This window comes from Pseudochaenichthys georgianus, chromosome 15 (genome assembly GCF_902827115.2).
Source record: "Pseudochaenichthys georgianus chromosome 15, fPseGeo1.2, whole genome shotgun sequence".
Classification (NCBI taxonomy): domain Eukaryota; kingdom Metazoa; phylum Chordata; class Actinopteri; order Perciformes; family Channichthyidae; genus Pseudochaenichthys; species Pseudochaenichthys georgianus.
The window spans coordinates 36238950-36371737 of NC_047517.1; the positions used below are offsets into that span (position 1 = coordinate 36238950).

General features: G+C 41.2%; 7 protein-coding genes, 1 long non-coding RNA gene and 1 pseudogene across 12 annotated transcripts in view; 5 read left to right on the plus strand and 4 right to left on the minus strand.

The window, feature by feature from the left end:
• Positions 1-1870: 1870 nt before the first annotated feature.
• LOC117459511 (zona pellucida sperm-binding protein 3-like) lies at positions 1871-5330 on the minus strand. The gene is made up of 10 exons (XM_034100323.2): positions 4918-5330; positions 4728-4843; positions 4533-4636; positions 4279-4453; positions 3114-3231; positions 2961-3043; positions 2720-2880; positions 2413-2568; positions 2181-2294; positions 1871-2098 (listed from the first exon to the last, which is right to left on the minus strand). The coding sequence occupies exons 1-10, from the start codon at positions 5278-5280 to the stop codon at positions 1890-1892; spliced, it is 1599 nt and encodes a 532-aa protein (XP_033956214.1). The 5' UTR covers positions 5281-5330; the 3' UTR covers positions 1871-1889.
• An 11709-nt stretch (positions 5331-17039) lies between these two features.
• LOC117459437 (zinc finger protein 85-like) lies at positions 17040-67985 on the minus strand (annotated as a pseudogene).
• LOC117459520 (uncharacterized) lies at positions 19883-21068 on the minus strand. Its single transcript, XR_011644555.1, has 3 exons — positions 20829-21068; positions 20407-20571; positions 19883-20033 (listed from the first exon to the last, which is right to left on the minus strand). It is a non-coding gene; the product is annotated as an uncharacterized lncRNA (long non-coding RNA).
• Positions 39373-42832, minus strand: LOC117459512 (zona pellucida sperm-binding protein 3-like). The gene is made up of 10 exons (XM_034100324.2): positions 42418-42832; positions 42228-42343; positions 42033-42136; positions 41779-41953; positions 40616-40733; positions 40463-40545; positions 40222-40382; positions 39915-40070; positions 39683-39796; positions 39373-39600 (listed from the first exon to the last, which is right to left on the minus strand). The coding sequence occupies exons 1-10, from the start codon at positions 42778-42780 to the stop codon at positions 39392-39394; spliced, it is 1599 nt and encodes a 532-aa protein (XP_033956215.1). The 5' UTR covers positions 42781-42832; the 3' UTR covers positions 39373-39391.
• Positions 67986-68536: 551 nt separating the features above from the next.
• Positions 68537-71517, plus strand: LOC117460093 (golgin subfamily A member 6-like protein 25). Its single transcript, XM_034101327.2, has one exon. The coding sequence runs from the start codon at positions 68651-68653 to the stop codon at positions 70874-70876; it is 2226 nt and encodes a 741-aa protein (XP_033957218.1). The 5' UTR covers positions 68537-68650; the 3' UTR covers positions 70877-71517.
• A 10151-nt stretch (positions 71518-81668) lies between these two features.
• Positions 81669-85227, plus strand: ciao2b (cytosolic iron-sulfur assembly component 2B). Of its 2 annotated transcripts, XR_004553559.2 has the most exons (6): positions 81669-81902; positions 82891-82970; positions 83186-83311; positions 83477-83522; positions 84610-84844; positions 84994-85227. XR_004553559.2 is itself a non-coding variant. In XM_034100861.2 (5 exons), the coding sequence occupies exons 1-5, from the start codon at positions 81776-81778 to the stop codon at positions 84708-84710; spliced, it is 480 nt and encodes a 159-aa protein (XP_033956752.1). In that variant the 5' UTR covers positions 81669-81775; the 3' UTR covers positions 84711-85227. The 2 variants fall into 2 exon arrangements, 1 of the variants encoding a protein (XP_033956752.1); XM_034100861.2 differs by having other exon boundaries at positions 84610-85227.
• Positions 85228-103694: 18467 nt separating this feature from the next.
• Positions 103695-119969, plus strand: wipf1b (WAS/WASL interacting protein family, member 1b). The gene is made up of 9 exons (XM_034100214.2): positions 103695-103788; positions 109222-109322; positions 110991-111120; positions 111725-111910; positions 113012-113756; positions 114655-114755; positions 115246-115443; positions 117313-117426; positions 118427-119969. Exons 1-9 carry the CDS (start codon positions 103695-103697, stop codon positions 118477-118479), a joined length of 1722 nt encoding a protein of 573 aa, XP_033956105.1. The 3' UTR covers positions 118480-119969.
• Positions 119970-124505: 4536 nt separating this feature from the next.
• On the plus strand, positions 124506-126922 carry LOC117459439 (neoverrucotoxin subunit beta-like). The gene is made up of 3 exons (XM_034100215.1): positions 124506-124557; positions 126273-126563; positions 126780-126922. Exons 1-3 carry the CDS (start codon positions 124506-124508, stop codon positions 126920-126922), a joined length of 486 nt encoding a protein of 161 aa, XP_033956106.1.
• Positions 126923-132491: 5569 nt separating this feature from the next.
• mmrn2a (multimerin 2a) overlaps positions 132492-132788 on the plus strand; it is a 35032-nt gene continuing 34735 nt past the window's right edge. For all 4 annotated transcript variants that reach the window (XM_034100840.2, XM_034100843.2, XM_034100844.2 and 1 more), the window contains exon 1: positions 132492-132723. In XM_034100840.2, the coding sequence (XP_033956731.1) occupies positions 132503-132723 (221 nt within the window). In that variant the 5' untranslated portion in view covers positions 132492-132502. The remainder of the gene's footprint in view (positions 132724-132788) is intronic.

Genomic DNA, 132788 nt, shown 5'->3' on the forward strand with positions numbered 1-132788 from the left:
TCTGCACAACACAATAAAAACATTTCACCTCTTAGTGACAGGAAACAGGAACAACAGCACGGGTCGTTCTTTTAATGCCATGTTGCCCGACGACTAGTAAGATTATCAGCTTGTTTGAGTAGATCACAGAGTCCTTAGATGTCTATAGAGAATACAAAATAACTGAAATCAGGGACACCTCTGAAAACACAACAAATCAAAACTACCACTTAAGCAACCACAGTTATATATACAGCATCTCCTATTAATCATCAACAACTTACAGTGACTTTGGAGCCACAGTCTTGTAGTCCAGCTTCAAATAAATATTCAGAGTCACCAGCAGCAACAGGTCGACACTGACTGCTCTGTGAATGCTTGACTTCTCCCAAAAAGAAATCCCATGGAGACAAAAGGCGTCCATTTTTAAAGAAGTCAGCCTTTACCGCAATCATTATGGACACTTCTGTGCATTGTACGCTGATAGTGGATCCCTCATTGAATTGTGGTTCACTGATTTGACTTTCTGTGTCAAACCCTAATGCAGCAGTTTTATATTGGTCCATCTCTCAAAGTTTGAATGGCGTCTGCAAAACCAAAAGCAAAAAGTGACAGCAGTGCCACAGAGGCTGGCCGAACTGCCGTCACCATTGTGCTCTTTTATCAGAACAGAACCGGTAAGCAAACACACCACTACAAGTAGAACAAGTGATAATTTAGGAAATCTAAGCCATACTGAATTTAAATAAGATGCGGAAGGTTCAAACTCTCAATGTCAAATACTTCCCAGTGCAGACTAATCACATGGAGAGGACAGCTGGAAGCAATTACTCATTAACTGATGAGAATTAAAGCTGCAGTCACACCGAAATACCTGCATGTGATTGGCCCACACCTGACATGTGGGTTTACATCTAGTGGTTACACTGATGCTTCAATAAATGTTGAAATAGTATATACTACAGTTAATGGAGAGCAATTTAAAATACAGCCCCATTTTATTTTATTCAAGTTTATTTTTAGCATGTAGGTTTTAATGTGGTATATGAGTACGATTCAGTTCCAGTCCACTGTAAAGTGAAACAAAAACGGACACATTTACAGCTTCACTGGTTTCTGGCTTTGAGTTCCAACAGGCACTTTGTTGCAGGGACCAAAATACATCCCAGGAAGTTACATCTTCCACAAGGCATTTTAGTCTAAAAACAAATGTGTGATGTCATGAATAGCATTGAGTCAATAAGTCTTGCTTCAGTTTTTTCCCCCAGATGCCTTGAAATAATGGCATCTGTAACTATACTTATCTAAAAATTCATAGTCACTTTCTTTTTTTTTTAATCAGTCCTCAAAAACAGGAGTGAATACATTTGCTAAGCTAAAGTAACAACTCAAGGCTTTGTAAACTAATTGTACCTCTAAAACATATTGACTACCCTAGTAGAGTTCTGGGTACTCTATTAGAATGCAGTCTCCAGTCAGAAAACCCAATGGACACAAAGTTATGAGACCATGTTTATATCTTAATGTGAAGGTCATTATATTGCCAGGAGCCCATGGTAAATACCCTTTTAAAGAGGCTACTCATGTACAAAGGCTTTGTTGCAGCAACTGAAGTTCAAATATAAACTGGCTGACCTCCAATACATCACCTTTATACAGCCGTTACAACTAAAGCAAATGACACCCCAGAAAATAAATGCCATGGTGTAGTACCGTTTCTAGCAGACAAGCCCAAGAAAAGACAAATTACAATTTTGAGTCCACTCCTAAATGTTTACCGTTATGTGGAATACTTTTGCTCATAAGAAACAATTGTTTGCATTTAATTGTTTTTAGCTGTGAGCAGGTCATCAGTTTTCCTTGTGTATTGCAACATTAAAAAGCAAACAAATGAAAGTGTGAATCATTTATTATCTCTTTCGGTCCATTGTTTCAGAAAGGTCAGATTCTGTTGCAGTGGTGTTGGACAGTGGGGGCACAGCCACATTAACAGCAGCAGTTGGGAGGACTTCATCGAGCGCCGCTGTGTTGGTACTGTTCAGCACCGCTGCCTTCGGCTGCAGGTGGGCCTCAGGAGAGGTTTTTTCTAGAAGTTCAGGAACTTCCTCAGCATCTTCATCTGTAGTCGTAGAAGTGTTAATGTAAAAGGTGCATTGCAGAGTGCCATTTAAAAAAAAGAGTTAAGACATTTCACATTTTACCTTTTTCTGTTCCACTTTTGTCTTCTTCGTCTTTATTCTGCTCAGAAGCTAAAGTCACAACGTCCACCTGGTTTTGGGTCGATGATGAATCAGGAAGCAGTCCTTTCCTCTGATCTTTGACAGAAAAACAATTCAACATTAAGATTTCATTATGGGCCATTTTAATCTTAATTTAGAGATTGTTAAAGGCTTCAAATGAACAAAGAATAATTCAATACCGGCATTGACTTACCAACTCTGTTTATTCCACTCCTCCACTGGCTGCCATACATTGTAGATCTGCTGATTTGATCACGAATGGAAGAAGGCTCCTCTGCAGGTATGGGTCGGCTTTTCTGCTTGGCTGGCAAGACCATCATCGGTCCCACTCTGGCCTGATGTTCCCACACTAACACAAACCAGCACAATGCATGTTAATTCAGTTACCCAGCCATCATCACGTCTAAAACCTATGCCAAAACATGTGTCACAATTGATCATTATGACGACATCTATTCTGAAGCCAATATTCATCATACAAGTTTCTACAAGCTCCCCACCTGTACTGGTCTTCAGTCCACTCCTCCAGAGGGGTTCACGCTCTTCTGGCTTCACAAACCCTCGAGGCCTAAACTTGCTCGGGCTGCTGGGAGTTTGCTCAACTCCAATTGGTCTTTTGCATTGCCCACAAAAGTAGTCATTACCATCAGCGGACTGCCATCTGATAAATAAAAAACATTCAGCACCAATACTTTGTTTTTTGTGTGTAATTTCACATATTTTAGACTGGATCTCACTTACCTTCCATTCACAAAGGTGCACGCCTTGGTTGTTGCATCTGTGCTATTTATTGGAACAGCATACAGGTGACATGTGATGTAGAGCTATGAGAAAAGGAGGTGTTGGGAAACATGCACACACAATCATGTTTAAGGCAATTTAATAGAGCCTCACCTCCCCTCTGTCCTCATTATAAAATCTGAAGGCATCAATGGACATGTGGAGCTTGTCATCCTGTGTCCTGGCTAAGAATTGAGACCTTGAGCCTGGAAGCTGAGAGTCAACAAAGCACCTATGATGAGGAAAAACAAAAAGTGCAACACTAAATTAGCATTCATTGACTACTATAACAAGAGTCTACATTACCCACAATGCAACTCCACCGCTAACATTTCTAGTCATATCGAGAGGCGAAGTCTCTCCCTTTCCGGGGGACCCCCATGGGACCTTATTTCTAAAAAGTATGTATTGAAGTCAATGGAGAGAGAAAGATGATCTTTCGATCCCGTTTGAATTATGCCACGAATTACACATAGACGTTTGTCAATTTAAAAGATAATTTTGCAAGTCAAAAAATAAAAGTGTGTCATAAAAATGTGAAGTAACATTTTTTTTGTGTGAAACCGCTCAATGAACTACCTCTCGCGTCACAGACCAAGACGGCCGTCAAGTTGGCACATTTCATTTCTTCCTTTCAGAATGATTAAAAGAGCTGAAAATCACTAAGTCTGGGCATGTTGAGAGCTGTACATACACACAGGGGAGTTAGTTGATTCCTAAGAGCCAGCATGCGTGACCAGGACTCGTAGTCTTTCTAGTTGCGTATATTTCATAGTCTTATATTTCAACAGTTTTACTACAAACTGACTTTTTTGACATGGAAATTATTTTTTAAGATTAACAAACGTCATATGTGTAATTCATTGCACAATTCAAACGGGGTTGAAAGATAATCTTTCTCTCTCCATTGACTTCAATACGCAATTTTTCCCGAAATAAGGTCCCATGGGTCGAAAGTAGATGGCCGGGACTTCGCCTCTCTATTGGCAAGTTCTGGAAGTAGTTCTTTAGAGTCAGAACTGCACAAATCTGACCTGTGCCTTTGCCAATTGTGGCACAGAAAAGAAGAACTAGAATACCAAAGATTAAAAGCAAACTGCAGCTAGCCTTAGCTAACTTGAAGACGACACTAAAGGACTGATCTTTTATTAACCTGTCACTCGAGTCAGCATTGCTCGTGTCTGAATTAAACCACTTGAAGAGCCTTACACATTAAACAGCTCCCTCTAGGGTCAGAAAAAGAATTTACTTTTTGCCATTTAGCAATTTGCAGCCTTACCCATTTTCAATGAAGGCATGCCTGGGGCTGGAGTGCATGTCAGGGCTCAGTGTAGCCACGCAGCTGCTCACAAACACTCGGAGCGCCACGTGATGCCCAATTCTGACAGAGGCCTCGATGCTGATGGGCTCACCGAGATGAAACACATTAGAGCCTCTTTTGTACTGCCAGTCACCTGCACACGGACAGAAAAAAGTACTAAGTGTAAATAGAGCCATGACAACTCATAACACGAGATAATTATCCAAACCCACTTGTCATGATTCTCAAGTTAAACTGCAACATTTCCACTGCAGCCTGGGTCGACATGAAGGGGATCCAGGTAGGCATGAGTGAAGAACTGGACAAACTGTACTTCCTAAGAAACAGAAAAAATGCATTTAAAAAAAGACAGACATCATTCAAAGATTTTTACAATGTGAGCTTTAAAAACAAAAAGAGACAAAGACCTTTCGTAATGACATTCAAGTGGAATTATAGCCTCCTCCATTCGAACAACACCATATGGAGAAGCCTCAGGAGAGTATATGAGGAGGTTTGTGTAGATCAGAGAGTCCTCAGTTACCTGTGGAGAGTAGACGTGTTTAAAGCTAGAAGCTTTAATGAATCAGATTTGAAATGTAATATATTTAAAGTTACCCAGTGTCTGGTGCCGCACTCCACAAGTCCAACACTGATACTGTACTCATCTGCTGAAGACGCTGTAGCTCTGCAGTACTGGTTGTTGGTCTCTACTCCAAGGCGTATCTCGTCACCATCAACAGGAGCTCCAACCGCAAACATATCGGCTTTGATAACAATCTCCAATGAGTCTGGATGACAGGTCACTCTGATGGTATTCACCTGCTGCGGTTCCTCAGCCGGAGACTTCAGCTGCCCGATTTCTGACCTGCCTGTGTTCGCAAGGCTCTGAAACGAAGCACCTTGTGTGGACGGGAAAGCAAAAGAGGAGCTAACACAGAGTCCTACAAGGAGGATAACCTGACAATGAAAGGCCTCCATAAGTAAAGCTGCTCTCTGTCTTCCTGACTGACTCACAGTAGGCCTATGGTTCAGGGTGAGCGGTGGAGCTTTTTTAAACTCTAGCCGATCATTATCCTCATCAGAGCAGCACACCTGCGTCCAATCAGACACGCATCAGCTTAATTGGCTGCACACTCTGAACTCAATACATGAGGCTGATTGGGAGAGAGGTGAAGGGCGTTTTCACATGTTTAAAATGTGCATATATTTGCTTCATTGCTTGTTACTTTGGATTTTAAATAAAATGTTAGTGTTGCAGTTCATGAAAACCATGCAGGAAGCATTTTGACTAGTGATGGCGAGATGAAGCCTTATGAAGCTTTGAAGCTTTCCAGCCAAATGGTTCGCAAAAGGGTTCATCTCATGAGGCTTCATTTGAACACAAACCCCCCTGTTGGTCAAAGTGTGTAAAACAGGCAGATTGGACATCTCCACAGTGTGCTCTATCTCATACCGAGTTCCCATTGAGTAAAGCCTTAGAATAACTCTAAACAACGAACATTAAATCATATTTTCATGTTAACAATATTGTTTTTATTCCAGTTGAATGATTGTGATTGAAAAGCCTAAGGAGGCTGGTAAACATTGCAAAGAGGGATTTGTATTCCTTAATAATATTCTTAAACGTAACCATGTTGTAGCCTGAGAAAGGCTAAACCATATCACAGAATACATTTATTAACTACATTATCTCATTTAGCTGTAGCTTTTATAAACAACAAAAAAGACGTATTGTTCAGTCGTTGAACCAGGGACCCTGCGGTCAGGAGTCAACTGCTTTCCAGCTGAGCCGCAGCACACACGCTGAATCTCACTGAAAACACTGCAACATATTTATTCATGTTTTTATTCCTACATTTATTTAGGCTTGTATCTATTTATACTTATGACATGTTCTGACCTCTATATAAGTGAGGGTCTGAGCTCTCTTAATTCCATTGTGTCACGGGGCCCGGGTACAGGAGGGGTAATATGGTTCTTATAAATACATCCATGGCATGGGTAATATCAGCACTGTGGTTCAACCATCCATGGGTTCAACGGTTCAACCGATCTGAATCGCTTCGTGAAGCAGTCACGTGGTATCGACAGGCAGCGAGGCTTCGTTTGTCATCGATGACGTCACTGGCCCAAAACGATACAAGCCTCGATACATGCTTCACAAAAAGCTTCGGGGATTACTCGACACACGCTCCGAAGCCTCTGCACAATACGTAACATCACTAATTTTGACATCCCCCTGGATCCTTAATTTGTACACATCACATTATTATGGTTGTCTATGGTGTCATTTAATTATGTTTTTAATCTGTCATCCATGTTTTGTTGATCTGTACAAACTGTAAATCCCGCAGGGACAAATATATAACTTTTGATTTTGGGCTACATAAATAACATTCGATCTAATTTGATCTTTTGTTTAAAACACAAGACATGTCATACAAAAATCCATCCATGCAGTTAAAACTAAAAGAAAGTATTGTATTATATAGTGCTGTTGAGGGCGGGACTAGGAGCCATCATATGAAGTCTGGTGGTGTTTGGATGATTTTCCATTGAATTAGGACAACACCGTGTTTTATGGCGAGGGAAGCGTTGCCATGGAAACGACAAATGGTGAGATTTCAGATTTCACGTGGAGCTGCTGACGGCCGGACCATTAGTCATCATCTAAAGTCTGGTGCCGTTTGGAACCTTTTCCATTGAATTAGGACAACACCATGTTTTATGGCGAGGGACGCGTTGCATTGGAAACGACAAATGGTGAGATTTCAGATTTCACGTAGAGCTGCTGAGGGCCGGACCATTAGTCATCATCTGAAGTCTGGTGCCGTTTGGAACCTTTTCCATTGAATTAGGACAACACCGTGTTTTATGGCGAGGGAAGCGTTGCCATGGAAACGACAAATGGTGAGATTTCAGATTTCACGTAGAGCTGTTGAGGGCCGGACCATTAGCCATCATATGAAATCTGGTGCTGTTTGGATGATTTTCCATTGAATTAGGACAACACCGTGTTTCACGGCCATGGAAACGGCATACAGTGAGATTTCAGATTTCACTTGGAGCTGTTGAGGCATGGACCGGTGATATAAAAGTGAAGATTGGGGGACGATGGGACCGTGTCCATTGGATTTACAGCGACACCGTCGTTTATGGCGAGGGACGCGTTGCCATGGCAACGGCATATGAGGACATCCCATAATTGACATAGAGCTGTTGAGGGCGGAACCTTTAATGATAGTCTGAAGTTTGGTGCCGTTTGGAACCTTTTCCATTGAATTAGGACAACACCGTGTTTTATGGCGTGGGAAGCGTTGCCATGGAAACGACAAATAATGAGATTTCAGATTTCACCTAGAGCTGTTGAGGGCCGGACCATTAATGATAGTCTGAAGTCTGGTGCTGTTTGGACAATTTTCCATTTACTTACAACAACATCGTATTTTTTGGCGGGGATGCGTTGCCATAGAAACGGCATATGTTGAGATTTCAGATTTCACGTAGAGCTGTTGAGGGCCGGACCATTAATGATAGTCTGAAGTCTGGTGCTGTTTGGATGATTTTCCATTGAATTAGGACAACACCGTGTTTTATGGCGAGGGAAGCGTTGCCATGGAAACGACAAATGCTGAGATTTCAGATTTCACGTAGAGCTGTTGAGGGCCGGACCATTAGCCATCATATGAAATCTGGTGCTGTTTGGATGATTTTCCATTGACTTAGGACAACACCGTGTTTCACGGCGAGGGACGCGTGCGTTGCCATGGAAACGGCATATGATGACATCCCATAATTGACATAGAGCTGTTGAGGGCCGGACCATTGATGATAGTCTGAAGTCTGGTGCTGTTTGGACAATTTTCCATTGACTTACAACAACATCGTTTTTTTTGGCGGGGGATGCGTTGCCATGGAAACGGCATACGTTGAGATTTCAGATTTCACGTAGAGCTGTTGAGGGCCGGACCATTAGCCATCATATGACATCTGGTGCAGTTTGGATGATTTTCCATTGACTTAGGACAACACCGTGTTTCACGGCGAGGGACGCGTTGCCATGGAAACGGCATATGATGACATCCCATAATTGACATAGAGCTGTTGAGGGCCGGACCATTGATGATAGTCTGAAGTCTGGTGCTGTTTGGACAATTTTCCATTGACTTACAACAACATCGGGTTTTTTGGCGGGGGATGCATTGCCATGGAAACGGCATACGTTGAGATTTCCGATTTCACGTAGAGCTGTTGAGGGCCGGACCATTAATGATAGTCTGAAGTCTGGTGCTGTTTGGACAATTTTCCATTGACTTACAACAACATCGGATTTTTTGGCGAGGGATGCGTTTCCATGGAAATGGCATACGTTGAGATTTCAGATTTCACTTGGAATCACTTGGCTCCGCCCACGTGACTGGGCTCACGCGGCCTATCAGCCATCATTATTTACGAACATTTTCTGCGCTTTTGTCGGTCGTTTTCCCTGTTTTTGGCAGGTTTATCGGTCGCGGCGCGACCGATTTTTCCAATTTCAATAGGGTCTTCGCCGACCTAGGTCTCAGACCCTAATAACAACAAACAACGCTCTAATTAGCAAGCACAAACAATGTTATGTTGTGTGTGTAATTGTGTGCAGAAAGAACATTTCTGTATAAGTCTTATTTCAACCATGTGGACTCACTGGAAACCTGAGAATGAATGACTGATTTACAACAAAGAAGCTATGGGTCGCAATGTGAAATTAGTAGAGCAAAGTTCAGGTATAGAACAATACTTTGATGTTGTCCCAAACTAAATGGACAACATGAGCTGTGAGAAATAAAAAAAACACGCTCGCATCTAACAACGACTATATGAACAACCTTCATAGAGTCTTTACTCTATGAACAACCTTCATAGAGTCTGTACTCAATGGGTCATCCAGTCACATGACTTAAAAACAGCCAAATCCTGGAGAATTTTGCATTCCAAAGTCCATTTGGGACTTAAACACATTGTATGCGTCAAGAGTAAATTTGTTTCAAGCTTTGTTAAAGTGTTTCACACTTTGTAATTGTCCATTGCACTTCCCAGCCACCGTATTAACCTATGATCTAATACAAATAAAAATAAATCAATCAATCAATAAAACCATGAAATAAATGAAACAAAAATACAAATCTATGTTCTTTCCTGACCTAATGTTAAATAATTGTTCCTACCCCAGTTTCAATCAAGAATTTAAACAGTGCCTTTTTGGTAGCTCTTACTCCCTCTCATTTTGTTCCCAAAACACCAACCACACTCCATTCCCTCTCTGCCTCTAAAACTTTAGCCTTTAATTGTTCTCTTTCCGCTTTATAGATGTCACAATGTAACAAGATATGTTCTACATTGTAGTGCCGAGAGATAGGGAGCCAGAGGCGGTGCAATAATGGTACAAAAGGGTACTTTATTTAGAAGCAGAACAAGACATGTTGTCCGGTTGCAGTCCGGGAAGAAGAGAGAGAAGCCAGGAGGACACACAACATATATAGAAAACACATAACATGTCCGTGTGGAAACAAAACCCCAACTGTAGTTCCATGTGTGAATTATGAACCCCAGTGTATTAATGAGTGGTCACCACACAAGCCCCCCCAGAATTCAAACATGGCAAAATAAATCCTCGCGTCCGTGGAGGAAGCACCACAGGGGCCGAGGAGGGTGGGGTCGCAGGTGAGGGCCGGGCCATGGAACGGGCCGACGAAAGGGGGCCGCAGGAGTGGGTAGGGGCCCTAACGAGGGCGAGGGCACCCCCACCGGGGGCAAGCCGGAACGGGAGCCGCAGTAGGTGTCTTGGCGAACCCAGCAGGAATGCGCGCCGCCCGGCCGCAGGTGAAGACATAGCGGCGGCGGGCATGAAATCTCCGGAAGGACGGAGCGGAATCCCAGGGAGGCAGGAGCAGTCACCCCGGGAGGAAGGAGCGCAATCCGGCCGCAGGCAGACTTGCAGCGGCGGCTGGCACGAAGTCCTCAGCAGGCGTTGAGGTATCCCCGTGAGGCAGGAGCAGCCTCCCCGGGAGGAAGGAGAGCAACCCGGCCGCAGGCAGACGCGCAGCGATGGTGGGCACGAAGTCCTCAGCAGGCGTTGAGGTATCCCCGAGAAGCAGGAGAGCATCCTGGCTGCAGGCAAACGTACAGCGGCGGTGGGCACGAAATCCTCGGCAAGCCCTGAGGTATCCCCGGGAGGCAGGAGCAGTCTCCCCGGGAGGAAGGAGCCGTGGACAGATGAGAGGCCAGACAGGGTCCCGAAGCGCACCACCCAGGTGCCGATGAAAACGTGAGTGGCGTCTGGATATCCCCGGAAAGCAGGAGAGGCCAGACAGGTTCCGGAGTGCGCCACCCACGGGCCGATGGCAGCATGGGCGACATCCGAAACCGACGAGGCGAGACGGGGTCCAGGAGTGTGCCACCCAGGCGCCGATGAAAACGTGAGTGGCGTCTGGAACCGCCGTCGAGGTGATGAAAAAGGTGAGATTGTCCACACGAGGTCAACCGGCTGGTCGAACCTTAACTTAAATTGTTAACAGTCAGATGTTAACAGAAATATGTCGACAGCCGTTAACAGCTAGCCGTTAGCCGCTATCTGGAAGCCATGGGTAGCTGCTAGCTGTCGTTAGCCCCTCGTGGTTAGCCGCTAGTCGTCGTCAGCTAGCGCATCCGGGACGTGCAGCCGCACGCCCCGAAGAAACAAGTCCACGAGGTAGCAATCGGGTTGCTGGTCGATACAGCAGGCCGTGCATCGTCCCCCCCGTTGGTTGGAAGGCCGATGCGGGAATGGCGAGCAACGTCCCCAGCTCTTCCGCGGGGCGCGCACCGAGCCTCAGTCCGCGTGCCGGTGGCAGCCACGGACCATTCCAAAAAATCTTGGGCATTTCGAGAAAGAAACTTTTGTTTCTTTTGCCGTGTTCGGGTCCGTCCCGGAAACTTCTCGAGACTTGTCAGGGTCACCAGCAGTGTAGTGCCAGGAGGGCACACAACATATATAGACAACACATAACATGTCTGTGTGGAAACAAAACCCCGACTGTAGTTCCATGTGTGAATTATGAACCCCAGTGTATTAATGAGTGGTCACCACAACATCTTCTTTTACTGCACAGTTCCCACACTTGTTACTGTCACTTTTCCCCATGATATACAGAGTACTATTCAAAGCCGTGTGATTTATTCTGAGTCTAGCCATCATGATTTCCTCCCTTCTGTTTCTTTCTTTATAAATATTAATTGTAATTGTATTTTGTACTTTGTGATAGTCCTTGCCTTTCTGGTCTTTCTCCCACCTTTTCTGCCAGATCTCCATCCCTTTTTTCTTAATGACTGCTTTTCCTTCTCCTTCTCCAAGTTGAACTGGTAATGTTATTTGCTTTTGTAGTGCACTTTTTGCTAATTTATCAGCACACTCGTTCCCTTTCACCCTCTCATGTGCAGGCACCCAGCAGAACTGTAGATCTATGCCGCCTCTGTGAAGTCTTAACAGGCTATGGTTAAGTTCTATGAGAATGTCTTCTCTGGTAGTTGTTGTTGACTGTATGCTTTTTAATATGGACAATGAATCTGTGCATATCACCACCCTATCTGGTCTGACCTCATCAGCCCACTGTAATCCTATTATTACAGCCAGCATTTCTGCTGTATACACTGATAATTGATCAGACGGTCTTTTGGAGATCGATACTTTAAAGTCTGGGATGTATATACCAACCCCAACACACTCTTCCTTGTTCTTAGAACCATCTGTGTACATTTTGAGGTAATTGTAGTACTTTTCGTTCAGATACACTCGTTTTAATTCCCACTTCATTTATTTGCCACTCTTTTTTCCCCTTCTATGATACTCTTTACATCTATTTTAGCTTCTGGGGAAAGCCAGGGGGAACACTGCTAAATGGGGTTGCTTTGGCAAACGTGATGGTCTCCACTCCATATGCCCTTGTTCTTTCCTTACTCGTCCAGCCAAACCCACGCCCCTGGAACTTTGCATATTCCCAGCAATCCTGTAGTTTTCTGTTTGTGATATTTTCCTCTCCACTTCCGTGTAGTCTGACCCAGTATGACAGAGCACGTTTCTCTCTTCTGATCTCCTGAGGTGTCTCTCCTGCTTCTATCAGAACTGCATTGATAGGGGATGACTTTATTGCTCCAATACACAGCCGCAATACTTTATATTTATATTTATATTGAAGGTTTTGCTGCTACTCCATACACTATACAACCATAGTCTATTGTGGACCTCATAATTGATCTGTAAATGTCTATTAATGCTTGTTTATCTACACCCCAGTTGCATCCAGCTACAACTCGCAATACATTTAATACTTTTTTGCATTTTGTTTCCACTTCATTAATATGCATTTTCCATTTATATTTGCTATCAAACCACAGTCCTAGGTATTTGAACTCATTCACCTTTGTCATTGGACGTTCATATAGTGTTAGCTGTTGGCCATCAATCTTGTATTTATTTGTAAATACCATGTAGCATGACTTGCTGTCTGACATTTTGAATCCCGTTATATGACCACCTCTCCACTTTTGTAATCGCTCTAGCTATATTCTCCATACGTATCGGGCATTTCTTCCCCTCATCCAAATAGCCCCATCATCTGCGTATAGAGCCGATTGGATGCATGTGTCTAAGCATGTACATGTCATTAATCATGATGTTAAATAATATTGGACTGACTGCACTCCCTTGGGGAATACTATTTTCTATTTCTAAATAATTGGAAATATCTGCTCCAACCTTCACTCTAAATGTCCTGTCTGTTAAAAAGGCTCTTACCCAATTGTACATTCTCCCTCCAAAACCCATTCTACTCAATTTGATCAGTAATCCCTCCCTCCACACAGAGTCATATACCTTTTCAATGTCAACGTACAGAGTTCATTCATTAATCGGCCAACAGGAAACTCTTTTTGTGAGTGTGTACACCTGAAGGGAGAGCACACTGTTTATCATCATGCAGGATATTTTGGACACGGTTTATACTTTTATTTGTGGATTTTGTGGTGTTTTATATTATTAAATATGTATTCTAACATATGCAATGAATCTGTCTCATAACAGTATTTGGACCCAAGATCTGCCGCCACAATCCTCGTCTGTATATAATATCCATGCTTTTGTAATTTTATGATAATTGTACAGATCAGAAATTAAAATGAAATAATGAAGATACTTCTGTGTGTGTATTTTTTTCTCCCAATATGTGTTTAATTAGATTTACAAACAAACAACACACGCTCAAAATAAGATGTAGATGTCATGACTTTATCTTCTGATTGAATAAAATATGTATGAAAATGCACTTGAAAATCTGACAATATCAACAATATTGATGTATACCAATTATATTAATAACTTTATTTGTATAGTACCTTTCATGCAATAATGCAGCCCAAAGTGTAACAATGATATTAATATAACAAAAAGTAAAACAAAGTTTGATCACAATACAAAAACCATGACAAATTACACCAGTCAAGTGTACCACAATTAAAAGCCAGAACAATGAAATAACTATTTTTTACTTAATTACGGCTGTTGCTAGGGAAATCTAATTTAAATTATATTATATCAAGTGTAATTAATAGCATTTAAATTCAGCCGGGGATCCATAAGAGTGCTTGATTAAACTACTTTATGATGGTGCATTAAATGTTCTGTTAAATTAAAAAAACATCCCCACCCAAGATCCTTATAATCATTTAGTCGTTATTTTTAACTGGTTAAGTTTACGTGTGTGTGTGTCGTGTGTGAAGCCAGATAGGCTGTTCTGAGATTTCCACACAGGAAAACAGATTATTAAAATATCAGCATTCATCCAGCAGGAGGCGCCTTCATCCTGTCTGCAATCTCAGAGGAGGACGAGATCGATAATGAGATGTCCATCAGATCTGAGGAGGAATTCTGGCACAACACACCCCAGCAGAGTGGTCGGACATGCTTGTCCACCCACTCTGCCTCGTAAACGTATGCAGCTAGGCTTTCCATTAGGTATTTATTAACCAGATAAGACACTTATATTTCACACAGAAAGAGGGAAAGCAACACTGCCACACATCTCTCTAACTGGATGTCAAAGTGATGTAAGGTTTACAGACATGAGAAGTACATTTGAATCACTATTCTCCCAAAAATAAATATTACCACACTTTAGACCCAAGTGTCTGATTAAAAAAAACGTTTTTATAATTACATATTTAATAGGAAGCTCATTGTGTAATCTGGAAATACACATAGTTGGCAAAGAGGTTTATATAATCCAAATTCTGACCCCAAGTGTGCTAAATGGTTTCACTTAATGCACACTCTCAGAGATCCACTATAATACAGTCTATATCATCAGGAGATTGCACCTCCCTATATGCCACACCATCTTTGATGGAAAGAAGAGAGGTAGGCGAGAAAGGCTTTTTTGAGTCTCACAGACCAATGTCCTGTACACTTCACACACATTGACTGCACGACTTCAGGTCTACTATGTGGACAGTACACCTCAAATACATCACTACACAACCTGTGGTATTTTAAAATAAGGGAATGACATGTGTAAGCATAACACAACAAATATGCAGGGTTGCGAGTCTGTTTCTAAGGCTATTTTATTTTTGGTAGTCTGATCATTTTAACAAGACAATAGAATCAAACTGAAAACATGGTAAATATGTTCTAGATACATGAAGCAGATTAATGAACAGTGAAACTCGCTCATGGGCTTTAAAGAGAGGAAGAGGACACAGGAGGAAGAGCATACAGATTCTACCTGACGGCCAGCCCAGACAGATGCTCATACTACAACTATTGACACACTGTACTTAATCAGAATACCTTTATTAGTCCCACAGAGGGGACATTTGCAGCGTTACAGCAGAAAAGAGCCACAGACAGCTTAGTGTTGCATATCTTACATGCATTAAAAAAGTACTAAGTTAAACCTTAGTATGTAAAGCAATAAAACATCATTCTAAAACTGCAGCAAAAGACCGTAACTTCTTATGTCTGTGTCTGCCTCAGGATCACTCTAAACCCTCCTGTGAAGTAATGGCAAAAAGATATAGGACACTGGAACATTTAAATTGCCATTACATTAAGTAGAATCTTACTCTATGATTGAAACTGGACAATATAAGAAACATATCGCATTGGATTAAGGATCGTTTTCACCGGACAAACAATTGGATTACTTCACAACTGACACCATCATCCTGGATCAGCTGGACAACAAGCCACAATCAGCTGGAGATTGTCACCACCTGCCCTCATCAAGACAGCGAAAGGAGACGCCGAGAGCCAAGGCTGGGAAAGCGGCCGGGTATGTGCAGCATTAAAACTGGATTGTATATTGGATACATGTGACGAAGGTCGTCTGGCAGGTGCTGGTCGGGTCCTCGGCTCCGCCTGAATAGATAGGGGAGAGCGCCGAGAGTAGTTATGCTGGTGTAAGAATGACAGCGGTTGAGAGTAATCGGGGTGCAAATAATATGTTGTCTGTGGCTGATGATTGTGTGCACCTGGTGTCCTGTGTTGTCTCCTCCCCCCTCACCTGTGTCTTGTTAGTATGTGTGTATTTAGGTGCTGTTTCCTTGTAACTGGGTGTGTGTGTGATCCTTGTGGCTGCAGGATGTGTGCAAGGAGAACAGCAGGATTGAGGCTGTGAACTTTGTGTACATGATTTTAATAAATGCCCACGTCGGGTTATATTTTTGGACGTTCTGCCTCTGCCTCCTTGCTTGGTCTGGGCCGCTCAAGGGCCAGTCTCACAATTGGTGTCAGAAGTGGGATTTGACCAAGTAAGGAGGTGAAAATTACGAGAGGAAAGAAGAGGGACCAAAGAGAGGAACCGCGGCTGGGGGTTGCTATGCCTGGAACGGACCAGGGGGCCACGGCTGTTGAGGCAGCAGGAGACGAGAGACAATCAGCAGGAGACGAGAGACAAGCAGGAGGAGCAGCGTTTGCAGGCCGAGGAGGTGGACCCGGACCCACGAGGAGTCGACAGAACCTGGGTCGTGCTAGAGGCAGACCAACGCATTACAACAGGACAAAACAGCTTCCGGATAAGTGGCATACACGACATGGTTGACAACGGCTTCACTGGCCCCGCTGGAGGTGGCGGCGTTGAAACCGGGTGGCTGACTGGTTGTCCCGAAGCCGAGACTGTAAAGACACTGTGCTTCCTGGGGAGAGGGGGAAGGAAATGTGACGAAGGTAACTTCGTCACTATGGACTGACGGCTTCGAGCCGGGTAATATTGCACTTTATTAGCGTGATTGTACAGTTGACATTATATATTTGCACATGATTTATACTAATTATTGAGGTAGTATTTTTTAACTGATTAAACCGTATTTATTGGAATGTCGTCTGGCAGGTGCTGGTCGGGTCCTCGGCTCCGCCTGAATAGATAGGGGAGTTTGCGAGAGCGCCGAGAGTAGTTATGCTGGTGTAAGGATGACAGCAGTTGAGAGTAATCGGGGTGCAAATAATATGTTGTCTGTGGCTGATGATTGTGTGCACCTGGTGTCCTGTGTCGTCTCCTCCCCCCTCACCTGTGTCTTGTTAGTATGTGTGTATTTAGGTGCTGTTTCCTTGTAACTGGGTGTGTGTGTGATCCTTGTGGCTGCAGGATGTGTGCAAGGAGAACAGCAGGATTGAGGCTATGAACTTTGTGTACATGATTTTAATAAATGCCCACGTCGGGTTATATTTTTAGACGTTCTGCCTCTGCCTCCTTGCTTGGTCTGGGCTGCTCAACGGCCAGTCTCACAATACATAAGCTGTATTGGACAATGGCTTGGATTTAAATGCTGCAATAATGTCAGCTGTTTGAAACAGCGTGCTGTCAGCAGAAGGACAGCCAGAAAACGAAACTTAAAGGAACAGTGAACATTATGCCTGTCAATTCTGACGTTACATCAACTGATGGCGCTGTTGGAATGGGATCTGTAATGGGGAAAAAAGGATTACCCAACACATGTCCAATAGATGGGAATTGTTTATTGTAAACTGTGAAAAAACAATATAAGCTTAAATGTGACTGCTACTCTAAAACCCACTATGGTTTTTCTCCTGTGTGAACACGAAGATGTTTTTTGAGAGCACCTGATGTAGTGAAAGTTTTCCCACACTCTTCACACCAGTACGGTTTTTCTCCCCTGTGAATATGTTCATGTGTCTTGAGAGTACCTGATTTAGTGAAAGTTTTCCCACACTCTTCACACCAGTACGGTTTTTCTCCCCTGTGAATACGTTGATGTGACTTGAGATCACCTGATCTAGTGAAAGTTTTCCCACACTCTTCACAGCTATAAGGTTTTTCTCCAGTATGAATACGTTGATGTGTTTTGAGATTACTTGGTGTAGTGAAAGTTGCCCCACACTCTTCACACCAGTACGGTTTTTCTCCAGTGTGAATACGGTGATGTGATTCTAGAGCATCTGCTCTAGTGAAAGTTGCCCCACACTCTTCACAGCTGTACGGTTTTTCTCCAGTATGAATACGTTGATGTGTTTTGAGATTACTTGGTGTATTGAAAGTTGCTCCACACTCTTCACAGCTGTACGGTTTTTCTCCAGTGTGAATACGTTGATGTGTTTTGAGACCACCTGATTGATGGAAGGTTTTCCCACACTCTTCACAGCTATACGGTTTTTCTCCTGTGTGAATACACAGGTGGCGCTTTAAATTTCCAAATGTTGTAAAGGATTTGTCACATTGCTGACAGCTGTGACGTGTCTCTCTTCCTTTTGGTTTCTAGAACAGACCGACAGAGAAAGAGAGAAAGTCAATCTAAAAAGCATAAACACACAAGTTAATACAATAAAAACTCACTTAATATAAACCTTGAGTTAACAAAATACTACTTTTCAACTGTTTGTGTTTATTATATTTGTATTATATTTGATACAGTAATACAGCAATATTCTAACCACTACAGGGTTTCCCACACATAGACTATACTTGGGCGGAACAGGTATATTAACAGCCGCCCAATTATATTTCTCGATCCATTTATTTTGGGGTTTTTTTTCATTTTTTTTTTTTTTATTTGTCAGTGACCACGACGCCATCTGCGACCGATTATCTTGTGGACAATGATCCCTCGCTCTACGTCTCCTGTCCCGGACCGGCCATCGGGAGGACCGGGGGATTTCCCGATGGTCTGGCCTGTTAAGTGGCCTGCCTCACACAGGGTGACTGGCTGTACACATGATGTGGCCTGCCGACATGGCCAATGTCATATAGATCATAAATCAAAGCCGTTGATTGGTCTCTGCGCGTCATTCAAGCTCGGGATAACCTCAGCTCAGTTGAGCGTTTAGATATTCAACTTAGTCTAATGGCGCATTTCCACTGCAACGGGGTAGCCCCGTTTAAGCGTCCCTAAGCGTCCTCGCTCAGGCCTCGGGCTGCCTCGCTGGCCGGCCGAGGCCGTGGCGCATTTCCATTACAGTTTAGGACCTGGGGTAGCAACGCAGTGTAGGCGGGGCGATCAGCTTTTTGGTCGGAGCGACGCTGGGTAAAACTGCAGTGGCGTCATCTTCAATGCGACACAACTCACAAAACACACACAACAATGGAGGATGTGGAAGCGATCGTTTTCTTGTTTCTTGGTGTGTGGCTTGTTATCACAGCAAGAAGGAAAGTGATCACAGCAAGCATTGTATTGTATTCATTGTATTGAACATAAATAAATCCTTTTTTTTTCTCAATATACATGTGTTTGTAAAATGTTTTAAACAAATATTATCTGAATTGAATATTTGAAATTCAAGCACCAGTAAGTATTGCCCCATAATAACATTTGAGGAAATATCAGATCATGAAAAGAAAATCTTTCTAATCAATTAAGCAAATATCAAAGCTAACTATAAACATAAATACTAAAGTGTAAAGCACAGCAAAACTATATTCATAAATGCAAGTGTAAAATAGTGTGGACAATTGTAAACATGGATGGAGACTAAAGTATCCACAACATATAATATATTAAATATAACCTCAATCTTTCTTCTAGACATGTTAAAAGCTTGCTTGAATGGGTTATAGGTTTATTTTGTTCTCTCGTCTTTGAAATATATAAGGAATGTGTTGTTTGAGTCTAGTAGAAGGAGGGTATTACAATTGAGCAATTTCTACATGTATTATGTATTTATTATGTATTCTTAATACCATTACAAAATAAACATGTAATAATGTTTTAGAGTAGGACCTCAAGCTAGAAAACTCAATTTCTTGCTTTAAATCTCTTAAAAGTAAGGGTCTTTTTCCTAACTGATGGTGTTTGTTATTGCTTTATAAATTCATGTATGTTTATGATTTTTTTATGTTGGGTGCCATTCATTATCAACAAGAAATAAGATAAGTCAAAGAAGTACTTTATTGATGGCAGTATAAAAATACAAATGTTGTATCAAAAAGGCATGCCATTAAACAATACAAATAAAAAATGTAAAACTGTATTGCAGCCAGCATAAATATACATGGAATTGTAAATATAAAATGAACATTTTAAAGAAAATAAATAAACAAGGAAGTACAAATGTTGCATTTAAAAATTAACTAGATAAAAAATATATAATATGTACAATAACTATTAAGGTTTTTTGAAGTATCAGGGAGGAGACGGGCCACGTCGGCTGCCCAGTCAATCATGGTGTCGTTCCTGCTGGGCCCGATCCTCTCCTCCTCGTTTCCTCTTGCCTGGGTGACAATAAGATAATAATTAGCAATAAGGAAAACACACAGGACAGGTACAGGTCACACAAGGATATAAGAATAACATGTATAAACAGAACAACAGTAAGGTGAACTAAAGAAAGTTCTGGCCCTAGATGTTTACAATGATTGTGAAAGTGAATTACATTATGTCCAGCCTGTTGATAATGAATATAAATATATGTATATGATAGGATGTCACACACAACTGTACTAGCTGCTTACTAGCTAAGACTTTACTTGTAACAGAGCATTTCCACACAGTGATATAGCTTATTTGAATTACTGACGATGGATGATCCACGGTTTAAAAAAACAAAAACACAATTCCAGTCGTTTTGCCATTTCTATTTCTTACCTAGAACCACACGCTGTGGTGTCGTGATGGCACTCGGTGTTGGTGGTTGAGTCGGTGTCGATTCTTCGGCTGGGGTCCGTTCTGGATTCGATGACGATGTGGACGGAACACTGCCATCACCCGTTGTTCGGGAATGTTCCTCCTCACGAGTCCCAATGTAATCATCTAGAACAGCAAAATGACTTGTTAATTCCACAAACTACTGCAGCACAATACTAAATAGCAACAACAACTATAGAAAAGAAAAACTGAACGTAAACAATGGCACATATGGTGTTAGCAAACAATAGCTCTAGCTAAGGCTATCTGCCTAGGCTATCTGCCTTAGCTAGCTATGTAGCTCTTTGGGGCTCCATAAAAGCACGGGTTGTCGAACATTAATGTAAGGATAAAATAGACTTCTTTGTTAGAAGTGAGCGTACCTTGCAGGGACTCCAGTAAAGCCGTTCCGTTTTCCCTACATCGCAGGAAAATCCGCGCTCGGACATCTGTGCAGAGACATCCTGGAACACTTTCACATTTCGCGTTGTTCCGTCGAGCTCCCGCTGGATTTTATCATCCCCAATGAGATGTAGGAACGTCGTCACCTCCTCGGTCGACCACGGTGTGCTTTTCTTCGACGTTGCCATTTTTGTAGCTCCTCCGTTTACAAAATGCTGCAAGCTTGCTTCTTGATATATATGTGACGCGAGGGATGATCTCGCGCGCGATCTTGTGACGATTCTCTCTGACCAATCAGCAGTCGAGTGTTGACGTCACAGCCCTGGCCTGGTCTGATAGAACCACGATTTTATGGGGCCGGAAAAAGAGAGAAAAAGTACCCGCTAGCTGGTACTAGGCTATATGGAAATGCCACCAAAAACTGGCCTGGCCGCTTGAGGACGGTCCAGGACGCTTAAACGGGGCTACCCGCTGCAGTGGAAATGCGCCATAAGTTCTCAGTGGGTCTCAAACGGTTTGGTCACCATTTATGTAAACACATATTTCCATTTGAGAGGGTAGTGATTAGTAAAATATGCATGAATAAATAAATAAAAAGTTAACTAGGTGAAAAAAGGTAAGATACACCTTTAAAAACTTGTTGAGAGCTAAAACTAGTCTTTGCTGCTGCCTCAAAGAGGAGCAGGGGGGAGAGGAGGGAGACAGGAGAGGCTGATTCAGGAGCACAGACACACTCACAACTATAAATGAACCAAAAATAAATTAATAAACAAGTTTTTTTCATATTGGAAATGGTATGTTATTGGTTATGGCCATGATTTTATGATAATTGAAATGTATACAGTTCCGTTTAATATAGGTGTTTCCATAGATCTAGTCTCTTTATTTCCCCCTCAAAAAGCACCAGATTGATGCATTTAACTCCACAAAAAAAAAAAATCTTACCGGTGGAGCATGACCCCGGACCCCCCTAGAAGATTTGAGGACGACCCCCACTTAAAATCACATTGATAGCTTCCTAAATACAATTATTTATTTAAATATTAAGACATTTCCATATGTTGTGGGTAGTAGATTTAAACTATAGGGCTATCACTATGGGCCCTGCCTGTACCAGTTTGCTCTGCCATCGCGTGAAGGGTCTGCTAATGTAGCAGGTTGGAAATGCTAGATGTTAAGTTTAAAGAGACACCCCCACATTTTTTAATAATATAATCTTCCTAAAATGTATACAATACTCTGTAACGTCAGTAGATGGCGCCCTGGCACTGCGGTGGATCCATTAGGGAGGAACTCAGCTCATGCGCATGTCAGAAATAAACGTGCTGTGATCTGAGATAGACGCTAACAGCTCTCACTGATCATGCTGTTATGTTACGTGTTTGTTGTTTATTTCTCATGTATTGCGTTTGTCTTATTTGTCTATGTTGATGTTACACATGGAGCTGCTGTGATGCAAGTCACATTTCAGACTTGATCTGACAATTAAAGAACGTTCTAACCTCTATCTAACCATATTGTGCATTCATATTGTATATTTCAAAACAGGTTGTGATCTTTCATTTGGGGATAACAGTGTTAGGCATTTGTGAGGTGCAACAACATTAACCTTTCTGTTGGTCGCTTGTTAGCAGACCCTCCACGCGATAGCAGAGTGAACAGGTACAGCAAGCGAGGGATCATTGTCCACTAGTAAATCGATTGCCGATGGCGTCGTGCTCGCGGACCGATAAAAAAAAAAAAAGGGTCGCGAAATATACTTTTGGTATACCCAGGTATATTAACGGCCGCCCAAGTATATTTCTCAACCCATTTAGGTTTTTTGTTTTTTTTAACACTTTTTTTTTTAATTCGTCCGTGACCACGGCACCATCTGCGATCGATTAACTTGTGGACAATGATCCCTCGCTCCCTTGCTCTGATCTCGCCTCCTTCTGGCCTGTTAAGTGGCCTGCCTCACACAGGGTGACTGGCTGTCCACATGATGTGGCCTGCCGACATGGCCACTGTAATACAGATCATAAATCACAGCCCTTGATTGGTCTCTGTGTGTCATTCAAGCTCGGGATAACCTCAGCTCAGGTGAGGTGAGGTAAAGGACTCTCTGTGTGTGAGTGTTTAGATAGTTAACTTAGTCTAAGTTCTCAGTGGGTCTCAAACGGTGTGGCCACCATTTATGTAAACACATATTTCCATTTGAGAGGGTAGTGATTGGTCTTATGCAGCGTTTCTCAAAGTGTGGGGCACGTCCCACTGGTGGGGCGCAGAGATGTGATAGGTGGGTCGAGAAATACAAAATATATTTATTTATTTTTAAATAAAAAAATATTTATTTAAATTTTTTTCACACTTGTGGAATATAAAAACAACGGCCGGGGTGCAAAACGCATCAATGAAAGCGACCCTCTATCACACATTTAATTGAAAAGGATATTGCATTGTGTTTGTTACTTTCGTTGCAGTTGTAGGTCTTAAGTGTAATTTGGCATGCTTTTATTTTGAAGGCGAGTTTACGCTGTTGACAGTTGTTGTTGCTATGGAAACCAGAAACGTTTCACAGCGGGCAGAACTTGGGTTTTTACCCCGGAGTCGTCGCGGAGAGACGGAGTGGATCCACGCATCGGGCTTGGCCTGCTTCCACCGGGCGTGTGCTGCTGTACGCAGGAGGATTTTACCACCACTGGGGCCTGCTTTCCACCTGTCCTGGTTCTGCTGTTGCAGAGGCCTGCTTTCACCTCGGGGATACCGCGGAGGGACCGGAGCGCTTCCCCGCTGCTGTTTTCGCCTGTCCTTTGCTGCTGTGCTGATTTTGCTCCAGGAACATCGCGGATACTGTGTGCTAGTCTTGGAAAATGGCCCATATCGGGATTCTGCTGTTCCTGTTAACTGTTTTGGACTATGAGAAGATCTCTAGTCATTCTGAGAAGACTACTGGATTCAGGTCTGTTCTGCCACCCACAGTGGGCATCTCCTGCAAAGGTTCGGATGTGTTGCTCAAACAATTACCGGTTGCCTTGTCACAGTCAATCTGCTCGACAAAATATGTTTGTCTTTTTTATTTTCCTGCGATGATGGTTCTTCAGGACTGCTTCTTAAGCTCTAAATTAGATGACAATGTATTTGTGTCGTTTAAGAGGAAAAGATGCCTGTTTTTTTTGTTGTTATTACTGTCAGGAAATATACAACCTAACCCTGGTCAGCTGCGAGGCTCCGGCGCTGGCAGTTCACGCGCGTGCTCCACTAGCACCCCCAAGGCTCGCTGGCAGTACACTTTCTGTCACAGGAACACGCTTTGCTGGCGGTGAAAATAATCCCACCAGACTCATTTGCCCCTCCAACAGAGGGATGTCCTTGTCCATTTTGTCATTTCAAGCGAAACAAACTTTTTTGGACGCCCTCGGCTCGAGTTCAGGGCGTTCCGGGCTGAATAATGGCGTCAAATGACGGCAAGACGCCCGCCTGGTGGAAACGCTGGAATTAAGAATATATTGTGATGAAGTGCACACTGACCTTAGCTCCAGGGGTCTTTTTGTTTTCGTCCATGCTGCTCTCAGTGCTCCTTCTCCGGCTGGGTCTCTGAAATAATCAACAAACCAAGACAACTCAATACAACCGACAGACACAACAAAACTAATCTACAGCTACTTTGTAGGTTCATAGCAGAGGTGAGAAGTAACTAAGTACATTTACTCAAGTACTGTACTGGATAAATAATGTTTGAGAAAGTAATTGGTTTTATTAAATGTGCCAACTGCTAGGACTGTCTTAGGGAAGACAGCTTTTAGATGCGCAGCTCCTCTGTCTTGGAATAGTCTGCAAATTAAATGGAAACTGAACAATCTGGTGCCACTAAATGTTTTTAAAGCTCGGTTGGATGCTACACAATCGGAAGCTATTGGTACCTGTTTATGTGGATAATTTTGTAAATGATGCTGTATGATGTCCTTTTGTTGTTCTATTTATGTTTTTATGTTTCATGTGGAACTACTTGAGCAGGTCTCCCTTGGAAAAGAGATCAATGATCTCAATGGGATTTTATCTGTATAAATAAAGGTTTGAAATGAAATGAAAATTATTAAGGTATTTCCTCCACCTGAATGAGAATAAAAGAACACACACACACTTATTTTAAGTTGGAAACACTGAGAAGTGTAACAGCTCTGTAATTTGAATGGCGATCGAACCTGAAGCCACAGAGCTCTTCTTTTACTGTCCTTTCTTCATAGAGGAAGTCCAGAAACACTGAACTCTGGATCCGTTTTAATGTTTGAGGTGCAATAAACGACAAAGCAGCTTTCTGGCGTGATAAAACTATTATTTTCCACCTCGCTCATGAGCGTAACAGCCGGCGAAAATTACAGCCTCGTCTACTGATTTTAATTGAACCCAGTGTTTCCCCTACCATTGTCTTGGAAGGGCGCTGCGCATATGTTTAACTTGTGTAATGCTTGAAAACACAATTATTTCCCAGTTTAAGATACAAATTATTTAAATAAAGTATATCTATTTATCTAATGAGCTAAACCGTCGCTTAGCGTTAGCTGCTAACTGAAGAACCCCATTAATTTCAATGGGAAAAATGCTACGTCACGGTGAATGGCGATGCTAACAAGCTACTTACCATATATTTAAAACCAGGGTTGCATTCCGATAATCCAAAAATCAGCTCCTAAATTCTAACCCTATCGTCTATTCCTTGACCTCTGAGTGAAACGTCACTGGGTTAAGGGATAGTGGATAGGGGAATTCAAAAGGACTTAGGAGAAGAGACTGCGGTGCTTTAGAGAATCCGAATGCACTTTCACTATCCGACGTGTTTATGATGCGCCTGTGCGTCTGCTGCTGTGGGGAAACTATAGTTTTCTATACAGCGGACTACAACATGGATGTTCAATAAGAACCACGGACTCATCTAGAGACTCTGCACCGTGCTCTGATGCTGTTGCTTTATGAACGGGGACAACAGAGAAATATATTCGTCATGACCAAAGTTGGAATTGAAATAAAAAAGGAAAGTGAAACTTATGCTCGTCACCCTCTCCCTCCGGTCCACATTAATACAAATGATCCCAATACGTATGATTGTATGAAAATATCTTAAAATCAATACAAATGTATTTATTATAAATGTTAGTCCTTAACACCTATCACTGTGTACATCACCATTCAAACATCTTTTAAAAGTTGAACAAACCCCACACAGCTCAGTAAAAACTGAGATGTTGACTTTATTTGATCATTTCAGTAAAAACTAACGTTCATATTTCTCTTTTTGATTATAATACTGATGAACGTTCAGAAAAAAGCACATTGGCAAGTTACCACCTACGTTTTAAAATGCTTAATAAGCACCGTAACTTTCATGATATAATTTCTCGGTCATAATCGGTTGTTTCCGTGAACGGCCGACTGTTGAGTGACGGCAAATGCTGCGGCTGCAATGCATTGTGGGGCAGCATTTTCTCCTCTCCTTTCGGTAAGGGAGGTCCAGTGGTTCCTAAGCTAAAGGAGGTTATAAAGGAAGTGTGAAACCTCCTTTCCTTTCATTTGCAGAATTGGAACGGCACTTATCATGGCTGCCACTGAGGGACTTCCGGGTCATTTCACTCCATTAGGAAGGTTCCTAAGCTAAATGGACTAATGGAACGCAACCCATATCTATGGTAAAGAGCCCCAACACAACAACTCAAACCGTCTTAAAGACAACTGGTGTAATAAATAACTAACAAAGTCAGCTAAGCATTACAAATCAACTGTTACTCACCCAGAGCCGAACTGGATTAATAACTGTAGCTGCTGTGTTTAGACTTTAGCTGTTAGCTTTTGAGAAACAGTAAGCGCATTTCGTGGCATCTGCAGGCAGTGGCAAGTACTTCCGGCATATGCTCACAAATCTCAAACAGGGTTATAAAGAATCTTTAGACTCTCTGGGATAATCCAGTCCAGATTTGATGAGTGTAGGTATAGTGGTTTCAGATCAGGACCTGGTCTAATGTGGTCTACATGTAAAAAAAAAAAAGCACTGACATCTCCCTTGTTTGTATTTTCACAAATAGAATTAAGGTTTCACAAATCTGAAACTGTGTTATCAAGAATCTTTAGACCCTCTGGGATAATCCAGTCCAGATTTGATGAGTCGAGGCATAGTGGTTTTAGATCAGGACCTGGTCTAATGTGGTGAAGATGAGAAAAAAGCACTGAAATCTACCCTTTTTTAATTTTCACAAATAGAATTAAGGTTTCACAAATCTCAAACTGGGTTATAAAGAATCTTTAGACTCTCTGGGATAATCCAGTCCAAATAAATCACTGCGGTCAAGCCAGCCGTCTTTCACTTTTGCGTGGTCAAACCAGCCGCCCCTGTATTTCGAGTGCGCGATTAGTTACAGGTTTACGGTAATGCAATAAAAACAACCCTGGGAAGCTGGACGTTTCGTATGTGCAGTATTATATATTCGACCACTTTAAAAAGGTACAGAAAATCACAAAAAATGAACACTTCCGGTGAGGATTTCAAAGTAAAGGATGGCATGTGGTTCATTTATATTATTTGCGATTGAGGAACAGGATAATTTATGAGAATAATGTTAGGACTTATTGCTTCATAAACTTGTTGCACAAATACTATGAACTACTTTTACTGTGTACTTTTTGAGTAATTTGAGTTTCAAAGTCCTCTCCAGAGAACAAGGAGCATTTTTGTCAACTTTGCTGTGGGATAAAAAACATTTCCTCCATAAGTAGTTTATGAAACTGCCATGTCTGTACTTAGTACTTCTAGGACTACTTGTACAAATAATATGAACTACTTTTACTGTGTACTTTTTGAGTAATTTGAGTTTCAAAGTTCCCTTCAGAGAACAAGAATGATCATTTTTGTCAACTTTGCTGTGGGATAAAAAACATTTCTTCCATAAGTAGATTATGAAACTGCCATGTCTGTACTTAGTACTTCTAGGACTACTTGCACAAATAATATGAACTACTTTTACCGTGAACGGCCGACTGTTGAGTGACGGCAAATGCTGCGGCTGCAATGCATTGTGGGGCAGCATTTTCTCCTCTCCTTTCGGTAAGGGAGGTCCAGTGGTTCCTAAGCTAAAGGAGGTTATAAAGGAAGTGTGAAACCTCCTTTCCTTTCATTTGCAGAATTGGAACGGCACTTATCATGGCTGCCACTGAGGGACTTCCGGGTCATTTCACTCCATTAGGAAGGTTCCTAAGCTAAATGGACTATTGGAACGCAACCCATATCTATGGTAAAGAGCCCCAACACAACAACTCAAACCGTCTTAAAGACAACTGGTGTAATAAATAACTAACAAAGTCAGCTAAGCATTACAAATCAACTGTTACTCACCCAGAGCCGAACTGGATTAATAACTGTAGCTGCTGTGTTTAGACTTTAGCTGTTAGCTTTTGAGAGACAGTAAGCGCATTTCGTGGCATCTGCAGGCAGTGGCAAGTACTTCCGGCATATGCCAGAGAGGCCGCGTATGCTCACAAATCTCAAACAGGGTTATAAAGAATCTTTAGACTCTCTGGGATAATCCAGTCCAGATTTGATGAGTGTAGGTATAGTGGTTTCAGATCAGGACCTGGTCTAATGTGGTCTACATGTAAAAAAAAAAAAGCACTGACATCTCCCTTGTTTGTATTTTCACAAATAGAATTAAGGTTTCACAAATCTGAAACTGTGTTATCAAGAATCTTTAGACCCTCTGGGATAATCCAGTCCAGATTTGATGAGTCGAGGCATAGTGGTTTTAGATCAGGACCTGGTCTAATGTGGTGAAGATGAGAAAAAAGCACTGAAATCTCCCCTTTTTTAATTTTCACAAATAGAATTAAGGTTTCACAAATCTCAAACTGGGTTATAAAGAATCTTTAGACTCTCTGGGATAATCCAGTCCAAATAAATCACTGCGGTCAAGCCAGCCGTCTTTCACTTTTGCGTGGTCAAACCAGCCGCCCCTGTATTTCGAGTGCGCGATTAGTTACAGGTTTACGGTAATGCAATAAAAACAACCCTGGGAAGCTGGACGTTTCGTATGTGCAGTATTATATATTCGACCACTTTAAAAAAAAAGGTACAGAAAATCACAAAAAATGAACACTTCCGGTGAGGATTTCAAAGTAAAGGATGGCATGTGGTTCATTTATATAATTTGCGATTGAGGAACAGGATAATTTATGAGAATAATGTTAGGACTTATTGCTTCATAAACTTGTTGCACAAATACTATGAACTACTTTTACTGTGTACTTTTTGAGTAATTTGAGTTTCAAAGTCCTCTCCAGAGAACAAGAAGGAGCATTTTTGTCAACTTTGCTGTGGGATAAAAAACATTTCCTCCATAAGTAGTTTATGAAACTGCCATGTTTGTACTTAGTACTTCTAGGACTACTTGCACAAATAATATGAACTACTTTTACTGTGTACTTTTTGAGTAATTTGAGTTTCAAGGTCCCCTCCAGAGAACAAGAATGATCATTTTTGTCAACTTTGCTGTGGGATAAAAAACATTTCTTCCATAAGTAGATTATGAAACTGCCATGTCTGTACTTAGGACTACTTGCACAAATAATATGAACTACTTTTACTGTGTACTTTTTGAGTAATTTGAATTTCAAAGTCCTCTGGAGAACAAGAATGAGCATTTTTGTCAACTTTGCTGTGGGATAAAAAACATTTCCTCCATAAGTAGATTATGAAACTTCCATGTTTGTACTTAGTACTTCTAGGACTTGACAAAAATTTGACAGTTTGACAAATTTGGCAAAAATGATCATTCTTGTTCTCTGGAGGGGACTTTGAAACTCAAATTACTCAAAAAGTACACAGTAAAAGTAGTTCATATTATTTGTGAAAGTAGTCCTAGAAGTACTAAGTACAGACATGGCAGTTTCATAAACTACTTACGGAGGAAATGTTTTTTATCCCACAGCAAAGTTGACAAAAATGCTCATTCTTGTTCTCTGGAGGGGACTTTGAAACTCAAATTACTCAAAAAGTACACAGTAAAATTAGTTCATATTATTTGTACAAGTAGTCCTAGAAGTACTAAGTACAGACATGGCAGTTTCATAATCTACTTATGGAAGAAATGTTTTTTATCCCACATCAAAGTTGACAAAAATGCTCATTCTTGTTCTCCAGAGAGGACTTTGGAACTCAAATTACTCAAAAAGTACACAATAAAAGTAGTTCATAGTATTTGTGCAACAAGTTTATGAAGCAATAAATCCTAACATTATTCTCATAAATTACCCTGTTCCTCAATCGCAAATAATATAAATGAACCACATGCCATCCTATACTTTGAAATTCTCACCGGAAGTGATCCTGCACATACGAAACGTCCAGCTTCCCAGGGTTGTTTTTTTGCATTACCGTAAACCTGTAACTATTCGCGTACTCGAAATACAGGGGCGGCTGGTTTGACCACGCAAAAGTGAAAGACGGCTGGCTTGACCGCAGTGATAAATCGGCTGTGCAGCTATTGAAGAGGTTCAAACACGGAGGATTGTTCGCTCAGCGCTGTACATTAAATGTCCCTTAACTTTCCCCTTAACTGCCGAATCGGATGCTCTGAATCGGAAGCCAACTTCAGCGTCGTGGAAGGACTTCGCCTCTGTGATTTACACCCGGGTGTCCGTAGCTAACAATGCTATTCACACCCGGGTGTCCGTAGCTAACAATGCTATTTCCACCCGGGCTACATATTATATTCTGTTTTGGATGTATAGATATTTATGGAAATGTTTAATTTAATAACTTCATTACCTTGTGCTGCTGCGTCAAATTGTAATTCCCCTATGGTGGATGTATAAAGGCATTTCTTATCTTAAGCACATGTTGAACTTTCCTGTCGGCTCCCAGACCGTAGGAAACAGGGGGGGATGACTCTGTCGTCTCCCAGGGCAGAAGCAACACGCCTCGGGGTCAATAACCCACTTTATCGGAATGACTGGAGAGAGGCGAGCTCTTCTTGGGAGGTCGTTGCATTTATTTAGCTCTTCTGTTTCACAAGAAACATCACATACCTCTTCCTCTTCTTCTTCTTCTTCTCTTGTTTTTGGCGGATTGCAAACAACTTAAGGTGCATACCGCCACCTACTGTACATGAGTATGAATCACCACATCATTCCAACTCTTTAACCTACGGTGGCTGGGAAGTGCAATGGACAATTACAAAGTGTGAAACACTTTAACAAAGCTTGAGACAAATTTACATTTTATAAAACAAAATTACATTAGCAAAAACACTTTTACCAAGGAAAACAATTTTAACATTAACGAAAAAAAATTAACAAGATGCAAAACACTTTTACAAAGCTAAAAACAAATTTACATTTTATAAAACACTTTTACCAAGGACAAAACTATTTAACATTAACAAAAACAAATTAACAAAATGTGAAACACTTTAACAATTCCCGAAACACATTAACATTTGACGAAACACTTTTACAAACCAGAATCAAAGCGGAAAGGGAATGTCCATCATACCGGAAGTGACGTGACGGCTCAAATTTAATTTGTTTTGGCGGAAAGACCATAGGTACGAGTGTGTTTACGTTCGGTAAACATGTTTTGTCCGTTTTGTAGAAACAACCTGGGACAAGTGACACCTTTTTGCTCATCTTGTGGACAATCTCTGGAGTGGAGGACACGGACCAGACAGAAGGACCAGATATCTTGCATCATTGCGGGAAATATTTGAATGAAGGTCACTCGTATGCTGTAATCGTGGACATATTTATTGTCTACCTTTCACGGTGTAAAAATCAGTTTGCGGACTCTTAAAAGCAAACTGAATCAAGCCGGGTTTTACCGCAGAAAGGGTTATTCCTCTCAAATCGCTGTAATTAACGCCATCAGGTTGGAACTTCGTGGACCTGGACAATTGTTTGGATACCAAACAATGTGGCAGGTATTAAAACAAAAGTACAGTCTTCGAGTGAAGAGAGATGATGTTGTGAATTTGCTCCGGGAGCTTAACCCTCGAGGCTGCGAGAGGAGATCTCGCAGAAGGTTTATAAGGAGAACCTACCACTCAATGGGACCGAACTATATGTGGCATGCTGACGGTTATGACAAACTTAAGCCATTCGGTGTGGCCCTTTCAGGATGCATAGATGAATTTTCACGTAAAGTAGTATGGCTTGAATGTGGTCCAACAAACAATAACCCAAGAGTTATCGCTCAATATTTCCTCAAATGTGTGCGAAACCTAGGTGTCATCCCCATGAGGCTGCGGACTGATTGTGGCACGGAGAACGGAATTATGGCTGCAATTCAGTGCTACTACTCTGGAGCGTCCAGCCACATGTATGGCACATCCATGACTAATCAGCGTATTGAGTCCTGGTGGTCCATAAAAGGGAAGGTAAGTGTCTATCATGATTATCTATTACTTGCCAACACTGTCAGACAAACAACATTTGCTTAGCTAAAGTGTATCAGTTTTTATTATAATAGATATAATATATAGCCTGTAGTCTATGACCCAGACTATACAAGGCCTTTCTTTAGAACTTATTTTTGGCCGAAATAAAGTTAGAAACTGTGAACATCCAAGCGTGGGTTTTGGATTGAACAGCGGCCCCTGAGGGGATCTAGGCACTATAGGTTGTGAAGCAAATAAATGATTAAATAGACACTCAATGATTTGTTGTTGATTTTACTGGTAACCTTTTAATGTAATTTGTAGAATTGTTGTATAGCCTATTGCTTAATAATTCACTTGAAAATATTAATTTCTTTAGGTCTCAGTTCTGGATGGAGCTATTTGCAGACCTCCGAGATGCTGGACACTTCAACGGGAGTCACGAGCATCAGTGCCTTCTGAGATTCTGCTTCGTTGATGTTATTCAGATGGACTTGGATGAGTGTGTGAGACTGTGGAACAGGGACTGTGGATTTGAGATTTAACAGGCAGAATTGGATGCTGTTCCTGAGACAAGCCTGTCTATAGCTCCATGTGGGGACCAACACATGCAGGAGTACTTGGACTTTGCTATGGAGCGCAATGACCTGCAGAAGCCAGAGAACTGGGAGACTGCATCAGAACTGTACATGAAGCTGAAAGAATATGCTCAGTTATAAAGTAATCGAAAAGGTATTCAGAAGTACAGTAGCACTGTTTCACCACTCCAAATCAGATTTCAGGGCTCAACAATGCTTGGTTTCATGGTTTGTCAGACTGCATTTACTCTTTTCCCTGTGATGTATCCAAATGATTATGGTATTATCACAATATTTGTTTCAATGTCATTTATACGGCACCAAATCACAGCATAGTCATAAAATAAATATCTTAATCATTATAAAATATAACAAGCAGAATAACAAGCAGCGTTGAGCGGGTCTTCGACGTTCCGCAGGCTGTTGTCCTACGACGACGTGTCTAGGTGTCTCGAGGACTCGGCCAAAGAAAAAAACTTCCGTGATAACTTTAGATTGCCCATGTCTCGCGAAGCTACCCAAGGAATTTCGAGCCGTACGAATAAAGTCCCTAGGAGGAGATAGATTTTGTACGGAGGGCGAAAAACGCGATAAATCGCGTTTTTCCGACACCAGATTCCAAATGGCCGACTTCCTGTACGTTATTGTATACCCCTCCAAGAGGCTTTTTGGTTCGTCTCCGCACCCTAGATATGCGTGGCGAGTTTCGTTCGTTTACGTGAAAGTTGAAGTAGGGGGAGTTAACGTTAAAAACGGCAGTGGGCGTGGCCTACGCAATTTTTGAAGCAAAGTTCCGGAACCAATTACACGTTCAATTTAACCAACTTCTGACGCGCTTGCAAAATGTGGTGAGTTTTCACATATGTTGCGGGGGTCAAAAGTGCTCGCAATGTTCTAAAATAATAATCATAATAAATAATCGGTCCAGTTTCAATCATGTTCGATTTAACATTGAGGTGGATGAGACCACCTCACTGTAGGCCGTCCGGCCTACCCACTGGGACACCTTTAAAGGGCTTTTGCCCCTTTTTTACCCTGTTTTTAGTGTGTTTTGCATGGTTATCGCTCGCTTTGCGAGCGACTAAGATGATTGTTACGATTTCAATTATGCGATTTGCTCCGCCCACGTGACTGGGCTCACGCGGCCTATCAGCCGTCATTATTTACGAACATTTTCTGTGCTTTTGTCGGTCGTTTACCCTGTTTTTGGCAGGTTTATCGGCTGCGCGACCGATTTTTTCCAATTTCAATAGGGTCTTCGCCGACCTAGGTCTCAGACCCTAAGGTCCCAGACCCAGAGCCAGAGGGGAGAAGGAGGGGCTGTCAGGCGCTCGCTTCTTCTTCCTCGACTGCTGGCCGAAATTCTGGGTTGGCTGCGCCTGGGCCGCAGCCGGACCCGGAGATTTTCTAGGCCAACTCGCCCTAGTCTCCTGCCTGGGCTGGGGACTCGGGGCGGGCTGCGACCTCTGCTGTCCTGGTACTTTAAACCTAGCAGGGTTCGGTGCAGCTTGGGCTAAGGGCCGCTGTTGCGAAGGCAGCGGCTGGACCCTTCGAGGGAGAAGGAGGTGGAGGGCCTCGTCTTCCTTCTTTTTCGACTCGCACTTCCTCTGCATCGAAGCGAGAGCGGAGCCGAAAATCCCCTCGGGAACGATGGGCATGTCAAGCACATCTTCCTTTTCCCGGTCTGGGAGGTTGGTGAGGTTGAGTCATCTAGCTCTTTCCTGCACCACCATGATCCCCATTACCTTGCCCGTGGCCTGGACGGCGCAGCGTTGGACACGGAGACACATGTCTGTGACCGCGGCTATCTCGTCCAGAGTGGCCGGTCCAGGATTGCTCGACATATCCTCACAGAGCTCCGCTTGGTACGCGGTTAGCATCGAGGAAACGTTCAGAGCCCTGGCTGACAATGCTGCGTCTCTGTAGGCCCGTTCAGTCATGGTCGACTGGAATCGGTCCGTTTTTGCTGGCAGCGTGGGGTTCCTGCTTGGTGACGGGCCCATCCTCGGTAGGAGGTGGGCTGCCACCAGCGGTTCCATAGGCGGTATGCGGAGCAGGCCGAGCCTCTCCATACCGTCACAGTCAAGGGAGGAGGCATCCTGGATTGGGGCCTTGTTGCTAAAGGGCTGGTCTCTCCACGAGACCGACACCTCATCCAACATCTCCGGGAAGACCGGAAGGAGTTGCCTCTTCGTCCTCGTTGTTTGGGAAATATGTTTCCCCTCGTAACAGGACCTGGAGGTCTCCTTGGCCATTTCGGGCCACGGGATGTCTAGCCTGGACGCGGCGCGCTGACACACGGCCTGCAGGTCCATGCTTAGACAGGGCGAAGCTGGTGTGCCATCGCCCGGGAGAGCAGCCATCGCTCCCGGCTTTGCAGCCTGAGCCGATGACATGAAGATGTCGTCTTCCTGCTCATCCGAGTCAGACAGGAGGAACTCAGAGGTATCCTCTTCGTCCTCCATGTAGTCTAACTCTTGGACATCTTCCGCGGGTGAAACCATGGTGAGGTCCAGCCGGGAGCCCCAGCTTGGTAAAGCGTGGGGCCCCGTTCCGGTTCTGCGGGTGCCGCTGTCGATGAGCCCCAGACCGACCCAGTGAGGGGCTCCATCTCTGCGGCGGACACTCCCGTGTCTTGATTGCCAGCCGGCAAACCAGTGGACATGAGGGGGTCCCGTCCCGACAGACTAGCTTGTTGTGCTAACCTTCGGCGGAGGCTCTTCATAGTGAAGCGGGCACAATGCCCGCACGAGCCGGGGTTGTCAATGGCCTCCTGGGCGTGTTCCAGCCCGAGGCAGGACGAACAGATCTGGTGTGAGTCTGTGCCTGACACTTTCAACCCGCAGCCGCAGCGCCGAGCCTCCGAGTTCCTGACTCCTCTGGTGTGAGGGAGAGAGGCGTCCATCTCGTTCGCCGCGAGGCGTGGAGAGGGCCCGCTCGTAACAGGTACGTCGAGAAAAAAAGTGTTAACAATCTGTCTTTAATCCGGAGAAAAAAGGACAGTGTGGGTCTTTTTTCTCAAAGGATATTACCTGGTGTGCAGGGTTTCCGTTAGCCGGTAATTACCGGTTTTTAGCTGGTAAAATTTATTAAAAACCGGTAAATTCAAAACCTGACGGTCAACATGTCTGGTAATAATTAGGGAGGCTCCGATCGATCGGCCGCCGGTCATTATCGGCCGATATTCACTCTTAATAGTTTGATCGGTGCTCTCTATAAAGGCCGATCAGGAGAGCTGGATCTGATCGATATGGACATAAACGCGAGTGAAGTATAACCGGACGCGAGAGAAAGATCAGATCAGTTGCTGAGTCTGACCGAGACACGCAGCTCTGCAGAATCACCTGAAGCCCCGCCCTCTGTTTAGCGGGCTGCAGGAGCTGCATGAGAAACTGACGTGCTGTCAGGAGAGAGAGAGGGGAAAAGAGAGGATCCGTTTCTCCCGTGTTATTATTCAAATGTAATGTAAACTTTGGAATAATGTACGTTATCTACTACAAGTAGTTTGTTTGAATGTAATAATTATGTTGTTTGTTGTTTGTTGTATCATTTATTGAAAAATGAATCTGAATTTTTCGATCTGTTACGATTATAAACTGAAGCAATATAAAAATGAGCCCGTGAACTGAGTTTTAAACTGAAGCATATCTGCTCATAGTCCGGTAATTACATGCTAACGGAAACTCTGCTACACAACTCTTATTATTATTGAAATATGACCGGTAAGTTTCAAATTAGTCCGGTAAAATAAATTCTGCCCGGACATTTGACCGGCGAGAAAAAATCCTAGCGGAAACCCTGCTGGTGTGGTAATATTCTTGTAATCCTTTTCTCCTCCGTGAGAAGAGAAAAGAAAAAAGCGTCCTCGCTACCGTGGTGTCGGCAGTGAGGGAAAAAAACACAAGCTAGCAACGGGTGTGTTGCTAACTTGAAAGTCAAAACCTTACCTTAATTCCAGAGGAAGAACGGCGAGGTTGACTATAATACTAACTGGTGTGTTAGTACCATACTCTTCTGCGAGGCAGAACAGGGTAGCCCGCTAACGCCCGTCGACCAAAATTAGCTTTTGGCTACTATTAGAGATGTGCTCTGAAGCGAGAAGAGGTGTTTGAATGACGCATGCGTTGTGGCGCAGGCTACTTATAGGGGGTTATTTCCCCTGACGTTGACGTCAAGATCACCAGCCAATCAGGATTGGCGTAATGAGATTGATGCTTCTGTTTGCTCCGCGATGAGGCGCATCCCATAGTGAGACATCGAACGGAGTGTTATGAATGAGAACTGTGATTGAGGGTTTCTTTATTGGTTGAAAAAATGCTCTACCTTATAAGTAAGGAATACTTCACATATAAATGTTCATTTTGTATTAAACAATGAACGGTGGTTTTTTTCTAATTAAAATGGTGGTCGCATTTAAGAAAAGCAAAACATCCATTGACAATGTCTTGAGGTAAAGTGTGTGACTACTTCATCCACCATACTACATGCACACTTAAAAAATACCTTCAATGAAACACTGAATAGGTCTCACATACCGGTCATCAGCTTTAGAGAGAAAGCACCTGTTGAATACACAGCAGGAAGAGAGAGGGGCGGCTGCTGAGAGTGACTGCCATCAAACTTTGTCCTGTCCCGGAAAGGTAACAAAGTCAGCCGAGAAGAAGAAGAAGTCACAAAAAGATTCTCTGCACAACACAATAAAAACATTTCACCTCTTAGTGACAGGAAACAGGAACAACAGCACGGGTCGTTCTTTTAATGCCATGTTGCCCGACGACTAGTAAGATTATCAGCTTGTTTGAGTAGATCACAGAGTCCTTAGATGTCTATAGAGAATACAAAATAACTGAAATCAGGGACACCTCTGAAAACACAACAAATCAAAACTACCACTTAAGCAACCACAGTTATATATACAGCATCTCCTATTAATCATCAACAACTTACAGTGACTTTGGAGCCACAGTCTTGTAGTCCAGCTTCAAATAAATATTCAGAGTCACCAGCAGCAACAGGTCGACACTGACTGCTCTGTGAATGCTTGACTTCTCCCAAAAAGAAATCCCATGGAGACAAAAGGCGTCCATTTTTAAAGAAGTCAGCCTTTACCGCAATCATTATGGACACTTCTGTGCATTGTACGCTGATAGTGGATCCCTCATTGAATTGTGGTTCACTGATTTGACTTTCTGTGTCAAACCCTAATGCAGCAGTTTTATATTGGTCCATCTCTCAAAGTTTGAATGGCGTCTGCAAAACCAAAAGCAAAAAGTGACAGCAGTGCCACAGAGGCTGGCCGAACTGCCGTCACCATTGTGCTCTTTTATCAGAACAGAACCGGTAAGCAAACACACCACTACAAGTAGAACAAGTGATAATTTAGGAAATCTAAGCCATACTGAATTTAAATAAGATGCGGAAGGTTCAAACTCTCAATGTCAAATACTTCCCAGTGCAGACTAATCACATGGAGAGGACAGCTGGAAGCAATTACTCATTAACTGATGAGAATTAAAGCTGCAGTCACACCGAAATACCTGCATGTGATTGGCCCACACCTGACATGTGGGTTTACATCTAGTGGTTACACTGATGCTTCCATAAATGTTGAAATAGTATATACTACAGTTAATGGAGAGCAATTTAAAATACAGCCCCATTTTATTTTATTCAAGTTTATTTTTAGCATGTAGGTTTTAATGTGGTATATGAGTACGATTCAGTTCCAGTCCACTGTAAAGTGAAACAAAAACGGACACATTTACAGCTTCACTGGTTTCTGGCTTTGAGTCCCAACAGGCACTTTGTTGCAGGGACCAAAATACATCCCAGGAAGTTACATCTTCCACAAGGCATTTTAGTCTAAAAACAAATGTGTGATGTCATGAATAGCATTGAGTCAATAAGTCTTGCTTCAGGTTTTTCCCCCAGATGCCTTGAAATAATGGCATCTGTAACTATACTTATCTAAAAATTCATAGTCACTTTCTTTTTTTTTTAATCAGTCCTCAAAAACAGGAGTGAATACATTTGCTAAGCTAAAGTAACAACTCAAGGCTTTGTAAACTAATTGTACCTCTAAAACATATTGACTACCCTAGTAGAGTTCTGGGTACTCTATTAGAATGCAGTCTCCAGTCAGAAAACCCAATGGACACAAAGTTATGAGACCATGTTTATATCTTAATGTGAAGGTCATTATATTGCCAGGAGCCCATGGTAAATACCCTTTTAAAGAGGCTACTCATGTACAAAGGCTTTGTTGCAGCAACTGAAGTTCAAATATAAACTGGCTGACCTCCAATACATCACCTTTATACAGCCGTTACAACTAAAGCAAATGACACCCCATAAAATAAATGCCATGGTGTAGTACCGTTTCTAGCAGACAAGCCCAAGAAAAGACAAATTACAATTTTGAGTCCACTCCTAAATGTTTACCGTTATATGGAATACTTTTGCTCATAAGAAACAATTGTTTGCATTTAATTGTTTTTAGCTGTGAGCAGGTCATCAGTTTTCCTTGTGTATTGCAACATTAAAAAGCAAACAAATGAAAGTGTGAATCATTTATTATCTCTTTCGGTCCATTGTTTCAGAAAGGTCAGATTCTGTTGCAGTGGTGTTGGACAGTGGGGGCACAGCCACATTAACAGCAGCAGTTGGGAGGACTTCATCGAGCGCCGCTGTGTTGGTACTGTTCAGCACCGCTGCCTTCGGCTGCAGGTGGGCCTCAGGAGAGGTTTTTTCTAGAAGTTCAGGAACTTCCTCAGCATCTTCATCTGTAGTCGTTGAAGTGTTAATGTAAAAGGTGCATTGCAGAGTGCCATTTAAAAAAAAGAGTTAAGACATTTCACATTTTACCTTTTTCTGTTCCACTTTTGTCTTCTTCGTCTTTATTCTGCTCAGAAGCTAAAGTCACAACGTCCACCTGGTTTTGGGTCGATGATGAATCAGGAAGCAGTCCTTTCCTCTGATCTTTGACAGAAAAACAATTCAACATTAAGATTTCATTATGGGCCATTTTAATCTTAATTTAGAGATTGTTAAAGGCTTCAAATGAACAAAGAATAATTCAATACCGGCATTGACTTACCAACTCTGTTTATTCCACTCCTCCACTGGCTGCCATACATTGTAGATCTGCTGATTTGATCACGAATGGAAGAAGGCTCCTCTGCAGGTATGGGTCGGCTTTTCTGCTTGGCTGGCAAGACCATCATCGGTCCCACTCTGGCCTGATGTTCCCACACTAACACAAACCAGCACAATGCATGTTAATTCAGTTACCCAGCCATCATCACGTCTAAAACCTATGCCAAAACATGTGTCACAATTGATCATTATGACGACATCTATTCTGAAGCCAATATTCATCATACAAGTTTCTACAAGCTCCCCACCTGTACTGGTCTTCAGTCCACTCCTCCAGAGGGGTTCACGCTCTTCTGGCTTCACAAACCCTCGAGGCCTAAACTTGCTCGGGCTGCTGGGAGTTTGCTCAACTCCAATTGGTCTTTTGCATTGCCCACAAAAGTAGTCATTACCATCAGCGGACTGCCATCTGATAAATAAAAAACATTCAGCACCAATACTTTGTTTTTTGTGTGTAATTTCACATATTTTAGACTGGATCTCACTTACCTTCCATTCACAAAGGTGCACGCCTTGGTTGTTGCATCTGTGCTATTTATTGGAACAGCATACAGGTGACATGTGATGTAGAGCTATGAGAAAAGGAGGTGTTGGGAAACATGCACACACAATCATGTTTAAGGCAATTTAATAGAGCCTCACCTCCCCTCTGTCCTCATTATAAAATCTGAAGGCATCAATGGACATGTGGAGCTTGTCATCCTGTGTCCTGGCTAAGAATTGAGACCTTGAGCCTGGAAGCTGAGAGTCAACAAAGCACCTATGATGAGGAAAAACAAAAAGTGCAACACTAAATTAGCATTCATTGACTACTATAACAAGAGTCTACATTACCCACAATGCAACTCCACCGCTAACATTTCTAGTCATATCGAGAGGCGAAGTCTCTCCCTTTCCGGGGGACCCCCATGGGACCTTATTTCTAAAAAGTATGTATTGAAGTCAATGGAGAGAGAAAGATGATCTTTCGATCCCGTTTGAATTATGCCACGAATTACACAGACGTTTGTCAATTTAAAAGATAATTTTGCAAGTCAAAAAATAAAAGTGTGTCATAAAAATGTGAAGTAACATTTTTTTTGTGTGAAACCGCTCAATGAACTACCTCTCGCGTCACAGACCAAGACGGCCGTCAAGTTGGCACATTTCATTTCTTCCTTTCAGAATGATTAAAAGAGCTGAAAATCACTAAGTCTGGGCATGTTGAGAGCTGTACATACACACAGGGGAGTTAGTTGATTCCTAAGAGCCAGCATGCGTGACCAGGACTCGTAGTCTTTCTAGTTGCGTATATTTCATAGTCTTATATTTCAACAGTTTTACTACAAACTGACTTTTTTGACATGGAAATTATTTTTTAAGATTAACAAACGTCATATGTGTAATTCATTGCACAATTCAAACGGGGTTGAAAGATAATCTTTCTCTCTCCATTGACTTCAATACGCAATTTTTCCCGAAATAAGGTCCCATGGGTCGAAAGTAGATGGCCGGGACTTCGCCTCTCTATTGGCAAGTTCTGGAAGTAGTTCTTTAGAGTCAGAACTGCACAAATCTGACCTGTGCCTTTGCCAATTGTGGCACAGAAAAGAAGAACTAGAATACCAAAGATTAAAAGCAAACTGCAGCTAGCCTTAGCTAACTTGAAGACGACACTAAAGGACTGATCTTTTATTAACCTGTCACTCGAGTCAGCATTGCTCGTGTCTGAATTAAACCACTTGAAGAGCCTTACACATTAAACAGCTCCCTCTAGGGTCAGAAAAAGAATTTACTTTTTGCCATTTAGCAATTTGCAGCCTTACCCATTTTCAATGAAGGCATGCCTGGGGCTGGAGTGCATGTCAGGGCTCAGTGTAGCCACGCAGCTGCTCACAAACACTCGGAGCGCCACGTGATGCCCAATTCTGACAGAGGCCTCGATGCTGATGGGCTCACCGAGATGAAACACATTAGAGCCTCTTTTGTACTGCCAGTCACCTGCACACGGACAGAAAAAAGTACTAAGTGTAAATAGAGCCATGACAACTCATAACACGAGATAATTATCCAAACCCACTTGTCATGATTCTCAAGTTAAACTGCAACATTTCCACTGCAGCCTGGGTCGACATGAAGGGGATCCAGGTAGGCATGAGTGAAGAACTGGACAAACTGTACTTCCTAAGAAACAGAAAAAATGCATTTAAAAAAAGACAGACATCATTCAAAGATTTTTACAATGTGAGCTTTAAAAACAAAAAGAGACAAAGACCTTTCGTAATGACATTCAAGTGGAATTATAGCCTCCTCCATTCGAACAACACCATATGGAGAAGCCTCAGGAGAGTATATGAGGAGGTTTGTGTAGATCAGAGAGTCCTCAGTTACCTGTGGAGAGTAGACGTGTTTAAAGCTAGAAGCTTTAATGAATCAGATTTGAAATGTAATATATTTAAAGTTACCCAGTGTCTGGTGCCGCACTCCACAAGTCCAACACTGATACTGTACTCATCTGCTGAAGACGCTGTAGCTCTGCAGTACTGGTTGTTGGTCTCTACTCCAAGGCGTATCTCGTCACCATCAACAGGAGCTCCAACCGCAAACATATCGGCTTTGATAACAATCTCCAATGAGTCTGGATGACAGGTCACTCTGATGGTATTCACCTGCTGCGGTTCCTCAGCCGGAGACTTCAGCTGCCCGATTTCTGACCTGCCTGTGTTCGCAAGGCTCTGAAACGAAGCACCTTGTGTGGACGGGAAAGCAAAAGAGGAGCTAACACAGAGTCCTACAAGGAGGATAACCTGACAATGAAAGGCCTCCATAAGTAAAGCTGCTCTCTGTCTTCCTGACTGACTCACAGTAGGCCTATGGTTCAGGGTGAGCGGTGGAGCTTTTTTAAACTCTAGCCGATCATTATCCTCATCAGAGCAGCACACCTGCGTCCAATCAGACACGCATCAGCTTAATTGGCTGCACACTCTGAACTCAATACATGAGGCTGATTGGGAGAGAGGTGAAGGGCGTTTTCACATGTTTAAAATGTGCATATATTTGCTTCATTGCTTGTTACTTTGGATTTTAAATAAAATGTTAGTGTTGCAGTTCATGAAAACCATGCAGGAAGCATTTTGACTAGTGATGGCGAGATGAAGCCTTATGAAGCTTTGAAGCTTTCCAGCCAAATGGTTCGCAAAAGGGTTCATCTCATGAGGCTTCATTTGAACACAAACCCCCCTGTTGGTCAAAGTGTGTAAAACAGGCAGATTGGACATCTCCACAGTGTGCTCATCTCATACCGAGTTCCCATTGAGTAAAGCCTTAGAATAACTCTAAACAACGAACATGAAATCATATTTTCATGTTAACAATATTGTTTTTATTCCAGTTGAATGATTGTGATTGAAAAGCCTAAGGAGGCTGCTAAACATTGCAAAGAGGGATTTGTATTCCTTAATAATATTCTTAAACGTAACCATGTTGTAGCCTGAGAAAGGTTAAACCATATCACAGAATACATTTATTAACTACATTATCTCATTTAGCTGTAGCTTTTATAAACAACAAAAAAGACGTATTGTTCAGTCGTTGAACCAGGGACCCTGCGGTCAGGAGTCAATTGCTTTCCAGCTGAGCCACAGCACACACGCTGAATCTCACTGAAAACACTGCAACATATTTATTCATGTTTTTATTCCTACATTTATTTAGGCTTGTATCTATTTATACTTATGACATGTTCTGACCTCTATATAAGTGAGGGTCTGAGCTCTCTTAATTCCATTGTGTCACGGGGCCCGGGTACAGGAGGGGTAATATGGTTCTTATAAATACATCCATGGCATGGGTAATATCAGCACTGTGGTTCAACCATCCATGGGTTCAACGGTTCAACCGATCTGAATCGCTTCGTGAAGCAGTCACGTGGTATCGACAGGCAGAGAGGCTTCGTTTGTCATCGATGACGTCACATGCCCAAAACGATACAAGCCTCGATACATGCTTCACAAAAAGCTTCGGGGATTACTCGACACACGCTCCGAAGCCTCTGCACAATACGTAACATCACTAATTTTGACATCCCCCTGGATCCTTAATTTGTACACATCACATTATTATGGTTGTCTATGGTGTCATTTAATTATGTTTTTAATCTGTCATCCATGTTTTGTTGATCTGTACAAACTGTAAATCCCGCAGGGACAAATATATAACTTTTGATTTTGGGCTACATAAATAACATTCGATCTAATTTGATCTTTTGTTTAAAACACAAGACATGTCATACAAAAATCCATCCATGCAGTTAAAACTAAAAGAAAGTATTGTATTATATAGTGCTGTTGAGGGCCGGACTAGGAGCCATCATATGAAGTCTGGTGGTGTTTGGATGAGTTTCCATTGAATTAGGACAACACCGTGTTTTATGGCGAGGGAAGCGTTGCCATGGAAACGAAAAATGGTGAGATTTCAGATTTCACGTAGAGCTGTTGAGGGCCGGACCATTAGCCATCATATGAAATCTGGTGCTGTTTGGATGATTTTCCATTGAATTAGGACAACACCGTGTTTCACGGCGAGGGACGCGTTGCCATGGAAACGGCATACAGTGAGATTTCAGATTTCACTTGGAGCTGTTGAGGCATGGACCGGTGATATAAAAGTGAAGATTGGGGGACGATGGGACCGTGTCCATTGGATTTACAGCGACACCGTCGTTTATGGCGAGGGACGCGTTGCCATGGCAACGGCATATGAGGACATCCCATAATTGACATAGAGCTGTTGAGGGCGGAACCTTTAATGATAGTCTGAAGTTTGGTGCCGTTTGGAACCTTTTCCATTGAATTAGGACAACACCGTGTTTTATGGCGTAGGAAGCGTTGCCATGGAAACGACAAATAATGAGATTTCAGATTTCACCTTGAGCTGTTGAGGGCCGGACCATTAATGATAGTCTGAAGTCTGGTGCTGTTTGGACAATTTTCCATTTACTTACAACAACATCGTTTTTTTTGGCGGGGGATGCGTTGCCATGGAAACGGCATACGTTGAGATTTCAGATTTCACGTAGAGCTGTTGAGGGCCGGACCATTAGCCATCATATGACATCTGGTGCAGTTTGGATGATTTTCCATTGACTTAGGACAACACCGTGTTTCACGGCGAGGGACGCGTTGCCATGGAAACGGCATATGATGACATCCCATAATTGACATAGAGCTGTTGAGGGCCGGACCATTGATGATAGTCTGAAGTCTGGTGCTGTTTGGACAATTTTCCATTGACTTACAACAACATCGGGTTTTTTGGCGGGGGATGCATTGCCATGGAAACGGCATACGTTGAGATTTCCGATTTCACGTAGAGCTGTTGAGGGCCGGACCATTAATGATAGTCTGAAGTCTGGTGCTGTTTGGACAATTTTCCATTGACTTACAACAACATCGGATTTTTTGGCGAGGGATGCGTTTCCATGGAAATGGCATACGTTGAGATTTCAGATTTCACTTGGAATCACTTGCCTCCGCCCACGTGACTGGGCTCACGCGGCCTATCAGCCGTCATTATTTACGAACATTTTCTGCGCTTTTGTCGGTCGTTTTCCCTGTTTTTGGCAGGTTTATCGGTCGCTGTGCGACCGATTTTTCCAATTTCAATAGGGTGTTCGCCGACCTAGGTCTCAGACCCTAATAACAACAAACAACGCTCTAATTAGCAAGCACAAACAATGTTATGTTGTGTGTGTAATTGTGTGCAGAAAGAACATTTCTGTATAAGTCTTATTTCAACCATGTGGACTCACTGGAAACCTGAGAATGAATGACTGATTTACAACAAAGAAGCTATGGGTCGCAATGTGAAATTAGTAGAGCAAAGTTCAGGTATAGAACAATACTTTGATGTTGTCCCAAACTAAATGGACAACATGAGCTGTGAGAAATAAAAAAAACACGCTCGCATCTAACAACGACTATATGAACAACCTTCATAGAGTCTTTACTCTATGAACAACCTTCATAGAGTCTGTACTCAATGGGTCATCCAGTCACATGACTTAAAAACAGCCAAATCCTGGAGAATTTTGCATTCCAAAGTCCATTTGGGACTTAAACACATTGTATGCGTCAAGAGTAAATTTGTTTCAAGCTTTGTTAAAGTGTTTCACACTTTGTAATTGTCCATTGCACTTCCCAGCCACCGTATTAACCTATGATCTAATAAAAATAAAAATAAATCAATCAATCAATAAAACCATGAAATAAATGAAACAAAAATACGAATCTATGTTCTTTCCTGACCTAATGTTAAATAATTGTTCCTACCCCAGTTTCAATCAAGAATTTAAACAGTGCCTTTTTGGTAGCTCTTACTCCCTCTCATTTTGTTCCCAAAACACCAACCACACTCCATTCCCTCTCTGCCTCTAAAACTTTAGCCTTTAATTGTTCTCTTTCCGCTTTATAGATGTCACAATGTAACAAGATATGTTCTACATTGTAGTGCCGAGAGATAGGGAGCCAGAGGCGGTGCAATAATGGTACAAAAGGGTACTTTATTTAGAAGCAGAACAAGACATGTTGTCCGGTTGCAGTCCGGGAAGAAGAGAGAGAAGCCAGGAGGACACACAACATATATAGAAAACACATAACATGTCCGTGTGGAAACAAAACCCCAACTGTAGTTCCATGTGTGAATTATGAACCCCAGTGTATTAATGAGTGGTCACTCACCACACAAGCCCCCCCAGAATTCAAACATGGCAAAATAAATCCTCGCGTCCGTGGAGGAAGCACCACAGGGGCCGAGGAGGGTGGGGTCGCAGGTGAGGGCCGGGCCATGGAACGGGCCGACGAAAGGGGGCCGCAGGAGTGGGTAGGGGCCCTAACGAGGGCGAGGGCACCCCCACCGGGGGCAAGCCGGAACGGGCCATCGTAAGGGAGCCGCAGTAGGTGTCTTGGCGAACCCAGCAGGAATGCGCGCCGCCCGGCCGCAGGTGAAGACATAGCGGCGGCGGGCATGAAATCTCCGGAAGGACGGAGCGGAATCCCAGGGAGGCAGGAGCAGTCACCCCGGGAGGAAGGAGCGCAATCCGGCCGCAGGCAGACTTGCAGCGGCGGCTGGCACGAAGTCCTCAGCAGGCGTTGAGGTATCCCCGTGAGGCAGGAGCAGCCTCCCCGGGAGGAAGGAGAGCAACCCGGCCGCAAGCAGACGCGCAGCGATGGTGGGCACGAAGTCCTCAGCAGGCGTTGAGGTATCCCCGAGAAGCAGGAGAGCATCCTGGCTGCAGGCAAACGTACAGCGGCGGTGGGCACGAAATCCTCGGCAAGCCCTGAGGTATCCCCGGGAGGCAGGAGCAGTCTCCCCGGGAGGAAGGAGCCGTGGACAGATGAGAGGCCAGACAGGGTCCCGAAGCGCACCACCCAGGTGCCGATGAAAACTTGAGTGGCGTCTGGATATCCCCGGAAAGCAGGAGAGGCCAGACCGGTTCCGGAGTGCGCCACCCACGGGCCGATGGCAGCATGGGCGACATCCGAAACCGACGAGGCGAGACGGGGTCCACGAGTGTGCCACCCAGGCGCCGATGAAAACGTGAGTGGCGTCTGGAACCGCCGTCGAGGTGATGAAAAAGGTGAGATTGTCCACACGAGGTCAACCGGCTGGTCGAACCTTAACTTAAATTGTTAACAGTCAGATGTTAACAGAAATATGTCGACAGCCGTTAACAGCTAGCCGTTAGCCGCTAGCTGGAAGCCATGGGTAGCTGCTAGCTGTCGTTAGCCCCTCGTGGTTAGCCGCTAGTCGTCGTCAGCTAGCGCAGCCGGGACGTGCAGCCGCACGCCCCGAAGAAACAAGTCCACGAGGTAGCAATCGGGTTGCTGGTCGATACAGCAGGCCGTGCATCGTCCCCCCCGTTGGTTGGAAGGCCGATTGCGGGAATGGCGAGCAACGTCCCCAGCTCTTCCGCGGGGTGCGCACCGAGCCTCAGTCCGCGTGCCGGTGGCAGCCACGGACCATTCCAAAAAATCTTGGGCATTTCGAGAAAGAAACTTTTGTTTCTTTTGCCGTGTTCGGGTCCGTCCCGGAAACTTCTCGAGACTTGTCAGGGTCACCAGCAGTGTAGTGCCAGGAGGGCACACAACATATATAGACAACACATAACATGTCTGTGTGGAAACAAAACCCCGACTGTAGTTCCATGTGTGAATTATGAACCCCAGTGTATTAATGAGTGGTCACCACAACATCTTCTTTTACTGCACAGTTCCCACACTTGTTACTGTCACTTTTCCCCATGATATACAGAGTACTATTCAAAGCCGTGTGATTTATTCTGAGTCTAGCCATCATGATTTCCTCCCTTCTGTTTCTTTCTTTATAAATATTAATTGTAATTGTATTTGTACTTTGTGATAGTCCTTGCCTTTCTGGTCTTTCTCCCACCTTTTCTGCCAGATCTCCATCCCTTTTTTCTTAATGACTGCTTTTCCTTCTCCTTCTCCAAGTTGAACTGGTAATGTTATTTGCTTTTGTAGTGCACTTTTTGCTAATTTATCAGCACACTCGTTCCCTTTCACCCTCTCATGTGCAGGCACCCAGCAGAACTGTAGATCTATGCCGCCTCTGTGAAGTCTTAACAGGCTATGGTTAAGTTCTATGAGAATGTCTTCTCTGGTAGTTGTTGTTGACTGTATGCTTTTTAATATGGAGTACTTTTCGTTCAGATACACTCGTTTTAATTCCCACTTCATTTATTTGCCACTCTTTTTCCCCCTTCTATGATAGTCTTTACATCTATTTTAGCTTCTGGGGAAAGCCAGGGGGAACACTGCTAAATGGGGTTGCTTTGGCAAACGTGATGGTCTCCACTCCATATGCCCTTGTTCTTTCCTTACTCGTCCAGCCAAACCCACGTCCCTGGAACTTTGCATATTCCCAGCAATCCTGTAGTTTTCTGTTTGTGATATTTTCCTCTCCACTTCCTTGTAGTCTGACCCAGTATGACAGAGCACGTTTCTCTCTTCTGATCTCCTGAGGTGTCTCTCCTGCTTCTATCAGAACTGCATTGATAGGGGATGACTTTATTGCTCCAATACACAGCCGCAATACTTTATATTTATATTTATATTGAAGGTTTTGCTGCTACTCCATACACTATACAACCATAGTCTATTGTGGACCTCATAATTGATCTGTAAATGTCTATTAATGCTTGTTTATCTACACCCCAGTTGCATCCAGCTACAACTCGCAATACATTTAATACTTTTTTGCATTTTGTTTCCACTTCATTAATATGCATTTTCCATTTATATTTGCTATCAAACCACAGTCCTAGGTATTTGAACTCATTCACCTTTGTCATTGGACGTTCATATAGTGTTAGCTGTTGGCCATCAATCTTGTATTTATTTGTAAATACCATGTAGCATGACTTGCTGTCTGACATTTTGAATCCCGTTATATGACCACCTCTCCACTTTTGTAATCGCTCTAGCTATATTCTCCATATGTATCGGGCATTTCTTCCCCTCATCCAAATAGCCCCATCATCTGCGTATAGAGCCGATTGGATGCATGTGTCTAAGCATGTAAATGTCATTAATCGTGATGTTAAATAATATTGGACTGACTGCACTCCCTTGGGGAATACCATTTTCTATTTCTAAATAATTGGAAATATCTGCTCCAACCTTCACTCTAAATGTCCTGTCTGTTAAAAAGGCTCTTACCCAATTGTACATTCTCCCTCCAAAACCCATTGTACTCAATTTGATCAGTAATCCCTCCCTCCACACATAGTTATATGCCTTTTCAATGTCAACGTACAGAGTTCATTCATTAATCGGCCAACAGGAAACTCTTTTTGTGAGTGTGTACACCTGAAGGGAGAGCACACTGTTTATCATCATGCAGGATATTTTGGACACGGTTTATACTTTTATTTGTGGATTTTGTGGTGTTTTATATTATTAAATATGTATTATAACATATGCAATGAATCTGTCTTATAACAGTATTTGGACCCAAGATCTGCCGCCACAATCCTCGTCTGTATATAATATCCATGCTTTTGGAATTTTATGATAATTGTTCAGATCAGAAATTAAAATGAAATAATGAAGATACTTCTGTGTGTGTGTTTTTCTCCCAATATGTGTTTAATTAGATTTACAAACAAACAACACACGCTCAAAATAAGATGTAGATGTCATGACTTTATCTTCTGATTGAATAAAATATGTATGAAAATGCACTTGAAAATCTGACAATATCAACAACATTGATGTATACCAATTATATTAATAACTTTATTTGTATAGTACCTTTCATGCAATAATGCAGCCCAAAGTGTAACAATGATATTAATATAACAAAAAGTAAAACAAAGTTTGATCACAATACAAAAACCATGACAAATTACACCAGTCAAGTGTACCACAATTAAAAGCCAGAACAATGAAATAACTGTTTTTACTTAATTACGGCTGTTGCTAGGGAAATCTAATTTAAATTATATTATATCAAGTGTAATTAATAGCATTTAAATTCAGCCGGGGATCCATAAGAGTGCTTGATTAAACTACTTTACGATGGTGCTTTAAATGTTCTGTTAAATTAAAAAAACATCCCCACCCAAGATCCTTATAATCATTTAGTCGTTATTTTTAACTGGTTAAGTTTACGTGTGTGTGTCGTGTGTGAAGCCAGATAGGCTGTTCTGAGATTTCCACACAGGAAAACAGATTATTAAAATATCAGCATTCATCCAGCAGGAGGCGCCTTCATCCTGTCTGCAATCTCAGAGGAGGAGGAGATCGATAATGAGATGTCCATCAGATCTGAGGAGGAATTCTGGCACAACACACCCCAGCAGAGTGGTCGGACATGCTTGTCCACCCACTCTGCCTCGTAAACTTATGCAGCTAGGCTTTCCTTTAGGTATTTATTAACCAGATAAGACACTTATATTTCACACAGAAAGAGGGAAAGCAACACTGCCACACATCTCTCTAACTGGATGTCAAAGTGATATAAGGTTTACAGACATGAGAAGTAAGTTTGAATCACTATTCTCCCAAAAATAAATATTACCACACTTTGGACCCAAGTGTCTGCTGATTAAAAAAACGTTTTTATAATTACATATTTAATAGGAAGCTCATTGTGTAATCTGGAAATACACATAGTTGGCAAAGAGGCTTATATAATCCAAATTCTGACCCCAAGTGTGCTAAATGGTTTCACTTAATGCACACTCTCAGAGATCCACTATAATACAGTCTATATCATCAGGAGATTGCACCTCCCTATATGCCACACCATCTTTGATGGAAAGTGGACAGGTAGGTGACAAAGGCTTTTTTGAGTCTCACAGACCAATGTCCTGTACACTTCGCATACATTGAGGGCACGACTACAGGTCTGCTATGTGGACAGTACACCTCAAATACATCACTACACAACCTGTGGTATTTGAAAATAAGGGAATGACATGTTTAAGCATAACACAACAAATATGCAGGGTTGCGAGTCTGTTTCTAAGGCCATTTTATTTTTGGTAGTCTGATCATTTTAACAAGAGAATAGAATCAAACTGAAAACATCGTAAATATGTTCTAGATACATGAAGCAGATTAATGAACAGTGAAACTCGCTCATGGGCTTTAAAGTGAATAGTTTAAGAAAAAGTGTTCCCACTCTTTGCAGGAGCCATTTTATGAGTGTTGTTGGTGTCTCAGTTTACCTTATTTATATGTATAGTGCAATATTATTTTTGAACACTTGGTGGCGGGGTTTAGCTGCACCGGGTGTATAAAAGGGGTCATAGGTGACAGGAGAGGAAGAGGACACAGGAGGGAGAGCATACAGATTCTACCTGACGGCCAGCCCAGACAGATGCTCATACTACAACTATTGACACACTGTACTTAATCAGAATAACTTTATTAGTCCCACAGAGGGGAAATTTGCAGCGTTACAGCAGAAAAGAGCCACAGACAGCTTAGTGTTGCATATCTTACATGCGTTAAACAAAGTACTAAGTTAAACCTTGGTATGTAAAGCAATAAAACATCATTCTAAACTGCAGCAAAAGACCGGAACTTCATATGTCTGTGTCTGCCTCAGGATCACTCTAAACCCTCCTGTGAAGTAATGGCAAAAATATATAGGACACTGGAACTTTTAAATTGCCATTACATTAAGTAGAATCTTACTCTATGATTGAAACTGGACAATATAAGAAACATATCTCATTGGATTAAGGATCGTTTTCACTGGACAAACAATTGGATTACTTCACAACTGACACCATCATCCTGGATCAGCTGGACAACACGCCACAATCAGCTGGAGATTGTCACCACCTGCCCTCATCAAGACAGCGAAAGGAGACACCGAGAGCCAAGGCTGGGAAAGCGGCCGGGTATGTGCAGCATTAAAACTGGATTGTATATTGGATACATAAGCTGTATTGGACAATGGCTTGGATTTAAATGCTGCAATAATGTCAGCTGTTTTTTGAGAGCACCTGATATAGTGAAAGTTTTCCCACACTCTTCACACCATTACGGTTTTTCTCCCCTGTGAATACGTTGATGTGACTTGAGATCACCTGATCTAGTGAAAGTTCTCCCACACTCTTCACAGCTGTAAGGTATTTCTCCAGTATGAATACGTTGATGTGTTTTGAGATTACTTGGTGTAGTGAAAGTTGCCCCACACTCTTCACACCAATACGGTTGTTCTCCAGTGTGAATACGGTGATGTGATTCTAGAGCTTCTGCTCTAGTGAAAGCTGCCCCACACTCTTCACAGCTGTACGGTTTTTCTCCAGTATGAATACGTTGATGTGTTTTGAGATTACTTGGTGTATTGAAAGTTGCTCCACACTCTTCACAGCTGTACGGTTTTTCTCCAGTGTGAATAAGTTGATGTGTTTTGAGACCACCTGATTGATGGAAGGTTTTCCCACACTCTTCACAGCTATACGGTTTTTCTCCCGTGTGAATACACAGCTGGCGCTTTAAATTTCCAGATGTTGTAAAGGATTTGTCACATTGCTGACAGCTGTGACGTGTCTCTCTTCCTTTTGGTTTCTAGAACAGACCGACAGAGAAAGAGAGAAAGTCAATCTAAAAAGCATAAACACACAAGTTAACACAATAAAAACTCACTTAATATAAACCTTGAGTTAACAAAATACTACTTTTCAACTGTTTGTGTTGATTATATTTGTATTATATTTGATACAGTAATACAGCAATATTCTAACTACTACAGGGTTTCCCACACAGACTATACTTGGGCGGAACAGGTATATTAACAGCCGCCCAAGTATATTTCTCGACCCATTTATTTTGGGGGTTTTTTTCATATTTTTTTTTTTTTATTTGTCAGTGACCACGACGCCATCTGCGACCGATTAACTTGTGGACAATGATCCCTCGCTCTACGTCTCCTGTCCCGGACCGGCCATCGGGAGGACCGGGGGATTTCCCGATGGTCTGGCCTGTTAAGTGGCCTGCCTCACACAGGGTGACTGGCTGTCCACATGATGTGGCCTGCCGACATGGCCAATGTCATACAGATCATAAATCAAAGCCGTTGATTGGTCTCTGCGCGTCATTCAAGCTCGGGATAACCTCAGCTCAGTTGAGTGTTTAGTTATTCAACTTAGTCTAAGTTCTCAGTGGGTCTCAAACGGTTTGGTCACCATTTATGTGAACACATATTTCCATTTGAGAGGGTAGTGATTAGTAAAATATGCATGAATAAATAAATAAAAAGTTAACTAGGTGAAAAAAGGTAAGATACGCCTTTTAAAAACTTGTTGAGAGCTAAAACTAGTCTTTGCTGCTGCCTCAAAGAGGAGCAGGGGGGAGAGGAGGGAGACAGGAGAGGCTGATTCAGGAGCACAGACACACTCACAACTATAAATGAACCAAAAATAAATTAATAAACAAGTTTTTTTCATATTGGAAATGGTATGTTATTGGTTATGGCCATGATTTTATGATTATTGAAATGTATACAGTTCCGTTTGATATAGGTGTTTCCATAGATCTAGTCTCTTTATTTCCCCCTCAAAAAGCACCAGATTGATGCATTTAACTCCACAAAAAAAAAAAAATCTTACCGGTGGAGCATGACACCGGACCCCCCCCCATCTCATGTATTGCGTTTGTCTTATTTGTCTATGTTGATGTTACACATGGAGCTGCTGTGATGCAAGTCACATTTCAGACTTGATCTGACAATTAAAGAACGTTCTAACCTTTACTTTCGTTGCAGTTGTATGTCTTAAGTGTAATTTGGCATGCTTTTATTTTGAAGGCGAGTTTACGCTGTTGACAGTTGTTGTTGCTATGGAAACCAGAAACGTTTCACAGCGGGCAGAACTTGGGTTTTTACCCCGGAGTCGTCGTGGAGAGACGGAGTGGATCCACGCTTCGGGCTTGGCCTGCTTCCACCGGGCGTGTGCTGCTGTACGCAGGAGGATTTTACCACCGCTGGGGCCTGCTTTCCACCTGTCCTGGTTCTGCTGTTGCAGAGGCCTGCTTTCACCTCGGGGATACCGCGGAGGGACCGGAGCGCTTCCACGCTGCTGTTTTCGCCTGTCCTTTGCTGCTGTGCTGATTTTGCTTCAGGAACATCGCGGATACTGTGTGCTGGTCTTGGAAAATGGCCCATATCGGGATTCTGCTGTTCCTGTTAACTGTTTTGGACTATGAGAAGATCTCTAGTCATTCTGAGAAGACTACTGGATTCAGGTCTGTTCTGCCACCCACAGTGGGCATCCCCTGCAAAGGTTCGGATGTGTTGCTCAAACAATTACCGGTTGCCTTGTCACAGTCAATCTGCTCGACAAAATATGTTTGTCTTTTTTATTTTCCTGCGATGATGGTTCTTCAGGACTGCTTCTTAAGCTCTAATCACACTCTCACAGACTTTTCCGGTGTTTCTAAATTAGATGACAATGTATTTGTGTCGTTTAAGAGGAAAAGATGCCTGTTTTTTTTTTTGTTATTACTGTCAGGAAATGTACAACCTAACCCTGGTCCGCCCAGTAGTAATAGTCAGATCGCTACTCCTGCTGATTTTAAAGCTAGGTCTGGGTTGGGTTTCATCCACTTGAATGTGCGCAGTCTGTTAGGTAAACTACATTTTGTCCGTATCTGGGCAAAATCGACTGACGCTGACGTCATTGTCTTATCAGAAACATGGCTAAACAAGTCTATTTTGGCCTCTGACATTGCCTTAAATGGTTTTAATGTGTATCGTACCGACCGGCCTAATAAAGGTGGTGGCGTTGCCATTTATGTTAAGAATAAGTTCAGTGTAACCACATTAGTTTCCAAATCGATCAGTAAGCAATTTGAATTTTTAGCCATAAATATAGAAGTGGCAAAGGGTCAACAGGTCATGGTGGTGAGTCGTTACAGACCCCCCTCAGCTGTCAAAGACTCCTCGTCTTCACTAGCAAATCTTTTATCACAACTAGACTACAAGGAAATAGTGCTACTTGGAGATTTTAACTGGGACTGGTTAACTGCAGTGTCAGAGGATTTTAAAAACCTTTGTATCTCTTTAAATGTTACTCAGATTGTTAACAGTCCTACTCGCCCAAATATTAAGTTCCCTAATAAATCCTCCCTAATTGATCTCATTTTAACTAATGTTCCCCATAAATATTCATCTGTGGGAGTATTTGCAAATGATCTAAGCGATCACTGTGTTGTAGCCACAATTAGGGACACTATGGTCCAAAAGGTTAAACCTCGCATTATCATTAAGAGAGACAACAAACATTTTGTTGAGGAGGGTTTTGTGCATGATCTATTTGATTTTGATTGGGGTAAAATCGATCTGTGTGCTGATGTGGAAACCGCATGGTCTTATTTTTATCTTGGTTTTATGGAGATCATTGATAGACATGCACCCCTGCGTACATTTAGAGTAAAGGGACGAGACAATCCTTGGTTTTCTGCTGAGCTGTCTAGTCTCCTTCATGAGAGAAACAAGGCCTGGGCAAAGGCTAGGCAATCAGGCTCAGAGGTAGAATGGCTGTGTTTTAGGCAGCTAAGGAATAGCTTCACTTCAAATGTCAAAAGTGCAAAGTCGAAGTACTATTTGTCAGTTACCACAGAAAACCTAAATAATCCTAGGACATTTTGGAAAGCAATAAAATCGATATCCACCGGTGAGATCCGTAATGAGCTACCTCCGTGCCTTACCACAGCATATGGCTCTATATCGGACAGGGCTACTATGCTAAATTACTTTAATGAGCATTTTGTGTCCTGCGGTTCTATGTTTGATTCTGTGACTAACTCTGCTTCTGTGAACACCCCAATCCGTGACTCTGAACAATGTGGTCTGGAAAACCCTTTCAGTTTTACTGCTTTTACTGTTAATGTTGTTCATGAAGCCTTATCTAAGCTAGATCCTAGGAAACCGGCTGGCCCGGATAACTTAGAACCTTTCTTTTTAAAGATGGCTGCAGATTTTATTGCTCCACCTCTTACTTCTCTTTTTAACCTCTCCCTCAGCACAAATGCAATTCCAAAAGTATGGAAGTCTGCTTATGTCTTGCCTTTACTGAAAGGAGGGGAGGCAACTATTTTAAATAACTATAGGCCAATCTCTAAATTGTCAGTTCTGGCTAAGGTGCTCGAACGACTTGTGAGTGAACAGGTAAAGGAGTTTTTATGTACAAATGACATCCTGTCTAAACATCAGTCAGGATTCAGAAAGAAACACAGCACCATCACTGCGACAATGAAAGTGGTAAATGACATTACTAGTATTTTAGATAAAAAGCAGAGTTGTGCAGCTCTGTTTGTTGACCTTTCCAAAGCGTTTGACACCGTTGATCATCGCATTTTAAAGCAGAGGCTACTCAGTATTGGCATATCCAGCCTTGCAGTGGGGTGGTTTGTGAACTACCTCTCTGAAAGGTCCCAATGTGTTCATTTTGATGGACTGTCTTCTGAGTGGTTAAACATTTCTAATGGTGTACCACAAGGTTCTGTTTTAGGACCACTTTTATTCTCCATATATATTAACAGCGTAGGTGATAATGTGGATTAAGCTACTTTACATTTTTATGCGGATGATACTGTGATGTATTGTGCAGGTCCCACCATTAAGGAGGCTGTTGTTAAATTACAGGCTGTTTTTAACACTTTTCAGACTCAGTTCTCTGAATTAAAGCTTCTTTTAAATGTGGATAAAACCAAGGTAATGCTCTTTTCAAAAGCAAAAAAGACACCAGAGCCTGTTTTAGATATTGTAACTACGCAAGGAACAAAACTTGAAGTTGTTGCCTGTTACAAATACCTTGGTATCTGGCTTGATGATTGTCTCACTTTTAAACTTCATGTCAATAACCTGCTTAAAAAACCGAGGGTTAAGCTAGGGTTCTTTTTCAGGAACAAGTCCTGTTTCTCGCTTGAGGCCAGGAAAAGGCTAGTCACTGTGACCTTTTTACCTGTGCTGGACTATGGGGATCTGGTCTATATGAATGCACCTGCCAATTGCCTGGTCAAGTTAGATGCTGCGTATCACAGTGCACTGAGATTTGTGACAAACTGTAAAGCATTAACCCATCACTGTACCCTGTATGCAAGGGCTGGTTTGCTTTCACTAACTGTACGGAGGCTCAGTCACTGGTACATTTTTATATACAAAGCCATGCTAGGGAAACTTCCATCTTATATCTGCTCCCTGATCTCAGTAAGTGGCTACTGCCTGAGATCGAATGCGGTGGTTTTATTAAATGTGCCAACTGCTAGGACTGTCTTAGGGAAGACAGATTTTAGATGCGCAGCTCCTCTGTCTTGGAATAGTCTGCAAATTAAATGGAAACTGAACAATCTGGTGCCACTAAATGTTTTTAAAGCTCGGTTGGATGCTAGTCAATCAGAAGCTATTGGTACCTGTTCATGTGGATAATTATGTAAATGATGCTGTATGATGTCCTTTTGTTGTTCTATTTATGTTTTTATGTTTCATGTGGAACTACTTGAACAGGTCTCCCTTGGAAAAGAGATCAATGATCTCAATGGGATTTTATCTGTATAAATAAAGGTTTGAAATGAAATGAAATGTTGTTTTTATGTTACATGTGTAACTAATGTCCTGCAGGTCACCCTTTAAAAATAGATCTTTTGATCTCAAGGGGCTTTCACCTGGTTAAATAAAGGCTACAAACAATAAAGTCCGCGATAATAAAGCCCACCCATTTAGAGGGAAGATATGATTGGTCAATTGTACTGTCATTTGACATTACTCTCTCGTTCAGTTACTATAGCGGGTCCTCTGTGAATTCATAGCTGGCCATCCAATCAGCTCCTGTCTTCACCTCGCAGAGAGGAGCTTCTTTCATTTAACCCTTCACATTCAAACATAAACTGAATAGGCAGATTCAAAGGATTTATTTCTTTGGAAATGTTATTTTAAATACAATTAAATCGAGTTATTTTTGGTAAAACTAATGACAAATATTACAAAAAACATATTTAAAAAAATTATATAAAGAAAAATATAAATTGTTTTAATGTTTTTAAATATTATTTTGTAGAATATCTTAGGCCCTCAGCGACAGGCTCGGCACTGGTAAAAATCTCTCATACACACATGCGAAACGCTCTCACAGACACACACAACAGCGTTTGAAGAAAAGCAATGTGGAGCGAGAGAGAGAGCACACCTTTATCTATTTAATAAAGTTGTAAGAAATCATTCCAATGTGTACTATAGGACAGTAAAAAGTTTAAAATGGGAGGGATTAGTCAAATATGCATAATTAAAGAATGCTAACTAGGTAAGATAAGAATAAACAAGTTTAAATGATTTGTTGTGATCATATTCTAAAGATGTTTGGATTATTGAAAAGTATACAGCTCCCTTTCATCTGAGTGTTGAGAGCTGTATACATAAATTCATGTTGTGCTCAAAGTAGGGCTGCTCGATTATGGCAAAAATCATAATCTCGATTATTTGGGTCAATAATTGATATCACGATTATTAAAAACGATTAACTTTGAAAACATCAATTTATTGAAGAAAATTATTTGAAAAGTATATTTTTAACAGTTGATTACCCTGAACTTTAAGTATAATTCAACTGAAAAACCTATTTAAATAAAATCGTTTTATTTCGATTATGTTGTTTTCATAATCGTTGCAAGCCAAAATCGTAATTGCGATTAAAATACGATTAATTGCGCAGCCCTAGCTCAAAGTGCACCAGATTGATGCATTTAACTTCAACATTTAAAAAAAATCTTCCTGGGGGTGCATGCCCCCGGACCCCCCTAGAGGAGGTGACGTCCACCACCAAATAAAGCAGGTTAAAATAATTAAATTGAATACATTTTATTTTAGTAAACACTGAAAACAGGTCCCACAGACCCAAACAGCACACAAAGGTTAAAGGTAGCATATAATAATGTTAAAATGTGCTAAATATATACACTGCAAAAAAACAAAAAAGAGTAAAGTAGCTCACGACTTGTTTTATTTTTTGAAAGTAGCCCTTGGCCTACCATTTTATTGGAGCGATGAGGAACAGGTGGGGCTTGACAAGTTCTCATTAACCTTTGTGGGAAAAGTACTGCGGTGTGAATGCGCCTCATATGGCGGACCCTCCGCGTGAACGCGCAAACGGAGGGGTAGGGTGTAGGGGGCGGTTTGGGAATGGGCCTTAATTACCTTGTGCTGCTGCGTCAAATTGTAATTCCCCTATGGTGGATGTATCAAGGCACTTCTTATCTTAAGCACTTGTTGAACTTTCCTGTCGGCTCCCAGACCGTTGTCGAGGAAACCGGGGGGGGGGGATGACTGTCGTCTCTCAGGGCAGAAGCAACACGCTTCGGGTTCAATAACCCAATGACTGGAGAGAGGCGAGCTCTTCTTGGGAGGTCGTTGCATTTATTTAGCACTTCTGTTTCACAAGATACATCACAGACATATCCTTTTTCTGCTGCCTCGTTTTACTTCTAGAAAACATATATCCCGCTCCAACACTGTCTCCGAAATATTACGTTCCCACAGAACTAAACTGCATTCTCAATTACGTTAAGCAAGAAACGTATTTTCTCCCACGTTACGTTCGTTATGAACGTATCTCAAATACATTTATTTTCTACATATCTTCTAGAAACATATTTTCTCCCACGTTACGTTTGTTATGAACGTATCTTAAATACGTTTATTTTCTACATATCTTTGCTATTTATTGTCTTGCTTATAATAATGATAATAGTCATTTATAAATATCATTTTAGAGCACACATTTGAAATCAGTAGGCGAGTCTGTAATTTTGCCAGCTGTTACTCTCATGAGCGAGGCAGAAAATAATAGTATTTAACATGCCAAAAAGCTGCTGTGTCGTTTATTGTGCCTCAAACGTTAAAACAAATCCAGTTACGTGTTTCTGTACTTCCTCTAAGAAGAAAGGACAGTAACAGAAGATCTCTGTGACGCCAGATGTGGTGTTGTTAATGAGATATGATATCCGAAAAACATTTCAGTTTAGGATGGCCAAAGACACTACACTACCCATAATCCCCAGCTATCGTTTGGGACTACAGTCCCGTTGACAAACCCCGTGATTAATCTTCAAGCTCTGTGATTGGATGTTGGAGTGGCAGTGCGCCAAGGTTACGCCGAGGGTCAAGCTCTTTGAAATAGAAAGAAACCACGGCAGACTATTCAAAACTGGACTCGAACGCCCCCCCAGAACTACACATGCTGGCTATTGTGTTTCGCAACATGTTCTCTATGGCACGTCTCTACTGGGAATTGTAGTTTTAAAAGACATTTTTGTTTTTCCAAAAATTAGAAGTTGACAGTATTAAACTGTGTACAGCCCTGGAGGTTTAGGCAATAGGAAACACATTGGTGTGTACACATGTAATTACCACATGGGTGAAAATCGCTTGTATCCATAATGGGCAGTATTAATATATATTCTACTCCACTACAATTCAGAGGTTAACCAGGTATTTTTACTCCACTACATTTACTTTAGTAACTCTGCAGATTCTGATTAATGATGTGAAATATAAACAACCTTTAAAGCAGACATTAGTTACACCTGAGTAAAATTCAGGGAAAGGTGATTGTCAAGTGCCAACAATCAGGCGAGATATTTGATAGTTGGTGCTTGAGAAGACTAAACATTTATCTGCAGATCTCTATAAAGTATATTAATTACTCGTTATTCTCTACTAATAGTTAATTACAAGACATCTATCAATATGTGTGTACCTCCACCATTAAACTGTCATATTCTGCACATTTCTTATACTATCTACTACATACATAAGAGTATAATTAATTTGTATAATATCAGTTAAAATAAGTGCTTCAACATAGTTAACATTGCAGGAAAGCAATACATTAGACGTTAAGTACTTTGTCAGGCTTAATATTTATCTGTAGATACAGTAGATACCCCCAACGTTTTTTTCTTATTTGAAAGAAGACCTTAACCTAAAGTATTATTTAATGTTTAAATAGAGGTTAATTAGTTTGTCTGTTTTGCACATCCTCTTTGTACATCGTGCACTAAACTGTTTTATTGAGATCACTTACAGTATCTTCTTGATTTTTTATATTCTATATTTCTATCACAGACCTTCTACTTTCCCCCTATGAAAGTATGTATTCTTAATATTTTTTTCATTCAACAAAAATAACATTATTCAACAAAAATAATTCAATAACGTGCTTTAACCACTAGGCGGTGCACACAAGGTACACACAGCATACTAATAATAACTTTTTATTAGGACACTTATGTATGTATAACATCTGAAGATGTGTAGTTTTATTCATGTTTTTACATAATTGTACAGGATATTGCTATACTATTTCTCATGCTTGACTTCTACACAATAATATCTGATTGGTAAAACATCACAGACAGAAAGGCATATCCGTCATTTAATGGTAAGCTATTGAAATTGTGATTTCATAGATGTGTCTCCCATCACCCAAATTCCCTGACTATTCTCTCAACTCAGTATTTACATTCTTATATTCAAAGAAAATCAATCCTTTTCTATCAGTTGTGCACCTTTATGGTGTAAATGTAACCTATCTACCAATTGGATCAAATATAAAAGACAGCCGAATTAGTGTAGATACTGCAAGGAGACGTATTTAGTGAAAAGAAATGCAAGGTGTTGTTTAATTGTTGATATATTTATGATCCACGTCACATATTCAGTTTTGGCGGCAGTTCTCCTGTTTGTCCAGAAGTCTTCTCATCAGGGCTCTATAAATAAAGAACTACAGCAGATGTGTAATATTTAATGCAGCCGAACTGTGTATTACAATGCCGTTATGTGATGACCTCCAAAGAGAAAAGCAAGAACACTCGGAATAAAGTATTATTTTTATTTTTATTTTTTTCGGATATCATATCGCATTAACATCATATCCCAACATGCATTGCGGCTAAACATCCAATCAACAAGCTTCAAGCTGAGGATCTTGGGTAATCTGTTCAGTGGGTTTGTGTGTATCTTCAAAATGTCCCTTATAGGCTTACGTCTGTTTCCGGTGACTTTATTTACGGCTAAAAAGCCCAAGATTATAGAATTAAACGAATAAATAAAAACAAGGATAATTGCGTGTTATTGTTGAGTAAATAAGGAAAAAAAGATTTTCAAAAATACAGATTTCAGTATTTTGAGGCTCTCAGCCCCATTTCTGTTCCTCACAGACGGGAAAAAAAGTCCGACATTATACGATTTAAAATAAAAACATAAAACACTGGCATGTAATTTACGTTAGAATAAATAGAATGGTTTTGAATAATAGATGAGAGTAAAATCTACGTCACTTTACAGCCCCGCCCACTTTTGGGGAAACCAACGCTGTCATTTGAACGGCGATCAAGCCTGAAGCCACAGAGATCTTCTTTTACTGTCCTTTCTTCTTAGAGGAAGTACAGAAACACGTAACTCTGGATTTGTTTTAATGTTTGAGGTGCAATAAACGACAGCAGCTTTTTGGCATGTTAAAACTATTATTTTCTGCCTCGCTCATGAGAGTAACAGCTGGCGAAATTACAGCCTCGCCTACTGATTTTAATTTAACCATATATCGAGCCCGATTCTCGATTTCAAATGTGTGCTCTAAAATGATATTTATAAATAACTATTATCATTATTATAAGCAAGACAATAAATGTCAAAGATATGTAGAAAATAAACGTATTTGAGATACGTTCATAACAAACGTAACGTGGGAGAAAATACGTTTCTAGCTAAACGTAATTGAGAATGCAGTTTAGTTCTGTGGGAACGTAATATTTAGGAGACAGGGTTGCACATAGCCATCAAGCGAGCCTCCAAATGGGCATGTCACGGAGGTGATCTCTGGGCTCATAGATCTCGGCCTCCGTTACGGGTTGTTTAGTTTTGTTGTTGTTGAAAAGTGTTCCCCTTCCCCATGTCTGTCGTTGATTGTGTGCACCTGGTGCCCTGTGTTGTCTCCTCCCCCCTCACCTGTGTCCTGTTGGGTTGATTGCACTATAAAAAAGGATTTTGGAGGGTAGTATAGATATTATCCAAGCAAATCATTTAAATTGTACTCAAGGTATATAAGTGAGCATTGTTAGTAGATATGAATGGGTAAATTCTACCTACACTACCTAATTTCTGACAGTACCAACTGAAACACTAACAATCTGGGCAAAATCTACTTGAAGACATTAGGCCCTTTGCGCATGCTTCTGCTGTGATTCTTGGCTGCAGGCCAGATGAACGGTTCTCTTTCGCGCCTCCCTCCTCCTGGTGTGTGGAAATGTTGGAAGGTAAAATATTACTGTCTATCATGTCCTACATATAAATGTTCACGTTTTTTGAGGTTCATCACAAGACTTGTTGTCTGCTTGCTTCACTGTTAGACAAGGAATTTAAGTTTGTTCTCGACTATTATTCACTGGAAGTCGGTCACTGATGCTAGATAGCTGTAGCTAACATAGGAGCTAAGAGTAAAGCAGTATGATGTTTAGCTCCATATTGTTAATAATTGGTATCACAGCAATAATGTGCATGTTGACGGCATGCCGTCTGAAATTAGTTAAGCGTCACGGCGACAGTTGTATGTTAATGTTAGCTAACCAGCCAAGTTGTGTTTCACGTTAGCATCGTGCGTGCTTAGCAGAGAAGACTATTGTTTGCTAGCCAAGTACTAACAAGAACAGCACGCGGAAGGCGGCATTCGTTTAAATCAACCTTTGAAGTTGGTCGTTCTCTATATAATGTGTGTTTGTCCACAGTATCCAATGGACATGCATACGTGATGCACACTGCAAAAATCAGTAGCCGTTTATTAAATAGCATGTCAGTTCAAGTAATATGACGAACTCTGACCCGGTTGAGTAGTATTGAGTACAGGTATGCGGGGGACACATTCAAATGATGCACAAGGCTGACTAAGTTGAAGCTAGCTTGTAGCATCTCTCTTAGTCTATCATCTAACGTCGGCCGTCAGTTTCCTCGTGGGTCTGTCCGGGTAATATATACTATATATATTGTTGTGTTCGGTCGCTCTGTGCTTAACAATGGTGAGAGTGAAATACACTTTGTCCCGTTTGATGAATGGGACACGGTGTTGTTAAACTCCAGCCCCGGCGCGCGTGAACAAGGAGCATTCATATGAGCGTGCATGAAACGATAAATACTGAGACAACTATCTCGCGACTATCTCTTAGTGAAAAATAACCATCGTATATTAAGCCAAGCCACAGTAATAATGATTTATGAGTCTTTTTTTAGGTATAGCTGCAGTAATAGCCTATAGACTTGTTTACATTAAGCTTACTGTACATTATCGTGAGGACTGGATAGATTACCACGGAGCAGAGCCAAAGCTCAGTTATATATTTTAGGATTTTTCTACATATAAATGTTTAATTGTGTTATTTTGTTGGTAATTTTCAGTGTAAGAAATGTGAATATAAGTGTAACATCCTCAGAGACAGCACCTAAGTCCTATACATTTTAAATCCTGCAGACAATTCGTAGTGGAGTGGAGGTGGTGACCCTCAGCCCACGTGTCAGTATCTTCAAGGAGAGATGGCCTGGTTTATTCAATGAGGCTGTTTTTTTCCATTTCAACTCACTGTTGTCAGAGTTGTGAGTAATGAGTGTTGTCCCCTATGCTCTTTATTAGATCAAGGAGGAGTTCCGACGCATAACAACTCTTTCACTGGAAGAGACTTTGATGCTGAAACTGGATGGGTACACTAACACCACTCGCTCCAGCTGATGTGCCAAAGGAGGAGATGCTGGCTCCAGGATGCGCCCTCTTCTGAGCACAATTGATGAGGTACATTTATTTAAATGTTTCATTCAAGAATATGAAAATGCAGAAATAACTCTTCTCACTAAAATGCATTTCCTCACAGGCCCAGAGTATTGGAAAAAAGGGATGCAGTGGCCAGGTGTCTGATTGAAGACCTTGGGGAACGCCAAGAAGACCTTTTTCAAGACAGCCAGGTATGTCATTAAAGACTGATTGTAGTGGCCAAAATCCCGAAAGGTTTTTCTTGTAACCTTCACCTCAACAGTTAATGTTCTTGGCCACATGTAGAGCTTGGGCCTCGGAAACAGTGTCAGACTCGCAGTACAAAACCCACTGGACGTTTTTGTTGCTTTTCAAGGTTTATTTCCAGCAAAACATAAAACGAAAACAATATTTATCAAACTTAAACATCAGATCCTAATAATCTGTCTTCTACTAAGCCTAAGGTTGCGTCTGCGTGTCAATGACGGTATTGCTGCTGCCTGCTGCCCTCCCGTCACACACCGCACCTCCAACTTAAAGCCTTAGCCCCGCCCCGTTCACCTGAGCCCTGCTGCCCTCTCACTGAAACAGAAAAATGCATTAATCAAGGTTCCAAATAAATCAAAACAAAATAAACTTAAATGCGGCTCCTACACTGATCACTTCAAGATTATTAGTTAGAGTTATTTCGGAGGTTGCTCTGATACCATTGTTTAATTTCTGTGATGAACCACTCTTACACCTAACCCATAAATATGCAATGTATTGCTGTAAATCTGTAAACATCTTATTGTTTTTATAAATGGTTTAGCATTCAAAGGAAAATGATTTAGGGATAATTTACTGATGTGCTTAGCGACTTAACATATAAAACTACATAAAAACAAAAACCTTCTTTTGGTGTTAAAGTGAAATAAGATAAATAAAATCAAGCGCTGAAAAGTTATGTTTATGGGAAAGAATCAATTTAATGTCATTGATTAGATCGATGGGCAATTTGACTGGGCCTGACATTTTGTATACAAGTTAGAAATCTTGTTTTGTTTTTAATCGCTGCCACACATTTTTACAAATCATTTAAAAAAAAGTCAATCCCTGGTTTTATTGATTAGGCTTAATGCTAGACCACACAGCTTATATTGTATAATAGCTTCTTGTTAATATGCCTAATTTAAAGTGAATATGCTTTTCTTTCTTTCTTTTCAACATAGAGGACGAGCATGAGAACGTCATGGACCAAACGGTGAAGGTGCTTGTGATCTATGATGCCAGGGACAGGGGACCAGCAGATGTGCCCATTGTCAGAGAGGGAGACAGAGTTTTGTGCGGAAACCAAACAAAGGCATGCGCATTGTTGATGGGATTCATCGACGCCCTCAACCTGGAATACCCCAACAAGCTCAAATACACATTTGAGGTATTCTGAAAACTGTTTTTGGAGCTTGATGGAGCCAAGCTGCTCAAACAGGTCCAGAGCCTCAAATAAACAATTTGTTCTGAAGTGGATGTTGACTTGTTTTAGTGCCGAGTGACACAAACACAAAATAATGTGATGTGGAATGTAATGGATGTGGAGAAACCTTTTTCTGTTAAAAGTGGACTGTTTACTGGCACTTAAAGGTTTTAATAGTTGAGTAAATTGCACTTGGAAGATTATGTTAAAAATGTTTACAATTTCCATGCACTTAACTGTTTAAATAATCTCAATGTATGACCATATTGCACTTATAAAAAATATATCATTTAGTCAATTAAAAAAAACATGATCAATAAAATCTTGTGTGGCAATATATTGTTTACTGGTAACCTTACTAATACAGTCATATTAATGATACATTATTAAGTAAATAGCTGCCTACGATTAGGAGTAAATATTACTCATTTATAAGTAATACATTTTAGTAAGTAATTGAGAGATTTTTCTTAAAGTCTTGTATATTAAATATTAGTAATCTTTACCCAGCTGCCTATGATTGAGAGTAAATATGACTCATTTATAAAAAATGTTTTATCAAGTAATTGAGTTAGATTTTACTTAATTTCTTAAAGTAAGTCTTATATATTAAATATTAGTAACCTTTACTCAAAAGAAGTGTGTGCAAATTGTTACCCCCATTTTATTGAGTAGATCTTGTGGGTTGGACCTTTAGGCTCTGGGGTTTTGCTGTTAGAGAGGGAGTGTGTGTGAGATCCTGGTGGTGGCTGGTGACTGCGCACAGGAGCAGCAGATTGAGGCTGTGTCATCTCATGTGTATGATTTAATAAATGCCCACCGGGTTGCATTTTTGGACGTTCTGCCTCCTTGCTTGGTTGGGCCGCTCAATTGTCAGCGTCACAGGGCGCCACATCACGGCTACAGCGTGCGGTGAAGACTCACAATAGGCTCAGAAGTCTTGAGGGCTACCTCGTTATCAGAGACGAGTTGAGGGCTCTACCATTAACGGTCATCTGATGTCCGTCCTCATCAAGCTCCACTGGCTCCCCATCCCCCAGATAATTCAGTACAAAATCCTCCTAATGACATACAAAGCCCTCTATAACCCAGCCCCATCCTACCTAACTGACCTCCTCCAGACACACTCCCACTCGCTCCCTCCGCTCTGCTGCTGCCAACCTCCTGTCCCTCCCCACCCAGACCAACCTCAAGTCCTGGGGCGGCAGAGCCTTCTCCGTTGCTGCACCCACCCTCTGGAACTCACTACCCCAATCCATCAGAGATTCTTCCTCCCTCACCGCATTCAAAACATCACTCAAAACCCACCTGTTCAACACTGCATTCAACCACTGACCCCCCCCCCCCCCCCCCTATTTTCTGTTTTGTTTATCTCTCTTTGTATTTTTGTTTTTTTTTTTGTTTTTTTTTTTCATTCTCGGTTAAACCGTCTTTGAGTTTCCTGAAAAGCGCTCAAGTCTCATGTATTATTATTATTATTATTATTATTATTATTATGGCGAGTTTGTGTTTCCATAGCAACAGCACTAGGAAAAGCGCCATACAAATTAAATGTATTGTTTTTTTTCAAATTATTATTGCGAGTTTGTGTTTCCATGGCAACAGCAGAAGTCTAAACCAACTATTTCAGTGACATCACTTATGACATCCTCACACACTGAAGCGATGAGATCATTGGCTTTGATGAGCGTTCCGTCATAGAACATCAACGACGTCTGTGATGTCACGATGATGTCACAGGAGTCTGAAGGAAGATTGCAAGGGCATTCAAGTGCATTCACTGGTCACTCTTCACTCCAGAGCTGTAAGTGGTGAGACGCATTCAGACGACCTTCACAACCTCCACAGTCTTCAGACAGAACACTTCTTCCAAAGAGAAATACATTATTCTACCTTCGCACAACACACGTCTACAGACGGTGCCATGGATAGAAGAAGCCACCAGAACAACCCGAGGGGAAACCCGAGGCCATTCGACCATGGAGCAGAAGCAGATCGGGCTTACAAGCAGATCCACTGCAGAAATGGCCAGATAAACGGCCTGGAGGAGTATCGTGGGGCATTTCAGGAAGAGAGGACGACATTTTGCCACAGTATGCGCAAACAAAAAGACAAGATCAAACGTCTTGAGGAGCTCCTGAAGTACAGGGACTCAGGGCTCCACAAAGAGAACACAAAGCTGGTCGACACCATCATGGAGCATGAGGCAGAAATCTCCCGTCTGAATGGCAATATTGAAAATGCAGAATGCCAACACAAGAGGCAGATGGACCAAATTGTGGCAAGGCATGAGGCAGAGAAAGGAAATGTCTCAGACGAGAAGGCCCAGGCGACATCTGACAGCGAGAACAATGATGTTCCCCTGCAGTGTGACCCAGAGATCATCCAACTGAGGATGAGGAAAGGGGAGACCATGAAAGAGCTGATGAGACAAGGGGAAGAACTCCTTGAGTGTGTGACCATCTTGGAGGATAGAAACAGTGATCTGGAGGAGAAGATGGAAGCTGCAGAGCTTCAACACAAGAAGCAGCTGGAAGACACAGTGGCATTGTATGAGACACAGCAACAGAAGCTCTCAGACCAACACAACGAGGCCAACCTGGTGACTTTAAACCTGCTGCAGAGAAGAGAGGAACAACTCCTTCAATGCGAGGAAAAGTTCACCAAGAGCCTGGCCGAAAATACTCTCACCTGGGAGAGTGAGAAGCAAAAGATGGAGATGAAATTGAAAGAGGTGGAGAAGAGGAAAAAATACCAGGCCAGTAGAAACAAGACCTTGCAGACGGAATTCCAACAGATGGAGGACCAGTTGAAAAGGCAAGAGGAAATGTTCTCCAAAGACCTGGCCGATAAGAGTCACACCTGGGAGACTGAGAAGCAACAGATGGTGACAACACTAAATGAGGTGACTCAGGAAAAGAACAACATGACCAAGGAAACCCTGACCTTGGAGTCTGAGTTCAAACAGGTGGAGGCTAAATTAAAGCAGGTGGAAAAGGAGAAAGATCGCCAGGCCGAGAATAACCTGAGCTGTGAGACGGACGTCAAACAGCTGAAAGAACAGCTGAGAGAGCAGGAGGAGAAGTTCTCCAAAGACCTGGCCGATAAGAGTCACACCTGGGAGACTGAGAAGCAACAGATGGTGACAACACTAAATGAGTTGACTCAGGAAAAGAACAACATGACCAAGGAAACCCTGACCTTGGAGTCTGAGTTCAAACAGGTGGAGGCTAAATTAAAGCAGGTGGAAAAGGAGAAAGATCGCCTGGCCGAGAATAACCTGAGCTGTGAGACGGACGTCAAACAGCTGAAAGAACAGCTGAGAGAGCAGGAGGAGAAGTTCTCCAAAGACCTGGCCGATAAGAGTCACACCTGGGAAACTGAGAAGCAACAGATGGTGACAACACTAAATGAGGTGACTCAGGAAAAGAACAACATGACCAAGGAAACCCTGACCTTGGAGTCTGAGTTCAAACAGGTGGAGGCTAAATTAAAGCAGGTGGAAAAGGAGAAAGATCGCCTAGCCGAGAATAACCTGAGCTGTGAGACGGACGTCAAACAGCTGAAAGAACAGCTGAGAGAGCAGGAGGAGAAGTTCTCCAAAGACCTGGCTGAAAAACAGCTGAACTGGGAGCAGTTTGTCCAATGCAAGGAGACGGATGTCAAGCAGTTGGAAAACCAATTGGAAGATCAGAAGAAGAAGTTCTCCAAAGACCTGGACCAGAACCAGGAGAGCTGGGTTCATTTGGTGGAGACCAAATTAAAGGAGGTAACTCAGAAGAAGGACGACCTGGTCAAGAAACACCAGAGCATGGAGACCAAGCTTCACCTGACGGAGACACAACTGGAACAGGTGGAGGAGCAGAGGGACGACCTGGCTCAGAGAAGACTGAGCTGGGCAACGACTGAGAAAAAGATGGAGGAGGAAAAGGAACTTCTGGAAGACCTCTGTCTTCACATGAAGAATAAGAGCAGAGGTTTCTTCTCTCGCAGGAGGGGGGAGACTGAGGATAGAGACGTTGCCTTGCAGAAAATGATAAGCAAGATGCAAGAGAAGAAGATGAGGAAGAAAGCCAAAGATGCAAGAAACACCTCCTCAGAGAAGATGGAGGATGCTTCTGGTGATTCAGCTCCAGCTGGACAACAGTAACTCCCTCCCTCCATTTCCCTCACCTCCTTCCTCCTACTTCACCCCCTCCCTCCTTCACTTTTTGCTCAGATAGGGTTTTCTCCTGGAGCTCAGGTTTTCCCGAAATCCATATTAATAAGGAATCAAAAAAACACCAACACTAAGTCCCTCCTCCATTTACCTCACCTCCTTCCTCCTACCTCACCCCCTCCCTCCTTCACTTTTTGCTCAGATAGGGTTTTCTCCTGGAGCTCAGGTTTTCCCGAAATCCATTTTAATAAGGAATCAAAAAAACACCAACACTAAGTCCCTCCTCCATTTACCTCACCTCACTCCACCCTCCAAAGCGGCTTCCCTTCATACGGTGGCCCTGAAGTGCAAGTCAAAACGACATTTCACAAAACACTACAGCATTTCATAAAACACAACGACATTTCAAAAAACACTACAGCATTTCACAAAACGCCGCTAAAGCATTTCACAAAACACTTCAACATTTCACATTTTACGGAAAGGGTATTCCTTTAGGCAGAACACTTCTTGTTTGTGATTGGACAGAGACAAGAGAAGCACTGCTGTGATTGGTTGTTGTTGCTGCCAGTTAAGAAAGGACGCTTCATGATTGGTTAGCACCCGACCGACAGCACCACGTATTTCCTGTTTGGTACTGTTCAGCTGTTTCTTCACACATTTTAAACTGAGTTGGAAAGAATGGAAGAAGAGATGTAAATCTTAAGGGAATATTTTAACGAAGGGTATACATACGATGTTATCCTCGACATGCTGTCAACCCATCACGACATCAACATGTCCCTTAGAACCAGGTGTGTAGTGCAGCTGTGACTACCCGATTTGCATCTCTGCCCGATTTGCATTGCGCAAGCGCGAAATGGACTGCCGTATTGGACAGCTACATACGGTAACTCAAATAGGACACTTGACGTCTAGACGGCTGCCCGATTTGCATTGCGTGTGCGCGAGTCATAAACGTCTCAAATATCTATACAAAGATCTTTTATGTAATTGTATTTAATTTGAAATAAAATGAAAGACATTAACAGTTAATGTAATTATATATGAATTATTAATGCCATACACTTTTGCATACATTCATAGTAGGGCTGCTCGATTATGGCAAAAATCATAATCATGATTATTTTTGGTCAATATTGATATCACGATTATTAAATACGATTATTCATTGACTTTGAAAACATCCATTTATTGAACTTTCAAATGTTGTAAAATAATAATTTGAAAAGTTAAGTTTAATTCAACTGAATTAATAATAAAATAATAAAAAATAAAATCATACATTTATATCTACATTTGAATAAATAATATCAAAATAATAAATACCAATAAAGAAGATAAACAAATATGTTGTAGCGCACTTCCACAACCTACTAAACATATATAAATATGATAACTAATGTCACTCACAACCTGTAATGTTTAATTAGACTGCTACACGCAGTCCGGCTTGACGAGTTAGTAAACGTTGACTGTACGCTAGAGACCGGAGAATAAAGACACGGCTACTAAAGCTTCCCTTGTAACGTGTTTATATGGATTTATTAAACAGACTGCAACTGCAAGTCACAACACAACCTGGTCGAGAGGGCTTTTAGGGAGGGGGGCGGCAGCGCACGCGCGGGCAGGATGTATAACGCAAGACAAATTGAGAGCATCATTGCGAAAGGGAATGCAGCAAAATAATCGTTTTTTTTCGAATAAATTGTTTTCATAATTGTTGCACGCCAAAATCGTAATCGAGATTAAAATACGATTAATTGCACAGCCCTAAGTCACAGTAAATATTTCTTCAGTATGATAGCTGTCTAACAGAAGTAACATCTATTTCTCACTTATTCTGAGAATGTACTTAACCCAATAAAAGGATTTGTTAAATAATAGTGAAGTCACGTTGTAATAACAATAACTCATCTCTCTCGTTCAGATTAATGTTGTCGGATTTTTTTTCTGCTTTGCGAAACAAATGTCCTATTTGAGTTACCGTATGTAGCTGTCCAATATGGCGGACCATCTCGCGCGTGCACAATGCAAATCAGGCAGAGATGCAAATCGGGTAGTCACAGCTGCACTACACCCCTGGTTCTAAGGGACATGTTGATATCGTGATGGGTTGACAGCATGTCGAGGATAACATCGTATGTATACCCTTCGTTAGAATATTCCCTTAAGATTTCCATCTCTTCTTCCATTCTTTCCAACTCAGTTTGAAATGTGTGAAGAAACAGCTGAACAGTACCAAACAGGAAATACGTGGTGCCGTCGGCCGGGTGATCACCAATCATGAAGCGTCCTTTCTTGACTGGCAGCAACAACAACCAATCACAGCAGTGCTTCTCTTGTCTCTGTCCAATCACAAACAAGAAGTGTTCTGCCTAAAGGAATACCCTTTCCGTAAAATGTGAAATGTTGAAGTGTTTTGTGAAATGCTTTAGCGGCGTTTTGTGAAATGCTGTAGTGTTTTTTGAAATGTCGTTGTGTTTTATGAAATGTTGAAGTGTTTTGTGAAATGTTGTTTTGACTTGCACTTCAGGGCCACCGTACCCTCACTCCACCCCAAACTCCATCATCCATAACGCCTCCCCCCTTCCACTTTTGGGTTTTCTCCTGGAGCTCAGGTTCGCCCGCAACAAATGTTCCTAATACAATTAGGATTAGAAAGATCTGATTTAAAAATAAAATAAAAATTCAAATCTATCTTTTTACGCGTGTGCCTCACTGTGTAAATACAGTATATAGCCTACATTATTTACTGTATCACATGTTGGTTACTAAAGTACTTCTACTTATTCATTGTATGTTTAATCAACACTTTCATAAATAAAACAACCTTTGGTATGAAATATAAAATTGTGTTTTTATATTTGTCTTACTGTACACATTCAATTCCATATGTATGTATATATTTTTTAACTGTGTTCATACAAGCTGGTGAAATATTCTGGGACTTTAATACTACACATTTTGAGGTGAAGCGGAAAACTGGTGTCACTTTTAAAATAAAAACAGAAAATGTATATTTGCCTTATGTGATGTGATTTTAATTCAACAACACAAACATTTAAAATCTCACTTAAGAAAAATTAAAAGTAATTATTATTTGCAAAACTTTGGTAAAATCCTGCAAAAAATATTGTAGGAACATTTCTCAACCCATTTATGGACACAAATTAATCAAAACTCCCATTTAAAATCACCTAATTATGGTATGGATAGGGGTTAAGGTTAGGGTTAGTACACATTGTACAGCATATCTAAAAAGAAGTCACTAAAGCTGTCAGAAAATGTAACTGAGTAAAAAGTAAAATATTTTCCTGTGAGATTAAGTGATTTTCAAAAGTATAAAGATGCATAAAATTGAAATTTTTCTTTTCTTTTCTTTTATACTTAAGTATATCACTTAGGGAACACTGGGACATGATATTATAATTGATAGCCAAGGCTCTAGATTAAAAAGTGTTTATACAATACAATACATTATTGTATGTCGTAACGGCTGTGAGATTGTGGGTTTAATCTCTGAGTTTCTACATTACGGCTACACAGTTTATCATAGACAATTAGGACTATTTCTGATTTCCATAAACTCTTTGGGGGACATGCCATACATGTTACATAACTTGGACTTCATCCTGATTGACACCAAACGTAAAGACTTCATAAAATCCCTAGGAGGAGTTTGTTGTTAAAGTACGGTGCACTATTCTGTCCCCAGAGTCAGAACTAAACATGGAGAAGTTCAGTTATTATGCTCCAAATATCTGGAACAAACTCCCAGAAACCTGCAGGTCCCCTGCAACTCTGACTACTTTTAAATCCAGCCTGAAGACTTTTCTTTTTGCCGCTGCTTAATTGAAATATTTATCTCTTACACTGCACTGTAACTTTTATTCATGTATTTTATATCTGTGTTATTCTATATGAGCTCGTTAATGTTTTTGGAGAGCACTTTGAATTGCCTTGTGTTGAAAGGTGCTATATAAATAAACTTGCCTTGCTCGAAAAACACGTCACAGTCCACGAAAAAAACACATATTATGGGAAATAAAAAAAATTACTAGTTAAAAATACACAAGTACTATCTTCAATGGTGCACACCTGCATCGAGTTCTAAACAACAACAAAAACAGAATTTTTAATCATACATTGTTGTGAACTTACCTTCAAACTCACCTCTACAGTCGATAGATAGATAGATAGTTAGGTAGGTAGGTACTTTATTAATCCCAAATTGGGAAATTATTTGTGTTGCAGGACCAGTGTGCTCAACATTAAAATGCAAATACTTAAAACCTGTTAAGCCCCAAGGTCCCCGCCGGCGGGTACTTTAAAAAAGAAAAAAAGATTCACGACACTGTGTCTCAGGCAGGGCCGCCTTAATGCACGGGCTGACCTGGGCTGAAGCCCAGGGGCCTACGGAGATCAGGGGCCTATCATGAGCCAATAAAAACGTTTTTAAAAAAAAGTTTAATTAAAAAAAAAAAGTTTTTTATTTCGGATGTTTTTACAAAACATTTAAATAAACAAAGTCTTGGCTTTCAGAATATGAAACTTTTATTTCCAAAATCACACGATAAATACATTTTTGAAGCTTGTAAAGGGAAGATGACAGCTCTCACTCGCCACTCACTCCCCCTCCCTCCGGCTGACATTATGAAGGTAGGCGTATAGTAATCATAGATAACACGGCAGGGTCCGTTACAGTTTGTTTTCATCTGGTTTCAAATAAACAAAGTCTTGGCTTTCAGAATATTAAAATTGCCGAGCCTGCCGAGGCTATAAATGACTTTCATTTGTTGTTTAAATAGGGGGCCTACAAAACCTATCAGCCCCAGGGCCTGATGGCAGGTTAAGGCGGGCCTGGTCTCAGGGGATCTTAATATTTAAGAACCTATTAATGTGTTATACCAGATTAACGGGAATAATCTCAGCTAACTGACGATACAAACCATTTTTATCAAAACAAAACACAAGTCTCATAAGAAGCATCTAAATGACCCCTGAGCGAAACATGCTAACGCACTTTGGCACAGAACTCAAGATAAAAGTACCCTTATTACTTATCGTAGCTGCACTTACAAGATATCCGATTAAAGCTGAGACTCCACCGATTATTTAGGTATATAGTATCATCACTGAGTGATTCGAACTCTTGACAGGGGAAGCAAACACAGACATCACAACACGTATACCTTTACGGAGCTTTTACGGGAGATCGTCTCACCATAGCTGTCAATCTGATCAAAAGACTGGTTCAATGGCATTAAAACGAGAAAAAACGCGGCTGAATCGGTTAATCCATAGGTTGATAATGTTTCTGGGTAACATTATTTTTTTATTTATAATCCATAATTCCATTTTTATGTAAAAATCGGAGAGTAAAAGTTAGCTGCTAATGGTCACCAGAGTTATCGCAGCTTCCGGTCTTGGTTATGCGGCAGCCTCACACACACACACACACATTACCAAATAAGGAGTATGTGGGAGTTCCCCTCGATTCCATTGGCTCTGACGGTTAGAAAGAGATGTCAATCAGCAAAATCGACCAAGGGGGGCCAGAGATAAGGAAAATCCACCCAAATGACCCCAGAATCAATCAATCAATCAATGTTTATTTATAGCCCAATATCACAAATGTTACATTGTCTCAGTGGTCTTCACAGTGTGCACAGAATATCAGTATGACAATAAGAAGTGGGTTTGTTTTGCTAAATCTCTCTAAAAAGGTCACATTTCACTTGTTTTGCATCAATCTTGATACAGGGTACTTATTATATGTTGTAGTTTGGATTCCTAAAGCTTTTAGTCTACCATCCCATCATCCAAGGGTGGTTTTCACTATAAGTATTTTTTTTTTTGGACGGACACTATAATTTACATTTTTTTATTCTGAACAATCTGAATTTACTTTAAAATAAAAACATCTATATTTATTCTGACACTCCTACATCCAACTCACAGGTGTAACCTTGCTTTGAGACAAAAGATTATTAATGTAACCCTTTTAGGAGGGAAGATATGGTCATTTGTTCTGGGAATGTCATTTTCGAGCCTGAGACCTGAAAAACAGGCTCGGGGCTTAACAAGTTTTGAAGTGGAAAAGAGTTAACAATTAAAATTAAAATTAAAAATAGTATATCAATCACTATAAACAATCTACAAAATTAAAATGTTCTTTAAAAAAGGTAAACAAATACTGCAGTAGCATGAATAGGCTTATAATATACTGTGCATAAATATATATATATATATATATATATATATATGCATAAGATAGATCTTGAAAGGGATGTGCAAAATAGCCATTATACGGTTTTTTATTAACTATTAGTAGAGAATAACGAGTAATGAATATACTTTACAAAGATCTGCAGATAAATGTTTAGTCTTCTCAAGCACCAACTATCAAATATCTCGCCTGATTGTTGGCACTTGACAATCACCTTCCCTGAATTGTACTCTAAAGTCTGCTTTAAGGGTTGTTTATATTCCACATCATTAATCAGAATCTGCAAAGTTACTAAAGTAAATGTAGTGGAGTAAAAATACCAGGTTAACCTCTGAATTGTAGTGGAGTAGAATATATATTAATGCTGCCCATTATGGATACAAGCGATTTTCACCCATTTAGTAATTACATGTTTTAAATGTGTACACACCAATGTGTTTCCTATCGCCTAAACCTCCAGGGCTGTACACAGTTTAATACTGACAACTTCTACATTTGGGAAAAACGTCTTTTAAAACTACAATTCCCAGTAGAGACGTGCCATAGAGAACATGTTGCGAAACACAATAGCCAGCATGTGTAGTTCGCGTCCAGTTTTGAATAGGTTTCGTTCCATTTCAAAGAGCTTGACGCTCGGCGTAACCTTGGCGCAACATCACGGGGTTTGTCAACGGGACTGTAGTCCCAAACGATAGCTGGGGATTATGGGTAGTGTAGTGTCTTCGGCCATCCTAAATCTCGAAATGTCCCATCTGTTTCTGGTGACTTTATTTACGGCTAAAAAGTGATTTTAAAAAGAAGAGATTTTAAAAAATACAGATTTTAGTATTTTGAGGCTCTAAACCCCATTTCTTTTCCTCAAAGACGACAAAAAAAGTCCGACATTATACGATTTAAAATAAAAACAAATAAATAAAAAGATAAAACACTGGCATGTAATTTACGTTAGAATATATAGAATGGTTTTGAATAATAGATGAGAGTAAAATCTACGTCACTTTACAGCCCCGCCCACTTTTGGGGAAACCAGCGCATTCATTTGAACGGCGATCAAGCCTGAAGCCACAGAGATCTTCTGTTACTGTCCTTTCTTCTTAGAGGAAGTACAGAAACACGTAACTCTGGATATTTTTTAATGTTTGAGGAGCAATAAACAACACAGCAGCTTTTTGGCATGATAAAACTATTATTTTGGAGAAATAACAGCCTCGCCTACTGATTTCAAATGTATGCTCTAAAATGATATTTATAAATGACTATTATCATTATTATAAGCAAGACAATAAATGGCAAAGATATGTAGAAAATAAACGTATTTAAGATACGTTCATAACAAACGTAACGTGGGAGAAAATATGCTTCTTGCTAAACGTAATTGAGAATGCAGTTTAGTTCTGTGGGAACGTAATTTTTAGAAGACAGGGTTGCCCGCTCACTCTCGCTCTACCATACCCACACACACATCATGCACGCCCACACCCCTCTCTTAAAGGGACAGCGATCTCACTCTGCATGACCGCAATGTCATAACACACTGTAGCTATTTACACCCGGGTGTTGTACTGTATGCATCTGTTCTTGCTCTGTCTACGATTGCTTGGTAAGGTTACCTGAACATCAGAGACAAAAAACACCTGTGCTATATTGTGAACATGGCTGTAAGGTAATACATGTCCCCCAGACCCCCTGATGAAAGGGGGTTAATTCATCTGCCACAACAGTCGGAAAGAAGTTATGAGACGTGATGAGCTTTAGTATGTTTATTTACAAAATACCACAACAGTAAACAGTTTCTTAGAGAGACACATTATGCTCATTTTCAGGATCATATCAGTATGTAGTGTCTCTACTTTAAAGAGTCCTCTCCTCCTGATGTTCAGGTGTATATCAGTATGTAGTGTCTCTACTTTAAAGAGTCCTCTCCTGCTGATGTTCAGGTGTATATCAGTATGTAGTGTCTCTACTTTAAAGAGTCCTCTCCTGCTGATGTTCAGGTGTATATCAGTATGTAGTGTCTCTACTTTAAAGAGTCCTCTCCTGCTGATGTTCAGGTGTATATCAGTATGTAGTGTCTCTACTTTAAAGAGTCATCTCCTGCTGATGTTCAGGTGTATATCAGTATGTAGTGCCTCTACTTTAAAGAGTCCTCTCCTGCTGATGTTCAGGTGTATATCAGTATGTAGTGTCTCTACTTTAAAGAGTCCTCTCCTGCTGATCTTCAGGTGTATATCAGTATGTTCTGTCTCTACTTTAAAGAGTCCTCTCCTGTTGATCTTCAGGTGTATATCAGTATGTAGTGTCTCTACTTTAAAGAGTCCTCTCCTGCTGATGTTCAGGTCTATATCAGTATGTAGTGTCTCTACTGTGACATGTCTCCATGCTTTAATGTTAAAAAAGCTCTTTATGTTTCTCATACTGCCTGTGCTGCAGCACCTCTTTTCACCCTCTGTCTGAAACCAGAGCCCAGTCTGCCCTGATTGGTTAGCAGGTTGGCTCTGATGTGATTGGTCAAAGCTCTGGAACAGTCTGCCCCTACATGTGAGGTCGGCCCAGACCCTAGGGGTTTTTAATTATTTACTGAAGACACTTCTTCTCTCTGGCCTTCTAGTCAGAGCTGAGTATGACACCTGACTATTCCCTGTGTTTTTTTTTATATTTCTGTTGTAAATTCTTGTCTTTTCTTTCTGTTGTTGCAGTTTCTGTTATTGTAGTGTGCTTTTATTACATGTACAGCACTTTGGCTCGACCAAAAATTGTGCTCTATAAATACAACTTGATTTGATTTGATTGGTCAACTGCTTAGAAAAGTCATGCCCCTTAGCCTATCGCAGAATGTGCAGAGCGCTAGCCAATAGCAGCATGGGTGTTACGTCACTATCGCTTTTTACAAAAAATGTATAGAGGGCAGAGCATAATAAGTTACTTAAAGAAAGTTACAAACAGAAAAATTACAGTTTATATCAAATTAAGAAAGCTCAAAAAGTACAAATCTAGCAGGAGCAACAGTGTGCGCAGTTAGCATATGAGCCCTAGAAAGAAATGAACACATACATGGACATCAGGTGTACAGCTCGGGGCCCATAGTTGAAGATAAAGATGTGGTTCTAGGGGCTCCACTGTGTGCTGAACACTGAACACACATCCAGAATTAATGATCTAACACACACAGAGCATGACAGCTGCAGGACAGTCTCTGCACACAGTCAGCTGTTAGGAATACTAAGGACTAGTTTAAATGCATGTTTTGTTGAAGCAATCCCTCTCTCACTAGACACACGCATTGTTCATTTTCCACAAATGTTTTGACTTCAAACTGGTGATCACATTGTTTTTCCTCAGGAGGACGAGATGTCATGTCAAACTATGAAACACTCACCAGGACTCTTGACTGCGTGCTGCAGCTAAATCTGGTTTGTTATTCTGGCTGTGCTCAGCATTTATCTGAGGATCTTGTTTGTGTCTTTTCTGCAGCATGGGGACATATTTCTTAAAATTGTACATTGTCGTATTAAAATGCATGAGGATCAAGTGGTACCACATGACGTTGTTATAAATAATAACTGAAATCCTTCAAATAGTCAAGAGAGAGGAGAAACACACCATCTTAGCTCAACAAATGTTACTACAGTAAGCATATGTTCACATGATGTTATCTTATATAAAAGCCATCTTTCATAACACAGTAAAATGGGATTGTGAATCTTAAGGTTGCCCGTCCAAATTGCAACAAGGAAACAGGTTGCCCCTTCCTCGGCTGCTCCCCTTCTGCATGACATTTACATTACAGATTGCCATGTAGGTGTCAGCAGCCATATGCAGCCTCATTATATAGCATGCACATTTTTTGAAACGGTGAACATGTTGAGATGAAGATTTCATATCGACCAGCAGTAGATCTCCAGCAGCTCATTACAATTATGCATCAGTAAAAATCAGCATCTTTTAAGAATCTGGGAGTGAAGGTTAGCATTTATTATTCGTTTATTTTCAGCATACTGCAGACTAGACAAACTTTACTGTATATGGTGTTGCTGCTGAGGGATAAAATAATCAGGTTCTGCCATCTGCGGGACAAACAGGAAGTCACAACCAGACATTAAAGGGACATTTTACCCCATAAGGTTTAGCATTCGTCCAAGACATCACATTGTATGACTAAACAATTTGACACAAAAAGGCATCTCACAAAAATAAAGAAATGGAAAAATAGGAAATGGAAAGAAAGCAGTTACACAGTGGGTGCCAGCCAAATAAATACAATGCACTCTCTCAGTATAAGTACATACAGTACATACATAATACACTTAGATAATTTGATGTAAAGCACTTTTCTAGCAATATGCTAAAATATAGAAAGTATCTAAAAATGGCTTCAGAATGTACCACTTTTACTTGGTAATGGGGTATTTTTTTGTATTGTATTTCTACTAAGGATCGAAGTAATTCTTTGTTTGAAATATATTTATTATTTTATTGTATTTATTTCGTGAAGGGTGTTCGGTGCACTGTCACTTTAAGACTTTCTCTCTCGCACTTTCAGACCTTATCTCTTTCCGTAGTTTCCGGAAGTGTGCTGCTGCAGTGTGTTGTGATTTTCCTGCGCCGCTGCTTCTCCTCAACATATTTATTGTTTACCTCGGACTAAAATAACCTCTCAAATGTCTGGAGGAACCACTCTGGAGAACGCTAACCCGGTGATCTTCCAGCGGTCCGGAGAGAGGCTTCTGGCGGACACAGACGCGGATGAAGACGTCCATGATCCCATCGACGATAGAGAGATCTTCGATATCCTGTTTAAATTCTGCTCTGGTTCAGACTGGTTTCACACCTGCCAGATTTCACATTGCTATAAATTGCATTATCAAATCAGACTTTAGAGATAAAGAGACATTTATTTGTGTATAATGTTATATTAGCCGTTGCATCATTTCTAAGATGATCGCTACAGGGAAAAGTGCAATATTGTAAGTAGCCCAACAAAGTGTGTCAAAGTGGTGGAATTACTATATTTCATTTAAGTATTATTAAGATGCAAACCCATTTATTTAAATATAAATAATAGATCAATTAAGTACATAAAGTAGTCATCGTGCATGTATGACCCATTTCGGAATTGTTCCTATTATATTATTTGGTTATTATTATAACAAGTGTGTACATAACTTTAATTCTGCAGCTAGCTTATGATAAATGATATGTTTAAATTGTATATATTTGGTTATCTATACAGCTAGTAGGAAGCTTGTGAGTTTCCCCCGGGGAATCATTCAACTCTGACTAATTATATCATTATTTATTTGTTGATTATATTATTATTATTGATTTGAATCTTTAAAGTAAAAATTGCAAATGACTGTGGCAGAGTAAAAATGTAAGAGAATAGAAGTATAATGGAGCAGAAAAAGGAACCGAAATAGAGGTTAAAGTACCTCAAAATGTCTTATGTAATGTACTTCCCTCACTGCATATCATGTCTAGTATAATGTACTACATCGTAAGCCATATACCTTTTTGAAAATAAGTTTTGTTTAACGATATTAACCTGATCATTTGACCACCAGAAGTAATCAACAATTTGTAAATGTCCTCATTACCCTAATCTATTTTGTTCAGACATTTCATGAATGCTTTAATAATACATAGACACAGTGACATTATTACAGTCTTCCATAATACAGTGAAATAATAACATAATGTCTCTATTACGGTCCAACACCCCAACGCAGGGTGTGTGTTTTTATCGTGTTGTTTTGAATTCCTTAACTAAAGCTACATCTGATCAGATCCATCAACGACCCGGAGCATCCTCTGTCTCTGGAGGAACTCAACGTGTTGGAGCAAGTCCGAGTCAAGGTAGGCGTCTTTAGATGGGTTTTTATGGTTAACTCGAGGGTGAACGGCCGAAAAGCAAGATAATCTAATTTAGTGAAGACAAAAGACACGTCATTCTTCACTGCAAAAAGGGTTTACTACTGCTACTACCTACTTCCTTAACAATTAAAAGGATATGTAATATGTTTAGTGTGTTGTTTCTGAAGTCCTTTTCTACCTGCTTCTTTTCGTCTCAGGTTAATGATGCAGAGAGCAGTGTGGACGTCCAGTTCACTCCCACAATCCCCCACTGCAGCATGGCGACGCTCATCGGTCTGTCAATCAAAGTGAAGCTGCTTCGCTCCCTGCCCGAAAGGTTCAAAGTACGTGTGTGTGTGTGTGTGTGTCAGTACTAGGATGCACATTTACCTCCCCCTCCTTTGATTCAGTCGTAGCTTACATAAACAACATCTCATACAATATGGGTTTTTATTGTTTTAATTTAATTTTTCAGTCCAAACCCTGTGTGTTTTTATGTTTCTTCTCAGATTGATGTCAGCATTACACCCGGGACGCACGCCTCAGAGGAAGCAGGTACATTTTACCCAGAGACAGCAGGCATGATGGGATATGATGTGGCTTTTTAGCCTTTTCTTACTAAATAAAGCCACTTTCCTCAGTTAAGGAATGTAGTTTCAATCAATCAATGTTTATTTATATAGCCCAATATCACAAATGTTACATTTGACTCAGTGGACTTCACAGTGTGTACAGAATATCAGTATGACAATACGACACCCTCTGTCCTTAGACCCTCTGTCCTTACACCCTCTGTCCTTAGACCCTCTGTCCTCAGACCCTCACATCGTACAAGGAAACACTTCCAGAGAAAACCCACAGTTTAAAGGGAACATGGGAGAAACCTCAGGGAGAGCAGCAGAGGAGGGATCCCTCTCCCAGGACGGACAGACGTGCAATAGATGCCGTGTGTAAATCAAGAGATAATACATTTACAGCATAGGTAGACCAAATGTTTGGAAATGCATGCGTCTGTAATAAGAAGATGAATCCACGAGGATGTCAACAATCCTGTGGGAGCCATCAGGGAAGTAGTTTGATGAGAGTCAGGCAGGAGCCACGACTCAGGATCAGCCACGACTCAGGATCCCGGCGTAGATAGACACCAAAAATAAATTTGGGGGAAGCTGGGTTATTCAAGAACATGAGAGTACACAGGTACAGACAGAGAAGGAAGAAGTACGTTTCTCACTCAATTTGTTACCAAACAAAAGCAGAGATGGTTGTAACACGGCATCACATCATATCAGCAAACATTGGGGATAAACGTTATCTATAAACGCAATAACAGAAAAAGCTTTGGGGTGAAAACACTTACTTTGTATTTATTGACTGGGTTTGTCCATACTGTACGTGTACTGCTCAAAATGAGAATGAATGACTTTGAGGTAGTATAAGTCAAACAAAACCCAGTGCATATTAAAGGACAGCAAGGGCATACTTTAGCTACCTGGCTCAATAAATCCATTTTAATAGGTCAATCAAATAATAAAGTAATATAATCCCAGACAATAAATAAAAAATGTGTTATTATTAGACAATATTTCCAGTGTTATGGCTTTATTGTCTGATGTGTAAGTGTCTTTTTCCTGATGTCCTGCAGTGAACAAGCAGCTGGCGGACAAAGAGAGAGTGGCAGCAGCGTTGGAGAACTCCTCTCTGCTGGAGGTGGTCAACCAGTGCCTCACCAACAAGAGCACCTGAGCAGCCAATCAGCTCTGTCCTCTCGTGCTTTCACCGACTCATCAGCCAATCGGGTTTGACGACACTGAGGCAGAAAATCAAAGTCCAGATCCTACAGAGTTCATTCATTAATCGGCCAACAGGAAACTCTTTTTGTGAGTGTGTACACCTGAAGGGAGAGCACACTGTTTATCATCATGCAGGATATTTTGGACACGGTTTATACTTTTATTTGTGGATTTTGTGGTGTTTTATATTATTAAATATGTATTCTAACATGTGCAATGAATCTGTCTCATAACAGTATTTGGACCCAAGATCTGCCGCCACAATCCTCGCCTGTATATAATATCCATGCTTTTGGAATTTTATGATAATTGTACAGATCAGAAATTAAAATGAAAGTATGAAGATACTTCTGTGTGTGTGTTTTATCCCAATATGTGTTTATTTAGAATTACAAACAAACAACACGCTCAAAATAAGATGTAGATGTCATGACTTTATCTTCTGATTGAATAAAATATGTGAAAATTCACTTGAAAATCAGACAATATTGATGTATACCAATTATAATAATAACTTTATTTGTATAGTACCTTTCATGCAATAATGCAGCCCAAAGTGTAACAATGATATTAATATAACAAAGTTTGATCACAATATAAAAACCATGAAAAATTACACCAGTCAAGTGTGCCACAATTAAAAGCCATAACAATTAAATTATGTAAAAACATACAACGGGCTGTTTCTAGGGAAATCTAATTTAAATTATATTATATCAAGTGTAATTAATAGCATTTGAATCCAGCCGGGGATGTGTGTGTGTGTCGTGTGTGAAGCCAGATAGGCTGTTCTGAGATTTCCACACAGGATAACAGATTATTAAAATATCAGCGTTCATCCAGCAGGAGGCGCCTTCATCCTGTCTGCAATCTCAGAGGAGGAGGAGATCGATAATAAGATGTGAGGAGGAATTCTGGCACAACACACCCCAGCAGAGTGGTCGGACATGCTTGTCCACCCACTCTGTCTCGTAAAGTTATGCAGCTAGGCTTTCCTTTAGGTATTTATTAACCAGATAAGACACTTATATTTCACACAGAAAGAGGGAAAGCAACACTGCCACACATCTCTCTAACTGGATGTAAAAGTGATGTAAGGTTTACAGAAATAAGGACTGAGTTAGAATCATTATTCTCCCAAAAATGTCAGTTTTAATCATCATTGGCTGCTTCATAGAAGCCTAGTACATTAAACAAAAGGAACAGAAATACATATTACCACACTTTGAACCCAAGTGTCTGCTGATTACACGTTTTTTTATAATTAAATATTTAATAGGAAGCTCATTGTGTAATCTGAAAATACCCATAGTTGGCAAAGAGGCTTATATAATACAAATTCTGACCCCAAGTGTGCTAAATGGTTTCACTTAATACATACTCTCAGAGATCCTAGCATGCACATAATAAAAGCAATAAAAGTGATATGTTAGGACTATTGATGACACCAGAAAACCATACAGTAGAAAAGCATTTAAAAACGATTGGCCTTTAAGCTTCTACATAACTATCACGAGGTTATTATTTAGCCTACTTATTGTATTTTTATGTCTTGCGGATAACGGATGTTGTTCCTTAGCCCAGACTAATAAAGTAGTCTTTCTTGTTCCACATCTGGAATCATTGCATCACTGCTAAAGCCCGGATAAGAGAGGCAGCCGCACAGCTGCACTAAACCCAACCCAGAGCCATTTGGAGTCAGAGTTCAGTCCACCAAAACAAGGAGGAGGGAACAGGAAGCAGCTACTGCAGTTTAATCTCCTGACAAACACACTTAAAATACACTATATGTGTACTAAGTTACATTAACACATGCTGAGTCATTTAAAATAAGCTGTTATTTTTGTAGTAAATGTAGCTGCCGTGTAATATAAAACAAGACAACAACAATGTTTATAATATAAATTAAAAACAAACTGATGTAATACATGAAACATCAGGTTGCGTATTACAATACCGTATATAAACCAAAGCAAGCAGACTAGCTACTTCTTAACTAAGTGTTAGCCACTGTTATATATCAAGCAAAACCTTAACCACCTCCTCTTATCTTTTGTACATTTTAGAGTAGAAAAATCATACATAGTGTTGTAAATATATTTTAAAAAACAATATCCAACTATAACAACTATAATTATAGTCAATACCATTATAATACATTAATTTATTCTCTATGTAATTGTTCATACAACAGGAAAAAAGTTGTTCATAATAATTAAATGCGCATATAGTCATGTAAAAAGAAGATACATGTTACATGTTGACTATAGAAAATGTATTGTCTAATTTGGTTTAAATAACAATCCGTTTTGTAAGAGGACACTGTTTAGAAACCTCAGTAACATTTCAACACACTGTACTGTAGTAACGCGACTTCCTCGCCTGGTGCTCAGCAGAGGCTGGACTGAACCCTGATTATGCATGGCACTGGGTCGGTTTAGCTGTCTGCTGCCTGCCTGCCAGTGCCAGTCCTCTGCAGACTTCAGGCTGCACACAGCTTCTCCTCAGCCAACATCAGCATATTGAAGAGGAAAACCCGTGCACAGCGTTTCATACGGACACAGGTACGGTAAGAACTCTTTGTCTTTACTTCCGTGTGACTTTTCTGCTTGTGTGCGAGTGTGGAAAATATCTCCAAGTGAAGCGGAAACCGTGAGACCCGAGATCGGTTCACAGGCAGAAAAATAAGTTGTCATCATCCTCCAGAAAGCAGCAGCTGGGACTGATTCCAGCAGGGATGGCGAATCAATTGAGAGGAGATGTTTACCTCGCCGTCTAAAGAAGCATTTAGTCGGGTTATTAAACCTCTGTCACACAGTACAGGGATCCGGCAGGGTTTGGGCAACAGGCCAAGGGCTGTGCTGTCTTCCTCTTACAAATGATGCTCTTATATTAGCGGTTTTTCCTCTGTGTTTTCACAAACTAGTATGCTGTGAGGATGTAGGCAAGATGAACATGAGGCATGTGTTTTGAGTTGTGCTGTTGCCAAGTTGAGAGCTGCAGAGAGAAGGAGCTGAGGGAGCAGACTGCAGAGCTTTCACATGTTGAGTTGTCTTTTCAAAGAGCTGTGTAGGCAGTAGGAACACACACACACACACACACACACACACACACACACACACACACAGACATGCTTCAGATGGAGATATCATTCACATCATTAAGTGGCATATCCAGCCATCTAAGGAAAAGGAATGCGTTTATATGTGTGTGTGTGTTTCGTCGCAACCTGTTTGACAGAATGCCATTTGGCTGCAGACAGTCTTATACAAGGACAACATAGACACACACTCTTAAGGCTGAGCTACTTCTCTAAACATTTAGTTACTGCTTTGCATGGAGGAATTCAGCGTTAACACACACTGATGTGACACTATTCCTATTGGGTGACACAGATATACAAATATGTTCTTCTTCAGAGGCCTATCTGCTCTTCTTCTTACATATCTGATACTGTAGTTGGCTCGTTTTAGCCACCAATGGATTGTTAAAGTGAGAACATACCAGTGTGACTTTTCTTGATATTATGCAACTGTTCTTTTTTTGAAGGGTTCTCCTTTTGCAGACGTATAGTTCTGTAGGTGGGTGATGTTAAAGATGCTACATACAACGTCTAGTCCAGGGCTAAAATAGTAATCATAAGGTATATAAGAATATCCTTTCCGATTGCGGTATCCTGTACTGTAAATGGTAAATGGACTGTACTTATATAGCGCTTTATCCAGTCTTTACGACCCCTCAAAGCGCTTTACATACTACATGTCATTCACCCATTCATACAGAGCAGTGGATGTTACTCTAGGACCTAACACGCACACACATTCACACACCGTTGGCCATCGGGAGCAACTCAGGGTTAAGTATCTTGCCCAAGGATACATCGACATATTGACTGCATGGGCTGGGATCGAACCCACAACCTTCTGGTTGAAAGACGACCGCACTCCCTCGCAGCCACAGTCGCCCCGTAAGACATTTTATATACCGTCATTTGTGTTTGTTTATATAAGGAATCCTCATTAGCAATGTCTTCCTGAGATCAACACCTGACATACACTGCAATACACTTTACATGATAAACATTAATTTCATTAATACATTTGACATTTAATTAAATGATATAGTTGTCTACAAGTCACACTATTTCCCAAACATGCATGCCTATGATGAGACACAACTTAACACACCATGTAGTTCATGATATTTCCTAGTGGACCTCTTTGTTTAGATCAGCATTTATGTTTGGATTTAGGAATGTACAGGTAGTCTTCTAGTGCCTGTCTACATGAAGAACAGTCAGTAGGACAATTTACAACTATGTGCACCTCTTAACAACCGAGCATGCCAACTAAACATTTCAATAGGTGACTTTTGAAGCCGCCGTGTAATCACAAGGACTTATGGGAATGTTGACTTACAGGTGTGACCCTGTTGACATGTGTGTGAGTTCAAGTAAAGTGAGTCTCCGTTGTTGGCCAATTTCTGGATTAGTTTCACATCTAGACATTTGGTTCTTCGATTTAAAAAATATGTATCCATTTAAAAAAGAAGTTGGGAGCCACTGCCAACAAGCCTTCCGAAGGTTTCACCGATTCTTATTCAGCCAATAACCATTTAACATGAGTTTGGATTGCTTTGAAAGGATCGGGACGGCTTATCAGAAGCCGTTTGGGGCGGAGTGTTTTTCTTAAGATCATCAAAGATAAAACATTTAGAAATCCTTGATTTGTCCCGTTGTATTATAGCGTATTAGAGTTAGAAGAAAGCACATGCTAATACAATTAAGTAAGTACACGTACATAGTAGGGTTGCCAGAAACTGACCATGATCAAAATCGATTATTCGGCAGCCCTGGCGAATAATCGATTATTCGGAAAAAATACATAAATAAAAAAATATATATATATATAAATAAAATCGATTTTTAAAAATAATATTCGATTATGGAGACTGTAGCGAATAATCGCTGGCATCCCTAGTACATAGTAGGATGTATAAATCGCACATGAGCAGTGGCATTGCGTAACAGGAACCAGAGGAAGATACTGCCATCACCTACTTTTTAAATTCAGTATGACTTCACTTTTCACAAGTCATTTCACTTCATCTTGTGTTTCCCGACTTGGTGACGATTTTGAAACCTATTTTAAGAGGATCTTCAAGCGATACATGGGATGGTTTGTGGTGTTTTGTGAAAAGCAATGGTGGTTGCATTGCCCCCAACATTCTAATCTCAGTCCACACAAAGGTCCCTGTTTAAGCGATATGTTCATTAACATACGGTTGTTTGAGATCCACTGTGAGCGGACCGTATCGACCTCTTTCAAAAGGAATTAGATGCAACAACAAGGCGCCTATGTTTAGCCTTGTGGTCGGCCTCTGTTTCTTCATATTTGGGGCTAAGCTAGTTCCTGCGCTGGCTGTCACCCAGCAGAACTCGGTGCAGATGCTGTTCAGTGATTATTGGATCTCCTCTGCTGTGTTGTTAGGGTTTCCTTTTAGAAAAAAAAGGTTGAGGATTTGGTCGCTGCACAGCAGAGGAGGCTTGTTTACGACATCACGTTGCCTCTGGTTGTGTGTGTCTCATTCATGAGCTTTGTCACAGAACTAGTTTTAGTTCATTGTAGCTCCGAGTTCTTGGCATTCCTGAAAAGCTCAGTGGGACGAACCCAGCGCTGGTTAGGAAGTGAGGGGCTGGGTGACTCAGCCACGTCTCCCACACGTGAACGCAAATATAACTCGTATGCATTAAGAACAGATGCCATGTGAGAAGAGTTGCACCACTTTAGTGTGTGTGTGTGTGTGTGTGTGTGTGTGTGTGTGTGTGTGTGTGTGTGTGTGTGTGTGTGTGTGTGTGTGTGTGTGTGTGTGTGTGTGTGTGTGTGTGTGTGTGTGTGTGTGTGTGTGTGTGTGTGTGTGTGTGTGTGTGTGTGTGTGTGTGTGTGTGTGTGTGTGTGTGTGTGTGTGTGTGTGTGTGTGTGTGTGTGTGTGTGTGTGTGTGTGTGTGTGTGTGTGTGTGTGTGTGTGTGTGTGTGTGTGTGTGTGCGTGCATAAAGCAACACTGTGCGCACTCTGCTTCCTGTGTAGGTCATGTGATCCTCTCGTCTCTCTCTGTCCGTACCGCACACAGACTCATGACCCTCTGCTTCGTGTGTTGTCGGTGCATCAACACACAGCCACCATTTAAACACAAACATGTGTGTTAGAGTAGGTTTAAAGTGCTCGGTATCAGAGTTACTCTTAAAACCATCATAATGCACTTTAGCACTACAGCTAATACATGAGGAAATGAAGCTAAAGTTATATTTCATTAATGTTAAAGTACAGTATCATTCGTATTGAACACTAGTTGTATCACTGTCATTTCCTTTCATTTAGCGGATGCTTTTATCCAAAGGACTTCCACGGAGTAAAGATACTTAAACCGTAAAGATACAAACGGAACAACAAGAAAAGTGCTGACGTACTTGATATCAGCAAAAGCATTGTAAGTGCTGAGGCAATACTTTCAAATGGGCTAAAACCTTTAAGTGCAATTTATTTTATTTTCTCTTGTGTCCAAGGTGCAAGCGAACAGGTGGGATTTCAGTTTTGCACATTACTTTCACCTAAAGAACATATCTAGGATTAAAAGACTAATGTCACAGCAGGATTTGGAAGAACTTGTCCATGCCTTTATCTTCAGTAGACTGGACTACTGCAATGGTGTCTTCACAGGTCTCACTAAAACATCTATTAGGAAGCTGCAGCTGATTCAGAACGCCGCTGCTCGAGTCCTCACTAACACTAAGAAAGTGGATCACATCACTCCTGTTCTGAAGTCTTCACACTGGCTTCCTGTGTGTCAAAGAATAGATTTCAAAATACTGCTGCTGGTTTATAAAGCACTGAATGGTTTAGGCCCAAAATACATGTCTGACCTCCTGCTAAATGATGAACCATCCAGATCTCTCAGGTCTTCAGGGACTGGTCAGCTTTCTGTCCCCAGAGTCAGAACTAAACATGGAGAAGCAGCGTTCAGTTATTATGCTCCAAATATCTGAAACAAACTCCCAGAAACCTGCAGGTCCGCTGCAACTCTGACTACTTTTAAATCCAGGCTGAAGACTTTTCTTTTTGCCGCTGCTTTTAATTGAACTATTCATATTTTAGACTGCACTGTAACTTTTATCCATGTATTTTTCCTTTTAATGTTTATTTTATTAGCTTTTCTTTTTTAATGCTTAATGTCTTTCATTTTTTGTAAATCACTTTGAATTGCCTTGCGTTGAAAAGTGCTATATAAATAAACTTGCCTTGCCCTGATATCAGTGGTGTCTCGGCATTTAAACGTTTGTGAATGTGTCTGAGAGTATTTGAAGGACATTGTGTGTCCTCTCAGCTCGGCCTTCTCTCTATGAGTCATGCATGGCGTGATGCGTGATCACAAAGCAGCTGAAGTGAGTGAGCAGCCTGCAGGCGAGCGGCTCTGCCGTTCATGTGACTGTGACACTGATGGACAGGATGGAGGGCGTAATGATCTCCTCCCTTATGACTTTTCTTTATAGAGTATGTTGAGACGGGCACTGATGTCATTTGGTAGCAAAGAGGAAATGTTGAAACCCGGCCTCTCTTGCACCACCAGGCTGTAGTTCTGATGCAGCTGGAGAATTCATATGTCTCATATTCAATGATATCTGATATTTGTGCCCTTGCAGATACACAATGAGTCAGTGTTGAAACGGATGCTTCAACGTGCTGAGGAGCTATAGACCTCCTTCTGTTGGCCTCATGATGCAAACTGTCAAATCATACTTACAGACTACACACAAATAGTTTCATATTTTAATCAAATAAATACATTTAAAGAAATTCACCTGTCGGTTAAAGAGGCACTATAATTATTTTTGGGTTTTCCCTTTCCTGTGGTGTTTTGTATAGGTGGTGTTAGTGCACGTAAGCAAAGGCTACAATCCCTGTGTTCCCTCCACTTCCTGGTAATTTCTGCTTCTAATAATCAATCATAACAAAATGCATTGATTCCAATCAACAGAAACTGCACATTACGAGACTCATTTAAAGGTCCCATGTCATGGCCATTTCTACTGATCATAGTTCCATGATTGAGGTCGACTAGGATAGATCTATATTGTGCAATTTTCCAAACTCACATTGGTTTCTCACAGCATCTCTGTATAGTGTGTGTGTATTCACCCCCCCCCCCCCCCCCCCCCTCCCCTTTGAGCCCACTGTGCTCCGATTGGTCAGCTCGCCCACTCTGTTCTGATGAGTCCACCTCCGTTACAGCGGATTGGTCCATTTGGGTATGGTCACGTCACCATACCCAGGAAGAAAACAATGTAAAAAGAGAACTCTCCAACGAGGCGTTCTGGGGCAGCACAGACAGGTCTTTTCTGTGTGAGAGTTTTACTTGCTACAGGTTGTACTGCAGACCGTTTATATACAGAAAAAGCTACATAACACAAGGGGAAGGGTAACAACCAGAAAAGCATGACATGAGACCTTTAATTGCTACCCATTGCATTGCATTGAAACAAAAAGAGTTTCTGTTAATTTGCCAGGAGAAGTTATTACAAGATCTAACATGAAAAACATCCACTGTTATGCCATTTGGGCTTTCTAGTTCCCTATTTCACAAATATCGTAGTGTATTTGGGAAATAATCCAGATTTCTGAGAAATAAACTATTTTCAGGGGGATGTTGAGGTTTGTTTGGTTTTTGAATGTGTGTTTCCTTCTCAGTCATTTAACCAGTATCAGTTCCAGTACCTGCAATGATGTGCAGTCACTTTGACTTCCTGTTGCATATTTGTTTTGTGTCAAAGTTTTTATAGAACACATATTTATTCTAGTTTTGTAATTATCAACTGCACTGATAAAATAAATGTGCAATAACTTACTTACTGACTTGTTTACATTTTGTACTGCCTTGACCGTATTGTTCTTGTATTTGTATGGTAATGTTGTATTGTTTTGTAAGCGTACTGTTCAAGGTATCATAAGGCGCTTTCACACCAAGTACTTTGCCATACTTAGATCCCAGTACTTAGTTCATCAGAACTCTTTAGATGAACTAAAGAGCAGATCGCGTTCACACCGGAATAAGTCCCTGAGGGAGGATTAGGCAAATGAAGCCGCTGACGTCACTTCTTCTTCTTCTGTTTTGGGTTTACTGGCAGGCCGCAAACAACTTCACGGCGTATACTGCCACCCGGAGTCCCCGGCCGGAAGTCCCTGGAGTTGGGGACTGGCTTCAGTCGAAGCTGCTGGGAGTCCCAGCAGCTTCTACTGAAGCCTTCCGAGTAAATCGCCAGAACGCCGACACCTCCTCATCTCCACCGCTCCCATGTTTTCTTTTGTGTTGCCATAAGTTAGTCTCTCTGCGTTGGTGCTCTATGCTAATGCTAATAATGCTAATGCCAGCAAATACAATGGCGGCTTCATAAAACTTTTCTGAGTTTTACGGGGCGTGGTTTGCAATCCGCCCAGCCAATCGGAAATGGGAACCTTTGTCTCCCATGAAAGCACCTGCTCTCTAGCAGGGGCTGGAAAGGGGGTGGAAAGGCTCTCATGAACTAAGTTCTAGTTCCGGATTTTTTTGGTGTGAACGCAACATTTCAAGAACTATCTTGTACTCCGGTGTGCAAGCGCCTATAGGTCCAATTCATAGTCACTTTATATATTAAAAGTATTTGGCTTGTATTGTCAAAATGATACTTATACTGTCTGGTACTGTATGTGTGATTGCACCATCGGGAACGCTTGGAATCTTGCTGTACTCTGTGTAGTAACAATAAAGGAATCTAATCTAATAAAAGCTAGGTGCTGAATCCACATTGTAAGCATTTATTCAGGTTCATCCTGTTGGGAAGGCTGGCTTTTTTTTTCTTGAAGGTTAAATGAAGTAACAGCTCAGACACGTTTTCCCCCTCACTGAAAACTGGAGCGTGGTGAAGAAAACCAGCTCAGTACAGCGGGGGGGGAAAGCTGAAGTGTCTCTTTAAGACGCAGCTCTCGTGCTGCTGCAGTTGGCTGGAAAAGAGGAAACAAGAGAGAGTATTGAAGAGCAGCCGACGAAGGGTTGGCAGGCTGACTCTGAAACGAGGCAGGAAGTGTGACTCTGAGAGCACAGGAAGTGGCTGCTGCGGAGCTATGCTAACCCTCTCCTTCGCCCAGCAGCAGCTCCAGGGCCTGGGATCAATTTGCTTTCAGTTAAATAGAAGCTGTTCCTCATTTTCGTACTGTTTACTTTGTCTTTATGTGGTGTGTGGAGGCCTTCTTGTGTCCGATACATTTCAGGGTGTATGCTAGGAAATCCACTTTCTGAGGTGAAGGAATGCCGAGTAAAGGAGAAATGTTCCCTCCTTTCCCCTCATCGTTCCTTATGTGTCTCTCCTTTTAGCGTTAATATGGCCATCAGTTGTTTCCTACCAGTTTCTAGTCATGTATTGCTTTTCCTTTGGGGCCGTCATGTGCGTGCATTAATTCACAAACGGTCAACATGATAATCCAACTGAGCACTGTTTGTCATACTACAAAACAATGAAGTGAACTGACGTCAGTTTCAACCTTATGACATTACAGACTCTCCTTTCTTTCTCTCCCCAGAGTACACACAGGAAGTACAGTGTGTAATCAATCATCTCAGACTTCACTGACATGTTGACATTTCTTGTTCTCTTGATACATACATCTAGTTATTCGTCGAATTTAAAAGAAATCGTGAAGACTTTTAGATTTGGATTTCAAAGCAATTGACACATTTTTGAATACAAGCTTTGGCTGTGTGGTTTTGCATGTTGGTTACACTGGAGCATTACTGTGTTTACGTTTTAAAAAGCCTGCTTTGCAGACAGTCGTCATGTTTCATGTTATGCATTTATCACTAATTAGAACAAATTTGTGTCATTAAAACATTGCGTATACCAGGGGTGTCAAACTCAGTTTCATCACGGGCCACATTAGCATTATGGTTGCACTCAAAGGGCCGGTTGCAATTTTAAGACTATATAAATATACATATATAATATGTATTAAATAATGTATTATATTATATTATTGGCTCTGCATTGGATTATTATCAGTCCTGGTAATAACTTCATAAATAACTACGTCTGAAAGCAGAAGTCTAGGGCAAGTAATTGAAAGCAAATATTCAACAATTACATCAAAACTTTTGAAAGAACATCCATAACATTAATCTGTTTGCAACTTATATATATATCAATATTCCAATTACTTATAGACTATTCTGCACAATTTCTATTATATTTTATTTACTTGCACAATTGTATCTGTTTTATTGTGTTGCACTGTTGGAGGAGCCTGTGACCTAAGAATTTCATTGTCATAACTACACTGTAGCCATGTACATATGACAATACAATTACATTGTATATTATATTCTTTGCAAGCTCTTGCGGGCCGCATAAAATGAAGTCGCGGGCCGGATTTGGCCCCCGGGCCTTGAGTTTGACACCCCTGGCGTATACAAATAAAACTGATTATAAAAGATTGTATTTTATAAGCTATAATATTAGGATTGTGCAGCCACATGGATCCTCTAAATGAGATTTTTAAATGCAATTATTATGACTGATTATTCGTAATATAGTCGATACCAAACAAAGTGGTCTTAAGTCTCTAGAATACGGTATGTAAGACATGATATCTCTGCAGCTCCACAATAATTCATGCAAAATTATATTTTAACGCTTTTAACAAATCTTTAGACATTTTAATAATATCCTATTCGAAAAAATAATAATTGTGCAGCCCCGATTATTATATTTCACCAGTTTATAAAACCTATTATTATTGATTCCTATCTGCAGTGGGAACCCCCCCTCTCTCTCAGGTGGGGAAGTAAGAAAGAGGAAGTGGTGTGTGTGTGTCGTATATATACAGTGTGTGTTAAAGTTGGACTTCCCTGTATGTGAGATGTGTGTTTTAGAGGAAGAGGAATCGAGAAGTTGAAGTCTGTTTTTGTATCTGTTTTTTTTAAAGATTTGTAGATGCTGCTAATCTTCCGTATTTTTCTGTTTTCAGCTGCATGTGGCTGCCCTTCACATTTTGCATTTTTATGAGGAGTGATTTCCGCTGCTTCTTCTACTGCTGCCTTCTGAACGTGCTGCTGACTCTCCTATGGACACAGATTGAGTAAGTAGTGGAGTTATTTTATACACTGACTGATTTCATGTTGTAGAAGTAGAAAATAAAACGCTTTCCATCGTGAGGAAAACCACACAAAATAAGGCTTAGCAAATAATCATCTTTCTGCAGTGTGACAAAATGCAAAGGAATTATACGAAGACAGTTTATATCATTATGGATAAACAACAAGAAGATGGTTAAACAATTGTTGCACAGCGATATGATCTGCCAGGGATAGAGGAGTTGGATAACTTTCAGTCGCATCTGTTTAAAAAATGTGTGCAGGAACCCTTCTCTACTCTCTCTAATGTACACATTTAAACTACTTCAGTCACATCTGGCTACGCTGAGAAAACACCGACAGACTGCTTGTTAAAAATAAATATCTCCAACACAAATACACGGCCTTTCGGACAGACGACGCTCGTCTGTGAACGTTTTGTGTCACAAAATGGATTTCTTTATTTGGAGACTGTTCAAGCGGTAAAATTAACCTCTGAAACATCAACATTTGAACCACTGCCAGATACAGCTGCTGTGCATGTGTGTGTGTGTGTGTGTGTGTGTGTGTGAGCAAGTGCACGCGAACGCACCACAGGATGTTAGCTTAGCCACTCAGCTCTGTTTCTGCACAGCTGACACATTTACTACCACCCTGCCTTCACAACGTCTAACATTACCTTTTCTCTAAGCTCATGTTCACAATTAACCCAGGTGGTTTTACTTTTAAGTGACAAGCAGCCCTAAGCCTTTCTCTTGATGAAATATAGAGGAGACAGACATACTGGGAGGTGTATTCTATTTAAATGTTAATTATTGACTTACTTAAAGGTGTTTGCGTGTTTTGTAACCTTACTGTTTACTATTGAGTTTTCTTATTTATATCTTGTTCAGCTGTATATCAGTATGTAGTGTCTCTACTTTAAAGAGTCCTCTCCTGCTGATGTTCAGGTGTATATCAGTATGTAGTGTCTCTACTTTAAAGAGTCCTCTCCTGCTGATGTTCAGGTGTAATATCAGTATGTAGTGTCTCTACTTTAAAGAGTCCTCTCCTGCTGATGTTCAGGTGTAATATCAGTATGTAGTGTCTCTACTTTAAAGAGTCCTCTCCTGCTGATGTTCAGGTGTATATCAGTATGTAGTGTCTCTACTTTAAAGAGTCCTCTCCTGCTGATGTTCAGGTGTATATCAGTATGTAGTGTCTCTACTTTAAAGAGTCCTCTCCTGCTGATGTTCAGGTGTATATCAGTATGTAGTGTCTCTACTTTAAAGAGTCCTCTCCTGCTGATGTTCAGGTGTATATCAGTATGTAGTGTCTCTACTTTAAAGAGTCCTCTCCTGCTGATGTTCAGGTGTATATCAGTATGTAGTGTCTCTACTTTAAAGAGTCCTCTCCTGCTGATGTTCAGGTGTATATCAGTATGTAGTGTCTCTACTTTAAAGAGTCCTCTCCTGCTGATGTTCAGGTTTATATCAGTATGTAGTGTCTCTACTTTAAAGAGTCCTCTCCTGCTGATGTTCAGGTGTATATCAGTATGTAGTGTCTCTACTTTAAAGAGTCCTCTCCTGCTGATGTTCAGGTGTATATCAGTATGTAGTGTCTCTACTTTAAAGAGTCCTCTCCTGCTGATGTTCAGGTTTATATCAGTATGTAGTGTCTCTACTTTAAAGAGTCCTCTCCTGCTGATGTTCAGGTGTATATCAGTATGTAGTGTCTCTACTTTAAAGAGTCCTCTCCTGCTGATGTTCAGGTGTATATCAGTATGTAGTGTCTCTACTTTAAAGAGTCCTCTCCTGCTGATGTTCAGGTGTATATCAGTATGTAGTGTCTCTACTTTAAAGAGTCCTCTCCTGCTGATGTTCAGGTGTATATCAGTATGTAGTGTCTCTACTTTAAAGAGTCCTCTCCTGCTGATGTTCAGGTGTATATCAGTATGTAGTGCCTCTACTTTAAAGAGTCCTCTCCTGCTGATGTTCAGGTGTATATCAGTATGTAGTGCCTCTACTTTAAAGAGTCCTCTCCTGCTGATGTTCAGGTGTATATCAGTATGTAGTGTCTCTACTTTAAAGAGTCCTCTCCTGCTGATGTTCAGGTGTATATCAGTATGTAGTGTCTCTACTTTAAAGAGTCCTCTCCTGCTGATGTTCAGGTGTATATCAGTATGTAGTGTCTCTACATGTCTCCATGCTTTAATGTTCAAAACGCTCTTTATTTTTCTTTTACTGTCTGTGCTGCAGCACCTCTTTTCACCCTCTGTCTGAAACCAGAGCCCAGTCTGCTCTGATTGATTAGCTGGCCGGCTCTGTTGTGATTGGTCAACCGCTTAGAGATGTCCCGCCCATTAGCCTATCACGTACAATGTGTTGGAGCCATAGTGATGTCACAATGTTACGCAAGTTAACAAAGGAGTCCAATGGAGGCGTTTCAGCCAGGGGAGAAACTCCCTCTGGAAGGAGCACAGGGATTTAAGCTTTTGCAGACCGTTTACATGCACTAAAACCTACAGTATTTAACACACGACAGGAAAAGGACACCCCTCTTTACTGTTTGGGCGGATTTCAGTTAAAAGTAATGGGAGGTTTCAGCTCACACACCCACTCCCACCTATCACCCTCTCTGTGAAAACCACAACATGTTCCTGCCTTTATTTAACCTCAGTTTTTTTCTTAGTATTTCTAAAGAGAATCTGTAAGTGAGCTACTTGAAAGAATTGAATAGTTACACCACAGCTTCATTAATAAATTACCTGTGATGTTTCTCCAACTTCTGAAGGCCACAGTCTCAAGTATCTCATTCAATCAATCAATCAATCGATTGTATCGATGCAGCCCGATATCAGATAGTACACGCTTGTCTTAGTGGGCTTTATAGTTTGTATACAGCGTACGACACCCTCTGTCCTTAGACCCTCGCAACAAACGAGCGAAAACTCCCAATGGGGGATGGAGGGATTCCTCTCCCAGGACGCGCAGACGTACAGTAGGTGTTCTGTGTTTACATAAAAAAACATAATACCATTACATACAACAAATTATGTTCAGACATTTGGCTTTGTTGCCAGTGTCAATGCCAAAAAGTGTAATATTTGGAGTGTGTATGTGTGGCCTAGCATTACTATACTTGTGGGGACCTAATTCTGTCGCGTGTGGGGACTCGCCTCCCTTATGGGGACAAAATGGAGGTCCCCATAAGGGGGATCATTAATTTTAGGGTTAGGAATGTGTTGGTTACTGTTAAGGTTAGGATAAGTCTCCAGGAGATGCATGTAAATCAATGTGATGTCCCCTGACGTGGAGTCACTTAACGTGTGTGTGTGTGTGTGTGTGTGTGTGTGTGTGTGTGTGTGTGTGTGTGTGTGTGTGTGTGTGTGTGTGTGTGTGTGTGTGTGTGTGTGTGTGTGTGTGTGTGTGTGTGTGTGTGTGTGTGTGTGTGTGTGTGTGTGTGTGTGTGTGTGTGTGTGTGTGTGTGTGTGTGTGTGTGTGTGTGTGTGTGTGTGTGTGTGTGTGTGTGTGTGTGTGTGTGTGTGTGTGTGTGTGTGTGTGTGTGTGTGTGTGTGTGTGTGTGTGTGTGTGTGTGTGTGTGTGTGTGTGTGTGTATCTTCAAAGGATCCACACCCTCATCTTTTTCTCTCTCCCTCTCTACTGCCCTCTCTGCCTGTCAATGGTGCCATTGTGAATGCTCAGCTAATATTAGGCTGTGTGTGTGAGATGGAGAGAGAGGGAGAAGTTGTGTTGTGAATTTTAAATGTCGACACACTGGCCCGTGTCTTTCGGCGGAAGTTGTTGCCTTTCTGCATTCACTGCGAGCTGCTTCAGCAAATCCAGCACAAACACTCAGTCAGTCAGCGAAAAAATTGTAATTCAGGTTGCAGGTTCTCTTCTTTTGAATACATATATACTGAGTTCATAACAGATGCCCTTCGTGTTTTACATAGAGCATAGGTGGCAAAAAGGAAAATATATTATATTCATACATACACACTAACAACCGACGGTCAAGCAAAGGTGAACATGCGCAGTGTTTTGACACTAATACAAAAGTTGTATTCTAGTTTGCCGTTTCTAATCGTAACATTTAGGTATTAGGAAGAATAGTGCTCACATTGTGTTTACCATACGGTGAACATGTCATTTTTTAACCGCACAAACCAACGAGGGGTTTTCCATAACCGCTCTGCTGGTGCTACTGCTGCAGTGTTTTCAGTGTCATGTCACCACTGCTGCAGGAAACGAGTCGAGTTGCTTCTCATTATAACCTGAGCAAAACTGTGAAAACTACTTTCACACATATTTGAACAAGTGGAGACAATAAACCCTTTGAGATTCTTACTCTACCCGGCAGCACAAAGCAATGCAGTACCTTCAGGACAGAGTCATAGAGACGCCACAGTGGGCTCAGCTGAAAAGAGGTCGAACAGGAACGTCTGTATTCGTCAGCACGTGGAAAACATGCGCCTTTGCATTCGGCTTTAAATCTTTAAATCTGCAGCGTGGTCAACAGTCAGCGTTTGTCGAGAGCCTCTCCGCTGTGAGTGACTTTTCCTGTTGAAGGTTGTATTTTGTTTGGCCATAACCTCACCCTGACGAGGTGGTTTCACGAGCCTGAACTGAACTGTGACTGAACACGAATTGATGCCTTTTCCACAAAAACGCAAAGCATGTTTCCTCAGAAATTCAACATCATAACCCGCTTTTTTTTATTCGAATTATAATATCATGCAGACATCATACCATTTCACAGCCTCCATTATAAGTAGAGCATGTTTAAGCTTTAATACTGACGTGTGGCTTTCTTCCAACAAGGTCTATATTAGGAAATCACTGATGGTCATATTGATGCTGAAGGTTAACAGCTTATGTTTACTAAGACCTTCACTGGCCCATGCATCATTATAATGTGGACCATTCGTATCAGGGATGAATTAGTGTTGATATTCATCAGAAATCACATCGTACTCTTTTTAGGCCAAAGCTGATTTAATAAGCTGAGATAATGGTGTTTTCGTTCTGAAATCTATTCGTATATCTTTTTGACTTACACTTAAAAATATATAATATTGCCACCTTCAATAATCCAATGTGAGGCTTTGCTGGTTGCTCTGTGAGCGTAATGCTACTTATAACTTGACAACATGATGCAATAAGATGCTAACATGCTAAGTTCAGCAGGTATATTGTTTACCATCTTTTATTGCAACCTTGCAGCTGGGGGTGAAGTCAGGACATGATCACTGGGATTCGTTATATTTCATCCTCTTGGGGCCATCGCTAAAATCTACAGGGACCGACCTCTGTTGGAAAACAATTATAACTAACTAGAGCTGATATAATGACTTTAAATCCAACCACTTTACTTTGGATATCACTGGTAAATGTTCCTTAAATGTGCTCTAATGTTAATGTGGCACAAAATACAAGACATGGGCCCCTTTAAAGGTGGGGTAGGTAATTCACTTCAGAAACACTTGTTATATTCCATGCAATGCTCTTAACATCCCGATAGCAATGAATATATTAAATGCTTTGACAATAAATAGGCAAGGCAAGTTTATTTATATAGCACCTTTCAACACAAGGCAATTCAAAGTGCTTTACAAAAAACGAAAGACATTAAGAAAATGGCATTTAAAATCAGTCATTAAAAAGAAAAGATAATAAAATAAACATTAAAAGAAAAAATACAAGTTAAAAAGTACAGTGCAGTTTAAGATGTGAATAGTTCAATTAAAAGCAGCGGCAAAAAGAAAAGTCTTTAGTCTGGATTTAAGGCAGATTTTTTCCGGCTGTGTATTTTCAAATTCCAGCGCACTCGATCTGGTTTCTCCATTCTTACCGACCCCACCTTTTTAAGTTACATTAGTTTTGGAATTAAATAAAAAGTGTAAAGGACTGCGTTTGATTTGGATGTTCAGGCCTGATTTGACCTCTAAAGTGTTGGTGTCATGCAAGAGGAGAGGCCAGTAGAAGAGGTGCTCTTAGTCTACCAGTACCGGGAGTCATTAATAAATAATAGGGATGTAACGATACTAAAAAGTCCACGGTACGATATTTATCGCGATATTTGGGAAAAAAGTGAATTATTTATTTATAAAAAAAAATTCTTGATTAAATAATAAATCTGATTTGTACAGCATTTTAGTAGATAGTAGTATTTTAAAGTGTCAACAATATAATAATCAGACCCTGCAATAGAATAAATCAAGTTTCACTTTAGTTTTTCAAGTAACTCAACTCTAACTCACTCTCTCAGCATCAAGGTTATCTTTTAGGAATATGAGCATGTCCACATTTCCAGGTAGAAGCTGGGATGTTTGGGCGTTTACAAAATCCCCTGCTGTGGAAACAACTCTCTTGCTTGGTACTGATGTTGCTGGGACACAGAGATATGCTTTGGCCATGGGTGACAGCAGTGGGTCAAACATTGTCTCTCCACCACTTCAAAAACAATACGGTGTTTGCCAAGAAGGTGAGGCTTATTGACAGAGATATAAATATACTGTTGGTACTTGTCAATGTCTCTAGGTGTGTACATGTAGCCCTGTAAATACCATGTCCTTTTCTGTTATCTGTTGGTTTATGTTCATGTTGTAACCTACTTGCTGCCATGGTGGACAGGTCTCCCTCGAAAAAGAGATCGATGAAAGGTTTATAAAAAAAAAAATAATAATATATATATTTTTTAATCGCGATAGATTTTGTCAGTCTCACGACGGTATTGAGACGTTTATTTACCGCGATATTCGATATATCGTTACATCCCTAATAAATAATGCAACTTATAGTAATGCCATATATGAGGAAGTGCAGTGTGCGAGTTCTTTACATTCAAGGATTGTTTGCAACAGGAAATACCGTGTGGTTCACAGCAGAACAGAGAGGTGAGCGTGAGAGACAGAATCTCAAAATCAGTTTTCAGTTGGAGGCGTTAAAGGTGACAAACCATCGAGATCAGATGATAAGCAAAGGTCACTGGGTGAAACTTCCAGAGAGGTGATGCAAGGATGAACATAAAGACTACATATATGCATGCAGAAGAGAAATCATGGAGATAAAGAAATCCAGTATGAAGGAGAAAGAGAGAGCGTGGTTGAAAGAGGAGGAAAATGTTTAAACGATGCACAGTGAAGATGTAGAGGCATCATCAGCCGGATGACTGCGGTGCTGGAGCCGCGTGGTGACTTCCTGTTTGTCAGCAGCATACAGGAAGTAACAGGCCTGTGTGTGTGTGTGTGTGTGTGTGTGTGTGTGTGTGTGTGTGTGTGTGTGTGTGTGGTGTGTGTGGGTGTGTGTGTGTGTGTGTGTGTGTGTGTGTGTGTGTGTGTGTGTGTGTGTGTGTGTGTGTGTGTGTGTGTGTGTGTGTGTGTGTGTGTGTGTGTGTGTGTGTGTGTGTGTGTGTGTGTGTGTGTTATCATCTTGTGTACAGTTGGTTCTCGTCCTCAGATAGAAACACGTTGGAGTCGTGTTCGATGCTGATCCTGTGAAACTGCAGGTGTTTGAAAGAATTGTGAATGACGGGTTCACGTTTCATGATTATCGATGAACAGTGTGCATCGTTTATCGCAAGTATGCCGACATGTTTGTGTATTTCTCGGTTGCATTCATTGCTTTCGGTCCTTCACCCTTAATGAAAGAGGGTGGTGAAAAAGAACTAAAAAGCTGCAGTTAAGTTGAGGAAGAGCTGTATCCGACTCTTCTTCTCTCAGTAACGAGGATATGTACCGTACTTTTCGGACTATACAGCGCACCTCCATATAAGCCGCAGCAGCTAAATTGTCCGTCTGTCTTGCTCTCGTTCTGTCTCTCGGTTCCACTTTTACTTTGGCGCGCTACCTGTCTCACTCTTTTCCGGCCTCCAGCTTTTCCTGCTGGAGCCCGCCCCTTAGAGCTGGCGGGCGCGGACCGGTCCTAGAGCCCATAGAATTAAAGGTGGTTAATTTTACCTGTAAAATCCATAGATTTAGGAGGTTCCCTAGTGGCCGTTAGCTGTACAGAAACAATGGGGGAAAAAGTGAGATGGGCCTGTCTGCAGACCGCAGCAAGGAGGCGTTTCCTATAGGGGCGTTTCCTATAGGGGCGTTTCCTAACTTTTTTTATCCAGCTGCTTTTATAAATCCTCACAGAAGAAGTCATTGTTCTAGTGATGGGAATTCCGGCTCTTCTTGCTGAGCCGGATCATTTGGCTCACCAAGAAGAGCCGGCTCTTTCGGCTCCCAAAGGGCTCTTCAGTTTACCACATATTATACCTTTTAATTAAATCAAATGTAGCGCTGTTTTGACTAATTATTTATATGTGTACACATATATCACTTAAATTATTCAAGACATCCTTTGTACTAAAGTATTCAAAAGTAAAAATTACATGTTTAATATAAATTATTTGCTGTGGCCAATTGTTTTCATTGCATTTACAGACCCGTCTAACTCTCTGATACCACCCAATTAATGCATTGACTTGCTTGTAGAACCACGCTACACAAAACAGATGGCAACACCTATAAAAACTATTTTAAAAAAGGGGCTACTGTATCAACCTATATAAAGTATATAAATATAGTTTTTCTCCCTGCAGGAGAGGGGAGCGTGCTTTGAGATCAACTGCTAGGCTGCAGCGGGGAGAAGAGGGGGACAAAAAGTAGGAAGAGAAGTAATGGGTCAGAAACCCTCCTTTTTACGCAGCGGTCCAGACATAGACATCATAGCTACGGCGACATAGTTGCCAGTTACTTTTGGCATTAGGGCAGGGATATCTTTCAAGGTTTGACATAATGAATTGTGCTACTTTTAAAGCAAGCAACGATGTTTTCAAATCTGTAATCAAAAAGCTCCTCAAAAACACTATAGAAGCAGTTCCTGCCGTTGTTACGTTAGTTCAAACAGTAACAACGGACTACTTTTCTTAGCGGATGCTTGTCAATTTAAATCAATACAAAAAACTATTTTTTAAATCAATAAAATCTTTTTCTAAATCCATAAAAGCATTTCAATTATTATTGGGAGTCATGTCGTTACTTTGTTGAGAATGTGGCCATGTGTAATAAGCGGGATAATGTCCACATTGCACATTGCATAATGTGCCTTCATGCCGATCTAGATCCCTCCGCAAAGACAAAACAAAAAACGTCTCGTTCGCGGGCGAGAGCCGGCTCCCGTCGTTCACTATAGGAAACGCCCCTATAGGAAACGCCCCTATAGGAAACGCCTCCTTGCTGCGGTCTGCAGACAGACTCTATTGGAAAAAGTCGCGGCTTATAGTCCGAAAAGTACGGTAGACTGCTTTTGGGTCGTTAAGTGCAGGTCGTTGTTTTTATCACTAATGTTTCATCGGTTAATTGCATGCATATCGTTTTCCACTGACGGTGTTTAAAGAAAGACCCTGAAGGCCTCTCCTTATCTTACTTTGTATTATCGCCACTTTATTTGATCTCCAGTTTACAGTGGCGACTGGTCATTAGGGGCACAGCCCCACCTAGTGTCAGCAGAAAGTATTACAAATAATGATTACAAAAAAATGCAAAAAATAAATAAGAAAATATATTAAATATATTTTAAGATCATGTTTAATCATCTGATTCGTCTGTACATTGCTGTTTTAGTCTGTGTTCTTCTAATTAGTGTCTACAGTGTGTGCCTATTGAGCTGTTTAGAGCCATGTGGGACTAAACCCGATCCTGCCCCTCCCTCTCTCTGTCTAAGTCAATGGTGACTGCAAAAACTACACTGCGCATGCTCAGAATATTTTCCTATTTGTGTGTGGCAAAAAAATAATGACCATAGGGGCATAGTGCTGCCATCCCCACCATACGTCATCTCACATAATTCAGAGCTGATTGGCTGTAAGTATGTGTGCCGCGAAAAGTGTGGTGTGTGAAGAGGAGGCGAGAGAGCTGCAGTGACGTGTCCTAAAACCCGGAAGTAAACTGCGCATGGCTTCCCTCCACCTAAAAGCAATGAGATTTCTCCATAGGATTTTAGAAAATAGCTCAAAATAAGATCTGTGGGAAACGTAGCTGTTAGATAAATGTACGTTTTGTTCAGCCGGTTAATATCCACATGTCTACCCTACTTTTATAATTTTCTAATCATAAATCCATTGATTAGATTTATGATAGACTTTTGAAACTACAAGAAGATAAGGAGGACTTTTACAAAAAAGTAATAGAGATTTTTGTCCAGAGGGATAGGCACATGGACTTAATCTTCAAGTCAAGGTAAGACTGCAATTTTATTGAAAATGGGATCTTTCTAAGAGAGAACAATTCAATTTAAATGATAAAATTACATTTTTTGGGTATCCTTTTGTTGAACTGTCTGTTTAAAATTAATTGAAGCATCAGACTAAAAAAGCTTATGAAAATAATATTATATTTTGATTTAGGTCAGAATATAATATTTGTAAACCTGAAGAGTCAGTGCCAGAGCCTCGCCAGCCATGAACCTCACTGCAGAAGCTTATAGACATCTAAGTTTTTTGTGCCCCACCACTTTTTTACATATAGAAACGCCACTGCCAGTTTATCATCATCTATTGTACACAATGTTAAACTGCATTCAATGGAAGATAAATAAGGAACAGTAATGGTCATATCTGCGGCTTCTTTCTTTGCATGCACGTTGCACTCCTGGACACACGAGCGTTAGGGATGTCTCCGTCGCGTTTGCATCACCTCAGTTACTAGTTTAGCTTGTTAAGAATGTAAGCCTGGTGTATAAACAATGAGCAAGTTGACAGAGACTCTTGTTGAAGATGCACTATTTTTGAAAAGTGAATTCTGTGCCTACATTCTTATCACCGTTACTTTCATGACAGTGGCACTAAAAATGGCTTTAAATCAAACTGTGTCTTCTCTGTTGTATGATAGTTTTTTTTAAAGTTGTTGGTTGCACTTATTCCCAGGGGTATGGACAAAGAAAAGGCATCCCAGCATCTGTCTTGTTTTGCATATAACACACACGTATTGTTCTCATAGCTTCTGTCTTTCAAATCTAAACTCCAGGTACGCAGCTTGTTTCCAGTTTTAAGGAACTCAAACCTCCAGTTCCCGCTTTTATTGTAAGTCTTTCCTGTGAGCTCACTATTAGCAGAGCTTATTGGAGTTATTAATGTTGTTGTCCATCCCATGTTTGAAGCTTTTAAATATGCTGTGCACGACTAGTCCATCTGTTGTTTTACTCTATTGCGAACACAACTGTTTTCAACAACTGGTGTTTTATTCACATTTATGCCAATAATGAATTTCAGAATCACAAAATCAAACCACATTTTCAACCGAGGGAAGGTCTCCTCTTTCTCTTCTCTCACCTGTACCTTGTGTTTCCTCAGGTGTACCGTCTCTTCCTCCTCTATACATGAGCTAAAAACAACACCATTGATATTTAAAGTGCAAATACATTGTCATGTCTTTTGCACTGTTTGTAAAATGTAATTTTCTTAAATGTTTTATGTGAGGGACTGCGGATGGAAATTAGCTCAAAGCTAAACAGGCACTGTTACGCTCGATACATTTGAATGTTTTAAGTGTTCATTACTGCGCATGGTCCCAGCCAAATAAACGATTAAATAAAAATAAATAAAACAAGTTTCACCGAGACACATTTAGGGAAGTGAGAATAACTATTTTGACTGCTGCCTGCTGCGGACAAAATGTAATTAATTGTTGCGTGTAGTTGCCAAAATGGAGTGCTTTTAACTAAATGAGCTCCACAATAAACAGCATGACATTATTGTTCGTTGTGTGTTTGAAGAAGTACTCCTCTATACGTCTAAAAAGCCACAACACCGATCTGTATTGTGCAAATAAACCATCAAAATTGTCACTGAGGTTCATTTAGAGAAGTGCAATGGTAACTAATAATTAAAAGTTATCTGCAGGAGATTATGTTGTGTTTATGTACTCAATGGTGGATGAAGTACTCGTATTTTTCTTTTATATAAAAGTACCATTCTTAATTGTAAAAATACTCAGTTTTAAGTTAAAAGTCCAGCATTCAAAAGTATAATGTAAAATTAAAATACAAGTGCCTCAGAATTGTATTCGAAAAGTACAGTACCTGATTAACTGTACTTCATTACATCACAAAACGTTATAATAATAATGCATTTTATTTATGGGCGCCTTTCAAAGCTCTCAAGGACACCTTACAGAGCATAATTAAAGAAGAGCACACAGTAATACAAGACTTAAAAAATACTGTACGTGTGTATAGGTAACGGTACACTTGGAAAGCACCGCATCTGCATAACATCGTCCAATAATAATCCACATTGCTCTATTTGCTCCAAGTGTGTGATGTGTGTGTGATGTGTCTTCCAGGGTGCAGCGCCCCGTGCAGACAGCCTAAAGTGGAGCCAGGAAGATGCCACCCCCCCCCCCCCCCCCCCCCGGGGCCTCCCCCCCCGCCCACCTTTGCAGTAGTAAGTCATGTTATCTGTTTGTCTCTCAGCTCAGTAAACTCTGCTGTCCCTCCTGAGCCGAACAGCAGAGACATCTTGTGGATAAATCCCGTCATAACACGTCTTCTCCAGTTTGCTCCGTGCGATACAGAACGCTAACTCCATCATAGATGGACAGAATTGGAGGATGACACCCTCTTTAATTGTCACACAGCACACACAGTGAAATTTGACATCTGTATTTAACCCATCCTAGTACTAGGAGCATCTCTTTATTAGATATATTCAGGGTATGAAACATTATTTATAGGATCATTGAAAAATATATTCAATTGATCTGTACAAAACATTTGATTAATTATACTCTGCAGAAGGCAAGGCAAGTTTATTGATATAGCACCTTTCAACACAAGGCAATGTAAGGCGCTTTACAAAAATGAAAGACATTCAGACAAAAGCATTTAAAAACATTCATTAAAAAGAAAAGATAATAAAAGAAACATTAAAAGAAAAAAAACATTAATAAAAAGTTACAGTGCAGTTTAAGATGTGAATAGTTCACACAGAAGTTCCACTTTACTGATGCCTTGCTTTAAGGTTTCTCCGAACATGAGCTGTGTACGCTTGTATGGCACATACGTCCCGAGCAGCACACACAGAGGAGACCAGCCAGGACAAAGTCCCCAGACACTGATTCCCTGGGGTTACGAGCCCCAAATGTTCGTTAGCCAAAAACGAAACACAACCGCTCAGTTTCAATTAAAAGTAGCAGCAAAAAGAAAAGTCTTCAGCCTGGATTTATTATTGAACTATTCACATCTTAAACTGCACTGTAACTTTTATCCATATTTTTTTTTGTAATGTTTATTTTATTATCTTTTCTTTTTAATGACTGATTTTAAATGCCATTTTCTTAATGTCTTTCATTTTTTGTAAAGCACTTTGAATTGCCTTGTGTGGAAAGGTGCTATATAAATAAACTTGCCTTGCCTTGCCTTGCCTTGCCTTGCCTTGCCTTGCCTTGCCTTGCCTTGCCTTGGATTTAAAAGTAGTCAGAGTTGCAGCGGACCTGCAGGTTTCTGGGAGTCTGTTCCAGATATTTGGAGCATAACAACTGAACGCTGCTTTACCATGTTTAGTTCTGACTCTGGGGACAGAAAGCTGACCAGTCCCTGAAGACCTGAGAGATCTGGATGGTTCATAATTTAGCAGGAAGTCAGAAATGCATCTTCAGAATACAGTTTGTAAGCAGGGACTTCTCTGCTTCTCAGCTTAATTGCTTTATTTTTGGTATTTTGACTTATGTATGTAGAAGATCCAACAAATCCATTGACACCAAGCATGTCTCAATAGCTTGTCGGGAACATCCCTAAAAGATGTTCCAAAGCTCGGCTGATTTGGCCCAAAATGGTGAAAAAGGTTCCAGAAATTACATTAAAATAGGACGGCTACAAAATTGGGCGTTCTTTGGTCATTGCTCAATTGCACACAGCTTGACATTACTCTTTTCAAAATGCTGTAGAGGACACATTTCTTAAGGTGGGGTGAACATTCTGAACTCATATAAAACTAAATAATCTATCGAATCTAATGACGCTACTTGTGTCGAGTTTTGAAGAGAGTTTTTCCAGGTTTCCTTATGTGTGTGTCTCCTCTCTCAGTGACTGAATGTGTGTGTTTGTGTTTCAGGCCAACACCGAGAAGCCAAATCTCAACCGCTCAGCGCAGAGTGGAAGGAACGCTCTGTTGGGTGACATTTCTAAAGGCTCCAGATTAAAGAAAACCGTCACCAATGACCGCAGCGGGCCCACACTGGACAGTAAGTCAGGACTCACTAAGCACTCACCATTATCTGTGCTGTCCTACGGGAGGAACGGTGGTTTGAAGACAGGTTGGTCACAGTAACAACACTAACCTGCTTAAACTAAATAATACGATTTGTTTTTATTAGTCAATTGATTGAATATGTTAGAAGCAAAACAAACGATAATAATTATAACAAAGACAAGCAAAATAAAAAGACGTTCAAGGTATACAAAAATAAATTATCAAATCGTTTCCGTCATGTTCAAAAGGGGCAAGAAGAAGCTCAAAACGTGTCTGGTCCCCCTCTAGTGTTCATTGACATGACTTTTGATTAATTGATTTAAACAAATCATTTCTTTGAACAAAACAACCGAAAACAAATAACTTTTACAACGACAAGAAATAGCAAGCATCTCTTCACAGGTCCTGCTCATAACCATTCAGGATGTGGTTTATAAATAATTGTTTTAGTTTAGATAAAGTTGCAGAGTAAGATACAGAGAGAGAGAGAGATGAGACTCAGTGATTATTGTGCCCATATTGGCCTAAAAACCCACATAGTAATAATATCCCTTAAATGACCAATTAATTATTTTCTTTTTTTGTCTTTCCCCTAGAACCCAAAGGAGGAGGAGGAGGAGGAGGAGGAGGAGGAGGTGGAGGAGGAGGAGGTGGAGGTGGTGGAGGTGGTGGAGGAGGTGGAGGTGGAGGAGGAGGTGGAGGTGGAGGGACTCCTGCCTTAGGAGGCCTGTTTGCAGGAGGGATGCCCAAACTGAGGTCTGCAGGAAGCGGTAGTAAAAATGGTAAAATATATATTATTTCATTAATTCAAGTTTGCATGTTCTTCCAGTGCATATGTGTGTCTACCAGGCTCTCAAAGGTTCCTCCCATGGTCGTAAATGATCTAGAAATTGCCCGTAAGTGAGAGAATTTACCTCGGGATTAAGGCTAACCTCACTCTGAACCTCGAGGATTAGCCGATGGATTCATAATAATAATCGTCAAAAACACAGAAAACTTCTAGTAGCACCTCTCATGCAGTCTGATAGCCCAACTCTGTTTTATGAAATATTTTTTGGATTGCTTCCAGACTCATTTGAGAAATTAAGGACAGTTGTGGCTACTCAACTCAGATTTTCTAATTGTCAAATACGAGTGAAAGAAATGCGATGCTGTGTTTTTTTTTTTAATAATGTACTACCGGTAATCGAATTGGCCACTTAAATATGTCCAAAGTGTCTGTTGTGTTACCCACAACACCCATGCACAATGTTGACGTTAACTACTGACTGACAAAAGGACACATGCTGCTAGTCGAGCATTGCGTGAAACCAGACTGTCTGTGGACAAAAATAGCTACGATCAATAAGTGCAAGGCAGCGCAATTTCTTTCTTTGGAAGGTGAAATACTGGATCTTCATTTCTCATGCTTCTGAATCAGAAATCGAAGTCACCAGAGTAGCTACTGCAGTCTTCATGAAGACATTTTTTCTCTCAGAAATATTTGTATTAGAATTTTTAAAGACAACATTTACATTTACACATCTTCCCCCTTCCCCTTCCCAAAGAGACCTGAACAGTATGTGCAAGGATATCACATCTCTGGAGTGCAAAAGAGACAGTAGCTGGAAGTCTAGGACAATAGACAGAGTAATGGAAAAGGAAACAAAAATAAAATACATAAACACAAATAACAGTAGTAGTGTTAATAATAATACTACAAATAATAATAATAATAATAATAATAATAATAATAATAATAATAATAATAATAATAATAATAATAGCCAGTACAGTCAGAAATAGTACACCATCATCATGACTAAGGAATGGTCCCCATACCTTATTTAACTTGGTACTTGAGCAAAAGAGTTCATTTTTAATTGTATGTTCTCTTGGTCCAGACTCAGCACCCAGCAGAGCACCCATGCTCCCACCTGGAGGCCGCCCTGGTGGTCCCAGCCCCTTCGTTGGTAGGGGGGGTGGGGGCTCCATTGTCCCGCCCAAACTCCCAGCAGCCCCTTCTAGCGCCCGTAACAGCGTCCCGGATCTTCCAAAGGGCCGACCGAGTTTCTCCTCCAGACAGGACACTCCGGGCGGCCCCCCGCCTCCCGTACCCAACACACCTCGACCCAGCCAGAACTTCCACTCTCGCGGGGGGCCGTCTCCCCCCTCCCTCCCTGCAGGACCCCGACCCACCTCCGGACCCCCGCTTCCGAGCGTCCCACCAGGGAGGCACGGCTCACTCCCCCCCCCATCAGGCGGCCCCTCGTCTGGGTCGAGACAAGGGTTCTCCGCCCCTCTTCCTCCGGCCCCGAACAACAGCAGCAGCAGCAGACCCTCGTTACCTCCGACCCCTGGAGGGAGGCCTCCTCTCCCTGACGACAGACCCCCTCCCCCCCCAGCTCCCGCGGGGGGTCACAGGCCGTCGATGCCCCGTGATTTCCCGCCGCCTCCTCCTCCCTCCCTCAACTCCAAACCTCCCCCCTCCTCCGTCTCCTCCTCCTCTCCCTCTCGGCCCTCAGTCGGTGGGGGTGCCCCTCCTCTTCCTCCGGGACGACCGGGACCCCCCCCTCTCCCCCCCTCGCCGGCTGGAGGGGACGACCACAACACGCCTCGCCTGCCCCAAAGAAACATGTCGCTCAGCAGGTAAAGGATTATAGGTTTCTGCTTGTTGTTGAATGTTAGACAGCATTTCCCATCATGTCCGTTCATGGTATGCACAACTCAATGTTTAACAATTATTTACAAAACATGTCTCTATAAACACACCATTGACCGAAAAGGAGCAGGGAGAGGAAAATAATCTTATATTATCTGCCCCTTTCTAAAAAAATAAATAAAAATAGATGGTCTGTCCTTCATATTTTCTTATTCACAGCCAATCATAACAGTGTGATTATCGTACAGTTTCAGCATCAGACGCTGAATGTTCATGAAAGGCAAATCTACTTTGGTGTTGGTTGCAGTTTGCATGGATTAAAATCAAACGGCTGTTCTGTTCACTCATCATGCAAACAATTTCATAACATTCATCTGCAACTTAGTAATTGTTGATCTATTATCTAATATATCATTCCAATAACTTGTATATAGACTCGTATTGCACTATTACTTTTTTTCAACTATTTTTCTTTTTCGTGTTTCTTTTAATATAATATACTTTAATATTGTTTTAATATTGTCTGCTTATCTGTATTATTATAGAGAAGCCTGTGACCTAAGATTTTCAACGACATAATTACTCTGTAGCTATGTTAGTTTGACAATAAAGAATCTTGAACCTTGAACCTTCTTGTAGCTCACCTCCTAAACAAAACTGTTTTAAATCTTAAATTGTTTGGAAATTAGTTTTTGATAATTAATTACACATAAATATGTATTAAAAGGCCCTATTAGGGTTTTGGGGGTTTTCCCTGTCCTGTACTGTGTTATAGGTTTCTGTGCAAAGGCTAACATCGTGATGGGCTTAGGGGAGGGGCATCTCTAAGCAGTTGACCAATCACATCAGAAATCCACAAATAATAATGTTGTTTCTCGTTGGCAGCCAAGCTCCAGCTCCAGCCCACGCCCGGGAAGGCCCTCTGCCTCCTCCACCCAACGAGAGACCCCCAGCTCTTGGGAGGAACCCATCCTCATCACGCACAGGTGAACAGTCTTTAATGTAATATTGAAAAATATGAAGAAAGCTTTAAATACAGTCCCGATAATGGTCAGAATCACAAAGGAATGCCACTCTTCACGTTCAAGCCTGTGCTTCACAAGTACACCGTCACAAATACTCAGTTTCCCACAGAGTCTAAACTGGGCTCATTTGAATTATTTTGAATGTAATGAAATTTGAACATTAGTTTTTGGTGTGTAACCAGACCCAGTAAGGGCTGTTGCTAACTGAGTTTTGTCGTTTTTGCATATAACTAAACACATGAAGTTACTATTTACAAACGTCACGTCTTTGTCGACGTTATTGTTTGTGAGGCTTTTGATGCACTTTTCTCTCATCTCTTTCTTTTAGTGTCAGAAATGTGGGCTTACTTTAAGTGAAATTGTGATGTCTTCCTCCTTGATGCCATAAGAAATGTTGTGACTACAAGACTATCATTTTTTAACGTAATTTTTTTGTTTTCTACCTCCACAGGTCCTCTTCCTCCCCCTCCTCCCTCAGGTCGTGGTGTGGGGGGGGGCAGTGTGAGGTCATCACCAGCTCCTTCTCCTATTGGTCGGCCCAGCCCAAGTCCTGGAGGTAGACCCCCCCTCCCTCCGGACAGGCCCGGTGCAGGGGGGGCTCTTCCCCCCACACCCCCCATGGGCAACGGATATCACAACCAGATACAGGGTGAGTTAATCCTTCAGCTACTGCTATGATGTACTAAGGGCAAGCAGTAGTTTAGCAGCTCAGTTCGTAAGCATGCTCGCTGGTTTGAGTCCCAGTCTGGACCCAAAACAAGTATTGTTAGTGACTTGAAAGACGCCAGTTCACTTCCTGGTGGTCCTCAAGCAAGACACTGAACCCCCAGCTGCATTTTTGGGCATGTGTGTATCTTGGGTTTGTGTATGTCGGGTTTGTGCATGTGTGTATCTTGGGTTTGTGCATGTGTGTATCTTGGGTTTGTGCATGTGTGTATCTTGGGTTTGTGCATGTGTGTATCTTGGGTTTGTTCATGTGTGTATCTTGGGTTTGTGCATGTGTGTATGTTGGGTTTGTGCATGTGTGTATCTTGGGTTTGTTCATGTGTGTATCTTGGGTTTGTGCATGTGTGTATCTTGGGTTTGTGCATGTGTGTATCTTGGGTTTGTGCATGTGTGTATCTTGGGTTTGTGCACGTGTGTATCTTGGGTTTGTGCATGTGTGTATCTTGGGTTTGTGCACGTGTGTATCTTGGGTTTGTGCACGTGTGTATGTTGGGTTTGTGCATGTGTGTATGTTGGGTTTGTGCATGTGTGTATCTTGGGTTTGTGCACGTGTGTATCTTGGGTTTGTGCATGTGTGTATCTTGGGTTTGTGCATGTGTGTATCTTGGGTTTGTGCACGTGTGTATGTTGGGTTTGTGCATGTGTGTATCTTGGGTTTGTGCATGTGTGTATGTTGGGTTTGTGCATGTGTGTATCTTGGGTTTGTGCACGTGTGTATCTTGGGTTTGTGCACGTGTGTATCTTGGGTTTGTGCACGTGTGTATCTTGGGTTTGTGCACGTGTGTATGTTGGGTTTGTGCATGTGTGTATGTTGGGTTTGTGCATGTGTGTATCTTGGGTTTGTGCACGTGTGTATCTTGGGTTTGTGCATGTGTGTATCTTGGGTTTGTGCACGTGTGTATCTTGGGTTTGTGCACGTGTGTATGTTGGGTTTGTGCATGTGTGTATCTTGGGTTTGTGCATGTGTCTATCTTGGGTTTGTGCATGTGTGTATGTTGGCTCTAATGCGTATGGGACCTGTTTACATGTGTGTATTTGTACTCTATATATGAACAGAATTCAAACTGAATTTCCCCTTGAGGGATAGATAAATAAATGTCTTCTTCTTTCTGTATTTCACCAATACAAAGTAAGATAGACAAGTGAAACCGTATATATAGAGTTATAAATCAATGTGTGCCAGTCGTACATTTGCAGGTAGATAATAATCTCTTTGCCTCGTAGTGGATTTCTCCAGCTCTGAACTCTCCCTATGAGCGACTGTCTCCCTCGTGTTGTTTTTACCACATGATTTCCACCGTGTTCAGCCATGGCAGAGGAACCCTCTCACCCCTGTTAGTGTTGTTTTTATCCCATTGAACCTCAAAGTAAGTTAGTTTGGACGGCAGGAGGGAAAAGAGATGTCAGAGGATCCAAAAGGACCTCCTCCTGAAAAATAATGTGTAATCATATTTCCTGAAGTCACAATATTCTCTGACTCAGAAGAAGTGTTTGGACGCAAATACACTGGATATCAAACTAACTCCAAAGGTGCTGAGTGTGAAAGCTGCTTTGCAAGTTGCTTATCTTTCAGTTGTATCTGATATTTCCTGGTGTTAAAACAACAGTTTGATTATTTCTTATTTAACATAATCTGTGCTTTTTCAAATTGGGATGAATAAAGTGTATATTTATCATTTATCTATCTATCTTTCTCGATTTGCATTGTGTGGAATCAGAAGAATAATGTCTAATCCTGAAAACCTGCCTAGTATTGTAAACCCACTGATCCTCCATTTTCTCTCTAAAACAGATGAGTGGGAGAGTCGGTTCAATTTCCATCCGGTGTCGGACCTTCCTCCGCCGCAGCCATACGTGCACTTCCAGAAGACGTACCCCAGCAAGATCGGCAAGTCTGACAGCAGAGGTCAGTCTGACACACACACACACACACACACACACACACACACACACACACACTTTTGTCTGTTTTGACTAATATCACGTCAATTTCCAAATAGCCAATCGCCATTTTTTTCTCAATCACTAAAAACAACCCTACACAATTGTTGGGGTTCAACAGGAAAACTATTTCAACTAAAGCTTCATAATTCACTCACTACTGAGAGCTCACTGCACAATCTTAATATGCAGGTTAAATGATATGAAATAGAATAGAGTGGTGCAAACAGTGATGACGTATTTTAGTTTGAAACCAGGAGGAGTAAATCCTGACTCGTTTTAGGATTCATTCCTGCCCCAATCTCCTAGACCTAGCGCAGTGATTCTCAAATGGGGGTACGCGAGCCCCTAGGGGTACGTTGCGGTACTGCAGAGGGTACGTGAGATACAATAAATAAAAAGGTTAATTAAAAAAATACCATGCATGATTACAAAAATAATCTTAGTACAATAAGTTAAATAGAAAACACAATTTTATATAAAATATTCCTAGAACCACTCCTCATATAAACATGTGGGTATCGTAGTTTATAGTTTTTCATAATATATCGTTTTGTTCATTGGTTTGTTAAATATTACTTCAATTAAAAAACTCCTAGGAAAAATCTGTTTTAATTTTTTTTCGTTATATTCTTTTTTTTCATGCATACATAAAGATGAAAATATCCTTAGTTTTCTGTAATTCGTGCACGAAGGAGTTAATAAATCAAACACTGATGGAACATTACTATATTGTAATTATTTATATAGGCTTTTTCTATCAAAAATGTCCGGGGTCGGTCCAGGGGTAGTTGGCTGAGAAAATGTTTCAAAGGGGAGTACATTACTGAAAAAGGTTTGAGAAGCACCGTCCTAGAGTAAAGTTAGCTGCAGACCAGTTGGACTGTGACACAGTGCCACCTAGTGGAAGAAAGTTACATCTCCTATGGGAAGTTATCATACCAACTCCTCTTTGCTCTCTCCAGGTTCTGGTAAAAAGGAGAGAGGAGCCCCGCCTCTTCCTCCTATACCCAGGTGAAGAAGACGTCGCATCCAAACGGCCCTGGAACAACTTTCTCTGCTTCTCTCTCTGTCCTCCTCTCCCTCTGTGTTGCGCTCATTGTGCTTTTTACCTGCGGCGTGTGGTTTCATTCGTGGACTGCAACATGTGAAATGGACCTGAAGTACGGGGGACCAACGAACAGGACGCACTCACAATGTGGAGTTTGCATCATGTGCCTCTGTAGCAAAATAAAAACAGTCAAAGACCAAAGCCTGGTAATACTCCGGTACACTGTGTTCAGGTAGAAATACAAAGTCAGTAAATATGTTTTAATCCATGCTAGACCTTTGTGTTCCGTATGATCCATCACGTATGACCAGCAGTAGGTTCACTAACCCTCGCTTTTATTCCATTCACTCACTTTTCATCCTCTCAGTGTTACAGTCTGTACATTGCTCGATAGATATTATATTTTACAAACCAGCTACAGATTTCTTACTTGACAAACAAACCAACATTTTGCATGTAGCATGAGTGACTTCCCCAGCCTGCTTTCACAGACAGCACTAGATTAAGCCAACAATGGAGTGCAATAGTTACAGTGCAGGGTTTCTAGTGCGACCAATCGGCTTGTTACATTGCGTTGGCTTCTTCTGTTCCAGTGTTTCCCTTGTGCCTTATTCTGTTCAGATTGTATCTCCAGGCTGCTTACTGAAGGGAATAAACCTTTTTTGTGCCTTAAATTATGTATGAATGTTTGTTCAGCTGGATTGGATCACCTGCTGATGGAAACAGAAGCAATAAAGCAGCTCCATTGCTTCAACATACTTAGAAAAGTAGTGTCTTAGTCGCATCGATACAAAGACAGACATGAAACCAAACTAAAATGGACCTCTTGCCACAGCTATCCGGGGAAATGCAGGTGTTTGATTTGTTGCCAAAGCCACATGTGCCTTCATAGTATGTACATCTGCATCTGTGTGTTTCTGTTTGAACCACTGAACGGTACTTTTCATTTGTGACGTGAGGATGCATTTAATGTCTGAGATGTTTTAAGGGACATTGTGTGGTGTTGTGGCAGCGTTGGTTTACAATAGAAGTTATCCTTATTTGGCCTGTTTTGAAGCTGCGTATGAAGGACCTGTGTTTATATCTTAATGATTTAATCACGTGGTATCGAAGGACTGTATTATTTTAAGTTATGTTTCAGAACTGTGCAGTATTATGTGTGTTTTATTTTTGCTTCATCCAGCACTGCTTTGAATGGTCGTTTGTATGCGTGATGTATTTTATCATGTGTTGGTCAAAGTAAGATTTTCTTAAAGACAATCATATGGAAGTAAACTTATTTACATCAATAAATAAAATGCTTTAAGATGCTTCGTGTGCTCTCCCATCGGTGAAATGTGCTTTCATTGGAATATTCAGATACTTCAGCACAAGGAACGATGGAGGCAAATATCATGTGTTACCGAACAATATGCATCATTTACATGTATGTGCAATAAAGCTGGACAATGATTCAACAGCGTGTCATGATATATAGGACAAGTACGTGATATACAAAGACTCCATTGCTTATCGTAACTTCCTGTCAAACATGTCAACACAACCTTTTCCTACAAGATGCAAGAAATAATGATCACAGCTTAGAGTGGAGTAATAAAATGAATCTATAGTTGGTGGTTTGTTTGAATTAAACTTTGTTAAAAACGTGTGTCTTTCCGAGGGATTCTCTGTCAATATATCAAGTATAATCACCAGTACTTGTTATGCATGATGGCCCATTTCAAAACCATATATTGAAATGGGTTTAATTATAACTATTGTGTCACAGCCGGTAAAGTTGGAGATAGTTATTATCAATCAATCAATGTTTATTTATATAGCCCAATATCACATGTTACATTTGACTCAGTGGACTTCACAGTGTGTACAGAATATCAGTATGACAATACGACACCCTCTGTCCTTAGACCCTCTGTCCTCAGACCCTCTGTCCTCAGACCCTCACATCGTACAAGGACACTTCCAGAGAAAACCCACAGTTTAAAGGGAACATGGGAGAAACCTCAGGGAGAGCAACAGAGGAGGGATCCCTCTCCCAGGACGGACAGACGTGCAATAGATGCCGTGTGTACATCGAAAAGATAATACATTTACAGCATAGGTAGACCAAATGTTTGTAAATGCATGCGTCTATAATAAGAAGATGAATCCACGAGGATGTCAACAATCCTGTGGGAGCCATCAGGGAAGTAGTTTGATGAGAGTCAGGCAGGACCACAGAGACAGGTTTAGCCACGACTCGAAGTCCAGGACTCAGATCAGGACTCAGGACTCAGGATCAGCCTCGACTCAGGATCCCGGCGTAGATAGACACCAAAACGAAATTTGGGAGAAGCTGGGTTATTGGGAACATGAGAGTACACAGGTACAGACAGAGAGAAGGAAGAAGTAAGGTGTCCCCGACAGTCTAAGCCTATAGCAGCAAAACTAGGGGCGAAAGTATTACTTTGTATAATGATGCTGGATATCTTAACCTATATTAAACTTATTTTCTGTGCTTTCTTATTAATATATTTATGCAAAGTGAACTGTGATGGCCGAGTGGTTAAGGCGTTGGATTTGGATCCCCGTGCAAGTTCAAATCCTGCTCACAGCGATAATATGAGCAGAATATCAACTTATCTCATCTCAATGTTATACTAAAATAGAGGAAATAACACCCTTCCTTCCTGCACAAAAATAAAGTTTGTAAAAATATCTTTACGTAGGATAGAAGCAGGATGAAATTAATAGTTATGTTGGTGTTGCACTGAAGCTTTTCCCCCTTTGCTCTGTATTAATAATCCTTAACCTTACCTTATCATTCTTACCATTAACCTAACCCTTACCCCTTACTTCTGAGATGGTAGGGATGAACATTTCAATCTGAATTTAAGAGATAATCTCTTTAACATCCAGGCACTGATGGTATTTGAGCAAAGCATTCACAAAGACCAACACATTGATAATCTTGCCCGCTTTAATTAAGCGGGAAAGGTAGGGAGCTTGGATAACTATAGACCAATTGCTCTAGCGTCGAGCCAGTGTGTTATCCAAAATCCTGGAAAGAATTTAGTTGGATAGATTATGTTCTTATTTATGTACCTCAGATAACCAGTTTGGCTTCAAGGCTAAGCATGGCACTGAGCTATGCATCTATGCTTTGAAGGAAATGGTAGAAACATATCGAAGACAGAATTCCACTGTTCTGATTGGTTCATTGATGCCTCTACGGCTTTTGACCGAGTTAACCATCAGAAACTGTTGTTAAAATTGAGACAAAGAGGCGTGCCCAACGGTGTAATTAGGATCCTGGCTTATTGGTATGCCAACAGGAGCATGCGGATCAAATGGGGGAATGCAGTCTCTGCGCCATTTGGTGTTGGTAATGGAGTTCGCCAGGGGCGCAACAGCGATAATTTAAGTTTAAAAGTCTCAAAAATGCTACAACTACTGTCACAAACTGCATGTGAAGTATTTTGTTGAAGGAGGATGAAAGCGTAATTAAGGAGCACTATGGAGTGACTTTGATGTTTGGACTCAGGATTAATTCATTTGGATTCCCGCTGTATGAAGAAATTAAAGGACGGCGCGAATGGAAACAATTCACAAAGGTATTAAACTGTTTAAAACACATGTTCAAAGGAAGCCGGATTTTGCCGATGTGTTTATGTGGATTCAAAAGTCGTAAATATCTACAAAATGGAGGAGACCGATCTGATCGGAGCAACTGTGACAAATAATCCAACTGAAACCGGCATGGACGATGACTATGTTTTAAAAATGCGCTTATCCAGACAAGCCCGGTTTGGAAACTTTACGGGCAGAAGAAACATTTCTATAGAAAGAATTATACATTTCTGTCTTTTTATGCCTTTAATAGCTACTAACTTGAATTGTTATGAACATTAAAGGTGGGGTAGGTACGTTTCAGAAACCGGCTCGAGATACACTTTTTGTTATATTCCATGGAATGCTCTTAACATCCCGATAGCAATGAATATCTGAAGTGCTTTGACAAAAAATCCATAAAAAAATTTCATCTGTGGAAGCCGTAATACTGTAAAAAGCACGACCAATCCGTTTAGCCGGGTATTACGGATGGCCTACCTGCCTGTCAGCCTTCCATCGGGGCACAAACTTATCTCGTGCCCTCATTGGTCATGTGCACGTTCGTGTGTGTTGGAGGAGGGGCTCTGTGAGGAAGTGGCAGATTTTCTCCGGTTGTGTATTTTCAAATTCTAGCGATCTCGAGCCGGTTTCTCAAACTTACCTACCCCACCTTTAATTAATCAACAATTTTTTATATTTTATTGTAATGTAGAGACAAGGCTTTTAGTGACAATCATGTATTGCCTTACAATTATATGTATAAAAAAAAAATGTAAAAAAGTCTAAATATATAGATAATAGATATTTGGCCTCAAATCATCTGAGGCCTGGCGCCCCCCCTGCGATCTTTGGCGCCCCCCCGAGGGGGGGTGCACCCCCCAGGTTGGGAACCCCTGATCTATCAGATTATTTAACTGGCTGTAAAACAGGATGTGTGATTAGTAATGTGATTGTAAACCATCTTATGTATGCCGATGATCTGGCTTTTGTTTCTCCTAGCAGTGCTGGATTTCAACAGTTGCTAAATGTGTGTTCTGATTACGGAGTCAAATTTGATGTTAAATACAATGCTAAGAAGAGCTCTGTAATGATCTGCAGAGCAACAGGGGAGAACCTTGGTTTTCCAACATGCTACCTGTCAGCGCAGGTGCTGTCTGTTTGCTGTAACACAAAGTATCACATCATCACAGATGAAATGGCTGATGATGATGACATGTATAGACAGCGGCGTGTCTTATACACGCAAGCTAACATGTTGACTAGAACATTCTCTTGGTGTTCAGATGAGGCTAAGGTGAACCTCTTTAGAGCGTATTGCACTCCTCTCTCTACTGCCCCCTTGTGGCTCAAGCTGAAGAAGGCGAGCCTCAAGAAGCTCCAGGTTGCTTATAATGACTGTCTGTGTATACTGCTTAGAAAACCCAGGCGGTGCAGAGCACGGGAAATGTTCTGTAATGACGAGTCAACACGTTCCATGCTCTCCTGAGAAATCTGATTTACAAATTCATCTGTCGATTGAATGTTTCTCAACTCTGTCATTATGCTGCTTTCAAATCCGTGGCTCAGTGCTGCACGATACCAGTCACCTCTATGGAAACATTGGTATAACTGCCTTTTTTAATTTATATTTGAGTGTTGGGTGTCTTTTAATAATGGACCAAGAGTTGATCAAAATGGATGAATCAATAACATCATGAGAAATATAAAGTCTAGAGTTTTTATTTTACATTGTGTCTGCAGTGCACGAACATTAACTTGACGTATATCTAAACATGAAATAAAGACAGTTTTTGGATCAACTTCAGCGAATAATCTATAGAAGCATCTTCTAGAATCTAAGGCACTGCTGGGATTTGAAGCCAGGATCTAAGGTTTATTAGACAGGCGCTTTGACCAACTAAGCCACAGCACCTCCTGTTCTGCAGCAGAGGATTTCAAAACCTTCCCAGAGCGAGACATCCACTAAAACCGGCATACCGGTATTCTCTGTAGTAAGAATCGACAAAAAAGATACTCTCAAGTCTAAAAAGGCTTCTTAAGGTTATCCTCGTTTGAAACGTGTTACATTGTGACTGAGGTGCTGCTGGGATTTGAACTCAGGATCTCCTGACAGGCGATTTGACCGACTAGGTGGTACATTTCAAAGTAACATCCACATGAATGGCAAGACCCAAGGTTTCCCAGCAAAATATTGCCCAAAGCATCACACTGCCTCCGCCAGCTTACCTTCTTCCCATAGTGCGTCCTGGTGCCATGTCTTCTCCAGGTAAGCGATGCACACTCACCTGGCCATCCACATGATGTAGAAGGACTGTGATTCATCAGACCAGTCCACCTTCTTCCATGTGGTCCAGTTCTGATGCTCACATTGTAGCCGCTTTCGGCAGTGGACAGAGGCCAGCATGGGTACCCTGACCGGTCTGCGGCTATGCATCCTCATACGCAACAAACTGCGTACAATAGCTCTTCTGTTGGATCGGGCCACACTGGCCAGCCTTCGCTCCCAACGCGCATCAATGAGCCTTGGGCGCCCTTGACCCTGTTGCCGGTTCAATAGTTTTCCTTCCTTGTACCTCTTTTGGTAGGTACTGACTACTGCAGACCGGGAACACCCCACAAGAGCTGCAGTTTTGAAGATGCTCTGACACAGTCATCTCGCGTTCAAAATATGGCCCTTATTAAAGTCGCTCACAATCCTTACGCTTGCCCATTTTTCCTGCTTCAAACACATCAACTTTGAGGACAAAGTATTAACTTGCTGTCCAACATATCCCACCCACTGACAGGTACCATTGTAACAAGATAATCAATAATTCACTTGTCAGTGGTCATAATGTTATGCCTGATCGGTGTATTTACACGTGGAATGTATTTCAAATATGTATACATACAGGGCTCGACAGTAACCATTCCGAAAAAATGTCAACCACTTCTTGTACTTTTTAACATGAAGAAATAAGGACAGCAAACAGCCAAATGTGCACCCCAAAATGGATAAATGTTAATTATTTGTTGTATTAAGAGTGATATTTAATTATTGTTGTGACCAGTCGGAACCTGATACGTGGGGTATGTAATTTTGGAGAAACCAGCTGGAGTGCGCTAGAATTTGAAAGTAGACCTACACAACCTGAAAAAATCTGCCTCTTCCTTCAGACTTCCTTACAAAGCCCCTCCTCCAACACACACGAGCGCGCACATGACCAATGAGGGCACGATATAAGTTTGAAGGCTGACAGGCAGGTAGGCCATCCAATCGAAAAGCAAAGAGGAAATGTGTAAAGTCTTGGGAGGCGAAATATATATGTACATGCTCCGTTGTGCATTCACCTCCGGTAAAAGTTCCTTCAAAATAAGAGTCCCGATCTTATTACTACCAAAATAAAAGTGCAAAACAAAATTTTACCATCCAAATATAATCACTTCTATAAAAAGGTAACACATTTTAAATATAGTTAGACATATTAAAGCTAATTTACAGCAGTAATAATTAATATCTAATTGTTAATTGTGAATGGTTTTCAGTTATTTAACATTAGAAATGTATTGGTCTGGCCAATGACAGAACCACAATCAAGACTTCGATGCTGAAAGGCCAATGGATCTAAGGTGGGGGTCAGCACAAAGGTCAAGAAAACCCACATTTGAAAGGGAGACAACGGATGACGAAACTAGTGACTTTCTCAATTCATTTTTGCGGGATCTGTGAAGAACGTGACAGCAGCTGCATGCTGGTATTTAGTATACCAGCAATTGAGGGTGGACAAGTTTCCTACCACTTAAGTTTCAAATAATTGTGTTAATTACAATTGTAAAGCATTTGAACATTATTTTGTGTCACCTTTTCATTATTAAGTTGACGTATAACTGTATAGTATCTTAATTATTTAAAATATAAGGTGACTAAAAATGGCAACCGTATTTTCAGTTTTGGCAACCAAAAGCTGATGCCTGGTTGCCAGCCTGGCAACCACTTTTAAAAGTTAGCGTTGAGCCCTGTAATATAGTATGTACCCCCCTCCTCATCCTTTTAGGGTCGAGCCTGTGGGGTCCGATGGTTGAGACAAGGTCTGAGGAAGTGTAAGTTTGTTTTAGTTTTATTTATCAAAAGAAAGCAGCAACCATCTACAAAACGAGGTTAATAACTGCTGCTGTTTTTCTCTCTTCAGATTCCTGTGACCTCACAATAGACACAAACACGGTAAACAGAAACCTCAAACTGTGTGAGAGCAACAGGAAGTTGACACATGTAGAAAAGGAGGAGCCATATCCTAATCATCCAGACAGATTTGATTTCTGGCCTCAGCTGATGTGTGAAAATGCCCTGACTGGTCGCTGTTACCGGGAGGTTGAGTGGACAGGAAGGGCTAACATATCTCTGCGTTACAGAGGAATGAGCAGGAGAGGAGACAGGGAAAACTGCAGGTTTGGGGAGAATGATCGATCCTGGAGTCTGGACTGTTTGACGATCGTCCTTACTCCGTCTGTCACAATAAGACTGACATGTTCTCCTCCTCTCCTTTCTACGACTCCTTCCCAAGCGCTGTTTACTCTTGCCCCACCTCACCCCAACCCTCCTCCTCACCCGTATTGATCTCTGACAGATTGGCAGTGTATTTGGATTATCCTGCTGGCTCGCTGTCCTTCTACAGCGTCTCCTCTGACATCCTGACCCACATTCACTGAACCTCTTCATCGTGGGTTCACAGTTTGGTCTGGTTCCTCTGTGTCTCTCTGTTCTCTGCAGGATGGAAAGAAAATCAGGAGACCATGCAGTGTCTTTTCGCAGGAAAGAGAGGGCCTTAGTGAAGTAGTTTAGCGGCTTCATGATAACTTGTCCAGATGGGTAAGGGCAGTGTGCAGGGAATCAGTTCTCTGTGACTGTGAGTCACAGTAGGTTTCATCCATCCACTGTTTCTAATTGATAAAGTTATTCAGTCATCCACCTGTTTGCTGATGAACCTTATAAAAACATTAGTGTCCAATTCTACTTCACTCTTGTCAACGTGGCCTCATGTTTGTTTGTTTTAAACGATTTTTGGTTGAGCCAAAGTGCTATACATATAATAAAAATACCCTACAGTAAAGACACTTTACAGCAAATACAACAGCACAGATTGTGCAGAATATCAGTATGAGAAAACGACACCCTCTGTCCTTAGACCCTCACATCGTACAAGGAAAAACTTCCGGAGAAAACCCACAGTTTAAAGGGAACATGGGAGAAACCTCAGGGAGAGCAGCAGAGGAGGGATCCCTCTCCCAGGACGGACAGACGTGCAATAGATGCCGTGTGGAAATCGAAGAGATAATACATTTTACAGCATATAGACCGAATGTTAGGAGGTAATTGGTGGCCATGTCTGATTTCCCAAAATGGTGGTTGGGAAATTGCTATGTAGTAATTCTTATCAGGGAATAACAGTAGATCAAAGTCCCCCTTTCGTTGGACTAGGGTTCATAAAAGTAAGGTATTGCTATCAAACCATGATGAGCCTATTTGCTTAAAACTCCTAGTAGTTTGGGTCATGGGTCGTTGATGGAATACCAGCAGCCGTTAAAAGATCACCAGGGTAAATTACCGGGGTAGATAGAAGAGTCGACATTTGATCATCAGGTATTCCAGGTGGGGCGAGCAGGAGCTAGCAGGAGTTGTTACGTCCAGCTGCTGTTAATAACGAAGCAACCCTAACCCTAACCCTGCGCCACCACCCTTCAATTCATTGCATTCCTGAATTGTGCGTTGGTGATTCAAAGTAATCGATTGACAGTCCTTCTAGAGCTCTTCTGTAATGTGAAATTTAGATTAGAGCTGTATTTTTACCTTTACACAGTAGCTAATGAATAATAATGATGCATTTTATTGATATAGGCGCCTTTCAAAGTTGCCGAATGGAGACAAAAGAGACAACACACTAAATATAGTCATGATGTCTTTAGTATTCTTTTAGACAGCTGTGCGGTCCTTTTGAGCATCTTCTCTAATGTCTCTTTCTTTCTGTGGGGTCGCTGCTTCCTTTGTTTTGGCCCTCGTTGCTTGCCATGGGCAGATTCGGATCATTTATACAGTGAGTGTCTTTAGTCTGATGTGTATACATACAGGTGGTCGTAAGGAGTGTTAACCCGGGATGGTCCGTTTGTGTAGTTAACTAATTTGTTTAACTGTGACACACCTTTGTATACAGTACAGTTAAATGTTAACATGTTGTCAATCACTTGTCAAGAAGAAATTGATCACGGTTCTTTATTGTCAAACTAACATAGCTACAGAGTAATTATGTCGTTGAAGATCTTAGGTCACAGGCTTCTCCAACAATGCAACACAATAATACAGATAAGCAGACAATATTAAAGCAATATTAAAGTATATTATACTAAAAGTAATACAAAAGAAAAATAGTTCGAAAGAAAAGTGAGGAGGAAAAAAAGTGGAATAGTGCAATACGAGTCTGTATACAAGTTATTGGAATGATATATTAGATGATAGATAAATAAGTAGCAGATGAATGTTGTGAAATAGTTTCAGTTATGTAACAGTCGTATTGCCTGTGGGATGAAGCTGTCTCTGTGTCTGGTGGTTTTAGTCCGGATGCTGCGGTAACGCCTGCCAGACGGCAGCAGACTGAACAGTTTGTGGCTGGGGGTCTTTTATAATCCTGAGGGATAAAGACACAACTCATCATATTATTACGTTATAAGAGATCAATGTTGATGACAATTACTTCTCTGTTTTTATACACCAATACAGCATGTAAAATAAACTATAACAAATAAAGACTATTAAGTGATGTAATATTTTTCAGTGAAAGTCTATGTCTGTCTGCAAATCAAATATCATTCACAAAACATTTATGAAACTTTTATGTATTCGTCAGCAAGATAATCTCTAGCTTTTATGATTTAGATTGAGTACAAAAGCTTACGTTAGGATATAAAATAACTGTATCACGGTCACATGACAGCACCTCACTGCTGCTAAGCTAAAGGTGGCTAAGGTTTGTGTGATGACGTAAAGTATTCTCATTTACGGCCCGTCCACACTACAGCGTCGACAGCGTCGACAGCGTCGACAGCGTCGACAACTCCAATCTGCCCATTCACTTTAAATGGGGTGACGTCACGTTGCCTCGCTTTTTCGCCGAACTGAATTGTGGGTAGCAGAGCGGTCCGTCTCCGCTGTCTCCGGCGTCAGAAGTTGAACAATGTAACGGAGCGTCCACACTACAGCTTCAAAAAAAGCTTGGAGCTGGGCGTGTCTGTAGCTTGGGGATTTTATTCAAGCAACACTACCAACAACCAATCACATGAATCTCCTGCCCCCGACATACAAAGCAAAAAACCCCGGGGATTTTATGCGAGCAATATATATATATATAAACTCCCCAAACAGGCGAAAACCTACCAGTTTCCCCCACTGTCTCTGCCACCTCCCTCCATGCCTGGTTCCTCCGGTTTGTATCCCGGTAGGTGAAGAGGGTCTGGTCATACAAAACCGGGTGATTTGCTACGGCGATAGTTAGTTTCTCCTCCATCTTTTTATGAAATATAGAAATGAACGGCGGGATATCTCTCCCAGCTTAGACGCGGTTTGATTGGCTACGGCTTGAGCTGTCAGATTTTCCGAAACGGGATTTGATTGGCTGGCGCTTGCTACTCCGGCGTCTCCGGCGTCAGAAGTTGAACATTGCCGGAGACGGCGGAGACGGACCGCTCTGCTACCCACAATTCAGTTCGGCGAAAAAGCGAGGCAACGTGACGTCACCCCATTCAAAGTGAATGGGCAGATTGGAGTTGTCGACCCTGTCGACGCTGTAGTGTGGACGGGCCGTTAGACAAACATTTTATGACAGGTAAAAGCTTGTTCTTCAGCTTGTGCCACATTCTGTAACCAAAATCCCATTAAAAAAGCCACATTGAATCAAGACAAGGAAATCAAAAGTGCTTGAAAGCTGACTCATTTCCAGTAGTGTCTTTGACATTGCTCTCTTTCTACACTCTCTCTTTCTCGCACATTTCTACCTCCCCCCCTCCTCCGCCACCTCCTCATAACTTTAAAACAATCCTCGGAAATGACCACCACCCAACCCCCCCTCTCCCTGTGGAAAAGTCTCGGCTCTCTCAGCCTGCACAGGAACTGCCAGCCTCCCTCGCTACGCTCTCCTTCAGCTCACTTCAAGTTACTTTAATCCACTCAAATGTTGTGATTATTCAAATGAAAACAACGAGGGACGGAATAGAAATGTCCGAGTGAGACATCTCGTCACGACTGAGACACCTGTTACCAATAAGCTTGAGGCATGTTTCCACATTTTTTTAACATTCAAAGGCTTTATTGTTACATGTACAGTACAATAGTTGCAGTGTGTCTTCGGCAAAGCAGTCCAAAACTCATCCAACAAGGCAACATGTAGTGACGGGAATTACGGCTCTCCGAGAGCCTTTCAAAGGAGCCGGGTTTTTTTAAGTGGCGGTGGAAATTATGTGTTGACCCTGCTTTAAATGATATTTTGGCTTTACCAATGTTGCACTTCATGTTCATCTTGCGCTCTATCATTGCCTATGTTTTTGTTGAAGTGCATCCAAATGCTGCTTCAACGCGTTAGGCTCGTCTACCATGTGCCACAGAAGAACGGCTCTCACCAAGTTCGACTCGGTTCCCTTCGTCCAAAGAGCCGTTCAAAATAATCGGATCGTTCGTGAACGTAACATCACGAGCAACATACAATATATCTAACAAAAAAATAAAGAATACATAAAACAAAAGACCCTAATGGAGCAAACAGGCTGTAGGAATAAGAAAATATATCAAATAGAATAACAAAGACAGAATGTGAAATGAAATACTCTAAAGTAAAATAAACACTCTATAATTAGATCATGTATAAATATGGAAGAAACAGGTGTACAGATGAATGGATGTAAGTCTTCCGACCTTTGGAATATAAATGTCCCTGATTGTTTGTGTCACTAAAATGTCAAGAATGAATGAACTCCAAGCCCAAAAGGTAATCCAGTTTCAAACAAATGGTTTGAAACGAATTAACTTGGCAAGTTCATTAAGAATAAGCTCGTACAGGGGTGTCCAAACTTGGCGAGAACTGACACCCAATGGAGCCAAAAACAAAATGTTATGATTAAGATGCAAAATTATTATAAGATCCCAAGCTACATTACATGTTACTTGCTAGACACTCAATGCTTTGGGCAATCCCCCACAGGAGCAATTTGTCTTGGGAGGCTGTGGCGCAGTGAGTTAGTGCGTTGGTGTTGGGATCAGGGGGTCACAGGTTCAAACCCCGCTGCAGTCAGCATGTTGTTGTGTCTCTGGGCCACAGCCTCCCAAGACCCCAAGTGCCCTTAATCAAAATGCATTGGTATCTCTGAACTTGTCATTGTTCAATATCTAAAGTTATGAACAACATTTGGTAACACACACAACACACACACACACACACACACCTCCTGGATGTCCTCTGTTCTTATCACTTCCACAGAAACAGGATGAAGACAGACGGTGAGAGAAGTGAAACCTGTGTCACCTCATTTACACTCAAATATTTTACTAATATCGTTTTTTTTTTTATTCAGATGATTAATACACAATGTAAATCAACGAATAAATTATGACGTATTCTTACAGATAAAATCTAACCAGTAGTATAAATAAAGTAATTACAATGATATCCTTCTTTTCCAGACGCAACATTAAAGTGATGAACATATTGAGTACTTCTCCTTTTGCTCCTTCAATAATATGTCTCTGCTAATACTTTTGTACTTTAATAAGTAGCAGGTTTTTATGGAGCAAGATGGAGGACATGTATATGTGTATGGCTTTTTAGTTTACATATGTTTTGATTCGTGGAGTGATGCAAAGAGAATCTTCTTCATAAAAACCTTTGACTAAATGAAAATGAAACAAGAATTTTAACCTGGCTTTATCCAATTTTCACATTTCTGTTCTGGCATGTTCTTCATTCGCATTTTAAACCTAACTTTTCAACACTTGTCATATAAATGTGGGTAGTAAACTTGGGAAGTTTCATTTCACAGGGTATGGATCAAAAGTCACACTTTGGCTGATACCGTTTTCACTCGCCTGGACCCAGCAGAAGTTAAATAACGTTTCTGGCTATCTCTGAAAATATCTCTTCCTGTTTGCCTCTTGGGAACAGACTAAAGTGTCGATTTTTGCACAGCAGCGATGTGTAATACTTCAATGATGATACTTTATCCTCCTGGGGTTGTGTTAATACAAATACAAAGCAGTCAGAGAAGAAGTCTGTTGAGAGAGAGGGGGTGGCAGAGGAAGCAGGAGGAGTGGCCTCCCCCCCCTCTTCCTCCTGGTTAAATGCAGCTGCTGGTGGTGCTCCCCTGCACTCGCTGATGTGGAGCCGACATGACTGCAGTGGGAGAACTGGTGCTGGTGCTGGGCTTACTGGTGAGCGCTCACTGTGAGGTGAGAGCAAGAGACCCCGAGGACGCAGAGGACGCAGAGGAGCAGGGAGGAAGAGGAGGAGGAGGAGGTGAAGTGTACCCTGCCTTCATAGACAGGCTTCTCCCAGGAGTGACAGAGACCCCCCCTTTGGGAGATGGAGGCAACTACCCAGCCCGAACCGGGTGAGTCAAGACACATCCTGAACGCCAGCTGTGGTGATTTTAACCCGTTTTCAGGAAGATACATG

Excerpts from the sequence above, each read along its gene's own strand:
- LOC117459511 (XM_034100323.2), bottom strand. The coding sequence starts at position 5,280 with ATGGAGGCCTTTCATTGTCAGGTTATCCTCCTTGTAGGACTCTGTGTT. Across the intron at positions 3,044-3,113 it reads ATAATGAGGACAGAGGGGAG|CTCTACATCACATGTCACCT; the intron begins GTGAGGCTCTAT and ends CTTTTCTCATAG. Across the intron at positions 2,881-2,960 it reads TGCACCTTTGTGAATGGAAG|ATGGCAGTCCGCTGATGGTA; the intron begins GTAAGTGAGATC and ends TTTATTTATCAG.
- LOC117459512 (XM_034100324.2), bottom strand. The coding sequence starts at position 42,780 with ATGGAGGCCTTTCATTGTCAGGTTATCCTCCTTGTAGGACTCTGTGTT. Across the intron at positions 42,137-42,227 it reads CTTGAATGTCATTACGAAAG|GAAGTACAGTTTGTCCAGTT; the intron begins GTCTTTGTCTCT and ends TCTGTTTCTTAG. Across the intron at positions 41,954-42,032 it reads TAACTTGAGAATCATGACAA|GTGACTGGCAGTACAAAAGA; the intron begins GTGGGTTTGGAT and ends GTCCGTGTGCAG.
- LOC117460093 (XM_034101327.2), top strand. The coding sequence starts at position 68,651 with ATGGATAGAAGAAGCCACCAGAACAACCCGAGGGGAAACCCGAGGCCA.
- ciao2b (XM_034100861.2), top strand. The coding sequence starts at position 81,776 with ATGTCTGGAGGAACCACTCTGGAGAACGCTAACCCGGTGATCTTCCAG. Across the intron at positions 82,971-83,185 it reads TGGAGCAAGTCCGAGTCAAG|GTTAATGATGCAGAGAGCAG; the intron begins GTAGGCGTCTTT and ends TTTTCGTCTCAG. Across the intron at positions 83,312-83,476 it reads CCCTGCCCGAAAGGTTCAAA|ATTGATGTCAGCATTACACC; the intron begins GTACGTGTGTGT and ends GTTTCTTCTCAG.
- wipf1b (XM_034100214.2), top strand. The coding sequence starts at position 103,695 with ATGCCATATATGAGGAAGTGCAGTGTGCGAGTTCTTTACATTCAAGGA. Across the intron at positions 111,911-113,011 it reads AGGAAGCGGTAGTAAAAATG|ACTCAGCACCCAGCAGAGCA; the intron begins GTAAAATATATA and ends CTCTTGGTCCAG. Across the intron at positions 115,444-117,312 it reads ATATCACAACCAGATACAGG|ATGAGTGGGAGAGTCGGTTC; the intron begins GTGAGTTAATCC and ends TCTCTAAAACAG.
- LOC117459439 (XM_034100215.1), top strand. The coding sequence starts at position 124,506 with ATGGGTACCCTGACCGGTCTGCGGCTATGCATCCTCATACGCAACAAA. Across the intron at positions 124,558-126,272 it reads CCTCATACGCAACAAACTGC|ATTCCTGTGACCTCACAATA; the intron begins GTACAATAGCTC and ends TTCTCTCTTCAG. Across the intron at positions 126,564-126,779 it reads TCGATCCTGGAGTCTGGACT|CATTCACTGAACCTCTTCAT; the intron begins GTTTGACGATCG and ends CATCCTGACCCA.